The 144,179-nt window shown below is 37.7% G+C and overlaps 4 protein-coding genes across 20 annotated transcripts in view; 3 read left to right on the forward strand and 1 right to left on the reverse strand.

Annotated features, from left to right (window-relative positions):
• The window catches only part of TSTD3 (thiosulfate sulfurtransferase like domain containing 3), a 13,585-nt gene extending 11,505 nt beyond the window's left edge, over positions 1-2,080 (reverse strand). The window contains exon 1 of the mRNA XM_032338991.1: positions 1,949-2,080. Within this exon, the coding sequence (XP_032194882.1) occupies positions 1,949-2,021 (73 nt within the window). The 5' untranslated portion in view covers positions 2,022-2,080. The remainder of the gene's footprint in view (positions 1-1,948) is intronic.
• Positions 2,081-5,620: 3,540 nt separating this feature from the next.
• On the forward strand, positions 5,621-79,326 carry USP45 (ubiquitin specific peptidase 45). Of its 6 annotated transcripts, XM_032338970.1 has the most exons (18): positions 5,621-5,676; positions 10,484-10,602; positions 14,578-14,747; positions 17,144-17,250; positions 22,712-22,812; positions 37,308-37,450; positions 37,810-37,905; positions 41,295-41,425; positions 46,483-46,570; positions 61,097-61,178; positions 63,166-63,257; positions 64,437-64,493; positions 64,827-64,970; positions 66,646-67,315; positions 69,050-69,147; positions 71,367-71,453; positions 74,778-74,931; positions 75,559-79,325. In XM_032338970.1, the coding sequence occupies exons 2-18, from the start codon at positions 10,503-10,505 to the stop codon at positions 75,687-75,689; spliced, it is 2,451 nt and encodes an 816-aa protein (XP_032194861.1). In that variant the 5' UTR covers positions 5,621-5,676; positions 10,484-10,502; the 3' UTR covers positions 75,690-79,325. The 6 variants fall into 6 exon arrangements, with proteins under 6 accessions (XP_032194861.1, XP_032194862.1, XP_032194863.1 ...); XM_032338971.1 differs by lacking the exon at positions 64,827-64,970; XM_032338972.1 differs by lacking the exon at positions 74,778-74,931 and having other exon boundaries at positions 75,559-75,632.
• A 3,806-nt stretch (positions 79,327-83,132) lies between these two features.
• PNISR (PNN interacting serine and arginine rich protein) lies at positions 83,133-109,378 on the forward strand. 9 transcript variants are annotated; one of them, XM_032338979.1, is made up of 13 exons: positions 83,133-83,251; positions 92,106-92,185; positions 94,011-94,129; positions 95,561-95,749; positions 97,115-97,338; positions 98,784-98,955; positions 100,069-100,259; positions 101,767-101,904; positions 102,334-102,433; positions 103,163-103,216; positions 104,287-104,457; positions 105,493-106,579; positions 106,821-109,378. In XM_032338979.1, exons 3-13 carry the CDS (start codon positions 94,042-94,044, stop codon positions 106,849-106,851), a joined length of 2,445 nt encoding a protein of 814 aa, XP_032194870.1. In that variant the 5' UTR covers positions 83,133-83,251; positions 92,106-92,185; positions 94,011-94,041; the 3' UTR covers positions 106,852-109,378. The 9 variants fall into 9 exon arrangements, with proteins under 9 accessions (XP_032194870.1, XP_032194871.1, XP_032194876.1 ...); XM_032338980.1 differs by having other exon boundaries at positions 83,137-83,255; XM_032338976.1 differs by having other exon boundaries at positions 83,147-83,418.
• A 1,068-nt stretch (positions 109,379-110,446) lies between these two features.
• On the forward strand, positions 110,447-133,428 carry COQ3 (coenzyme Q3, methyltransferase). 4 transcript variants are annotated; one of them, XM_032338987.1, is made up of 8 exons: positions 111,213-111,302; positions 111,741-113,427; positions 113,635-116,061; positions 118,438-118,590; positions 120,030-120,129; positions 120,977-121,219; positions 131,475-131,634; positions 133,110-133,428. In XM_032338987.1, exons 3-8 carry the CDS (start codon positions 115,922-115,924, stop codon positions 133,328-133,330), a joined length of 1,017 nt encoding a protein of 338 aa, XP_032194878.1. In that variant the 5' UTR covers positions 111,213-111,302; positions 111,741-113,427; positions 113,635-115,921; the 3' UTR covers positions 133,331-133,428. The 4 variants fall into 4 exon arrangements, with proteins under 4 accessions (XP_032194877.1, XP_032194878.1, XP_032194879.1 ...); XM_032338988.1 differs by lacking the exon at positions 111,213-111,302 and adding an exon at positions 111,330-111,689 and having other exon boundaries at positions 111,785-113,427; XM_032338986.1 differs by lacking the exon at positions 111,741-113,427 and having other exon boundaries at positions 110,447-111,302; positions 115,944-116,061.
• The last annotated feature ends 10,751 nt before the right edge of the window (positions 133,429-144,179 follow it).

A 144,179-nucleotide genomic window follows, 5' to 3' on the forward strand; every position in this document is an offset into this window, starting at 1 on the left:
TAAGTAAAGGCCTTTACACAACCTGGCTATTACCCCAAAATCTACTTAGAACCTTAGAGAGGTCAGAACTCAGGGGAGAGACAGGACAGGATGTGGTAGATGAAAGTTGACTCACTTCAGGTCACCACAAAGGTGTGTGAGTACAGCTCAGTGTACATGACTTAGTAGGTCAGGTTTGGGATCCTGCTTCAGCCCTGCATAAGTCTAAACAGAAGCAAAGAGGAAGATGAGAATAAAACTAGTAGAATAAAACCTGAGGGGATACTTTCAGAGAATAAAGGTAGACGGCAAGTTTTTGTCCTCGTGGAAATGCAGGAGACAAAGGACATTTTCAGTGTTATGGGGAGGGGCCACTGTTTCAGTAACAAGCACTCATGTTAGCAGCCTCAAGTCATTAAGAAGACAAGACTTGACAGTATTCTCTTTGGAAAGTCTAGGCTGAAAGATTAGAAACCCACCCTGGCGATTGGAAGCAATGTAAATATTCATACAGGGAATAGTTAAATTAATTATGAAGCATAGCATTTACCTACATTTATTGACTTGGAGAGATGTCCATATTGCTAAATGAAAAAGCTCTCCCTTTAAGATCGATACACACATAAAATACAATACTTATGTTTTATAAATGTCCAGAAGAACACCTGGAAGTAAACAAGAAACTATTTCTGGGGAGTGGGATTGCAGGGACAGGAATTCTGGGGCATAAATTAAAAAACACCAACACCTACATATTATATATGTAGTATTTTTAAGTGTACATTTATCTAGACTCATAGAAAAGTGTTCAGAAGGATGTATACCCAACCACATTTGGAGAGGAGGGTGGAATATGGGAGCGTGTATAGAGGGAAATGTCAGCTGTTCTTTATTGTCTGTTGGAATATAATGGGAATATAATAATGTATCACTAGCAGAATTTTTTCTTTAAAGATTTTAAGTCATCTCTACGCCCCACCTGGGGCTCCAGCATAACAGCTCTGAGATCAAGGGTTGCATGCTCCACCAATGAGCCAGCCAGGCACCCCACTAGTAAAATTTTTTTAATGAAAAGGCACCTTTTCTCTAACACTTTCTCCAACTCGGATAGAATACTTGCTTTTTCCATTGCAGTCTCCCGGGGCTCTGTGTGTGGTCATTGTTTACCTGTGTCTGTCTCTCCCTAAAATGGTGACGTGAACTGCAGAGGCTGTATCCCCAGCAGGAGGTCTGCATTTCTAGGCGCTCAATAAACAACATATTTGCATCGAAAAAGCACATTTTAAACTACAGAGGATGCACCAAGAGTGCAAGTGGAGTAAGTGGTTGGGAGAGTTGGGGACACAGTGTCATGCCACGGTCTCTGCAGCTGCATCCACAAATAAAAATTGTGGTAACGGAGAGACCAGGTAAAGCAGAACGAAGGGACTGGAAGCATGCTCTGAGTCATGCACGCAACGCCTCCACGAACAACCTTCGTTTCTCCGGCCGGTTTTGCCGTCCGTAAAATTAGCAGTGGTACTTTAATAGCTCTAAGTGTTACAGTTCTAGGTGACTTGCCACGGAGCTCTGAGCGCGGCTCCCCAGTGGGTCACAGGTGTAACTCGCAAAGCTGGGCTCATCCTCAGTCTCCAGCAGAAACTGGCCCTGTTGCTCGCTCGTCTGAGTCGCCAACTGACCTTCACTGCCCAGTCCCCCACCAGTATCTTCCTAAAAGCCTCCCCTACGCGAGCTCCCTGGAGCAACGCTGACCTCTCTCCCTGCGTCCCCCGAGCACCCCCAGACCCAAGTAGCCCGGAATCGGAAAGAACGAGAACGGAATGTAGGTGCTATATCTTCCCAGGAGCCAAGAGTAATGAGACTGATTTTTAACTGGAAGCCGCAAGCAGCGAGCACCCCCACCAATGCCATTCCTTCCCCGATCCCGAGGTTAGACGCTCTCTCTTTACCCAGGGACCACCGAGCTCACCCCAGAGAGCAGCCTCCGCGGACGCCAGTATCGGCCGGCGCGCGCTCCGGAACAGCGGCAGCGGCAGCACCATGGCCCGCTTGCGCCCACCGGGCCCCAGACTTCCTCCTCTGGCTCCTCCTCCTTCTTCTTCTCCGCGGCACCGCCCTCCTCCCGCCCCCGCCCCCGCCCCCGCCCCCGCCCCCGCCCCCCTCCCCGCGCCGAGCTCTTGAGCGCCCCCGGGACGAGTGCTGGCCGAAGCGGGGAGTTATCGCCGAGGGAACCGTTCCCTACTCTGGAACTTTAAATTGGAAAATAACTCGAGAGTTGGGGCGCGCCTGGGTGGCTCAGTCGGTTCGGTATCTGCTTTTGGCTCCGGTCATGGTCATGATCCCAGCGTCCTGGGATGGTGCCCTCACTGGGGCTCCGGGCCCCGCGGGGAGCCTACTTTTGCCTCTCTCTCTGCTTGTGAGCCCTCCCCCTGTCAAGGAAATAAATAAAATCTTTAAAAAAGAAGCAGAGTTGAGCTTGCTTTTTTGTTTTGGATTATTACTTTTTAAGGAGAGACGAAGCTTAAAAGTGGAAAGTAGAAAATATACCAAAGATGAAATTAAAAGATTTTTTTAAAAAGATGTTATTTATTTATTTTTGAGAGAGAGAAAATGAGCCGGGGAGGGGGGGCAGGCTAGGGGTAGAGGGAGAAGCGTGCTCCCCATGGAGCTGAGAGCCCCTAGCCCTGCTCATTCCGGGACCCTGAGGGGAAGGCAGATGCTTAACCGACTGAGCCATCCAGGCGTCGAAATTTAAATATTTAAAGTAAACAAAATTTTCCAACTTACTTTATAATGGGATTCTTATAGATTAATTTAAAGGGAATTACATGGACGCTTTTCTAAGAACTGCTCTTAACTCCAATAGCTGGTTCAACTAATGTCAGTATTAAGATAATCTCATGCGATCATCTTTCCCCCACAACTCTGATACTTGACTACAATTGACCACAGCTTGCCGGAGTTAGATCCAACTATTTTATAAAATGCCTTAGTTTGCAATTGCTACTGTAACAAATTACCACAAATTTACTGGCTTCAAACAATATAAATGTATTATGTACAGTTCTGTAGGTGTCAGCAAGCCTGTGTTCCTTCTGAAGGCTCTAGGCAGAATGTCTTTTCTTGCCTTTTTCATCTACTAGAGGCTGCTGGCATTCCTTGGCCAGTGGTCCCCTTCCCCATTTTCAAAGCCAGCAACTAGCATCTTCAAATCTCTAACTCTGACCTCTGCTTCTGTTGTTGCATCCCTTACTCTTCGTCTGACCCTCCTGCCTCCCTTTTATAAAGACCTTTGTAATATCTTGGGCTACTTGGGTGATCCAGGATAATTTCCCTATCTCAAGATCCTTAATTTAATCATATCCCCAATGTCCTTTTGCCATGTACTGTAACATGATCACACGTTCCAGGAATTAGAATACCTTGGGGGTGGGGAGTGTTGTTCAGCTTACCACATAAAGTTTATTATTGGGACGCCTGCGTGGCTCAGTGAGTTGAGGCTCTGCCTTCGTCTCCAGTCGTGGTCTCGGAGTCCTGGGATCCAGCCCAGCATCACATAGGGATCTCTGCTCAACAGGGAGCCTGCTTCCTCCTCTCTCTCTGCCTGCCTCTCTGCCTACTTGTGATCTCTGTCAAATGAATAAATAAAATCTTTTTTAAAAACGTTTATTATTACTGTAGTTCATTTCCTTATTTTAAATTTATTCTCAATTTGGTCCCCCAAATTGAGAATAAATTTAAAAATTGAAAGCTGTATTTAACTGCAAATTAATTTACAATGGAAATTTTAAAAAATTAACTTCTAAATGATATTATTATTTTTTAAGATTTTATTTATTTATTTGACACAGAGAGAGAGAGATCACAGATGCAGGGCTCTCTCCCAGAACCCTGAGATCATGAACTGAGCCTAAGACAGAGGGTCAACCCACTGAGCCACCCAGGCACCCCATCTTTCCTTTTGAGAGAGAGCGAGCAGGAACAGGAGAGGGTGAAAGGGAGAGGGGCAGACAGAGAGGGAGAAGCAGACTCCCCACTGAGCTGGGAGCCTGAGCCACCCAGGAGCCACCAGGCACACCTAATTCTTAAATTTCTTTGTTCTAATTCAGTCCCCACCTTTTTAAACTATAAATTGGGAGTCCAATATATGATACATTTTTTCTTTTCTTTTCTTTTTAAAGATTTTATTTATTTATTTGATAGATCACAAGTAGGCAGAGAGAGGAAGGGAAGCAAGCTCCCAGCTGAGCAGAGAGTCCGATGCAGGGCTCGATCCCAGGACCCTGGGATCATGACCTGAGCCGAAGGCAGAAGCTTTAACCCACTGAGCCACCCAGGTGCCCCTATGATACATTTTTAAAAATTTCATTTACACCAATGCAGTTTAGTATGGAAATTTAGATTTTTGCAGGTTTGCATATCTTCTTTTCCTCCATGTTCTGTTTCAAATCTGATGTTAAAATAAATAAAAACTTCGATTTGTGATGTAGACAATTTTGACTTAATTACACCACAGTACGACCTGTTCTTATTTGGGGAATATTTTTTTTTCCCTAAAGAAAAAAAATTCCCCTACTCCAAAACATGAGTAGTGATCTCTATGCCCAGCACCGTAACTGGCAAATTTGTACTTAGTTACATTTGTCGAATGGGTGGTTTCCATAAATACAATGTGAACACCTAGTGACCTTCTTTGCTAAGTTCTGTACATAGAAGTAATGCTAACTATTTCGTAAGAAATTAATTAGAGTTTACGGGGAAAACCAGAGTTTTTTAAATTTAACCTTTACCCAAGGTTCTATCATTAGGCCACCTGTCTCCTGGTTGAAGAGTTGTGAAGGATTACAAAGCTCTTAGGACTCACGCATAACTAGAGTGGATGTTTGCAACATCATTAAAATATTTTCTTTTTTTTTTTTTTTTTTTTTAAAGATTTTATTTATTTATTTGACAGAGAGAGAGATCACAAATAGGCAGAGAGACAGACAGAGAGAGAGATGAGGAGAAGCAGGCTCCCTGCTGAGCAGAGAGCCCTATGCGGGACTCGATCCCAGGCCCCTGGGATCATGACCTGAGCCGAAGGCAGAGGCTTAACCCACTGAGCCACCCAGGCGCCCCTCATTAAAATATTTTCAAAACGATTATTTTTACTAAACAAATGCAGTGTGCAAACCAATTTAACAGATAATCGAGCTTCGAAGAGCTATAGGTGAAGGTCAAGAAATTTCTTGTCTCCGTAAGTAAGCTAGGACAGGTAAGCCGACAATAATGAAAAAAAATGGGAGACAACATATGACAAATGTCAGATGTGATTTTATTGCAGTGTGACGGAGAGAAGTCAGAAGCTATCCCTTCAGGCCCTCAGCAACAAGTGGGATTTAAGCCCGACTCCGGGAAGCCCTTGAACTGCTCACACCCGAACACCAGCCGGACGCAGCCGGGAGCTCCTTGCGGTTATCCTCCGATTAGCCGGCATACGGGGCTCTGCAGATCCACAGAACGCAGGCGCGGCGCCACCGGCCCCGGGGTGGGGCTGGGGGTGTCCACGCCCCCCTCCCGTGCGCCGCGGCGGGGAAGGCGTCAAACCCCGCCCCGGAGGCGGGGCCGGCACACGAGGCCCCGCCCCTGCCGACCGGGAGGTCAGCCGCGCATGCGCAGTCTCTTCTGGTTATAGACCCGGCGGCTCGGCCCGGCGTGGTGAGTCCGGGCTGAGGGACTGGGGTCGCCGTAGTGTCTCGGTCATCGCTTCCTTTACCCCAGCCCCATTGTGGCAGGACAGGCCTGGGAGAGAGGCCTCCTACGCGCCCCGGTGTTGCCGATCCCGGGGGTTCCCGGCGGTCACCGAGGGCCGCGTGAGTGCGGCCCGGCTGGGCGCCGGCGGCGGCGCCGGGTGGTTTGGGCGGGAGGGGTTCGCAGGGAGGGGCCCGAGTCTCCGCTGTATCGGGAAGCAGGCGCTCCCCGACGCCCTTCCCGCCTTCCTCCCGCGCGCTCTGCTCACTACCCATTTGCTCTTGAGAAACTTGGGGTGCTTTGTTAGTGACGGGAGGGTAGTGTTAGGAGCCCCGGAGAAGGGCTGCTGGGGTCCAGGTCTCCATCCACCTCTTCCTGGCTCCGGGACCTCTGAAGTCACTTAACCTCTGCGGCTCTCAGATTCAAGTGTGAGCTGGGGGTTAGTCCTAGGAGCCTGTCTCGTAAGGTGTTTGTAGCACTACGTGAGGAAGTATCCTGGAGTGCTGAGAGCCGAGCGTGATGCACGGCCAACGTGTGCAAGTGCTGTTCATCTTCTTGAGCCTGGTACTAAACGGAGAGTGTGTCCTCCTCCTCCCCACGGCGAAAATAATTGCCCAAGAGTTCAAGGGTAGGGAAAAAAGATTTTTTTTTTTCTTGAGACTATGGGCTTTTGTTTGTATAGGATGTTAAAAAAAAAATCAAACATTTCTAAACAACTTAGTTGCGCATCCTACAGCAGAGAAAAAACAGATGTTGCAGTAATACTGAAATTGAAAACTGAACAGTTTTGTTTGGGAAACCGCGTGAAAAAAAAGGGCCAGAACTTACTTGTCCTGAAAAGAGTTAACATATCAGGCCTGAGACTGCTCTCCTTAGAAAGGCCTGCTTGCTTGTTTGGCGTCTGGAAACAAAATAGTTCATGCAGTACCCTGTGGTTTATGCCGAAGTTAGCAGCCTCCCAGGAAAACCCCAGTCCTGTGAGTCTGTGATGGGCTTCCCTGAGCAGAAACATTGCACAGACGTTGCTGGACTTTCCTTATTGGGAGGAAGAGTGTGCTCTGTTTGACCCTTTCTGGGAGGAAGAGCACACAAGGAAGCCTGCACATAGATTCCTGCAAACTTCATTTGTGTCTTTCCCTTATGCTCAGGTTGTATGTCCATACTCCATTGCCCTAATAAAAGTTAGCCTTGAGTACAACTACGTGCTGAGTCCTGTAAGTCCTTCCAGTAAATCTCCAAATATGACGGTGGTCTTGAAACTCCCCACACACAATATTGGTGATAGAAAGTACTTGAAGCTTGAGTAATTAGATTTTAATTTTGTCTCTTTTTGCCTAAAAAAAGGAAAGAAAAAGCTATACAGATAAGTGATTGCTAAATAGTGGGTTACTATCCAAAATTATTTCTCTGTTTAGACATATTGCAGGTCTTAGAAAAATCACTGGAAATTGCGTTGGCAAGTGAAGTTTGAGTCACTGTCTTTTACAGACCTTTCATAGATTGTGGTCAAATACCTTTTCTTTTTGTTACTCTGCAAGCAGTATCTATGGGTTGATGTCTGTCTTTATCAAGATAAAGATGTCTGGGAAGCTGGGGAAAGGTATGGCTGGTTTCTCATGGCCCATTTTTCCTGGATTTTTTTTTTTTTTAAAGTTATGCCTGCATTTTCAGGACATCAAGTTGAAATAGTTGGAGGTAAGTCTGTAAATTTGGGGTTGGAAAGAACAGATTGCCTTCTGATTATATCTTTTTTCCCTCGATAAAGTAGAAGACTAGATACTATTTTGAGAAGAAGGGAGATGGAGGAGTTAGACGTTTAGAAGAGTGAGGAAGGTTTCAAATGGCTGTGTGAGGAATAGGTAAATAGGTTTTCCAGAAAGTGTAGTAGATAATGTCATGTCTCGATCCATTTGAGATTGAGATTTTGATTATGAATTTAGCGGACCCAGTCACCTTTCTTACAAAATTTTCTCCAGCTTGTTTGGATGCAGACATAGAGAAAGTGGTTAATTGGATTCATTTAGGTTTGGGGTTCTGTTAGGGGGGTTTTGTGGTAGTCCTTAAGGCTGGGCACACATATTTTGTTCTTTCTGTATACATGGTAAGGTTATACTCTTTGTACACATCCCACATCCCACTCCCTTACCCGCATGTCTACTCGAAGTTGAATGTGTCGAATGAGTTGCTTGGGCTGGTAAAATACAAGCAGACGTGACATACATCATTTCCAAGTGAAGCTTTAAGCACCAGCACTCCATTTGCTACTTCCCCATCTCTGCCTTGCTATAGTGATCATCTCATTTGGTGAGATGCAGCCTCTCGCCAGCCTGGGCACTAAAGGTGAATGAATAGGAGTGGCTGAAGAGGCAAAGCTGGAAGAACTTGAATGTGTGATTAGAACTTGAATTAATGATTTTGCAAGGTAGAGCTATAGGGGTTTATAGCTAACAAATATAACTATATATATATAGTTATATAGTGGAAGTTTGGAGGGAGAAGGCAATCAGAAATGAAGTGCTCGGGGCGCCTGGGTGGCTCAGTGGGTTAAAGCCTCTGCCTTCAGCTCAGGTCATGATCCCAGAATCCTGGGATGGAGCCCCACATCGGGCTCTCTGCTCAGCGGGGAGCCTGCTTCCTCCTCTCTGCCTGCCTCTCTGCCTACACGTAATCTCTGTCTGTCAAGTAAATAAATAAAATCTTAAAAAAAAAAAAAGAAATGAAGTGCTCAAGGAACTCAGAGCCCTCGTGCGTCTCTCACCCTGAAGGCCAAAATTTGTTGCAGTTCAGTTCAAGAGTGATGACCTCTGGAGTTAAAGAAATGGCTCTTAAAATGGTAAACTAAAAAGCTCCCTTATGCGGAATGTGGTATAACTGAATCAAGACTCAGAGTTTATTTTTTTATTCATTTTTGAAGATTTATTTATTTTAGAGAATGTGTGTGCACATGAGCACAGGGAGGGGCTGAGAAAGAGGGAGAAAACCTCAGACTTTCCACTGATTGAGGAGCCCAGCAGGGGGCTCCATCCCATGACCTTGAGATCGTGACCTCAGCCAAAATCAAGAATTGGCCACTTAACCAAGTGAGCCACCCAGGCACCCCAAGATTCAGAATTTATTATTGAGTTGAAAGATTCTTCCATCTTGATCAACAAAAGCAAATAAACAAATAGCCACGAAAATTACAGTGTAGCTTAACCGTAGAACAGATGATATTAGGTAGGATTTAGGCTGAGCTTTAACAGAGACACCAAATACAGTGATTTTTTAAAAATGCTTAATTTTTTTTAAATGCTTAATTTTTAATCTAAAATCTTAACAATTAACTTCGGATTTTTAAAAAATATAAAGAACAGAGGTAAGTAACAGCTTGAAGAGACAAGTATGGGACATTATACAATGTTGCTATTGAAAGTGTGGTCTGTGAAAAAAAAGAAAGTGTGGTCTGTGGGGGCACCTGAGTGGCTGAGTTGGTTGAGCGTCTCTTGGTTTTAGCTTGGGTCATAATCTCAGGATCCTGAGATCAAACCCCCTGTTGGGTTCCTCACTCTGTGGGGATTTTGCTTGAGATTCTTTCCCTCTACCTCTCCCTCTGCTCCTCCCAATGGTCGTGTGCATGCTCTCTCTCTAAAATAAATCTTAAGAAAACAAAACAAAATTAACACAACTGGTCTTTGGACCCACAGCAATGGCTTACCATTGGGAGCTTGTTAGACAGGCAGAACCTCAGGCCCTGTGCAAGACTTGTTGAGTCAAAATGCACATTTTAACAAGATCTTTAAGGTGACTCATATGCGCTGGCCTGATTCTTAAAAAAGCCAGTGTCTTAGGAAAGTGTAAGATGGGAAGAATAGTTGTGGATTAAAAGATGCGAACAGTTAACATGACATAACCAATACAAAGTGCACACCTTGACTGAATCTTGAGTTTTAGAAAACAAGTATGGAAGATAATTATGAGTCAGCTGAAGAGGCTAGAATACGATGGAACCTCAGAATGGGGAATTACTGTTAATTTTCTTAGATGTAATAATGATGTGGCTATATATAGAAAAATGCTGTTATTTTTTAAAAAGATGCAAACTGTTTGCAACTTTGAAATAGTTCAGCGGAAACAAATATACTCACATGTGTGTATTTCTGTCTCTGTCTCTCTCTGTACACACTGATACTTAGGTAAAACAAATGGGGCAGATGTTCTAGATGTGGAATGTAGGTAGTAAGTATATGGGTGTTTATTATATTGGTCTTTTACCTTTTCTGGAAGTTTAAATTTTTTCATAATAAAAAGGTGGGGAAAAACCCCACAAAAAATGCAGTATAGCTTAAAACAATTTCTGTCAGTCATTGCTAGTTCATACGGTGCAGGTAGAAGGGCTCTGTTGTGTTGGGCACATGGCTACCGTCCCTGGTCCATTATGGCTTTTCCAACTTCTATTTCCTAGCTGGTGGGACAGGAGAAGAGGCAAGGAGACCACATACCCAGAAGGAGCACTTATTCCCTTGATCAAACCTTTTGGGTTTTTTTGTTTGTTTGTTTGTTTTTCATCCACTTGGACATCATGTGTTTGGGGAGTAATTGGTAAAAGTCAAATGTAGTGTGCGTGTGTATATTGGTTTATAAAGATGTCTTTGGTTTCACCTGATGTTCTCTTCTTCTTTTGATGTACTAGGGCCCAACTAAAACTGAAGTCATTTCTATTTTAATATACATTAAGTAATATACCTAAAATTTTAATTTTGAGGATTAAAGTGTATTCATTTCCCCCTACCCCCAGCCTTTTCAGTAAGTAACAGATGCGGGTGAAAGAGCCTTCCAGAGCTTTGCCTGAGAAAGCCAAAAGAAGTAAAAGGCCTGCTCTACCTCATGATGAAGACTCTTCAGACGACATTGCTGGTAAATTGTAACCTCTGGCATCCTGAATAGTGTTGTGGAAAATAACCATATGTTTTTAATCAATAAGTCTTTTGCTCTTTATTTCCACTATTTTCTGCATGAACTGTAAAATCAGCTTGTCTAGTTCCAAAACATCTGGGTGATATTTTTATTGAGATTTCGTTTAGTTTATAAGTAACTTAGAATTGGCATCTTTTTGTTGTTTTCTGTTTCTCATGACCTGTTAAAGCCAGGCCTTCAAGCCTTGGGAGGGGTGGGTAACTGGGGAGTGGCTGGCCTCAGGCTCGCTTTTCTTTTGAGCTTCATGCCTTCTGTTTCAGCTTTTCTGAGAATTTTCCCTACTTTCTCATAGCTCTCCATTTAAAAAGACGTTTTTAATTTTTATTTCCACTTTTAAGTGTTTTTAACTTGGATAATGTTTCAGGATAGATTGTTGTATTGAGGGAAGTCTGAATTCTATCTTTAAGCATTTGTTTCATTCTGTGAATATGATTTTTTTCTCAGGGATTCTGATGATTCTTATGTTAGCTCTTCCCTGCCTGTCTTCTAGTTATTTTTCCTCAAATCCTCTGAAACTCCTACTTCCTTTTCATTTTGCTTGCTCTTTTCCTTTTTATCTTTTACAGTGTTTTCTGCGGTGCATCCTTTTTAGTTTTATCATCCTTTTTGTGGTTTTATTTATTTGTTCTTCCATTTCTATCCTGAGCTCTGCCAGTCACTTCCTACTGTTTTGCCACCTCATGTGGGAACATTTGCTTCTTCTGTTTTGTATTTTTGTTTCATGGCGGTGATTTCTGTGCCATTTGTTTTTCCTTTTTTTTTTTTTTAAGTATTGGATAGAAATTGTGGCTTTAATTTTTCCTTGATTTCTCATTCTTTGATGTAGGGTTGCCTTTCTTGGACCAGGTAGTTTTAGAATATTTGTGTAAGGAGGAGGGCCATAGCACTGTCGAGACCAACTGGGGTTTCGAGTGTGAGCTCAGTTAGCCTGTATTTCTTTCCACCCAACAGGGTGATGCAGCCCTGAGGTTTTTTCCAGAATCTGAAGATCTCTTCTCCCCTCCTGTCATAGAAACAAGACTGTTTCTGGCAAATTTGGCTTCTTTGTTTCTCACTTAGTGAATTAGAAATTGCCTTCTTTTGCTTCTTAAAACAAAACTGGCTCTAGGGGCTCTGCTGCCAGGGTTGTTGCAGCCCGGAGATTTGGGTTTCATTCTGCATCTGCGAAGCATGCGGGGTTCTCTGTGAGACCTACCGCTGCAGTGTGCTCTCTGCTTCCTTCTCTATGCACTCCTGTTTGAGCTCTGCTGTGTTGTGCGGGGAGGGCCCTGCACTGGATTTATGACATGGGGCTTCAGAAAATGAACTGGGTGTTTTTGTTTTCTACTCTTGTTGACCTTGGACAATTTCTGGGAGGAAAATGGGGAAGTGTTGATTTTATTTTTTATTTTATTTAATTTAAAGATTTTACTTATTTATTTGAGAGAGAATGAGAGAGAGCAAGCACGAGAAGACGAGGGTCAGAGGGAGAAGCAGACTCCCTGCTGAGCAGAGATCCTGATCTGGGGCTCAATCCTAGGACTCCAGGATCATGACCTGAGCCAAAGGTGGTCGCTTAACCAACCGAGCCACCCAGCTGTTGACTTTAGATTATCATTTGTAAACTAGAGGACTTTCCTGTAAAGTTTTTTAATATTTAAAGTGAAAAACATGGATTTTAATTTGTTGTTTTTTATTTGTTTATGTGAAACAACTCTAGACTTAAATATATTTATATATTTTATTCAGGAATCTCAAGAAGACTTATTTGGCAGATGAAATTTACACAGTTGTATGATTAAAGAAATTACAGAAGACTGAGGAAATTTTATTAGCACAGAAATTTTTTTTACATCCCCCCCCCCCAAAAGATTGTGAATATTATTTAAACACTGGATAACTCTTGTAAGAAAACATAAAATTTTGAAATTTACTTATAAAAAGTATGTATGGTTGAGACATTTAAAAGCTCATAGAGTTAATTTGGACTCCTAGAACCTTTTTATCATGAATTCACTTGTCTCTGGATTCATTAACTATTTCAGTTTTGTAAGTCTGAATTGTAGACTCAGAGAATAGTTAAGTTGTGTCCTGGCCAGATCCCACCTCAGAGATGATATAGAAAGTGTATGGAATGATTTTTAGCCTTAGAAATTTAAACTATAAAAAACTCAAAGCATTGATATCTAGTAACCCACTTCTAGGTCCTGTATTTGTGTGGTCATCTATCAGTCTTCCTCAGAACACCCCTTTCTTTAATGGCATGTGTCCTTGCTTTTCAAATATAGGACTCTGGAATTCCTCCTTTTGTGTCTATTCTTATAACTTGCTTTTGGTGTAAAATTAGAAGTCCTAATCTTTCACCAGATTTACACATTATTTTTGTTGAAATTATATTTTATAATAAGTCATTTGTCAGGAGTCACATACTTAGGCTTGAGGATGAAGAGAACTAATGCTTCATCTCTCACTAGTTAACTAATAGGTGAAAAGGAGTGCTCTGCCCTTGGGAAGGAAATGGAAAAAGTGAAATGTACATACTCCTGCCTCCCTCTTCAAGTTACTCAGTCTTTCCTTTGTTGTTTACTTTTGGTGGATAGTTGTAGTTCTGGTGTTTGAAATAGTTGAGGTGGAAAAATAGAAGTGTTCAGGTATTTGGGAGACATGGAAATGTCATTGTGCCCTTGGGAGAAGAACACGATTATCTGAAGAAATAAAAACATATTAGTTGATTTAGTTCAGTTGTCTCCACACAGTGCACCTGGTTCGACTCTGTTATAAAGGATAATTAAGGACCATGCGGAGTCACTTGTTATTTGGAAATACTCGTTAAGGAGAATTCTTGTTCCTGTAAATTATGCCATTGTTTGTTTCTCTTTCTCCTTTCTCTCTATAGTGATGAAAATAGCATCTGAGCAGAGGTAGGCTCTGTGAAAAGATTTTGTGTGTATATTTAATTAATTTATTTATTTATTCAAAGATTTTATTTGACAGAGAGAGAGATCACAAGTAGGCAGAGAGGCAGGCAGAGAGAGAGAGGGAGAAGCAGGGTCCCTGCTGAGCAGAGAGCCCGATGTGGGACTCAATCCCAGAACCCTGAGATCATGACCTGAGCTGAAGGCAGAGGCTAAACCCACTGAGCCACCCAGGTGCCCCTTTGTGTGTATATTTTAATGAGAAGGAAAATATTCAAACTGCTTGACCTGCTCACTAATAATTTATTTATTTATTTATTAGACTCTTTATTTTTAAACTAATTTTTGAATTAATAGGAAGGTTTAAAGAGATATACAAGGGGGTCCCATTCACCCTTCACCCAGACCCAACATCTGGTTGGGTGATTAACATCTGATTTAACATCTGGTATCTTCTTTTTTTTTTTTTTTTTTTTAAGATTTTATTTATTTATTTGACAGACAGAGGCTTTAACCCACTGAGCCACCCAGGCGCCCCAATATCTGGTATTTCTATAGTACAATGTTAACACCAGGAAAATGGCATCCGTACAATCCTTAGAACTTATTCTGATTTCACCAAGATATGCAAGACCTCGTGTGTGTGTGTATCTGTGTCTATGTGAGTGGGTATAACTCTGCACACTTTTATTACATGTGTAGTTTTGTATAACCGACACAATTGAGAGACTCGACTGCCCCATCACCACCCCCAAGATTTACCTGTTTATAGCCACACTCCCTGTTCTCCATCCATGGTCCCTGGCAACCACAAATCTGTTCTCCAAATCACCAACCATGTTATTTCACAAATGCTTTATAAATGAAACCATACAGTATGTATCCTTTTGAGTTATTTTGTTTTTCGGATCTCTCTTCTTTTTAGTTACAGCATTTTAATGCTACTGACTTTTGCTTACTGATGCTAGCTCTTTGGTTTAGCAAAGAAAATGTTCCCATTTCATTTTGTCTCATTCAGCAGGTTTCACTTGCCAGCATGTAAGTCATGCTATCAGTGTGAATCATGTGAAGAGAGCAATAGCTGAGAATGTGTTGTCAGTTTGCTCAGAATGTTTAAAAGAAAGAAGATGCTGTGAGGGGCGGCCAGTACTTCCCTCTGACATTTGGTTGTGCCTCAAGTGTGGTTTTCAGGTGAGAAAATTGATTTTTATCTGTGAGTTTGTCTTAAATATTTTTCTTAAATGCTTATTATAAGTTGGAGTATTGGTAATGTTTAGAACTTAAAATAAATTTATTCATGTTCAGATAGACTTCTCCAAGGTTGAACTAAGAAACATTTGTTAAGGTAAAATAAAAGTTATATTATCTTCAGAAAGCAATCATGTGTGGTTTAGAAATACTTTGAAAGGGAATCCAACCTACTTGCAGTAGTTCTCATCTCTGGACCTGCCTTTACCTATTTGTATTTACTTAAGAAATAGATCCAAGATTTTTTGTACATCTTACTAGATTAATTTTTTTTCTCTCTACAAAAAGATTCTTTAAAAAAAACAATTTTTTTAACATCTTAGAAGCTATTAATATCTGTAATATTTTTTTAAATTTTTTAATTTTTTTTTATAAACATATAATATATTTTTATCCCCAGGGGTACAGGTCTGTGAATCGCCAGGTTTACACACTTCACAGCACTCACCAAAGCACATACCCTCCCCAATGTCCATAACCCCACCCCCCTTCTCCCAACCCCCCTCCCCCCAGCAACCCTCAGTTTGTTTTGTGAGATTAAGAGTCACTTATGGTTTGTCTCCCTCCCAATCCCATCTTGTTTCATTGATTCTTCTCCTACCCACTTAAGCCCCCATGTTGCATCACCACTTCCTCATATCAGGGAGATCATATGATAGTTGTCTTTCTCCGCTTGACTTATTTCGCTAAGCATTATACGCTCTAGTTCCATCCACGTTGTCGCAAATGGCAAGATTTCATTTCTTTTGATGGCTGCATAGTATTCCATTGTGTATATATACCACATCTTCTTGATCCATTCATCTGTTGATGGACATCTAGGTTCTTTCCATAGTTTGGCTATTGTGGACATTGCTGCTATAAACATTCGGGTGCATGTGCCCCTTCGGATCACTACGTTGGTATCTTTAGGGTAAATACCCAGTAGTGCAATTGCTGGGTCATAGGGCAGTTCTATTTTCAACATTTTGAGGAACCTCCATGCTGTTTTCCAGATTGGTTGTACCAGCTTGCATTCCCACCAACAGTGTAGGAGGGTTCCCCTTTCTCTGCATCCTCGCCAGCATCTGTCATTTCCTGACTTGTTAATTTTAGCCATTCTGACTGGTGTGAGGTGATATCTCTTTGTGGTTTTGATTTGTATTTTCCTGATGCCGAGTGATATGTATTTTTTAATAACATTTAAGATGTCTATAATTTTTCTAAAATGAGAGGAATGCTTATTACCTTACATAGTTCGTAAGTAAGAACCCTTTAGGATTAGTTAATTCAATGAAAAGAGCACTGAAAACTGAAATTTCTTCCATTTTTCTTTTGTCCACCCTCAATTTCATAGCTTTTTATGGCCAAATATGGTTCATGTGTTATATGTCATACAGCAAACCTCAAAGGCCAGAAAGAGGGCAAAAAGGACATCCCTTTCCTGTTTGTTTGTTTGTTTTTTAAATTATTTTTGTTAACATATAATGTATTATTTGCTCCAGGGGTACAGGTGTGTGAATCATCAGGCTTACACATCTCACAGCACTCACCATAGCACATACCCACCACAATGTCCGTAACCCCGCCACCCTATCCCTATGCCCCCACACCCCAGCAGCCCTCTGTTTTGTGAGATTAAAAAACTTTTCCCAGAAACATCTAGCAGACTGCCCCTCATGTTGCATTGACCAGAACTGGATCTCATTTCTTTACTTAGCTGGTCAGGGAAATTACTGTGATTGGTCTGAGTCTCATTAGTTGCCAGTGGGTTTGGGTGGAGGTGTGGACAGTATTAGAAAATATGTTTATGGGGGGGGCACTGATCTGCAAGGATGCTTGGTGCCCCACAGTGTGTAAGGCAGAGAGTATGTTCATTTTTTTTTTAAAGATTTTATTTATTTACTTGACAGACAGAGATCACAAGTAGGCAGAGAGGCAGGCAGAGAGAGAGGGGGAAGCAGGCTCCCCGCTGAGCAGAGAGCCCGATGTGGGGCTTGATGTGGGGCTTGATGTGGGGCTCGATGTGGGGCTCGATCCCAGGACCCTGGGCTCATGACCTGAGCCGAAGGTAGAGGCTTAACCCACTGAGCCACCCAGGCGCCCCAGTTCATTTTTAAATAATAGGGAAATGAACGCAGCCCATGATTGTTCTAGGCAAATACTATATTACAAAAAGCAAGTTAGCCTCTTTGCAAGAAATTAAACTTAATGAGAATGTATATTATTTTCTGAAACTTTTCTCTCCTGCTTGAAATTAAAAACCAAAACTTTTCTAATCATGATTATGATTTAAGTTTTGATTAATTTGAAACAAACCAATATGTAAATGGTACAAATAGCATTCTGTTCATCTTTAGGGATGTGGTAGAAACTCAGAAGGCCATCATTCACTGAAGCACTACAAGAGTTGGAGAACAACAGAATCTCATTGTATTACAGTTAGTCTAAGCACATGGATTATATGGTAAGTTGGATTTTCTTGCTGCTTGTGTCCACTACAAAAAATATCATTTTCTTTGAGCTTTACAAGGTAAACTATTTAAAGATATTATACCCTCTTATGCTTTTTATCCTGAACACAACCTGTGGAATACTTTAAGAAAATTCACATTACCTGTGAATATAAAATTTAAATAAGGAATAATTTAGTCATCCCTCTCCTTTTTTTTTTTTTTAGACATTTTTTTCATAGGATAAAGAAACGTTCTTCCTAGTTGATTTCTCATAATCAACTTGCTAAGACAGGAATTCCAGAGTACTAGGAAAGGAAAGTGCTTCAAAAGCAGTCAAGTGGTTTGGTGATTCCCTGGAGGGGAAAGGGTAAGCCTGGGTGATTCTACTGCTTAATCCTGGCTGGGAACAAAGTTCAGTTCCCTCCTTGTACATATAAGGACACTGAGTATCATTTGCTTTTTTATAGTTACAAAGTAAACGTCCAGGCACTAAAACAAGTCTTTGATTCCCTAGTTTCTTACTAGCATGGCATACCTGCTTCAATGGCGTAAATGGATACTGTATCAAAAAGCTTCCCAGCTTTTTTTTTTTACAAAAAAAAATTTTTTTTTGTTTTACAATTTTCTTTTTTAAATGTATATATGCATCTTTTTCAACAGAAATTTTCTAAAATTTTCAAAAGCTTTCAAGTTTTCCTTGAATGAATTTTCAGAGGTTTTCACAGAAATACTTTAACTTTGTGTTTTCACTTCTCGGATCTAAAATTAATGTAGCAATATTTTGGCTTATAGAAGAAATCATCATCTTATAATATAAATTCATGACATGGGTCAGGTGTTGCTGCAGTTGTGTTTTTGTTGTTCCAAAGTAATAATATTGGGGGGAATGAGGAAAGCATAGAGACAGATTACTATGTAAATGATACATTGGAGTAGGGGAGAGGAGGATGATGATGCCTGGTGTGGCAGCTGAAGAACTACTTCTCTGCAGCCTGAGTGGAGCAGTGGTCTGCAACAATGGGGCCCATCACAGTCTCCAGGAAGTCTTGTTAAAATAGACTGCTGGGACTCGGACTAGAGATTCTGATTTCGTAGTTCTTGGGTGAGACCTAAGAATTGCATTTCTAACAAGTTCCTAGGATTGCTGATGCTGCTGGTCTGGGGACCACAGTTTGAGGACTACAGAAACAGGGGAAGATGGAGGGAGAGTTGAGTGGCACCTGGTACAATAGGCTTATTTCAAGTGAGTCCGTGTCAGAACTTCTGTGGTAGCTCTGAGGACCATAATTATGGTGTGAATCATGATGTCATTTCAGAAAAAAAAAAAAACCCTCAAAAAAACAAAAAAACAAAGCCCACAAAAACCAAAACAAGTTACCTAGCATAATAGTGTTGTTAGATTTAACTTTATTGATTTTGTAATTTTATTTTTATGCTTAATTATTTAATTTTGCTTTCATAGATATATAGACCTATAAGGACAATCAATTATTGATCATTTTGTGAGTAGACTGTTAGATATGTATTATAATAAAAATAATTTAAGTCATATTTGAGGAAAAATTTTAAAGGAAGAAATTCAAGCTGGTCATATGCATTTACAGAAACTTAGAGGTTGGGACTATTTTCTTTTTCCCATCTAATTCTTTTTTTTTTTTTTTTTTTTTAAGATTTTTTGTTTTTTATTTGACAGACAGAGATCACAAGTAGGCAGAGAGGCAGGCGGGGGGGGGGGGGGGAAGCAGGCTCCCTGTGACTCAGGGCTCGATCCCAGGACCCTGGGATCATGACTCGAGCCGTAGGCAGAGGCTTTAACCCTCTGAGCCACCCAGGTGCACCCCCCCTGCATCTAATTCTTAAACCTTAAAAAGTTTAACAATTTTTGGGGTGCCTGCATGGCTCAGTCACCCTCGGCCGTCTGCCCTCGGCTCAGATCATGATCTCAGGGTCCTGGTTCCTGGGTCCTGGGATCGAGCCCCACATCAGGCTCCCTGCTCCTCAAGGAGTCTGCTTCTCCTTCTGTCCCTTCCCCTTTCTCACGTGCGTGCTCATATTCTCTCTCTCAAATAAATAAATAAAATCTTAAAAAAAAATTATAACAATTTCAGTAGAAAACTTTACTAATTTCGATTATAGGCCAAATTGAACTAGAAAAAAAAAACTTGGAAACCCTAAAAAAGAAAGGAATGTGGTAGATTTGATTTAATTATGGCTAATAAAGTGTTGCTCAGTAGTGGATTTAATGCTGCTTTAACAGGTAGTAATTATTAGCGCAGTGGCTTCTTACCTCTGACTTTCTTCAGAATCACAGAGGTGGAATGAAAAATCCATTGGTACCATTCATTGGTCCTCTGTTAAATCAGGGCTTTTATATTGTTAAATTCCATACGTGATTTTTACGCCTGACCAGTGTTAAAAGGCACTGGTTTAGCACTTTAAGTTAACATAGAAGATGACTGCTTTTATTTATCTTTTTACTTTTTCAGGCGAGTACGTTTATTAAAGTACTTAAATCTTGGTTGAAAGGTATAGCATTTCCCCTATACTTTTATTACCTTGCTGATTTGTGAGCCCTCCTGTGTCCTAGTTTCTCATCTGTAAAAAGGAAGTATTATACTTCTGGAGAGCCAATTATTTTAAAAATGATAATACTCTTTTGGCTGTTGTGAGGAATTAAACCAGAAAATGCATGTAAAGCATTTACAGTAGTTCCTGACACAAGTAGAAGCTCAATTAAAATTTTTTTTTGGTTATTTCTAATGGGAACAAGTAGAATTAATTCATGTTGAGCTGTCCTCTTTTCTCCAAATCCACTGCCATTGTGTAGCTTTTATTTACATTTTCTTTTTGTATTCTTAAAGTGACAATATATTTTATAGCAAGTAAGAATTAAATTATAGCATCAGTAAAAATTTCTTGACATTTCAATATTTTGCAAATGAGCAATTTTTATTATTTTTGGCAATAGTTACATCAGTAAATTTTGAGGGTGTATAATAGTGTGAATCTGGTAACAACATTGTTTGAATTCCATCATGGTCTATTAGAAAAGATATTCTGGGAATGTTTTCTGTGGTTTGCTTCCTTCACAGGTTTATCTATGTACCTATGTATTTCTTTTTTTCTTTTCTTTTTTTTTTCTTTTTAAGATTTCATTTATTTATTTGACAGATAGCGCAAGTAAGCAGAGCGGCAGGCAGAGTGAGAGAGAGAAGCAGGCTCTCTGCTGAGCAGGGACCCCAATTGGGGGCTTGATCCCAGGACCCTGGAATCATGACATGAGCTGAAGGCAGCCACTTAACCAACTGAGCCACCCAGCCGCCCCATACATGTGTATTTCTGTAGGCAAGCAATAAAGTAATATTTGTATTTTGTGTATGAGTAAATATTTGACTGAATTTTGAGTGCTGTTTAGAATAGGAACCCAGACCTAGTTTGTAGCCTCAGGACCACTAGTAATTACAAGAAGATTGTGAATGTGTAGTGTGTTGGCATAACACTTAATATTTAGGGGTGCCTGGGAGGCTCAGTGGGTTAAAGCCTTTGCCTTCAGCTCAGGTCACGATCTCAGGGTCCTGGGATCGAGCCCCGCATCAGGTTCCCTGTTCAGGGAGCCTGCTTCCCCCTCTCTCTCTGCCTGCCTCTTTGCCTACTTGTGATCTCTCTCTGTCAAATAAATAAAATCTTTAAAAAAAAAAAACCACTTAATATTTATAAAACACTTTCAATATATTCAAATATATGTTCTTATTTAACCATTGGATCTTATGAAGATATGTAAGATATTATGAAGCAAGTAATGATAATACATAGAAAAAATTTTATTAATACTATATGCACTAATGAGTAAACTTAGTAGAGGGCAGCTTTCTAGAAAGAAATGTGCTTTTGAAAATCTTTGGGAACTCTCTTCCCAACTAAGCCCCAAATAAAACAAAACAGTTAGCCAGTCTTCCCCTCTCTATAAGTGGCATCTCCATCACTTAAGTATTCAGGTCAGAAGCCTAGAACTTACTTTCTTTCCCTTTCTATTTTTAAATCCTTTAACAAATGTAGACAAAATGGTATAATGATATCCTCCGTACCTGTCAACCAACTTTAAACATTCCCAACTCTCAGCAGGTCTTTCCTCTAGACCAGAATTTCTGGATCTCAGGACTGTCGTCATTTGAGCTGACAGTTCTTTGCTGTGAGAGGACTGCCCTGTATGTCACCGGAGGTCTAGCTGTCTACCCAGCAGCTTCCCCAGTTGTGACAATGAGACGTGTCTCAAAACATTACCAAATGTCTCCTGAGGGGCAAAATTGCTCCTCTTTGAGATTCTCCAACTTATCCTCATCCACTTCCCCCTTTCCATGGCAGTTATTATTATTTTTTAAAAGATTTTATTTATTTATTTGACAGAGAGACACAGTGAGAAAGGGAACACAGGATTGGGAGAGGGAGAAGCAGTCCTCCCGCCAAGCAGGGAGCCTGATGTGGGGCTCCATCCCAGGACCCTGAGATGACATGAGCCAAAAGCAGGCATTTAACGACTGAGCCACCCAGGCGCCCTGGCATGGCAGTTATTTTTATACCTCTCTGTTTCTACCTGTAATTTCCGTAAAATAAATCTGTTCACTTCTCTCTTGCTTCTACCCTGACCTTCTATTCCTGATTTTCTCCATCTGACATTTGCCAGAATGATGGTTTTGTTGTTGTTGTTGTTTGTTTGTTTTTTAATTTATTTGACAGAGAGAGCCACCCAAGTGCCCCTCCAATCTGTATTTTAAAAACATCACTCTTGGGGCATCTGGGTGGCTTAGTGGGTTAAGCCTCTGCCTTTGGCTCAGGTCATGATCTCAGGGTCCTGGGATTGAGCCCCACATCGGGTTCTCTGCTCGCCAGGGAGCCTGCTTCTCTTTTTCTCTCTCTGTCTGCCTCTCTGCCTACTTGTGATCTCTGTCTATCAGATAAATGGACGAAATCTTAAAAAAAAAAAATACAGATTGGATCACATCACTTCCCTGCTTAAAAAACTCCTCATGGCTTTCCCTTATACTTAGGATAAAGTACCAGAACTTTAATTTGAATAAGGCTCCGTATGAACTCTCTCCTGCTCATTTCTCTAGACTTACCTAATGCCCCACTCTACGTATATTACCCCCCCATTTTATTTATTTACTTATTTTTAAAAAAATTTATTTATTTATTGGACAGATAGAGATCACAAGTAGGCAGAGAGAGAGAGATGAGGAAGCAGGTTCCCCACTGAGCAGAAAGCCTGATGTGGGGCTCGATCCCAGGACTCTGGGATCATGACCTGAGCTAAAGGCAGAGGCTTTAACCCACTGAGCCACCCAGGCACCCCTACCCCCACCCCCCATTTTAAAGACAAGACTGGGTAAATATCAACTTTACTACTTTATTACCTGGTGTGCAAAATTATTGAAGATGATTTCATATTTACTTACATATTTATATTTTTTTCAGGTGTTATGAATGTGATGAAAAATTATCAACACAGTGTAATAAGAAGGTTTTGGCTCAAACAGTTGATTTTCTCCAGAAGCATGTTTCTAAAACACAAACAGGTAAGTTAAGCAGTTGCTAAAGAAATTTGTATTAATGTATAATAGTTTATATTTAATACAGAGAGTTTATAAGTTCATAAGTAGTACCTTAGATTTTACTGAGAGCTCTCCACACAAGTGCCATGCATCCTTAGGTGGTAATCTTGTGGTATTATGTTGTGTTGTATTTACATAGCTAATATGAGAAGCTAGACAGGGTAGTGACTGGATCGTGGGCTTCTGAGTCAGACCAGTGCTGAGTTTGAATTCAGGCTCCACTTAAATTTCTTACTGTGTGTCCTTTACTTCTTAGTTTGCTTACTTTAAAAATTAGGATGATAATTCCAATGTGTGCGGTTACTGTGAGCCTTAGAAATAATGTTTTCTGAAAATTTAGAAATGGTGAATGTAAAAATGCTTGCATGGTGCCCAACACCTGTTTATGGAGTGATATCTGCTCTTCGTTATGTAATCATAGTGTGGTTCTGACACTAACCACCAGGAGTTAGGCTAACCTTGCAGGTTAAGGGCTTGCTTAGTCCAACTCAAGATTAAACTCACTTTGGACACCATCCTCAAGCTCCCGTGCTTTCAGGCTGTCCACATTTCTGACAAACTGGCTATAAATTTAGGGGTTCCCACTATCCTTCTTAGATTGAATAATTTGCTAGAATGACTCAGAGAACTCAGGAAAGTCCTATCGTTAAAATTATAGTTTTATTATAACAGGAAAAAGATACAAATTAGGACCAGCTAAAAGAATAGACACATAGGGCAAGAACTAGAAAAGTCCCAAGCATGAATCTCCTGTATCTTCTTGTGGAGTCAGGACACTTTACCCTCCTGGCACACTGATGTTTATCAGACACACAAAGTATTGTTAACCAGGAAAGGTATCTAGAGCTGTGGTGTCCACAGTTTTTAGTTGGTGTTTCATTGGATAGGTACCACTGCTGGAATCATTGGCCACATAGTTGAACTCAGTCTCTGGTACCTCAGCCCTCTAATCACACGTTGGTCTTTCTGGCATGGCTAGCTGCCATCCTGAGTACTCTTATCAGCATAAATTGTCTAGGGGCCCACCAAGAATAAGAAAGACACTCCTGTCCCTCTGGAAATCCCAGGATAGAGGGGTTACTTCTCAGGAACCTGGTTACTGAGAGGCCAAATCCTTTCTCATTCAATAGTAATGTATTATATATTATAAACTTTGTTAGTTATGTGTGTTGTTGTCTAACATATAAACTATGTATAACACATGTTAATCTAAATGAAGAGTGTGTAGGGAAGCAGTTTCTTCATTCAGAAATATTAAGTGCCGGGGCGCCTGGGTGGCTCAGTGGGTTAAGCCGCTGCCTTCGGCTCAGGTCATGATCTCAGGGTCCTGGGATCGAGTCCCGCATCGGGCTCTCTGCTCAGCAGGGAGCCTGCTTCCCTCTATCTCTCTCTCTCTCTCTCTGCCTGCCTCTCCGTCTACCTGTGATCTCTCTCTGTCAAATAAATAAATAAAATCTTTAAAAAAAAAAAAAAGAAATATTAAGTGCCTACCACATACTGGGTTTTATACTTTTTTTTTTTTAAATTTTATTTATTTATTTGACAGAGAGAAATCACAAGTAGTCGGAGAGGCAGGCAGAGAGAGAGGGAAGCAGGCTCCCTGCCGAGCAGAGAGCCCGATGCGGGACTCGATCCCAGGACCCTGAGATCATGACCTGAGCCGAAGGCAGCGGCTTAACCCACTGAGCCACCCAGGTGCCCCTGGGTTTTATACTTTATTCAATATTAGTGATAAAACAAAAAACAGTTTTATATTGCCCTTTTGGAGTGTACGGTATAGTGGGACAGACAGACCAAAAATATGTGTATGTATTTCTGATGAGCACAAAGGAAAGAAGAGATTTTAGGGATAGGTAATAATCTAGTGGTCACAGTGATCAAAAAAGGCCAGTAGAGCTGGAGTGTGGTTTGCTGGGAGAGAGTAGAACGAAATGAAGAAGTGAGTGGGGAAAGAAAATAAGTGTGAGTTCGTGAAGGATACTGTAAGGAATTTCTTGGTAAAGAATTTTTATTTCATTGGAAGTGTAATGGAAGCTCTTAAAGTGTTTTGAGCGGGGGAGTAATGTCATTTCATCTTTTTAAAATAACATTACTCCAATTTCTGTATGGACTGTTGGAGTTGAGAGCGAAGGTGAGGAGATCATTAAGAAGGTCAGAGGAGGTTGTTGTGGTAGGGCAAATGAGAACCCAGGAGGGGCACTGGTGGAAAGTGGGTGGAGTAGATATAGAGGGTGAGGGAGAGTGGGGAGAATCCAAACTCACCTCAGGGTTTTGGTACTAGGTGAATGGGTGAATGGACATGATCATTTTGAAACACCTTTGGTGCAAAATTGAACTGCTTAGTAGGTGGCATTCAGAAACTGAAAAATAAAATTAAAATATACAGTCGTTAGCTATATTTTCTATAACCCAACATACAAGCATTTTTGTTAGCTATTGCTCAAGACAAAAATGGCAAACAAATTGGCAAAGGAACTGGAGGAGGTAAACATGGGTTCCGGACAGCAGTAGAAATGATTAATTTTTTTTCACTCATTTATTTATTCAGCAAACATGTATTGAAACATTACTCTGTCCCAGGCATACTAGTCATAGCTCCAATTCTGCTCAAATAAAGAACCAGGAAAATATGATGATGCTAGACATTTAACACTTAAGGAATGGCTTAGGGTCTTAATGCTGCCTCCTGAAGACTGCACATTTAATGTGCTTTTTTGGCCACGAGAAGGTATGTGGGGCTATCTGGGGGTGGCAAAAGTACAATTACAGAAAATATTTTATCTGGATTTTTTTTCCATCTTAGAGGTTCTTTGAGATTAAAAATAAAGCCAGTCTGATTTCATTCCATTTCTATTGGAATGGAATGAATAGAAATCTATTCCATTTCTATTTCTTGAGTATTTATTATCATAAAGGATATAAGGTAGGGAGCATGGAATGATATGGTCAGTAGAAAGAACATGGGCTTTGTCGGGGTGTGGGTTCTGGCATTCAAATTTGACTCTTTCAGTCACTGGCTCTTTGACCTGGGGCGGGTTACAGTTCATCTGAGCCTCATTTTCCTCAGCATTTCCTCCCTCTTTTCTGTGGTGTTTTAGAGAATAGATTGATGAGTTCTTATCCTCAAGAATAATAATAAGCAGAATAGAGTTGTATTTTGAGTGATGTTCAAACAGAGTCCTTCAGAAATTCAAAAAGGGTTGAAATGTTCAATCGAAAAGAACAGAGAAAGAATTGCGAATGAATTGGCTTTCAAGCTGACCCTTAAAGGAAGAATTTTGGGTAGGCAGAGACGAGAAAAGCAATCATTTCAGGTAGTGGGAAGCACCAGTGTAACCCTTAATTGTGTTTGTGGAACCATGGGTAGCACCTGGGACAATGGGAACAGGTTCTTGAGGGAGTTAAGAGAGTGTGTCAAGCCTTCAAAGTTAGGGAAAGACCTAGTTCTCAATTCAAGGTTTCCTGACGTTCCAGGTCAAAATGTCATTATCTTTCTGTTCCAAGCTACGATATCTCTCAGGCAAGTTTGATTTAAAATAAGATGCATTGACATTCTAGAAATAAGTTTTTTGGGATAGTGATCTGCAATATTCTTTCTTGTGTGAGGCTTTATTTTTATAAAATACATTAAAAATCAGATCTGAAAGTTCTGTTGAGGTTTGTAGGAATACCGATTATGATTATGCACTATTTTAAATGATAATTGTGAAGACTGTAGAAATATAAAAATGTATATGGTAATTTAACAAAAATATGAAACTAAATTGTGTTTTAGGAGGGAAGATAAGAATGTTTTTAAAGGATTCTGTTTATATTTTGCTCTAAGAAAAATAACTGCTGAGTAAAGCCTGTACCTGTACTTTACGCATGTTTTTAAGTTATGCAAAGTCTAAACAGTTTTGTTTCTAATACATCTAATTTAGCTACTCTGCACAGAGAATCTCAGCCAATGCCCCAACCATTTGTAAATACCACCAGCTCAGTGAATCTCAGCTTTTGGTCTCAGTAGCCCTTTAGATTCTGAAAAAATTAGCGAGGACTTAAAGAGTTTTGCTTGGGTAGGTTATAGCTATCAATATTTATCACATTAGAAATTAAAGTAAAAAATTACAGTATTTATTAAATCACTGAAAAATAGCAATAATTTCCATGACATGTTAACACAAATAATGTTTTAAGGAAAGATAACTTTTTCGTAAAGCAACACAAACTTAATAAAAGGCATTATTTTACATTTTTGTAAAGCTCCTTAGTGTCTAGCTTAATAAAAATAGTTGCATTCTCCTAACTACTTCTGTATTCAGTCAATGATACCATGGTGTCTACTCTCTAGAAAACAGCATTATATAACTGAAAATGAATGGAAGGGGAAAAAAAAAACCCAAATAATGTCCTAGACTTATTATGAAAATACTTTTGACCTTATGGACCAGGGAAAGGAAGAGAGTGTCTTCAGATCCACTTTTAGAACTGCTGAACTAGCATATTTCTGTCTGCATTTTCTGTCTTCAACCTTATTTGCCCTGAGTTTCAGCTCACACCCTACTTCAAGGACACTGTCCCAGTCTTTTACCTTATCTTTCCTACTTCTGTGCAGCATACTTCAGAATCTAATAACACAAGGTTTTGTGGTGTTTAGTTTTCCGGATATGTGTCTTTAAAAAAAAATTTTTTTTTAATTTAAATTCAGTTAATTAACATGTAATATTGGTTTCAGAGGTAGAGTTCAGTGATTCCTCAGTCTTCTATAATACCCTCTGCTCCTTACATCACGTGCTCTCCTTAATGTTCATCACCCACTTTATGTGTCTTTCTATGAAACTGCACGTTCCTTGAGGATTGTACCCTGGCTTATATTCTCTTTGATTCTCAGTGTGGCTAAGCAGTAAACACTTGCTGAATTGAACTGAGCTAGCATGTGATGAGTTTTTACTGAAGAAGTAGGAAAAGCTTTGTATTTCCACCAAAAAAGCCCTATTAATCTCAAAATTATCTTATTTATTCATTCAGCTTTTATTATACTTGAGCTTCTACCTTGTGCCAGATGCTGTGCTAGATATCGAAGATACAATAGTGAATGAAACAGATCTATTTCTGTTTCTGCTATTATCGATCTTCTGGTCAAGTGAGGGATATTGCCAAATCACACTTAATTGGTTAATGATTGCTTACGTACTGCTGTGATGGTGCAAGTGCAGGGGACTTCTGAGGATACTTCTGAGTAGTAGTGAATGTAGGCTGGCTATTTTTATTTCGAGCCAGAGCTTTTTTTTTTAGTTTTATTTATTGCAAGAGAGGAGTGGGTGCATGAGCAGGGTTGGGGGGCGGGAAGAAAGAGAGGGAGAAGCAAACTCCCCACTGAGTGAGGGCTCAGGATCCTGAAATCATGACCTGAGCCAAAGTCCGATGCTTAACTGGCTGAGCCACCCAGGTGCCCCTAAAGCAAGAGCCTTCAGAGTGAGGAGCTGAAGGATATGTAGAAATTAGGTAGACAAAGAGAAAAGGGGTGTGTGTTCAGGTGGAGGAAATAGCTCATTGATGAGGGAGCTTGATTTGTTCAGGGAATTCTATAGAGCTGTAAGTTGAGTTTTTTGATGCTGGGGTGTGGTGAGGGGGTTAGACTAGATGTAGGTAGAAACATATTGAAGGGCCTTGTAAGTTTAGTGTATATCCTGTAAGCAGTTAGGAACCACTAAAGGATTTTAAGTGGAGAATTGAATAATTAGTTTTGTATTTTAGAAAAATCACTAACAGTAACATGGAGATAGACAGAAATGCCTATATATATATATATATATATATATATATACTCAGTCATGTGGCAGTATCAATTTATGATATGACTGAAGATTTTCTGAGGCTAATGGTTCACTAAGACTTTGTGGAATTTTGAAAATAGACAGGTGAAGTAATTATTATTTGCTTCCAAGATACAGGAGTAGCAGGGCAGACAAGTTTTTTCTTTTTACTCTTCAGAGATTAAACTTTTCAGCTGTAGAAATGGGCAAATTACATTAATACTACATGACTGGTTTAGGTAATTGCATTAGGCAGTTGAGGAACCCCAGTGCAGGTTCCCAGAAGAATGCTTACAGCTGTGTAGATTTCACATCTGATGCTAGGATTTGCTTTAAAAAAAAAAAAAAAAAAAAAAGATCTGTCTACATCTCCCCCTCAAATACATACCAGAAAATTGAAAACAAGTAAAATCCCCATATAATAAGGTCACATATAAGATTTTTTAAAAAGCAAGAAAACTTTACTGTGAAAACCAAGAAATATGTATTATTAAAAAGTGGGTCACTGTTCTCTTAAGGCTCATGAGATATGTCACTTTGATAGTCTTGTAAATGTCTTGTAAATATTCTACAAATACTTAATGAATATAGGTATTCCTGAAGAACTAATAGCATTGAATATTGATTTGCTTTTTATGAACTAGATGGATGATTGACAATCCCATATTGTTTTCTGAGTAATTTTGGCCCATAATTTTTAATACTGAGGGGATGCCACTTTCAAAGAGCTTAAAGAGGGCCTGAAATATATTCTGTTAAATTCATTAAGCTTATGCTTTTGGTATAAAAAGATACAAGTTATGTTGGTTCTTTCAGTTTTATTAGGAATAAGTTTGCTGTATCTTTCTTTTTCTTTTCTTTTTTTTTTTTTTGGCATGTTTGAGATCTGAAATAATGTGTCTGAGGATAAATAATATTGTGCCCTTTTATAGTAACAATTTGAATATAACGTGGTACTTTATAGCTTTTTGTAAAAAAGGAATACATTTTGTTTTGCTATAAAGTGACCATCAAACATCTCATAAATTTATTTGAATTTTCAAAAGTAAGTACTAAAAATAGTTAACTTTCCTGTGTAAAAGGGGTTAGGGACAAAAAGATGTTGGGCATTTAAAAATAACTTATTATTACCCGTAGGGATAAAAATCCACAGCTCTCCATCCAAACTACAGAACACAAAATTATCTGAGTGACCATTTTTTCAGTTCTCTCAAAGATAGCACTAACTAGTTCCTTTGTGAATACACAGAGAGAAGTTAATTGTATACAGTGAGTGCCTAGGGCATTAGGGCTTAATTCTTTTTAGGAACCCTTTGAGAAGGGCTGCTATAAACTTTAATAAAGGTATAAATTCACACCAAAGACATCTGGCAATTGATTACATCCAGCCTTTGCTAAAGAGTAGTGGCCTTTTCTTTCATATCACCACTAGCATTTCGTAAGTGTCTTAAGTTATCAACTTATTAACCCTATAAACCATTGTTACCCAGACAGATAGTAGATCATAGTGGTTAAATTTGTGGATTCTGAAGCCACACTGCCTGGGTTTGAATCTCCTGTCACTAAAAACTGTGTGCCTTAATTTCATCATCATCTCTACAGTGGGGGCAATTATCAGATATAATAATGCTCTCAAACTCTTCCTTTAAAGAAGCAAATTACAAAATAAGTTTACTTTCCTTGTGCTCATGGGAAACTCAGGAATCACCAGGGTTCCCTTTTTGGTTTAACCAAAGTAATTTACAAATCACCAAGGTAATTTAAAAATATTTATAACTTTAAGAAAAGGTAGACATTTAATATTGTTTGGCAACAGTTTGCAACGATGTGGATGGAACTAGGGGGTATTATGCTAAGTGAAATAGTCAGAGAAAGACAGTTATTGTATGATCTCACTGATATGAGGAATTTGAGAAACAAGACAGAGGATCATAGGGGAAGGGAGGGAAAAATGAAACAAGATGAAACCAGAGAGGGAGACAAATCATAAGAGACTCTTAATCTCAGGAAACAAACTGAGGGTTGCTGGAGTGGAGGGGAGTAGGAGGGATGGGGTAGCTGGGTGATGGGCGTTGGGGAGGGTATGTGCTTTGGTGAGTGCTGTGAAATGTGTAAACCTGGTGATTCACAGACCTGTACTCCTGAGGCAAATAATACCTTACATTTTCAAATTCCATTTGAATTAAATACCAGGGAAATGTGTTAAATTACAATAAAATGGTAATAACAGAAAAAAAAAATTGCTTGGCAACAAATTTACTAGTCACCGTTTTCATTTTTCTCCCATGAAAGCTGCATCTCTTTGTACTTGCTCTTTATTTCTGTAGGTAGTTTTTTTTTTTGGAATTTTGGACAGTTGAGAAACATACCTTAAATTTTGATGACTGTTGTAATGCTGCCTTCCAGAAAGATTATACAGAGGGTATAGTTGACAAGAATCCCTATTTTCCTATATTTAGCTTTGTTTACAGTTTTTAGGGGTTTTATTCTTTGGCAATAATGAAGTTTGAAGTTTTAAATGTCATCATTACCAGATCCATCAGTCTTTCCTGTAAAGAATTTTTAGTCTTTTGGGCCATGCTTTGAAAGGCTTTTATACTCTGCGATTATAAAGATATTCACCTACAATTTCTTGCACATTACATTTTAATATATGTTTGATTTGATATTTTTAAATTTGATTTTTAAAAAATCATAGGAACTTTGTATTGGGGTCATATTTGTGATAGGAAAATTTGAGCTACATAAGATTACTTTTTAGATAGTCTTAGCCAAGTCGTTGAAGAAAAAAAATTTTTTTTTCTTTTCTGGTTCTGTGATCACCCAGTTTTCTATCTTGCAAGACCTGAGGTATCTATAGAACCTATCAGGTCTATTCAGTTAACCAGAAACTCTTTGAGTACTCAGATTCAAGGCTTAAAGGGAAACGACAGAGATCTGAAAGAGCTTTAATAATTATATCTGGAATGCCTGAAGCTTTCTCTTGATGTTCTCTGTCTTCTGGGTCTATGTTTATCTTATTACGAAAGTACAGTATCTGATGACAGTGTTGTAATATAAAAAGATAAGGAGGGTAAGCTAGAGTAAATCCCTTTTGATGTAATAACCTTATAACTCTGAAAATCTTTGATGAATCTTTCTAATTATGGGCATTTCATGGGTTCAGGTAAAAGTTGAGAACAAAATAAATCATTGGTAATCAAATTTTGTATAGTTTGTCTTTTTTGTTATTGCTGTAACAGCCTAATCCTTTTTTTTTTTTTTTAAGGATTTTATTTATTTATTTGGCAGAGATCACAAGTAGGCAGAGAGGCAGGCGGGGGGGGTGGGGGACAGGCTCCCTGCTGAGCAGAGATTCCCAGGACCCTGAGACCATGACCTGAGCTGAAAGCAGAGGCTTTAACCCACTGAGCCACCTAGGCAACCCCAGCCTTATCCTTTTAATTATACTGTACTTCAGAACACCTTGAAGTTCAGTCCTTAGTGCATTTAGTTCTGCGTTTATAAAGGAAGAGTTCGTAAAGTGAGAATGACCCGAAATCCCTGCCAGATTGAGAAAGCATTGTTGTCTCTATAAACAAAATGATCAGTAATCATTCCTCATTAATAATGCATTACTCTTTATTAAAACACACACACATGTCAGTATGTCAAATTATTGAGAGACTGATTCAGATGCCCTTGTTTTATTTAAGATTTATTTGAGGGGTCAGGGGCAGAGTCAGATGCTTAATGACAGAGCCATCCAGGCGGGTCAGATACTCTTAAACTAGAATCTTAAATTCTCAGCTGATACTTTCTTAGTGAGCAAATGTGAGCATATATACTTAACTGCTAAAAGTTTTGCTAAGATGTTATGAATCTGAGGTTCAGTATCTCAATGTTGGCTGTATATCAGTCTTTACACTCATCAGTCATAAGCAATCAAATATAAACACTTGCACATAGTGGCTCATATAGTACCTGAGACAACAGAAATTTAATAAATCAGTTGTATCTGAATTGTTACATTTTATAAATGTGCTGTTTAGTAAAACAAAAAACTTGCACTTTAAAACACATTTAGGGGTGCCTGGGTGGCTCAGTCATTTAAGTGTCTGACTCTTGATTTCAGCTCAGGTCATCATCTCAGGGTCCGGGGATGGAGCCCCAAGCCCCGTGTCATGCTGTGCTCTCAGCAGGGAATCTGATTGAGATTCTCTCCCTCCCTCTCTCTACACCCACCCACCTCAGCGCTCACACACACTCTCTTTCTCTCAAATAAATAAATAAATCTTTAAAAAAAATTAAGCACATTTAAATAGTTCTTAGAAAGTGTCATTTTATTTTCTAGTTAAATTATCTGATCTATGTAATATTTAAGTCTAACAGCATAATTGTGAATATGTTCTCACAGACTTACATGTAGAAGTCAATAAACAGACCCTTGCCACTTGTGTGAAGTGGCTATTTAACCATGAAATAAACTATTTTTATTGCGATTGCCCTGTGGCTATGTTCTTTCTGGCAGCGCTGTCCATATTTGGTGGCTCTGCATGGAGAGCCAGGTGGTGCTGAAAAGCATCGCACAGTGAAGCGTGGATATATCTAGGTTCCACATTTGTCATCCCTTACTGCTGAAGGGAAGGGTAAAATCTGTTTTTCCATATGTTTATGCTTTTTTTTTTGCCCGCAGTTTTGTCCAGATGGTCTTATGAACATTGTTTACTTTAGGATGCTATCCCAGATGTTTTGAAAACTGATGGGTAATGTGGTACACAGATACATAATCATTTGCATGTTACAGTTTTTAAAAATGCTATTTGTTCTTGTAAGAATAAAGTATAATTTATTTCTGGAAGTATTTTTCAAGTGAACGATTAATGTATTAAAATACAAAAATATGAAAAATATTACATATATATGATTAGCATATATAGTATATATGATAAACATATAGACATATGTACTACATATATACATTAGTATCATCTGCAGTTTATTTTCCCCAACATTTTTTTCATGTTAATAAGCAAAAAAAAAAAAAAAAATTCTGGCAGCATTAACTGAAGGAAGTACTTTTGAGGAGTGTTTTGTTCAGGGTTGTATATACCTTGGTATGTAAGACGCTTGCCTTCCTATCTTTTATAATTCTTCTCATTGTGCATAAATCAGGAGAAGAAATTAGGTGGTAAAATGGCTATAGATTTATAATCGAAAGATTATCATATGACTTTGGGCAAATCAGTTAATCTGTTGGAGACTGTGTTTTTTAAATGTAAAATCAGAGTAACAACCTTGCCTAAAAAGATTTGTTAATTACTCTAGCATCTGAAATCTCTTCAAAGTCACTATGAAGCCATCTAGTGGCAGCAGCAAGAACGAGAGCTGAGACCAGCTGATTCTAGGCTCCACTTGGAATCTCAGATGTAATGACGAGGTGGACGGCTCCCACGTGCACAGCCAGCCAGGGGCCATATGGGGCCTCCTCGTGTTTGTGCAGTGCTTCTTAACCACTGACTGGCTTTTTTTATTTTTCATTTTACATTCAGTTACAGGCTTGAATACCGTCTTGCTTTTTCCTGCTTTTCCTTCTCTGTGTGCCTGGTTTCTGCCTTTGAGTAACCTTTCTATTGATTTTACCAGCCTTTGCCCCCCAAGTTCTAGTATGGGGTTTAATTATTACTTGTTTTAATATATGAAAGATAGGAGAAGAGATCTATCTTGCTAATTGTTTTCTGTGTTAATTCAGAACTCCAGGGTTCAGAGTCAAAAACAACTCTTCAGTATCTGGACAGCAGACATCCTGTAACAACCAGTCATGTTTAAAGAGTAAGCCAACAGGAGAACTTGTGTGGCTCAGTCAGTTAAGCAGTCTGATTCTTGATTTCAGCTTAGGTCATGATCTCAGGGTCTTGGGATCGAGCCCGATGTAGGCTCTGTGCTCAGCAGGGAGTTTGCTTAAGATTCTCTCTTTATCTGCCCCTATTGCCTGCTTGTGTATGTGCGCACTCTCTCAAATCTTAAAAAAAGAAAAAAAGAATAAGCCAAAAGATACAAAGGGAAAAAATGGGTAATAGGGTTTATGGGAAAATATTACATCATGGATAAAAGTTGCTAAGACATGAAAGAAAAATATTTTCCGGGGTTCCTGGATGGCTCTGTGGGTTAAAGCCTCTGCCTTCGGCTCAGGTCATGATCCCAGGCTCCTGGGATCGAGCCCCACCTTCGGCTCTCTGCTCAGCAGGAAGCCTGCTTCCTCCTCTCTCTCTCTTCCTACTTGTCATCTCTGTCTGTCAAATAAATAAATAAAATCTTTAAAAAAAGAAAAAAGAAAAATCTTTTCCATGCAGTAGATTTACTTAATGAAAAAAACCCTTAGAAACCACCGTTCATTTTTCTCAATGAGGTATGAAAACCACACAGTCAATATAAAAGGCAAAACTCTTATTAGCAATTCTGAAAATCGATTAGAAATAAAAGCTAAGCTTGAGGGCAAAAACCCAGGAAGTTACAGGAAATGATTAAAGAGAAGAAAAAAGTGAGGGCAGATAAACGACACGAAGGATCGCTTATGAAGGTATGGGTTTTGGCACAAGTAACAATTTTGGGTAGACTCTCTAGGCTGTTTTCACCTACTTACATAGTGCTTACCTTGCCAGGTGCTTTGCAGATAGTCATTCTGCATTTAATCCTTATGAAAAGCTTATTAGAAAGTTTATTAACCCCCCTTAATGGATGCCTTTTTTTTTGGCAAAATTCACAAGTGCTGAGTCAAGCTTTATTTGAACCAACAGGATGCTTATAACATCAGTCTGTCCTACCTTAGATTACACTTTCTTTTTATGGTGTTTGCTTCCTGCTTCTGTCCCTGAAAAGAGGGCAACTTCCAGCCCCGTTCCTCTCCCTCAGTGCTGTTATGTCGAAGGGCAGGATGGGAGGGGTGTCTTAACTTATTTACTCTGAAGAACACATCAGAAACACGGAGGGCTGAGGTGCTACTGAACCTGTTTAATCTGGTATGTTTTCATTTATATTGAATTTTTCTTATATATGATCTCCCCAACATTACACCCCTATGGAAGTAAGAGCAGTAGTGAGACATTTTCTGATCTCCCTCAGTCTGACTGGGGAGACAGTCAAATATTTAAAAATTAATTAGCAGTGCAAGGCAGTATGTCACATTAGATGAATAAAACACATAGTTGCAAAGAACTACAAAATCCGAAGGATGAAAGGAATTTAAAAATGATATTTCGGTTAGGGGCCCCTCGGTGGTCAGTTGGTTAAGCGTCTGCCTTTGGCTCGGGTCATGATCCCAGGGTCCTGGGAGCCTGCTTCTCTCTCTCTCTCTGCCCGCCCCTCTGCCTACTTGTGATTTCTCGCTCTCTCTCTCTAATAAATAAAATCTTTGAAAAAAGGAAAAAGAATACTTAGGTTAAAACCAAAAGATTTGAGAACTTGAAAATTTCCTGTCAAACTCCAAATTATATATATATAATAGATTTAATAGATTTTATTTGAGAGAGGGAGAAAACAGAAGTGGGGGGAGGGCAGAGGGAGAGGCAGAGAATCTCCAGCAGACTCACGCTGAGCATGGACCCCATCATGGGGCTCCATCTCATGATCCTGCGATCAAGACCTGAGCTGAAATCAGGAGTTGGCTGCTTAACTGACCTGAGCCACCCAGGTGCCCCTCAAATTATATTTTGATTTAGAAAGTAATTTGCTGTTCAATAGATGTGATCATGTCAGTTTGTAAAAGTTAGAAATTGTTCTTTTTCGAATTGTTTTGAAACATGATGAATTGATGTAATTTTCATATCTTCATTAACTATATAAACCAGTGAACCCCAAACATGTACTTCTATACCATACATATAGGCATTTTACTTTTTATATTATAATATAGTTCTAATTTGTTAAGCTTTTTATTTTGTTGTTTCAAACTTATAAAAAAGTTGCAAGAAAAATACAAAAAATTGCTATTATATGGCGATTTTACAAGTCCAGTATTTCTTCTGTATATTAGTTGGCATTTTCTTGTATGGAAGAGTTTTTCCCTTTTCCTCCAATTTAAAAAAAAAAAACCTGTTATTGATTCTGAGCCATTCTCATTATGTTCAATGAATAGTAAACTACTACAGCCCTTCTTTATTTTCATATTCAGGTTGTCCCAGAGTGGACCAGTGGAAAAGTGTTCAGAATGGTGCATGTGTATTTTTGACCTACTCATCACTTTTTTTGAGCACTTCCTTATTTTCTGGCACAATAAAAATGGTATAGGCTTACTTCGTTTCTTTGCTGGCCTAGGTGTAGAATCAGCCTTTTCCTCAAGGAGTCTTCATTTCTTTTAGTGAGGAATGGTATTTAGGAACAGAAATCTGGATGTTTTTTTCTTGTTTTTTTTACTTTATTCTTTTATACCTAACTATGTAATTCATCTGGAATATATCCCTCAATGTTGTATGGAGTATAAATATATAGCAGTAAGATACAAACTGGAGATATTTATTTGTGTTTGTATTCTTGCCCTTCAGGGACACCAGTTCAGGGGAAAATCTTAATTAATGTATTCAAATCATTTCAAATTATGTATATTATATATTATTACATATAATATTATTATTATGTATATATTTGATTTTATGTCTTATGTCAGTTATGTTTTCTCTAACTTAGGTGCATTTTCTAGAATCCTAAAACTTTGTGAGGAAAAATGTGAAACAGGTGAAAAAAAGAAGGGACGAAAAGGCAGCAGTGTACCGTCTGTGAAAGGAATTTCAAATTTAGGAAATACTTGCTTTTTTAATGCAGTCATGCAGGTAAGAGCCATCAGGAATCTTTGTAAAATGTGAAGATAACTTTAATTAATTTATATTTACCCGCACACCTGTAAACTAGCAATTGACGGCTGAAGGTTCGCCTAGAAATTTCCGTTTTCTTTTTGTTTTAGGCTGTCTGTAGCCATTGCTGCTTACATATATATGCCTCATTTTTGCACAGTGCTTCTGGAAGTCCTTCTCTGTTTTACTGTGGTTCTGTCCATAATACGGACATCTATTAAATGTGAAATGTGCACAGTCAGGTTTTTTAAAACTGAGTTGAAGAGACCATTTATTCCATAGAATCAGAGGCATATGACAGCCGAATCAGAAGACTTTTTACTTTTGCTTTCTTTTAGAACTTGGCACAATCTTACATTCTTATGGAACTGATGAATGAGAACAAAGAAAATGGGACAAAACTCAAGATTTTTCCTTCTCCAGACTCTCAGCTGGTAAGAAGAATGACTACTGGGATAATTGCTCTTTTTAGATGAGCCACTGATGGTGCCAAAATTGATCTTTTGTATTTCTCAGCACTGTTAACTGAGATGGTGTTTTGAAAAAGTATTTTGAAAAAAATAATTCAAAAGCATTTTGTGAAAATAATCTGATTTTTAAATTCTAAAGTAAGACCTCCAAACATATCATGGGCCAAATGATACAAAAATATTACGGCAACTTTCAAACAAAAGGGTTTGGACTTTATTGAACAAAATGTCTAGGACTCCTATTTTGGAGCATTTGCTTAAATATGACATTTTAGTTCTTTAAAACTAGATTTTATTTTAATAGTGAGCATCTAAAGGTTTTTTGGAGCCTAGTTTGAAAATAGGTTTAAGCTAATGAGAAAAGAAAAAAAAAGAAAGAAAAAAAAGCAGCCCTTAATATTCAGAAGCTGGCCTGGCACCACAATTAGGCCATATTTTTCAATCTCACAAAATACCAACCTCAGGCCAGGTTACTCAGAGACTGATAAAATAAGAAAAAGTAAAGCCACTTGATAATTTTTTCTAAACTCAGACAAAAGCAAGGTTAGTCTACCGCTTAGAAAAATCCCAAGCACCCTCTCTTGACCAAAGTGAGAGACTGTGACTTCTTTGCTAATTACAGATTTAGCCTCATTCTTGTCTCCCAAAGAGACTAGAATTTTGGTTACCCTAACTCAAAGATAAGATTTATTGAGATACCCAGTCTAAGAATTGTCTCCACTTTCTGACAGCAGTCCATTGAGAGCAAACTTTTGTTTCCTTAGACTCATCCCCAGATTATTCAACCAAAGACCATATCCTGTATCAGTTCTTTCCAACACCATCTTTTTAAGACACCGTGTGGTTTCCCATGGTGTGTGTTCTTCCTAAATGCAACAAGTAATAAACCCCTCTTGTTCAATTACTAGTGTGTTCCTGGTAGTCTTTGCCTAGAGGGCCCTGAGACCAGTAATAACTTTTTTAGTTAGAAATTGGTATGTGTGTGTGTGTGTGTTTTGGAGGAAGAGAATGTATGTATGAGAATGTATGTAAGAGAATGTATGTATAGCTCATGCCTTTTGAAAACACTTCAGAAAGGGGAGTTCTAAAAATTCTTAGCCCAATGTAGTAATCTTAGATTTTTCTTCCAAGGAGGAAGTTTTGAAAGACAGTATTGTTGTATTTCTTTGTTGAAAAGGCAGCCTGTAAACTTACTGCCTGTTCAGCCCCTTAAAATTTTTATGGCAGATCCCAGTGCCCTCTGCTAAAATGTGGTGAGGTAGTGAAAACTACTCACTGGGAGTTAGTGCTTCGTCATTTGAAAATATTTCCTATTAAATGTGATTAAATGTTAGGTACTTTACATGTGGAACTGTGTCTTGAGATGACTGTGGCAATTAGATATTATAGCTGATCACTTTCGATTGTGTTCTTCTAAGAGGAGAGTTTCAAGCTTAGGTCTTCTGTCTTTGGGACATAGAGTTGACCTGAGCTGGAGAACTATCAGTGTAGATCACTGCTCTTTGAATCACCAGTTTTACTTTGTCCTTGGCAATCTATATGCCTTTTGTTTTCCTTACCTTATTGTACTGGCTCTAACCTCTAGTAACATATTGAATAGAAATGATGAGAGCAGACATCCTTGCCTCAAATCCCCAGAGTAGGGCAAAAATATTCAGTCCCTTTCATTAACATCAGGAATGAAGTTAACTGTAGGATTTTCATAGGTTTTTTTTTTTTTTCTTTCCTTTCATTTTCATTTCATTTCATTTCATTTACCCATTTACCCATCCCCTATTCTCTATGAGCTGGTTTTTGGGGGTTTTGTTTTGTTTTTCACACATGGAAATGTGTGAAATCATGTGGTATTTGTCTTTCTCTGTCTGATTTATTTCCCTTATAATAATACCCACAGGGTCCATCCATGTTGTTGCAAATGGTGAGATTTCATTCTTTTTTTATGGCAGAATAATATTCCATTATATGTGTATACCGCCACATCTTCTTTATCTGTTCATCAACTGATAGGCCCTTGGGCTGATTCTGTAATTTGGCTATTGTAAATAATGCGGCACTAAACATAGGGGTGCGTGTATCCCTTTGAAATAGTGTTTTTGTATTCATTAGCTAAATACCCAGTAGAGTGATTACTGGATCATATTGTAGTTCTATTTTTAATTTTTTGAACCTCCATACTGTCTTCCACAATGGCTGCACCAGTTTGCATTTCCACTAATAGTGCACAAGGTTTCCTTTTATTCCACATCCTCACCAACACTTGTTGTTTCTTACGTTTTTGATTTTAGCTATTCTGACAGACATGAAGTAATATCTCATTGTAGTTTTCATTTGCAGTTCCCTGATAATGAGTGATGTTGAGCATCTTTTCATGTGTCTGTTGGCCATCCGGATGTCTTCTTTGGAGAAATGTCTGTTCATGTCTTCAACATGGCAGAGAGCACTTTTGATATTCAGAAGCTATGAAGAATTATAGCCTGTCCTTTCTGTGGTTTTAGTCAGATGATAGATTTTTAAGGATAGTGGGTATGAAATATATATATGTATGTATGTAATATATATGTATATATGAAATATACATGTATTTTATGAATACATGAATGAGATAACGTATTTGATATTGTCTTAAAAAATAATGTTCTGTAATGTCCTAAGATTATACTTGGGATCTGTTTTTTATTATAAGGAAAGGGGGTTACTAAAAATTATAGAATAAAGTGGGTTTCTTCTTCACACAATTCTAGCTGCTTTTGTTAGCTTTATGACTCTCCCTGGTAAAGAGGGAGAGTGGTGTACCAATTTTGTGACATAATTTCCCATTCCTTATTTTATTAGTAAACTATTTGGGGCAAAGAAGGGTATGGAGTTTTGCTAACAAATGTAATTTGTGATCATATGTAAAGTACACGTATCAAGTAGATCAGTAATTTTGCTTTTAGGAGAACACTTTTTTTTAAGACTTTATTTTTTTAAGTAATCTCTACACCCAATGTGGGCTTCAAACTCACAACCCTGAGATGGAATTGCGTGCTCTCCTGACTGAGCCAACCAGGCGCATCTAGGAGAGAGCACATTAAGGGACAGTAATGAGCAACTAAAGATTGGTGATTTTACTTTTAAGCTAATAGTTTTATTAAATAAGGGGCAGAGGATATGAGAATACCTGTGTTTTTGAAGGTAAGGCTTTTAATTCCAATTTCCATTTTTAATATTCATTTTATATATGTAGGAATGAAGTTTCTTGATACACTTAAGGCAACTTAGTTTATTTAAGCAAAATGTAACTCCTAGATTTTTAATAATATTTAATTTTAAAATTGCATATTTCTGACATAGAGTTGATCATGTTTTTAAAGGACCCATTAATAGTGGAACTTTCAAGCCCTGGACCATTGACCTCAGCCTTGTTGGTGTTTCTTCACAGCATGAAGGAGACTGAAAAAGGACCACTTTCTCCTAAAGTTCTTTTTAATCAGCTTTGTCAGAAGTGGGTGCATCTAAGTTCTTGATATAAATAATAATGAGTTGTAAAATTCTAACGTATCAGTGCTTGTGAAATTCTAATATCACTTAGTATGAGTAGTTTTCACTCTTATTCTAACATCGCTATTATTGTCTAGATTCTCAAGAGAAAGGACTAATATTTATTTACTTGCAGCTCTGTGCTTTATGTAAATTATATCTCATAGCACTCTGAATTAGTGCTTGTTTATCCCCATTTTATGAATAAACTTAGACTCACAGAAGTTGAGCAGATTACCTAGTATTTTTTATTTGTATAAGATTTTATTTATTTATTTGACAGACAGAGATCACAAGTAGGCAAAGAGGCAGGCAGAGAGAGAGAGGAGGAAGCAGGCTCCCTGCTGAGCAGAGAGCCCGATGCAGGGCTTAATCTCAGGACCCAGAGATCATGACCTGAGCTGAAGGCAGAGTCTTTAACCCACTGAGCCACCCAGGCGCCCCAGCTTACCTAGTTTTACAGTGGCAAAGCCACGATTCAAATAGATGTCTGTCCTGATTCAGAAGCCCATGATGTATTAACAAAAAATAAGAAAATTACAGAATTATAAAACCTGAAAGGTGCTGTAATAGGACATCTCAATCTAGTTTTCTTATATTTACTTTTATTTTATTATTATTTTTTTACACACACTGTACCCCCTGATGTGGGGCTCAAACTCATGACCCCAAGATCAAGAGTCATATGCTCTGCCAACTGAGCCAGCCAGGTGCCTTCTTTATTTTTATTTATTTATTTTTAAAAAGATTTTATTTATTTATTTGACAGAGATCACAAGTAGGCAGAGAGAGAGAGAGCGAGAGAGAGGAGGAAACAGGCTCCCTGCTGAGCAAAGAGCCCGATGCGGGACTCGATCCCAGGACTCTGGGATCAACACCTGAGCCGAAGGCAGAGGCTTAACCCACTGAGCCACCCAGGCACCCCCTTGTTTAGTTTTAAAGACAAGCTTTGAGGTAAATAGAATTTAAGTGAATTTCTCAAGATAGCACGGTATGTTGAAAACCAAAATCCTTGTGTGCCAGAAATAAATACATACCATAAAGGACCTGACTTAACTTTAGTTCTTTCATATATTCTTTCATCTAAAGAATATGAGAGCTTATTTGTGTCAGGTGTTTACTAGAATCTAAGGGTACAATGTGTAATATATTAAAAATAGATACTGTCATGGAGCTCATGAGCTAGTCTTATCTCCAGGCTTTAAAATTGCATTTTAATTTAAGCTAGTTATTTGTGCATAGTATTATATTGTATTTCGTCTCCTAGAACTGTACCAATGTTAATTCTTTTTAAAAAATTCTAATTGTGGAAAGGACGCTGAGCATGAGCTCTGCCTTCTTAAAAATGTTTAAGTGTACATTGTTGATACAGGTACAATGCTAAACAGCAGATCTCTAGCTTGTCAGTCTTGCCTGAGTGAAACTTTATGTCCATTGATTATGTCTATATATTCATTTCCTCTTCACTCCAGCCCCTGGTGGACACCATTGCCCTCTCTTTGATTCAATGACTTTGCCTATTTTAGATTGCTTATGTAAATGGAATCACGCTATTTGTCTTTCTGTGACTGGCTTATTTCACGTAGCAAAATGTGCCATGGTATTTTGAATATAGTACAAAATATAGAGGGTTTATTATGTGTTTCATTTGGTTGGCAAATGCTATTTTTTTCAAAGCCCAAAGAACAACAACAACAAAATCCTGGAAAAGTCTCAGAGACATTGGTGCCTCACAGAGTTAAAGTTTTTAGGATTCTTTGTGTTTTCAAAATATGTTTTTGGCTCTGCCAAAAATAACTGTTTTATATCTTTTTGTTGTTGTTGTTGTTAAGATTTAATTTATTTATTTGGCAGACAGAGAGGCAGGCAGAGAGAGAGAGAGGGGGAAGCAGACTCCCTGCTGAGCCGGAAGTCCGATGTGGGGCCCGATCCCAGGACCCTGAGATCATGACCTGAGCCGAAGGCAGAGGCTTTAACCCACTGAGCCACCCAGGCGCCCCCTTTTTTTGTTGGTTTTGTAAAGATTGACAGATTTTTAAAAATAAGTTAATAGGTGCTCATGATAAAAATTTAGAATACTATTTGTACTCTGAACAAAAATCAGAAGCGATTTGTGCAGGCACAGACATATATAGAAATTGTTTGCAACTTGCTTGTTTTGCTTAATATCTTTTTTTTTTTAAAGATTTTATTTATTTATCTGACAGAGATCACAAGTATGCAGAGAGACAGGCAGGGCGTGGGGGTGGGGAGCAGGCTCCCTGCTGAGCAGAGAGCCCCATGCAGAACTCAATCCCAGGACCCTGGGAGGCTTAACCCACTGAGCCACCCAGGCGCCTCTGCTTAATATCTTTTCTACATTTTTCCATATTACATGTGGAAATGACGTGTTTGATTTAATGTGTGTGTGTATTGCTCTTGTGAAAATACATATGTAGGACCAATAGAATTATTGGATCAAAGCAAATTGTATTTGCTTTGCTATGTTTATGTTAAAAAGAAATTTATAAGAAAAGTAATTAAAAAAAAATCTGGTGAAGATTTAAGCCATATACATTGTGTCTGTTTTTGGACTCTGTTCCACTGATCTAAATGTCCACCCTACCCCAGTTCTGCACTGTCATTACTGTAGCCTCATAGTAAGTCTTAGAATTGGGTAGTGTGAGTGCTCAAACTTTCCTTTCCTTTCCTTTTTTTTTTTTTTAAACTACTCCAGGTCCTTTGCTTTTTTATGTGAATTTTAGAATCAGTTTGTTCATTGGGATTGCCTTTGGAGATCAGTTTGGAGAGGACATGTTAACAATGTTGAGTCTTCGAATGATGATTATGAAATATCTTTTCAGTTATTTAGGTATTTGATTTTCCTCATCAACTTTGTGGTTTTTCAGCTTACAAACCCTGCACTATCTTGTTACATTTACCTTAAGTATGTAATATTTTTAAATACTATTTATTATAAGTTGGTATGTTAGAAAAACTTCAACATCCATTTGTACATTCCTTTTTTTTTTTTTTTTTTTAAAGATTTTATTTATTTATCAGAGGTGGGGGGGAGAGCGAGCACAGGCAGACAGAATGGCAGGCAGAGGCAGAGGGAGAAGCAGGCTCCCTGCTGAATAAGGAGCCTGATGTGGGACTCCATCCCAGGATGCTGGGATCATGACCCGAGCCGAAGGCAGCTGCTTAACCAACTGAGCCACCCAGGCGTCCCCATTTGTACATTCCTAATATACAGAAATATACTTGAGTTCTGTATATTGATCTTGTTTTGCATATTGATCTCGTTTTTGTTCCCTTACTCAGTTTACTTACTGGCTGTGGTAGTTTTATGTAGAAGATCTTCAGGATTTCTCATTTTGAATAGGTGACTCTCTTCACATGTTTGTTGATTTTTCTCTTTTTCTCTTTTAATTTGGTATTGGTAACTCAGATAGGCTCCATTAAAGATTCTGTATGTCATCACAGAATATTTTACCCCAGTCCTAGGTAGAAGAAGAAAGAAAAAAATCTAAGTTTAGCAAATTTTCTTGAGTGGTTTAGAAAGCGGTACTGCTTTGTGCACAGTTGAGATGGAGCTATAGGCAGAGATGTGGTAGAGAATGCTCCTCCTCTGTTCACGAGCAATTTCCATCCTGTGCATCTGCTTCCAAAGCCGGAGACTGGTCGTCCTACCTGCCACCTGGCAGATGAGGATCTCTGAAGGATTCCCTGGTTTCCCCTTGCAGCCTTCTTCATTCCACAGACCTTTCTTAATCCCCACGGCACAAATGTCGTGTTATGCAATTTCAGCCTTATATGGATTCCAGCCATGGAAGCCCAAATGGGGTTAGGATTTGTGTCCCACTTGGTTTCTGTCCTCAACTCTGGTCTAGAAGGTGAACAATATCTACCACATGCAGAAAGGGAAGCCTACAAGGGGAGTAAATCAAAGTCTCAACATCTTGCTGCTTTTGTTACTTCTTAACAAGAGTGAGTAACTGAAATTATGGCTCCTGTTATAGGCTAGATTCACTACTATTTCAGATAGCTTTTTAGTACCAGGGACTCACAGTAGTGCATTACTGGTGTGAATGTTTATTATGAGATGAGGAATAATGCTTAAAGTATGGGACTTAAGAATCAAAAGATCTGGATTTAGGTCAGTGGCACTTAGCTTGTTCTTCAGTTTTCTCAAGTGTAAAACAGAATTCACATTAATTATGAATTTCTTAACAGCACTGCTGTGCATGTCAAAGGAGATATGTTACACATACCCTAATGAGACCATTGTAAACTCGTACTACCACAACATATTCTTACTCTTTTATATTATTTAGACAGAATTCTTTCTTTGTCTTCAAGCACTATCTAAATTTAGTACTTATTTTTATTTAAGGCAAAATGCTCATTTTAGTATTGGAGTTTGTTGCAGAAAATACTACTTTTTCAGGTTACTGAAATCACCTAAATATTTGCTCTGTTGAAGTCTCCATGAACAGCACCTGATCCTTTGATTAATAGAAGGAAATCTAATTGGTCAAATCCTTAAAATAAATACATTCACAGAGATACCAGATTGTAGTTCCTTATTTTAATATAATTAACCTCTTGTTTTTCTTTTGGTTATTCAGGGTGGGAAGAAAATAGACCACAGTGGCTTGGGTTTGAATACTTTTTGTTTGCTTGTTTGCTGTGTGACCTTGCAAATTCTGTAAATAATCCCTCTAAACCTCTTATATAAGCCAGAGAAAATAGTGCATTCCGAACTTGTTTGAGGATTTGATGACTTGTCATATATAAAGCTTCACATAGGTACTGTGCATGCGTGTAGTAGTTGCTTGATAAATGGTAGCCATATTATTCTCTGTGTACTTAAGATCTCATCCTAATTGGAACAGTGATCACATCTGGTCTTTTTACTTAGTAGAAAAAGGACTACATTGAATCTTTGACTAGATGCTATTTAAAAATAATTTTAGATGATAGTAATATATTGTTGATGAAATGATCTTTTTTTTTTCCTGTTTTGTTTTTAAATCGTAGGGCCCCTCGGTTTAAAGGTTTCCAGCAACAGGACAGTCAGGAGCTTCTGCATTATCTGCTGGATGCAGTGAGGACAGAAGAAACAAAGGTCAGGTTTTGTTAAGTTTATCGCATATACTCTTTAAGAAGAGGGTACAAAACTGAAGGAATTAATTTTTTCCATCATTTTAATGTAGGTTAAGAAGTAATTTGATTTTTCTTTCTATTTATTCCTTTATATATATTTTTTGCCTCTTCTAAGAGAATGTTTTCTCTCACCCTTTTGCAACCCTATTATCCTTTATTAGTTAGTACCATTTAACTATAAATAAAAATATCAATCCAAGCTGGCTTAAAGAAAAGAGAATCTAAGACTCTAGGGACAGGAAGGTTCTCAGGAATCCAGAGAACATTCTCCTAACTTCCCTGGGTTCTCTGACTCTGTTGATTCTCTTTGCTCCTCTCCCCGCAGACGGAGCTGTCGCTGTGCTGCTCTCTCTGAACGCTAAATCTGCATATTGTGCAGATGTTGCGGTTCCACATGTATTAAAACAAAACTGGCTGCTTATGAAGCCCCAATTCTGAATTCCCAAGTGAAAAACTTTGTTACCCCACGTTGGATTAGGGTCCACTCAGGGATCAGTCACTTATAAGAAGGGAAGGAGGATCCCAGCCTCCTGGATCAGGGAATGTTTCTGAGAAAAGAAGGAATGGCTCATGGCCTGGATAGATTTCCCAAGTGTTCCTTGTAATCCTGTCCCTTATTCAATTGGGTCATAGTTGACTTTAATATTAAATGAGTGAAATTCATCATTTTTTGGTGGAGTCCTGCAAATGGCATACAATTTTTCAGAGAAAATGCAAGATACCAAAGATGTCAAGTACGTAGTACATATCCTCCTTATTTCCCCCTTTTCACTCAGAGCGAAATAATAATAATATTAATAATAATAATAATAATAATAATCCTTCATAACAGTTGTGCTGAGTCTGGATTTAACCTCAGAACCATTCTCAACCGAGCACTGCAGACAGGCTCTGTCAATCGTAATTGTCTTAATAGGTCAAATCCCGTTTTCCATTCAAGATAAATATACTTCTTAATCTATATTAACATGTGGTTAAGCAACCATCTGAAAATGAAGTACTCATATGCTTGTGGTAGCCGTTACCATGTTACTAGGTAAGGTGGACCTTTCTCTCTCTCTCTCTCTCTTTTTTTAATCCTACCTTCAATTGTAATCCTGCAGTATTCTAGCTTCCAGTGAAGAGAGAGTTAGGGTTCTGATATTTTCTTTTAAGTTATCTCAAAGAATGAGTTAATCATTCCCTCCTGCTACCAAACAGTGTTTATTACAATCCTGTTCTTGTCTGTTTATTGACTTTCATATTAAATTAGTTGAATTCAACTTTTGAAGGTGTCACTTTTTAAGTTTTTTTAAGTTTTTTAAGTTTCTTTTTAAGTTTTACATATACATTATATATATATATATTAAGTTTTTATATTAATTGCAGTTAGTGAACATACAGTGTTATATTAGTTTCAAGTATACAATATCATGAGTCAGCACTTCCATACATCACCTGGTGCTCATCACAGGTGCAGTCCTTTATCCCCATCACCTATTTCACCCATCCCCCTGCCACCTCCCCTCTGGTAACCATCAGTTTGTTCTCTAGAGTTAAGAGTCTGCTTCCTGGTTTGTCTCTCTCTCTCTCTCCCCATCTCTCTCTCCCCTCCCCCTCTCCCTGGCCCTGTACTCATTCGTTTTGTTTCTTAAATTCACATATAAGTGAAATCATATGGTATATGTCTTTCTCGGACTCTTATTTCTCTTGGCATTATACTCTCTAGTTCCATCTGTGTTACTGCAAATGGCAAGATTTCATTCTTTTTTATGGATGAATAATATTCTACTGCATGTTCAGACATAGATACATATATATTACATCTTCTTTATCTATTCATCAATCAGTGGACTCGGGCTGCTTCTATAATTGGGCTATTGCAAATGATGCTATAGTAAACATTGGGGTGCATGCATCGCTTTGAATTAGTGTTTTTATATTCTTTGGGTAAATACCCATTAGTGCCATTGCTTTATCACAGGGTAGTTCTATTTTTAACTTTCTGAAGAAACTTCAACTCTTTTCCACAATGGCCGCAGCAGTGTGCATTTCCAACAGTGCAGGGGGTGGGGAGGGGGCGTGGTTCCTTTTCTTCTACATCCTCACCAACAGCTGATATTTCTTATGTTTTTTATTTTAGTCATTCTGAGAGGTGTGAGGTGATCTCCTTGTAGTTTTGATTTGCATTTTTCTGGTGATGAATGATCATGAACATCTTTTCATGTGTCTATTGGCGATGTGTATGTCTTCTTTGGAGAAGGGTCTCTTCATGTCTCCTGCCCATTTGGTAATTGGATTACTTGTTTTTTAGGTCTTGAGTTGTATCAGTTCTTTTATGTATTTTGGATACTACCCCTTTATTGGATTTGTCATTTGCAAATATCTTCTGTTTCTTGCCTTTTAGTTTTATGGATTGTTTCCTTTGCTGTGAAAGAGGTTTTTTATTTTGGTGTAGTCCCCCAAAAGTTTATTTTTGCTTTTGTTTCTCCTGCCTCAGGAGACATACTTAGAAAGAAGTTGCTACAGCTGGTGTCGAAGTTGTTACCATCTGTTTTTTCTTCTAGGATTTTTATGGTTTCAGGTTTTATATTTAGGTCTTTAATCCATTTTGAGTTTATTTTTGTGTCTGGTCCAGTTTCATTCTTTTGCAGGTAGCTGTACAGTTTTTTCACCATCATTTGTGGAAGAGAGTCTTTTTCCTATTGGATATTCTTTCCTGTTTTGTCAAAGATTAATTGACCATATAATTGTGGGTTTATTTCTGGGTTTTCTAATCTGTTCCACTGATTCATATGTCTGTTTTGTGCCAGTACCATACTGTTTTGACTCCTACAGCTTTGTAATATAACTTGAAGTCTGGAATTGCGATGCCTCCAGCTTTGCTTTTCTTTCTTAAGATTGCTTTGACTATTTGGGGTCTTTTGTGATTCCATACAGATTTTAGGATTTTTTGTTGTACGGTATAATTTAACATGTGAAGCCATCTGGTCCTGGACTTTTGTTCGTTGGGAGTTTGATTACTGATTCAATTTCTTTGCTGGTTATCTGTTCAAATTGTCTATTTCTTCCTATTTCACTTTTGGTAGTTTATATGTTTCTAGAATTTATCCATTTTTCTAGGTTGCCCAATTTGTTGACGTATGGTTTTACATACTACTCTTTTATAATTATTTGTATTTTTGTGGTGTTGGTTATTTCTTCTCTCTCATTTGTAATTTTGTCTGAGTCCCTTCTCTTTTTTTCTTGTGAAGTCTGGCTAGGGGTTTATCAGTTTTATTGATATATGTTTTATTTTTTCAGAGAACCTGCTTCTGGTTTCACTGAGCTGGGTTTTGTTTTTGTTTTTTAGTTTTTGTATCATTTATATCTGCTCTGATCTTTATTATTTCTTCCCTTCTGCTGGTTTTAGGTTTTATTTATTGTTCTTTTTTCTAGCTCCTTTAGTTGTCAGGTTAAGTTGTTTATTTGAGACTTTTTTGGCTTCTTGAGGTAAGCATGAATTGCCATAAACTTACCTCTTAGAACTGCTTTTGCTGTATCTCAGAAGTTTTGGGCTGTGGTGATTTTATTTTTATGTGTTTCTATGTATTTTTAAAATTTCTTCTCTAATTTACTGGTTGGCTTATTCATTGTTTAGTAGCATGTTGTCTGACCTCCATGTATTTGTGGTCTTAACAGATTTTTCTTGTGGTTAATTTCTAGTTTCATAGTGTTGTGGTCAGAAAAGATGCATGGTATGACTTTGATTTTGAGTTTGTTTCGACTTGTTTTGTGGCCTAATATATGATCTGTCCTGGAGAATGTTTCACGTGCACCTGAAAAGAATGTGTATGCTGCTGATTTAGGATGGAATGTTCTGCATATATCTGTTAAGGCCATCTTGTCCAGTGTGTCACCCAAGCCATTGTTTTCTTGTTGAATTTTTTGTTGAATCTGTCCATTGACATAAGTGGGGGTGTTAAAGTCCCCTACCCTTATTGTGTTATTATTGATTAGTTCCTTTATGTTTGTTATGAACTTTTATGTATGTGGTTGCATAAATATTTACAACTATCATATCTTCTTGTTGGATAGTCCCCTTTATGATTATATAGTGTTCTTTTTTGTTTCTCATTCTAGACTCTGTTTTTTTATTATTATTATTATTTTTAAAGATTTTATTTATTTATTTATTTGACAGGCAGAGATCACAAGTAGGCAGAGAGGCAGAGGGGGAAGCAGGCTCCCTGCTGAGCAGAGAGCCCAATGCTGGGCTTGATCTCAGGACCCTGAGATCATGACCTGAGTCAAAGGCAGAGGCTTAACCCACTGAGCCACCCAGGCACCCCTGGACTCTGTTTTAAAGTCTGTTTTGTCCAATATAAATATTGCTGCCCTGGTTTTCTTTTGACATCCATATTTGTGATAAGTGTTTCTCCATTCCTCACCTTCAGTCTGCAGCTGACTTTAGATCTGAAGTGAGCCTCTCATAGATAGCATATGGATGGGTCTTTTTTTTTTCCCCCCATTCTATCACACTGTATCTTTTGATTGAAGTAATTAGTCTATTTACATTCAAAATAATTATTGATATTGCCATTATATTACTTCTTCTATAGTTGTTTCTGAAGATTTTCCGTGATCCTTTCTTGTCTTTCTCTTTTTTCATGGTTTGCTGGGGTTTTTTAGTGATCTGTTTCTCTAGGGATATATTTAGTGATATAATTTTTTTCTTCTTATTCTTGGCATATTTTTAGTGGTTCTTGATTTGTGGTTACCATTAGGTTTGTATATAACATCTTCTACATGTAGCAGCTTATGTGAAGTTGGTGGTCATTTAAGTTGAGCCCATTCATTATTCCTCTCCTTCCTACATTTTAGGTATATGATAACATCCTTTTATTTTGTGAGCTCCTTGACTGATTTTTTTTTTTTTTTACAGAAGTACTCATTTTTACTGCTTTTGTGTTTCTTACCTTCATATTGTCACTTTTGGTCTCTCCTTTGTTGAATAAGTTTTCTGTGCTCAACTTTTTTTTTTTTTTAAAGATTTTATTTATTTGACAGAGAGAGATCACAAGTAGGCAGAGAGGCAGGCAGAGAGAGAGAGAGGAGGAAGCAGGCTCCCTGCTAAGCAGAGAGCCCGATGTGGGACTCGATCCCAGGACCCTGAGATCATGACCTGAGCCGAAGGCAGCGGCTTAACCCACTGAGCCACCCAGGCGCCCCTGTGCTCAACTTTAAATGGACAATTTCTGTGGAGAATTTGAATTGGAAAAAAACAGTTTTTTTCTTTTAAAGATTTTATTTATTTATTTGACAGACAGAGATCATAAGTAGGCAGAGAGGCAGGCAGAGAGAAAGGAAGGGAAGCAGGCTCTCTTCTGGGCAGAGAGCCCAACGTGGGGCTTGATCCCAGGACCATGACCCAAGCCGCAGAGGGTTTAACACACTGAGCCACCTAGGTGCCCCAAAAAACCAGTTTCTTAAATAAGTTATACTACCTAGTTTCTTGGGGATTTTCAGTTATTTTGAATATGTCATAATTTGAAAGAACTGATAAATTGATAAGATAATACTACATCATGTTTTACCTATAATTTATTTTTAAAAAATCAATTAAGGGATTTATAGGTAAGTTTTGAGGACATTAGCACAATCCTCCTGAGCAAATATTTGATCATATTTTCTTTGATTTAGAAATTGATTTAGAAATTTAGGATGGGAGATTCAAACTTAAGTCTTTTTTTTTTTTTTTTTTAAAGATTTTATTCATTTATTTGACAGAGAGAGATCACAAGTAGGCAGAGAGGCAGGCAGAGGAGAGAGAGGGAAGCAGGCTCCCTGCCGAGCAGAGAGCTCAATGCTGGGCTTGATCCCAGGACCCTGAGACCATGACCTGAGCTGAAGGCAGAGGCTTAACCCACTGAGCCACGCAGGTGCCCCCAAACTTAGGTCTTTCTGATTACTAGATGAATGGTGCTTTTTAATTCTATACAGTACTGCTTATTAAAGTTTAGTTTTAATGCTTGATCATCAATGACCAATATAAAAAATGTTTAAGCTTGCTATTTAAAAGTTAACCATTTAACCATGTGGTGCATAAACAGTGAAATCTTGGAACATGGAAAAAATAAAATTAAATTAAAAAAAATTAACCATAATTATTTCACTATTTGATATATTAAATATGATTCAGTAACTTTGGCATATTGATATTCTTGTTGAGGGAGTTGATACAATGCAACAAGGTGGGGGAGAAATACAGACAGAGACTTGTATCTTAAATGATAAATGCATATTGATGCTTCTAAGCCTACAGACAATATAGGAGTTAAGATTAATTCAGACTATCAATTTCTAGATGATTGTTCTTCTGGTATGATTTGTAAGAATATGTTTACTATATGGTCCTGTATCATTGTAAATGGAATTAAAAATTACCTCTACATTGTTTTTGTCATTATTCAAATAAAACTGTAAAATCTATCCCTATCATCTTCCCCTATCTTACTTCTGTTACTTGATGGCATTCTTTGTCACAATTAAATTGAATTAAATTAATTAAATTATTTGTTTTGTGCATTAGGATTCACAATATCTTAAAAACTCAGGCAGTACAGTGGGAAACCTGGCTTTTTGGAAGCTCTCATTCCTCTGTTTGAGGGTTTAGATGGTGTGGCAAAATTAACATGTCAGATCTGTGGGTTTATTCACTCTTGTAAGCAAGGACAGGCGTGCGGTCAGTTACAGTGAGTCCCCAAGCAAGAGCTGCATTGTCTGGCCTGGGAACGCCACAGCTGGCGATCGTGCCGTTGTTGTAGTTTGTCACTGCCGTGTGTGTTTTGATTGAAGAAAGGCTCCAGCGTGATGTCTGCCACCAGAATCTTGTAGTAATGATGAACAACTGCTGACCTCCTTTCGTAATGTTTCATTAAAGGTTTTTCCTTATGGCTGTAAAGTTGTGAGCGATGCCACACTTTGGCCAGGTAGAGTGCTAAAGGGAGCATTTGTGCAAAAATTGTAAATTTCTCGTGGACAAAGTAAAATCAAATTTACTGTAAGAAATTCTTTTATAGGCAGCCTTTCAACTTATAAGGTATGTGCTTCTTCACTGTCTTGCTTTTAATTTGAGCTATCACCAAATTGGTGATGCTACATTTTTATTTCCAAAGATCTATCACTGATACATTATTGGTTAGGATTATTGTAAAGGCAGACTGTTTCAGTTAACTTTTAAGCCATGGGTGTTATGCATTCTTACTGAAAGAAGTTTATGGTGGAGATTTAAAATAGTTGAACCTTGACCCTGCTAATTGATTAATGTGCTGCAGTTGTTAGCAGCTCCCTGGCCAAAGTCTGTCTCTCGCTGGTGCTCTCTCTCTCTCTCCCTTCTTTTTTTTTTTTTTTTTTTTTTAACTTAAACGGTTCAAAGCATGACTCTCAACAATGAGAGGCTATAGCTGAACCTAAACTCATTTATTCTATTCAACTTGATGAATTACCTATTAATTAACTCCTTTAACAGTTTAGAGAATATAAATCTGTGGCTAAGATACAATAAAAAAGCAAATGTCTAATAGTTTAGAAGTTAATAATTTAAACAGCTCCATTGTTTTTATTTTTAAGAGTTTGACATATATTATAGCTTACATTTCAGCAAATGTCAAAGACTCATTAAATCATATTGAAAGTCACTTTTGAATTGGTAAAATATTCAAATTATAAAATATATTTATAGACTTATAACTTGGTTTAGAGTTCTTTATCTTTGCTAGCTGGAGAGGCTTTTTACAGTGATACTAAGTATTTACAGGTGAATATGGTATTTATTGGAATCTTTAAGTCCATTTTCCTGCATGGAATTCATTCTAATTTGTTTATTTTGATGCAATAAATTCTGTTTTGAAGGTGTAAAAGTCAGCTTCAGCTCAGTATCTGAGTTACATCAATTTTCAAATTTATTGCATCTGAATTGGAGATTATTTCAATATTTAATTGCTTTGGGGACATATTTTATAATTTTTATTTTCTTCACATATATTTCAAGATAGTATGACATGGCACAGATCACTGTATATTTACTTTTGTACCCTACTTTGTATGTATTTACATTTTTGAATCTTGAATCAACTTTCAAAATATACTTGAAGAAAATAGTCAGCAGTTCTAGGAAATATAATGCGCTGATTGTAGGCCAGTTAATAAATGAAACTCAGTTTCACAATTATTGGGGGAAGGTATTAAAAACTTATCATGAAATCTATCCTACATACAGAAGAATGTGTGTGTATATATAGATCTATATGCATATAGATCTATATATACACACACAAATAGTTTAAGCATAATATAAGGAAAAGCCGTTTTCCACTAGAAACCCTCCTCACCATCACACCCAAAGTTTAAAAAAATAGGATGTTTTTAGTGCCATAGAAGCCACATGTTATTTCTTTTCAAGCATATCTTCTTCATCAGAGGAGACGATTTTTTTTTTTTTTAAGATTTTATTTATTTATTTGACAGAGCTCACAAGTAGGCAGAGAGGCAGGCAGAGAGAAAGGAGGAAGCAGGCTCCCTGTGAGCAGAGAGCCGGACATGGGGCTTGATCCCAGGACCCTGGGATCATAACCCGAGCCGAAGGCAGAGACTTAATCCACCGAGCCACCCACGTGCCTTGATTTTTTTTTTTTTTTTTTTTTTACTTTTACAGTAATCGTTTTATTGCCTTATAGTTTTGAGAGCGACCTGTGTATGCTTAAGCTGTAGATTTTTAGTTTTACGTAACTGGTTACTAAGTGCAAACCTATTCCCATTATCGGGATGAAGGATCCCCAAAAAAGAGGGACTGAGAGAATCTCTAGAACATTGTCTGGCTTTGGTGTCCCAGAATTTCTAAACGTTCTTTCTGCGGAAGTCAGTGGGCAAGATCATGAATGTGTCCTGAGCCACACTTGTCAAAGTCAAAGCCACAGACAGAGTTACTAGCTCTCCGGTCCAAAAAGGTTAAAGGCTGCTCTGCGTCTTCTGCTTCAGAGTTCATCATGACCCACCTCCTTGCTCTCAGGAACAGGTCAGAGCAGAACAACTTTGGGTTAGGTAATGTGTATCCTCTGCTGATCCACAGCAGAGCTGGGGGAGGAGAATAAGGACATTAGCAGCTCATTCCCCATATATTCTGTTCTCAGATTTAAAACATGGTACAGGAGCAGGGGGATCTTGGTGGTGACTGTCTGTCTGTCTCCTGCTCTCACTGCTTCGGTTTGGGTTGGTTGCCTCCGACATTTGATGTACAGGCATTGTTCTGGAATTCCCTCTAATTATGCTCCTGGGAATTCTCTTGCCTCTTTTTTTTAAAATTATTTTTTCTATTTTTTATTACGTTAGTCACCATACAGTACCTCATTAGTTTTTGATGTAGTGTTCCAAGATTCATTGTTTATGTATAACACCCAGTGCTCCATGCAATGTGTACCCTCCTTAACACCCATCACCAGGCTGACCCATCCCCACACTCCCCTTCTCTCTAAAACCCTCAGTTGGTTTCTTGGAGTCCACAGTTTCTCATGGTCCATCTCCCCCTCTGATTTCCTCACTACTCACTTCTCCTCTCCTTCCCTCAGTGTTCTCCTTGTTATTCCTTATGCTCCACAATTAAGTGAAACTATGTGATAATTGACTCTTTCTGTTTGACTTATTTCACTCAGTATGATCTCCTCCAGTCCTATCCATGTTGATGCAAAAGTTGGGTATTCATTATTTCTGATGACTGAGTAATATTCCATCGTGTATATGGACCACATCTTCTTTATCCATTCGTTTGTTGAATGGCATCTTGGCTCTTCCCACAGTTTGGCTATTGTGGACACTGCTGCTTTGAACATTGGGGTGCATATGGCCCTTCTTTTCACTACATCTTTGGGGTAAACACCCAGTAGTGCAATTGCCAGGTCATAGGGTAGCTCTATTTTTAATTATTTGAGGAACCTCCATGCTGTTTTCCAGAGTGCTTGCGCCAGCTTGCATTCCCACCCACAGTGTTTCTGCAACCTTGCCAGCCTCTGTCATTCCCTGACTTGTTAATTTTAGCCATTCTGACTGATGTGAGGTGGTATCTCATTGTGGTTTTGATGTGTATTTCCTTGATGCCAAGTGATGTGGAGCACTTTTTCATGTGTGTGGAAGACATCTGGTTGTCTTCTTTGCAGTAATGTCTGTTCATGTCCTCTGCCCATTTCTTGATTGGATTATATATTCTTTGGGTGTTGAGTTTGATAAGTTCTTTATAGATTTTGGATACTAGTCCTTTATCAGATATGTTGTTTGCAAATATCTTCTCCCATTCTGTCAGTTGTCTTTTGAGCTTGTTGACTGTTTCCTTTGCTGTGCAGAAGCTTTTGATCTTGATGAAATCCCAGTAGTTCATTTTTGTCCTTGCTTCCCTTGCCTCTGCGCTGTTTCTTATATTCCATATATGAGTGAAATCATTTAATTGTCTTTCTCTGACTTATTTCACTTAGCACAGTACCCTCCAGTTCCATCCATGTCGATATAAATGGTAGGTATTCATCCTTTCTGATGGCTGAGTAATATTCATTGTATATATGAACCACATCTTCTTTACCCATTCATCTCTCAAAGGACATCTTGGCTCCTTCCACAGTTTGGCTGTTGTGGATATTGCTGCTATGAATATTGGGATGCATGTGTCTCTTCTTTTCATTACTTCTGTATCTTTGGGGTAAATACCCAGTAGTGCAATTACTGGGTTGTAGGATAGCTGTATTTTTAACTTCTTGAGGAACCTCCATACTCTTTTCCAGAGTGGCTGTATCAGATTACACATATAAGTGAACTCTTATGGTGTTTGTCTTTCTCTGACTTATTTCACTTAGCATAATATCCTTCAGGTCCCTTCATGTTTTTCCAAATAGCAAGGTCTCATTCTTTTTTATGTCCAGGTAATTATTGCATTGTGTGTGTATTCCATTAGAACATTTTCTTTATTCATTCATCTATTGATGGACACATGGTTTCTTCCATATCTTGTCTATTATAAGTAACACTACAGTAAACATAGGGGTACCTATATCTTTTCAAATTAGTGTTTTTGTTTTCTTTGGGTAAATACCCACTAGTGAGGGGCACTTGGGTGGCTCAGTCAATTGAACATCTACCTTCGGCTCAGGTCATGATCCCAGGGCCCTGGGATCAAGTCCTACATTGGGCTTCCTGCTCACGGGGAGCCTACTTCTCTCTCTCCTCCCTGCTGGTGCTCTCTTTCTCTCTCTCTCAAGTAAGTAAATAAATAAATCTTAAAAAAAAAAACCCACTAGTGGAACCACTGGATCATATGGTATTTCTATTTTTAATTTTTTGAGGTATCTCCTTACTGTTTTCTACAGTAGCTGCACCAAACTTACATTCCCACCAACAGTGCGCAAGGGTTCCTTTTTCTCCACATCCTCACCAACACTTGTGATTTCTTGTCTTTTTGATACTAGCCATTCTGATGGGTGTGAGGTGATATCTCATGGCAGGTTTGATTTGTATTTCCCTGATGACTAGTGATGCTGAACATCTTTTTATGCTGTCTACCATCTGTATGTCTTCATTGGAAAAATGTCTGTTCAGGTCCTCTGCCCATTTTTTTTTTAAGGATTTTATTTAGTTATTGGACAGAGAGAGAGATCATAAGTAGGCAGAGAGGCAGGCAGAGAGAGAGGAGGAAGCAGGCTCCCCGCTGAGCAGAGAGCCCGATGTGGGGCTCGACCCCAGCACCCTGGGATCATGACCTGAGCTTAAGGCAGAGGCTTAACCCACTGAGCCACCCAGGTCCCCACCTCTGCCCATTTTTTTAATGCATTTCAATGCATTAAAAATCAAATCTAGAGGGACCAACGTCTGTCAGTATATTTCCTCCCCCCACACTGATTTTTTTCATTGCTCATTTGGAACTAATCTCTCCCTTCAATCTCTCACATTAAAAAAAAACTATTGCTATTATGTTAAATGAACACATTTAGGGGGCAAAAATGAAAGGTTTATTTAGGATCTGTCAAAAAACATGATGTGTTTTTCCATTTGATCAGGTTTTCTTTTGTGTCTTTCAGTAGTGTTTGTAAGTTTTCTTCCTTTAGGTCTTACACATTCCTTAAGTTTATTCCTTATTTTATCTTTTTAGTTATTATAAATGGGGCATTTTCTTCCATTGCTTCTGACTGGTTTTTGTTTGTGTGTGTGAAGGCTATTGATGTCATTATATTTACATACCCCATATTAAATTCTTTTATTATTTATAGTAGTTTTTCATTTCAGTTTGTTCTTTTGGCTTTTCCAAATAAAAAATTATATCATCTGCAAATAATTTTATCTCCCTTAAAATTTTTATACCTCTGAGATTTATTTTTCTATCAAATGCATTGACTAGAACGTCAATACAGTGCTAAATAATAGTAATAAATCAAGGGATTTAATCTTATAATGTTTTTCTTCTTATATCTGTTAATATGATGGCTTGTATGAATAGATTTCCTAATATCCCTGCATTACTAGAACAAAAGTCTTAATGATACTATATTATTCTTTTAATGTGCTTCTGTATTTTACTTAGAGCTTTTTTCATATGTGATGTTGGCGTGTGTTGTATATATTCTTTGTCAGCTTTAGTAGCAATATTATGCTTCATGAAATAATTTGGAGGTTTCTCTTTTTTATGCTTTGAAAAATATGTTTAGTGGCATTCCTCTGTGAAATTATTAGGGCTTGGAGCTTTTTGTAAGGAGTACTGTGTAATACCATTCTTCTCTCTCTGCTCATTCACCTACCCCATGAAAGCTGGAAGGTACTCTGTCTCTTCTGGGACTCATTTCCTAGAGAATTATCTAATTTTTTCTGAATTTTCAAATGTAATTACATGAGAGTGGAGCAAAGTTGTCTCTCATGATTACTTGAAATATCTTTAGTCTTGTTAGCGGTTTCCTTTTTCTTAGGTTGATATTAACGCTTTTCGTTCTTACTTTGATTAAGATTGGCTAGCAGGGGGTGCCTGGGTGGCTCAGTGGGTTTAGCCTCTGCCTTCGGCTCAGGTCATGATCTCAGGGTCCTAGGATCGAGCCCCACATCGGGCTCTCTGTTCAGCAGGGTGCCTGCTTCCCCCACCCCCCCTCTGACTGCCTCTCTGCCTACTTGTGTTCTCTGTCAAATAAATAAATAAAATCTAAAAAAAAAAAAAAAAGATTGGCTAGCAGGTGGGATGCCTGGATGGCTCAGTGGGTTAAGCCTCTGCCTTCAGCTCAGGTCATGATCTCAGGGTCCTGGGATCGAGCCCCTGTGTCCTGGGATTGAGCCCCTCCCTCCTCGGATTGAGCCCCACATCCCGGGATCTCTGCTAAGTGGAGAGCATGTTTCCCCCTGCCTTTCTGCCTACTTGTGATCTCTCTCTCTCTGTCAAGTAAATAAATAAAGTCTTAAAAAAAAAAAAGAAAAAGATTGGCTAGTAGGTTTATTTATCCCTCACCCAAAGAATCAGCTTTTGATTCATTTATTAATCGATTCAGTTTACATACTTTTATTTTCATTAACTCTTTTGTTTTGTTATTTACTTTCATTCAGCTTTGATATCCTTTTCCTAAATTTATGACTCGGCTGTTTAATTTATTTGTTTTTATTCTTTTTAATTGTTTTAAATATTTAAGGCTGTGAGTTTTCTTCTGAACAGTAGAATGTATCTGGCTTCTGATATGTGGTAATTTTATTATTCTCTGGCAAGTCTGCAGTTTGAGGTTCATTTTTCTTTGATATAATATTTTTTTAATAACAGAATTAGGTACCATTTTCAGGAAGTAGAGGTCAAACAGTGGTCTCACATATGAAAACCTGTGATTAAGACTTTTCTTAAAAAAAACAAAACCAAAAACTTCTGGAGGATAATTAACAAGCTTTCCTCTCTCTGCACCGTTAAAAACGTGAATTAGAGAAGATTAAATTCATCCACTAAGTAGAGACATAATTAGTATAAAAGATGATAATTTATTAGTTCAAATGTCTTTATTCTTGGAATCCAGTTTTCATTCTGAAAAAGTTTTCTGTGATATTGGATCTCTCCTGAAACAGGCAAAAGCTATGGAAACATATAAATCTCGTCATTTCCTAAGAGCTGCTAAAGACTTTAATACTAATACTCATTATTGATAACTGAATTCAAATAAAATGATAACTAGTCAAGATTTGGGGTATTCTTGCTATAGAAATTATTTGATGTTCTGGACTTACTCATGTATGTATATAAATAATCTAGATGAAGATCATCGTGACTAGTTTAAAAGCTTCTTATATAGAAAGATTTTCTTCAATAGATAAATTCCACATGGTCTCTGTGTTACCTTTTGTCCTGATTAAAATGATACATCATTTTAGGGACAGAGTGGTGGAGTGGGGGAGAGAGGGAAAAGAGGGAGAACTTACTCTAAACCTATAAGAATACATTCAAGCATGGACTCTTACTAAATTCTTGTTTGTTTTATAGCGAATACAAGCTAGCATTCTAAAAGCATTTAACAACCCAACTACTAAAACTGCTGATGAGGATACTAGAAAAAAAGTCAAAGGTATGTTGATTCTCTCACTATTAAAACTTTCTGCTGTAGAAAATTGTAAGTTTCTTTTCAGGGGAAAAAGAACTGAGCATTTATGTGAACTAATTCTATAAAGTAGTGGCCTTAAAGGGAGAGTGTGCTTACTCCTGCGGCTACCAAGATAGTCTAGTTAGTCATAGAAAGAAAATTTTAGGAGGTGTCCATGTGAACTTTAAAAACTAAAATTAGTATCAAACATACAGACTGACACTGATACCCTAATGTGAGGTTTCCTAAGGGAGGCGTGAAAGGTTGTTGAAAGCAGTAGCCTCACTTGGAAGTTCCGTTTCGTCATACTGTATCATTTTGCATTTGACCTGTGCTTGGATAAGTTGACTTACGGATATTATACAGTTTCATATAGTCAAGTGCCTAAGCGTTCCAGAGATTCATGCATGGAAACCAGTTATTGGAGAGAGTACTAAACCAAGCATACCTGTTTACTTTAGTGTCCGACTCTTCCTTAGCCAAAGTATGAAGCAAACCCAGTGATTATCTAATCAAAGCTGATTATTTATAATTATCAATATTTAAGTGTGGGCTTATATCTAATGATATGAGTGATTTGCTTTGTCCTAACTGTATATTCTGTCTTCAGATATTAACTAGTGGTTATATGAAGTCATCATTTTTAGAAGGTGTTCAAAATATTATTTATATTTTATTTATTTTCTTATCTATTTTTTTGTCATTATATATATACTGCAGGTCTGTAATTCACAAAATGATTGTACATGCCCAAACTATATACAGTTAAGGGTTCAAGATATTTTTAAATTAAAGTATAGTTGACACACAATGTTACATTTGTTTCATGTGAAGGATTCAAGATTTTTAAAAATGTGGATTCTCATGTATGCTTTGGTTTTTTTGTTTGTTTTGAGATAGTGCCATCTACTGTATGTTTAGAATAACTGCCCAGTTTTGCTTTTCCTTCAGTTTTGTGTGATCTTTTCTATTTTTAATCCCTTGTACAGTTTTCTTAATGAAACATCTTAGTTTACCATAACTTATAGTAATTGTTATATTAAAGATGTTTAATGATATATCTAGCTATGAGTTGGCTGTGACATTCAGTGCTTCAGATAATGTTTTTAAAATGATTTTAAATGTTGTTTGTATTAAATTTGAAATTAGAGATCCAAAAAGGATTGAAGTTTGAAAGAGGAGTGAAGTTTGTTAATATATATTTTTTGTCCTAATTTACTGTGGAAAGTTTTAAACTTCTATTAAAGTAGGGAGAATAGTATGACGGAGCCTCATGTACTCCTCACCCCTCTTAAACTACATTGAAGCCATGGCGTATTATGTTTTACCTATGTTCTCCTAACCCATGATTATTTTGAAGCAGATCACAGGCATAATTTTCTTTGATTTATTAAATATTTCCCAAACAGAATGATTTTACCATTTTAAACTGAATACACACAAACACACATACATATATAAATGTTATATATATGTATGTATTATATATATAAATGAGTTACTAATTGCCCACATTAATTCTTTACACTATGCTATGTTTACTTGTCTTTTACTGCTCTGTTTTTTCCATAGTTATTGCCTAGGCATCGATATAGCCCTAAAAGCATAATCTTCTTTTTCATTCCCCCTGTCTACCTCTACGTTAGGCACAGAGGCTTTAAAGGGTTTAATGGGAGCAGTTGAGCTATGGTATAAACAATGGTTATTGGTCTACTTTTCTTGCCTCAAGTTTAAGAACAGTTCATCATTTCTTGGAATCTACTGTAGCTGGTAATCAAATTTTCTCTACAGAATTATAAAGAAGAAAGACATTATATAGTATGATGTATGTACATCATACAAAGAAGTATATTATTAATGTAGTACTGGACATCTATCTTCAGATTTCTTTTAAGTCAACAGAGAAAAAGCATGTTACATTGTTAGGTTGATGGCTGACTTTTTTTTGCATTAAAAAGTATTATTTTTACAGCATATGGAAGAGAAGGTGTGAAAATGAACTTCATAGATCGGATCTTTATTGGTGAATTAACTAGCACAGTCATGTGTGAAGAATGTGCAAATGTAGGTGCTTTGGAATTCACTTCAACATGGAATAGATTACAGTGATATCATTTTTTGTTTTCTTCCACATATAATCATCAGCATTTATTTTTGTTTGTGACAGATGACTACCTAATAGTTTTCAAAAGTCATTAGAATATCTCCTTCACTCCCAGAGGAGAAACATAATTTATAATTTTTTTAAGTGTTATTTTTCCTCTCGGCAAGCCTGCGAAGTTCTTTTAGCCTATTTTAATGTGCTGGAATGTGTTAGCTACTTGTTTGGATTGAAATGAAAGAAGGGAGGGGAGTAACTAGGTTCTATAACTATGCATTGCCCTAAAATATGATTCTAATAGAAATAACTTAAGGTAGTAACATAACTTAGGGTAATCTACCATATTTTATTTAAAGTTTACATTTATGTAACTTGTTTAAGTTTTGTTTAAAGTAGACTCACCTTTGAATGTAATGATAATTTTTATTTTGAATGCTATCTGTACTTTTAACAACTTAAAACACATAAAGATTTTTTATAGGTTTTCAGTTACTTGGTAAAAGTATTTCTGAAAGCATATGGCTTGGAGTATGATAGGGGTAAACTTTTGTTACATTTTCCTGTCCCAGATTATGGAGTACCTTTCTTTTCCTCTGTAATCTTATAAAGTTAGGATTATATGTTATATCTCCTTCTAGCCTGTCATGTTGAAGCACAGCATTTGTCAACGTGACATTACTTAAATTTCTAGTATTTTCAACACAGAACTTGATTTCTCGCTCACAAGCTAGAGAGAATCCTTTTAAACAGAGTTCACGTAAAGAATATGCAAAACATAGTCAAGCACTCTGGCTTTTTTTTTTTTTTAATGTTTCTATTTGATTTATGTTGTGGCATGTAATTTAGTTAATCAGTTTTATTAAACACAGTTTATTTTGAAGTTACTTTGAATATTCTAAGTTAGTCGTATTGGCAATATTATAAATTTCAGCTGGGTTGCATTTATTAGGTTTTGGGATATCTTGTTTTGATTAACAATATGTGCTGCTCTACCCAATTAAAATCATGGTTTATTCCAGGGATGTTTTTTAACTTGAAATTCTAAGTTATCTGGGAAGTTTGATTTCTTTAAGAATTTATAAAACTCCACATTGTCTATATTAGAACTCTAACTGAATTTCTCAATATGTTTTCTTTTTAAGATCTCCTCAGTGAATGATCCTTTTATTGATATTTCACTTCCTATAATAGAAGAACGGGTAAGGAGAAACTTAATGAGTCTTCTGTGAAGAGCATTTATTCATTCATATACTTAGATATTTGTTGAGCATATGATCACATTATCTGCGAGTCTTTTTTTATATGATAATGGAGTTCATATACTGTATTTGATACTGGGATTTATGTATATATGCATAAATTATGATATAGTTCTTACTCTCAGGGACATCAAACCATTATGTATTATAGTTTGAGAATTAATGTTAAGGAAATTACCTAATTTCAAATGAGCTAGAAATTTTAAAAAGTAGATGATATCCAGAATTTATTTCCTAAAGAAGTTTTGTGTTATGTACATGACATCTATATAGGTTTCAAAACCTGTACTTTTGGGACGAATGAGTAAATGTAGAAGTTTGCAGGCGACAGATAATGGTCAGTACAGTGACACTGTTACTATAGAAAATACTCCTCAACCCAGAGCCACCAAGAACCAGTCTTCATCTAAAGATAAGGTAAGATTATATGCATTGTGAGACAAGTTTTTTAAAAAAAACTTTTTAATAAGAAAAGTTTTAAAAATACACAAAAGTAGAGAAGGTAGTATAATAAATTCCCATGTACCCATTTCTCAGATTCACAGTTATCAGATCATGGCTAATCATATTTTATCTATAGCTGTCCCACATTCTCCCCTTCCCCATTTCAGATTATTTTGAAATAATTCTGATATAAAAGATACTTTTTTGAAGACATAACCACAGCACATTATCCTAACTAAAAATATTAACTTTTAATACTGCCAATATCCAGTCATTATTTAAATTTTTGTAGTTGTCTCATAAATACCTTTTTTGTTTTTGCTTTTTAATGTGTGCTTGAATTTAGGATCTAAAAAAGATTTATAGGGGCGCCTGCGTGGCTCAGTCATTAGGCATCTGTCTTCAGCTCAGGTCATGATCCCAGGCTCCTGGGATCAAGCCCTGCATCAGGCTCCCTGCTTGGCGGGAAGCCTGCTTCTCCCTCTCCCACCCCCCCCTGCTTGTGTTCCCTCTCTCACTGTGTCTCTCTCAGTCAAATAAATAAAATCTTTAAAAAGTAAACAACAACAAAAAATCTATCGACTGCAGTTGATTGCCATCTCTTAATCACATGTCTCTTATATCTCTTTTATTTTTTAAAGATTTTATTTATTTATTCATGAGAGACAGAGAGAGGGAGAGGGAGAAGCAGGCTCCCAGCAGAGGGCATTTGTTGAAGAAATCAGGTCATTTTTTTCCCCCTATAATTTCTCACATTCCCACATTCAGTAGTAATTTATTTTGCTATTGCATTTCCATGGTGTTAATAGGTTTCTTTAGTCCCTTTATTTCCTCTCTAAGGCAGTTCAATCTAAAAACCTAATTAGGCTCAAGTTTTATTATTTATTTATTTTTGGCAAGAAAACATTTGTTTAAAATTTCATTTATTTTGAGGGAGAGAAAGAGACTCTGTGCCCAGCGGGGAGCCCCATAGCTTCCGAACCCTGACATCATGACCTGAGCTGAAATCAAGAGTCAGATGCTCAACTGGCTGAGACACCCAGGCACCCCTTCGCAAGAAAACTTTTAACCGGTGGTGTATGCTTCCACCAAGGAGATGCACATAATGTTTAATATGTAATCTTTAATGTCACCAGTCATTCATGACTATTGTCTAGACCCATTATGTCACTAGGGACATAGCTGGTTGTTGAATTATCCCATAAAAACTTAAAGAAATCAATCTAAATTTGTACCTTTTTTTAAAAAAAAAACTTTTTTTTTATGTGATATGATTTTTATAACTTGGCAAGTTGATATATTATCAGGTTTAGCTTTTTCTGTTAGACTGCTCTTGAAGTGGCCGGACTCCAGAAAAAGGATTGTAACTTAAAAGCCTGCCTCACAGCTCTGTTCTACAAAGAGCTGCTTCTTTCTCCACAGATTAGTAACTGCTCTTGTGGGTTTCTTGTATCAAGATTAATTTTACATTGGCGCTGTTTGTTATTATATCTTCTATTGATTGTAGTTTAGGTAGATTTAGGAAATGGATGTCAGAGGGTCTAGAAAAAGCATTTATTCAAGAGTTGTGGAACGTGTAAATAAGCCTTGCATTTATTTTCAGTAAGGTCAAAAGATTCTTTTCTCTGAAAATACTGTCAACTTACAGAATCAACTAGTTCATGGCAGAAAATGTGTGAGAAAATGGTCATCTGGAGAAGATCGGGCGGTCGTCGTGCCCCGGAAACGTGGGCCCCCTGAGCTGAACGGGGCGTCCCCGGCCGCGGCGAGCACCGCGAACACCGAGTCTCTGACCGAGAGCGCCACGGAGGGCAGCGAGAGGGAGGCCGGCCCTTCTGAGAGCAGCGCTGATGCGGACAGCGAGGCCTCAGAGTCCGAAAGTGCTGCTGAGCAGCCTGTGCTGTCCGCGTCCCCCCGGGGCTGCCGCGTGCAGCCGCGCGCCCCCTCTCCGCAGCCGCCGGCCGGCGGACCCCCCACCCGCGAGCCTGGCCGCGGGGAGGAGCGAGTGGCCGAGGCTCTTTCGGAACTTCGTCTGAGCAGCCCTGTACCTGGAGAGAGAGATTTTGATAGAGAAGATAGGCCCCAAAGGGTCCCAAGCAGTGCATGCTCTTCGGAGGAGAAGCGCGTGCTGTCTCCTCGCCCCCCACATGCCTTTCAGACCCTTTCTCGGAGCTATGTGACCGCCTCCAAAGAATGCTCGCTTCAGTCCTGTTTCTACCAGTTTTCATCGATGGAGTTACTAATGGGGAATAACAAGCTTCTGTGTGAGAACTGTACTGAGAAGAAACGGAGGCACCAAAAGGAAACCGGTTCTGCAGGTGAACATTTAGGTTTTTGTTTTTCTTGGTATTCACGGGGTATTTGATAGTCAGTGACCACTGGGTATAGATCCGAAATAGCGGAACCTGAGAACCTTGTCCCTACACTGAAGCTGCTTGGAAGCATGAATGATCCTTTTCATTGTTGTATCTCAGCCCTGAAGATAGGGACTGCACTTCTAAATAGATTTTTGATGAAGTCGATTGAACAGGAAATACCCATCTCTGCCTCGAAAAGTGCAAATCCACAGAATCTTATTTTGGTGGACTAGCTCTCTGAAATCTTTCCAGAAAAAAATTTCCCTAGTGCATCTCTAGCCTTGATATGGAGAGAATACTCCGCTTCTTAATGACTAGTTGTTTCAAAATGCAGGCTTTGTAACCAGTTGTGGTGAGGCGCATAGATCAGGAGAAGCCGCTGCTGAAAAGATAGTGTGTTACGTACAGTTCTGAGGAGGAGGAGGACACTAAGCCATGCCATGCAGGGCCACATGGGGAAGCACCAGGGTTGGGCAGGAGGCAGAGGAGTGAGGAAAAGACATGGACAAGCCTTTTTGTAGTTTCCAGGGAAGGAATTGGAATCAATGAATTTGGGACTGATTGATTAGTTTTGAATAATTCCAGTGGGCTCTGGGGCAATGGGGCTGTCTCTAGTTGGATAGTACGTGACACTAGTGTGATGAGGGCGCACTTTGATTGGTTTGCATAGGAGAGGCACACTTTTATTTACTCTATCTAGGAATTTCCTAGTTCTGGCTGAAGCCTTCCTTATAATGTCAGCAAGGGGGTGCCTGGGTGGCTCAGTGGGTTAAGCCGCTGCCTTCGGCTCAGGTCATGATCTCAGGGTCCTGGGATCGAGTCCCACATCGGGCTGTCTGCTCAGCAGGGAGCCTGCTTCCTCCTCTCTCTCTCTGCCTGCCTCTCTGCTTACTTGTAATCTCTCTCTGTCAAATAAATAAATAAAATCTTTAAAAAAAAATAATGTCAGCAAGGCCCTAGGTGTCAAAGTATCAGAATAAAGACATGCTTAATACACTAGTAATTAAAGAAATGTCTAGATGGGAGAAGTAAGAAATACCAGTTTCTATTAATCTAAGTTAAATATGCTGTTGGCCATATTCAAATCCCACCCCAGGTACTTTTTTTTTTTTTAAGATTTTATTTATTTATTTGACACACAGAGATCACAGGCAGGCAGAGAGAGAGGAAGGGAAGCAGGCCCCCTGCTGAGCAGAGAGCCCGATGCGGGACTCAATCCCAGGACCCCGAGATCATGAGCCGAAGGCAGCTGCTTAACCCACTGAGCCACCCAGGCGCCCATTTTCTAACAACCTCTTACTGAAATGCCTCGTGGTTCCCATGACTCGTGATCTCCTTTCACTACAACGAGTAATGACCTATTTTTTCAACTACAGGTGTGTTTCAGGTGGTCTTTGGCTGGAGAGCATTGACATAAGTCGCTTTAGTCCATCTGCTTCCTAGCTCCCAAAATTTCATTGCAAGTGTCACCTCCCCTATTCTTTGTCCTCATAAGCACGTGCTTTTTAAAAAAAATCTCTTTCATTTCAATGAAGTTTTGGAAAGGAGTATATGAGGCACCCTTGTCACCAGAGTCTAATCTCTTTAACATGTTTAAAAATATGATACGATGCTTCTTCATGAATGTTAACTCTGTTGTCTGGTATATAATGTATAAAATGGAATTTTACAAATAAATTATTATATTTTTTATAGAAAAGAAAGCAGAAGGAGTTTATACTAATGCCAGGAAACAATTGCTCATTTCTGCTGTTCCAGTCATCCTAATTCTCCATCTCAAAAGATTCCATCAGGTAAAAGCCTTTTTAGTAGCACTGTAGTAATTTTGTCATATGTTTCACAGAGCCCTACGCCTTGTAAAGTGCTGTCAAGGATTAGACAGTAACTTGTTTAATATAAAAATCTGTCGTAAGGGATTTATTGCTTTTTCAGCTACAATAGTTTACAAGAATTTTCTAATTAAAATTGTTTAATTCATAATACTGTATTTGATGATTTGGATGGTAGGAACCTAAGTTGTGTGTGTGTGTGTGCGTGCATGTGTGCACCCGTGTATGGAAGAGAGAGAGAATGAAAAATAAAGTTTATTAAGAATCCTTAGAAACAGGGAAATAGCAAAGTGCACATAGCTTTCTGAGTTCTCATGAGCCCAGTGATAGGGATAGGTGGGCTGAGCATGGTTGACTTGGACTACCTGCTAAAGGGCTACAAAATGCAAATGTAGGGACTTTACAGTGAGAGGTAACCTAAGTGTTTTTAGTGGGTCAGATTTTTCTCTATGCTTAGTTTTAATCCAGTGCCTTGTCTTATTTTTTGTTTTTGTTTTTTTCTTTTTTTTTTTGCATTTGATACAATGATTTAAAAATTTCTCTGAAAGACTAAATAAGTGACATACTAAAACTTTTTGGAAAAAGTTAGAATGGGTGATTTTTTTTGACAACAGTTTAAAAATAAAACTGTATCATTAGAACAGTATGGTTGAGATTGTCAATAAATAAAACATGAATATTATTTAAAACTCTTGTTATGATAAAGGAAGAATCTCACATCACTTGGGAAGGAGGTGCATTCTTTTGTTTCTAAGTTTATTTATTTTTAAGTAATCCCCACACCCAGTTTGGGCTCAAATTCAGGGCTCCAAGATCGACCCCAAGATCAGGAGTTGCTTGCTCCTTCACCTGAGCCAGCCAGCACCCCACAGGGTACATTATTTGATAAAGGATTTAGGAAAAAGAGCTGAAATTAAAAAATGTAAAGCTTCCCTCTATATCATGTATCAATAGTATTTTTAGATTAATATTTTAACTGTGTGAAACGAATCTTCAAAAGACTAGAAGAAAACTTAAATGAATGTTAACCTGACCTCTGGGAAGAAGATTTTTCTTCTTCTTCTTCTTCTTTTTTTTTTTTTTTTTTTTTGGTGGGCAGCAAAGCAGAGTTTATTGAGTGATAGCAAAATAGCAAGGTGATAGTACAAAGCTCCCAAGGAGGGAGGGAACTCGTGGGAGTTGCCTGGGAGGAAGATTTTCTAAGCATAAAACCCATGGAAGAAATCTCAAGGAAAAGATTAGGAGTTTTGATAATATATCTGCAACATTTCAGGCAGGCCATAGGTAGGTGGGAAGAGGTTTTTCTCTATACACCCCCATCCGTATCCACAGGAAAATTAGACTAAATTGTTGATTTTTTTTTTTTAAGATTTTATTTATATGACAGAGAAGAGAGACAGAGAGGGAACACAAGCAGGGGGTGTGGGAGAGGGAGAACAGGCTTCCTGCTGAGCAGGGAGCCTGACGTGGGGCTTGATTCTAGGACCCTGGGATCATGACCTTAGCCAAAGGCAGATGTTTAACAATTGAGCCACCCAGTTGCCCCTAAATTCTTGATTTTTGATGGCCAAGAATTAGAAACTCAGTGAAAGTGAAGTGGCCGAGGAGAGCAGGAACGGATGTCTTGTGTCTCATTATATGAGAATGACTAGTGAAGGGTGTATATGCAGTTACTCTGAACAAGATAGGGTCATGTGACATCTGAGAAGCCGATTTCTTGATGTACCACAGTTATTTTATATTTGTTACTGCATCTCAAGTTAGAAACTTACAGAAGTAATTCATGCCCTTAGAAAGGAAATATTTACAGACTAATCAATGGTGTCAAAGTTATATATCGGTTTTGGACTATTCGTTAGTCATGTTTTTATAGCTATTAAGAAAGCTGGGCGCCTGGGTGGCTCAGTGGGTTAAGCCGCTGCCTTCGGCTCAGGTCATGATCTCAGAGTCCTGGGATCGAGTCCCGCATCGGGCTCTCTGCTGAGCAGAGAGCCTGCTTCCCTCTCTCTCTCTCTCTGGCTGCCTCTCCGTCTACTTGTGATTTCTCTCTGTCAAATTAATAAATAAAATCTTTAAAAAAAAAAAAAAAAAAAGAAAGCTAACTTCTAGGATTTTTCTTTTGGTTTTACTAACAGTGATTTAGATGGATCTTGCATTAAAAATAGTTTTTTGTTCTTTTTAAGGCTGGCTTGAGTCTTCGAAAAGTAAACAGACATGTAGATTTTCCACTTGTGCTTGATTTAGCACCATTCTGTTCTGCTACTTGTAAGGTATTGTATATATTAAGATGTTTAATTGACATGTAAATAATATGCTTAGAAGTATTAGGCCTTTGTTTCTTTCATACCTTCATTCATTCATTCATTCATTCAGTTTCTCTGAAAGAGAATTTTATCATTAGTGAAGTTAAATCCATAACGTGGGACATTTAACACACTGAATGACTTCTTTCCTTTGGGAGACAGAGTAAGGGACAGTTGAAAAGCTGTGTAAACCATGAGGCATGGTGGTCAGGAAGATCAGTGCTGCTTGTCAGTGCTGGAATCAGATAGTTGCAGAGAGAAGAAAGCAGATTTTGTGACCTCTCCTGTTCCTTGTGAATGATGTGCTTGATTGACAACAGTTTTAGCGGTTGTGGAGTTCATTCTCTTTTGTGAGTCAATATTCTAGTGCATTGTTTTTCATGCCATTTCATCTACACTACTGAAAATAGTATACTTGTCAGCTGAGTATGATACTTTAAAATCGATAATATGTTAGTAATTAGGTATAGAAAGCAGACTGGTTTATAATTGCTTGTATTTATATGTATGTAAGAACTATGTAGCTGAAATCAATGGCTTTGTCTCCATTGAGGGAACCACATGTTATGGGGTAACATGTTCTGTTCATGATTCCTGGTTAGCAGTCTAGATTTTGTGGTATGGAATGGATTGCCTCTTGTACTTAATAGTTTTACTACACTGATTAATCAAAACAAAAATATCTTAAAAGCAACTATTTGGCAGATTCAGTTTATCTGCTGCAGAATACCAGCACTATCAACTAGTAACACTCCATATTCATAGAATTTGATAATGTGGCAACAGGGTTTGTATTAAATTTATAAAAACATATTTTTAAAAGGTACTTTTTACAGAGAATTTTCAACATACACAAAAGTAGACAGAACAGTACAAAGAACCTATATAGCACCCATCACGTAGTTCTAAAACCTTAGGTACGTGGCCAGTCTTGCCATATCCACATGCTAACCTACTACTTCCCATGTTATTTTGAAGCAAATATCAGGCATTATTTCATTCATAAGTATTTTTTTGTGTGTCTATAAAAGAAGAATCACTCCCTCCCCTTTTTTAAGAACATAACCACAATACCATTTTCACACTAAAAAACAAAACAAAACAAAACAAAAACAGCAGCACTTCTTCATATCATCTAATGTATTTATTTCCAGTTGTCTCACAAGTGAAATTTTAAAAATGAATTAGTATCAAGTAAGGTCTATACATTTAATGACTGGATGTCTTCTGGTCTCTTCTAATGTATAGTTCCCCTCTCCCACCTCTCTCCCCTTTTCTCCCTTGTAATTTATGTTTTTAAGAAATTGAGTCATCTCTCTGGCAGTTTCCGTAGTTTAGATTTTGATGATTCTTCCCCAGTCCTCTTTATTTCCTACAAATAGATAGTTGGCTCTTAAGAGCCTTGAACAGATACAGGTTTGATGCTTTTTGTTCCTCCTGCTAAGACTGTTTTATAGGGCTTTTTGTTTTGTTTTGTTCTGTTTTGTTTTACTCAGGTGGCACATAATGCCATTTACCTTTCTTTCTGTGGTATTAGCAAGCACTGATGCCCGAGTGCTAGATCCACGAGTTCATTAAGAATTACAGGATGGTGGTATTTTAAATCTGTCATTCCTTCTTCATTGATTAGCTGAACACATCTATACAGAGAGAAATTCCTTTAATCTATTTAGTTATAAAAGAGTTTTTATAGAAAAGGCTGGATAAATGTTTTGATTCTTAACCTCTCCCGTTCTAAACCAGTTTTCAGAATAATGAATTCATTCAGTGGCATCCTTGAAAACTATGATCAGTTAATTTTTGATTTTTTAAAAAGATTTTCTTTATTTATTTGACAGAGAGAGAGATCTCAAGTAGGCAGAGAGGCAGACAGAGAGAGAGGGAGAAGCAGGCTCCCTGCTGAGCAGAGAGCCTGATGCAGGGCTTGATCCCAGGACCCTGGGATCATGAGCTGAGCCAAAGGCAGAGGCTTAACCCACTGAGCCACTCAGGCACCCCTAATTTCTGATTATTAATTTATGAATTGAAACACATTAAGTATATTTCAGCTTACTACACTTTTCTTTTTGTGTTCTAATATATTTAGTAGAATATAAATGGGTCCATAGTTGGCTACTGAAAGGCTCTCAAGCTGGCATCTGGGTTCTCTTGATATAACCTTAGTGGTTTCTCTCTGAACGATTATGCTGCCAACCAGAATATATTATTCACCTGTTTAATTTTTAAATTTTCATTTTAGGGATTTCTTTTTAAATTCAAACTTAAATGTTTAAAATTTTGCTAAATACATAAAATATTTACATAGTCCCAAAAACAAATGTATTAAATGAATGAAACAAGGTGAATTCAAATAAGTGTAGCTTTCCTACTCCATGTTCATTCCACCTGTTTCTTCCCTCCCTTTATATATGAACCATTTAAAATTTGTTTATTCCTCTGTAATTTTTAAAAATATAAACAGATATGTGTATATGTGTCTTTACTCTTAAATAATGACAGCTTACAATACGTATCCTTTTTTTTTTTTTTTAACCTTACTCTTAACATTATATCCTGGAAATTATTTCACAGCAGTATTTTGAGATAGTCTGCACTCTGTTTTTCAAGCAATGTAATACTCAATGCATCATAATTTATTCAGCCAGTCCCCAGTTTAATGGGGACGGATTTATTAGGGTTTATTCCAATTTCTTTTTAATTCAAGTGTAGTTGACATATAGTATTATGTCATTTTCAGGCATATAATGCAGTGATTCACCCTTTATATACCTTACAAAGTGATCTTGATAAGTCTAGCTATCATCTGTCACCACACAAAATTGTTTTATTACCTATATTCCATGTACTGTACATTATATCCCCATGTCTCCAGTTTTTTGATATTACAAATATTTCTGCAGCTAATTGTCAAAATAATAACTAATAGCATTTTTGTTTTTTTTACATTTTTCTCATGTACCTGTAAGATAGACTCCTACAAATAGGATTGATAAATCCAAGAGTAATACCTGTGTAATTTAGATAACATGAAATACCTCTGCAAAGGGGTTGTATCCCTTTGTGTTCCTGCAGGCAGTGTGTGTGAGTACTCTTTTCCCCACAGCCTAGCCAACAGAGAATGTTGTCAGGCTTTTGCATTTTGCCAGTCTAATACATGTGGAAACACAACTCATTGTTGTTTTAACAATGTGTTTCTCTTGGTTTAAGTAGGACATACATTTGACTTAATTTTCCTTTTTATAATATTTCACGAAAAAAATTACTAATTTCAGTTTTTCCTTTGTCCAAAAGAATGTAAGTGTGGGAGATAAAGTTCTCTATGGTCTCTATGGCGTGGTGGAACACAGTGGCTCCATGAGAGGAGGTCACTACACAGCTTATGTGAAAGTGAGAACACCCTCCAGGAAATTATTGCAGCATATCACTGGAAAGACATACGTACCTGGTATGGCATCCCAACTTCATGTTATTCCTAAAAACAAATGAATGTGTTCTTCCTATTCTGGAAGGGGTCTTCTGTTTCATGGATACCTCCAGTGGATTCACTTTGTTAAAGTTAAGTGAGAAATACCTTGAAGAGTACTTCGATCATTGTAAAGAACCTTAAATATCATAAGGCTGTCCCCTTCTAGATGGTGTGAGGTGACACACTGTTTTTCAGGGTGTTAGTCATCGTGTATTTCAGTGGAGTGGCATTTTACTTAACAACACCAAAAGATTTTGAAGACCTACCAGGTCCTCAGAATAGAGTGGGGGTTGAAAATGTGCATACTCTGCCTTATGAATGAGCAAGCTTTGCTTTTGTTCTTTCTATTTCAGTGAGAATGATTCTTTTCCTTGAGCAAATAAAAATTCATGGGTCTATCTAATATTTCAGTAGGTATTTAGAGTGAAGTGATGCCAATACTGCTTTGAAAGAGTTGGTTGATTTTGGAAGATGTGTAACACAAGAAGAAACACACCAGTAAGATCTAGCATTAGATAGATAGAGTTGGTGATGAATGCGTTGTTATTTATAATGTAGAATAAGAGCATACTTTTTGTAAAATTATACTTCTTTTTGTCTTGTTAGATTTGAAGGAGCCTGATAGTGAATCGACAGGCCAGTGGGTCCACGTTAGTGACACTTACGTGCAGGTGGTTCCAGAATCAAGAGCGCTGAGTGCCCAAGCGTATCTTCTTTTTTATGAAAGAATATTATAATTATCTGGTAATACTTGGTGATGATGATGATTTTAGATCACTTTTGTTTCAATGCTGCAACCATAACCATAATATAGTAATGTGCCTTTGTAGTCTTTTCTGTAGGAATAGCATGTCCCTGAAATGCCTCTGAAGATTTTTACCACTTTGGTGAATCCTTTTAATGTTAATTAAATTTACTCAACGCTTCCAAACTTATATTCTTAAAATACATGTAAATAAATGTTTTTAAGGAATATTTATCCTAGGAAAAAAAAGAGTTTGCAGCAGTAGAGGAACCCCCCCCCCCCTTATAATGTGGCTTATTACTACCAGCATTCAGAAATGATGCTGGCTAATCACATTGTTCCTTAAAACAGTGTTTACCAAATGTGAGTTGCATACCACCTTTCTGATTTCATGTGTGTGTGTGTGTATGTGTATGTATTTATCTAGTGTGCCATTGTCTAGTTATTTTTAACCTGAATTTTTTGGCTTACATTTTTAAACGTAGCCTTGTTTTGAGCATATTTCACATTTTATGTGCTAGTTATATTATTCCTAATAAACATTAAAAATACATAGCGATTAGAGAAAAATTTTTCATCCACGTAGCACTCCGCTTCATGTCTCAGGGCTGTCCAGTGGTGTACATATACCGCTGTGTGGGAAACATTGTTATAACATATACTTACACAGTAGGTACAGTGACCTCATGATATTTTGTGTGATTCCACCTTATAAAAAGATACCACTGTAGCTTCAGTAATAGGATCCTACACATAATTTATTGATTAGCTTGTTGCTTTGAGGTTTTGACAACTAGACAAATGTTGAAATATATCATCAGCGTATTATTTGCAGCCTGTTCATGATGGAATTGAAGATAATTTGCATGTAATTAGCCAACGTCAAAATATAACTATTGATAATTATAACAAGCGGAATTGGTAAAAAGAAGTTGTTAATCCACATGGGATCAATGGATACTTTGAAATATAAATTACCAAATTATATTATTATACTTGACAGGGAAATATAATTTTCTAGTTCTGTAGGTCAGTAAATATTAATCATGGTTTTGGAATTTGTGATCACTTTTGTCACCAACAAGCATCATTAATAAGTTCATGTGGGCTTAGCTTGTATTTTAATGAGGTGTAAAGTTGGCATTTCAGTTTTTAAATAAATACAGTAAAAATTTGGTACTTAAACCCTCCCTGCAGAATACAAATTATTGAGCTGTCTTGGCTTAATACTTGGCATGAACATGCTTCTATTATTACTTAGGCATAAAATTTTAAAAAATAACGGCTACTTGGGTCTTGTATTACTGAATCAAAACCCATACCTGCATGGTTCAAGCATTCTAATCATTAGTGCCAACACATCATACTACAGGCAGCTACTGGCTAAGTGCCTAGTTCCAGTTCATTTTCCTCTTGGGAAGGAAGGATAGGAGTAGAGGCTGTAGATAATGTGTGGAAATATTTAACCAAGCCTTTGACCCTTCTTAACATTTAAGGTTGTATAATATTGTCAAGTTTACTGGTGCTGCCTTTTGATACGTGGTTAAGAGGAATTGTGATTAGTGTTAAAGATGGTAATAATATATAAAAATCAGAGCTTAAAAATGTCATTGCACAAATTCTATCTTTAAGGTATTCAAATTTGAAATAATAGTGTTTTCTTGATTTTTTTTAATGTGATGGAGAAATATATCTTTATAAATTAATCTGCAAACTCAGATTGGGTCCTATAAAAAGCAGTTTGAACTGTTTAAATTAAACAATGTTTTATGTTTATTTGTAATCCATGAACATTGAAGTTTTCAGTACCAGAGCAGTGAGTTTTTTTGGAAAATATTAGTTAAACCTCATTATTCAAGTTAGCCATATTGGTAATGACAATTACCATCTTTTCCCCCAAATGTAAATACCAAGTCACCTCATTTTTCTCCTAAGAAAAGATACCATTAGGAGGCACATATTTTTCATTGGATGGTCACTTGCTTCCTGTTTCATTGGTAGATGGATAGACACAAGAGAAAAAGTGAGAGAAAGAAGGAAAGAAAGGGAAAGGAAAGAAAAAGGATAGGAAAGAAACAAGAGCATTCTTTTCTCTTGCCTCTTGGCTTTATCCCTTACATAGCTCAAGTCAGAGATGGTGAGACAGGTAAGGGCAGGAATCAGGGAAAGTGCCTAGTCCTCTTTTCATTAATAGGATGCCCAGGAAATGCACCAGTGCTGTAGTTACCAAAGAGGAGACTGTATGAGCTTTATTCTGCGTACCAGTTAAGACAATTTTTCATTGAGTGATACATTGTAGCTTTAGAATATTACCTCGGTACTCAAGTACTGCAGTAGTTCTTATGTTTAACTTAACATTTGTTCAGTAAGTATGTATTTTTTGAATACCTGAGATGGGTCAGACACTGTGCTGACACCATTTTAACATGTTTTAAAATGGAGAAGCCTATATATGTTTTAGACATTATTCCAGAAGTAACATGAAAAGAGAAACTTTATTTTCATCTCATGGTAAAAGAGCAAAGTCTGAAATCTACTTTTTTATGGCCTAGAGTTTCTGAATATTTTTCAGGGTCTGCTGGTAAATGGAACAAATTTGATTTTGATACCTAAGAATTTCCTAAAGATAGATTTGTAATAGGGAAAGTATGTTAAGGTACTCATGGGCCTACATTTAATTTCTTGTTTATTCTGAACATTTTGAAAGCACATTTGCAGGGGTACTAAATTGTGAAGCTGCTAGAATAACAATAGTTTCTAGATGACCTCAGGAAACCATACAAATAAGTGAGAAATGTTTACAGATTCTTGAAACAACTACCATTGTGCTTGGCCAAGTGAGTTTAAGAAGTAAAACAGAAGTTTCACTAGCTGTATTTAGAAACTGGTTTACAGGGTATGTCTAACCTGTTTCCTCTGTTTTTTCCTATTTAAAATGATAAAATTTTGATTATGTGTCAATTATGGGAATACTTTTGGCATAACCAAATATGTTTCTGTATTTAAGACTTTGTTATTTAATGTTTTTAAACCAGATGTGAAAACCACCTTTTTGGGTGGCAAGGACAGTGGTAGTGGTGTCAGTTCTAAGAGGAGTTGATTCCTGTTTTCTTATTTTAAATGCTCCAACAGAGCTATTTTACTATATATAATAGCTCTTAGCTTGCATGCGCGATGATTTTAGTGATTTTATACAACAGCTGAATAAAATTTCCTAAAGATTAAGCTGTGAACTGTATCACTTTCACCCAATTTTTATAGTACAAAATACCATTCTGCCCACTTCTAAATTCATATTCATAATTTGCATGTTATCAAATAAGCCTAAACCAAATATGTGCAATAAAATTGAGCTTTTATATATTAACTAGTGAATTAAGAAAGATGATTTTTAGATATTTAAAATGTTTTGGTTCATGTAGAAATCGCCAATTCAAATCTGTTTAAAAGATAGAGGACTGTATTTTTAATTTTGAGTAATGCTGGTTATATACCATTCCTACTGTTTTATCTTTTTTGCAGTGTTTTTAGAAAATAGCTATGTAACTTATTGAGCACTATTTTGATGTTACTGTATAAAAATGCATAATAAATATTAAATTTTTTGTTTCTCAGTTGGTCCTGGAGTTTTTGCAATGCACATTATTGATAATATTTATTTATCAACACTGTATTTGCTTACCTAGCTAGATTCAAAATATCCTTTGCATTTCAGAAATTCATTATTTCAGAACAAAAGATATTACAGGTCACTTTCACTCAAATTTCAGTTATCTACCAAGGGTGAATCTTCCTCTTTTCAGATGTTTCTCAAAATATTTGGATTATTTAGACAGGATTATTCCTTAGGAAATATTTTGTCTCCCTGTTTGGATTTAAGCTCTTTTGGGTCATGAAGCTCTTTGAGATTATGATGAAAGTTATAGACCATCTTTCATTTGTTCACTAATTTAAAAAGTATTTATTGAAGCTGTGAGTTGGGGGAAGAGGAGGGTTTTAATTCTGGACCCCTCTTCACTCTTGCTAATGACAATGTAGAAGTTGGGAAGGGATATCTTGACAGTTATGTAGTCTCAGAAAAATATACAACCCAGATATTTGTATGTAAATTCAGAGGTTCATGGACCCCCCTCAACCGAAGCCATTTTCATACATTTTTTAAAGTTGCTCTCAAGCAGAAATCCGAAACGTTTGCATTCCAATATGCATTAGGACAGCCTCATTTTTGCTGCAGTAACAAATAACTCCATAGCCCAGTGGTTTAATACAACAAAAGTTTATTTCTTCCTCACCCAATGTCCCCCTGTGAATCTGGGCAATCTTCGTAGCCAACTATTTTCCAATTGATGACTTTGTAATCCAGTCTTTTATGTTGTGCTTCTATCATTTTAACACCAGGTCTCCCCACTCTAGCAGGGGAAGAGAGCACTAAACAGTCTTGCACCAGCAATTTAATTCATCTTGAATGTGTCGCTCACAACCCACCGGCCAGAAGTAGTCACATGGCCCTGCCTAACGGCAAAGAGGGATAGATAGGATGGGTAAGAAAGGGTAAGTCTCCCATGGGCTGTCTTGTTTCCTTAGCAAAATCTTTCCAGCGTTCATCCATGTGGCAGCATGTATCAGAATTTCATTCCTTTTTAAGGCCAAATAATATATATATATATATATATATATATATATATATACCACAGCTTTGAAGAATTTTATTTTTCAATGTTAAGATGGACGATATATGGAGCTTAACACTATAAAGATTCCTATCTTGAATGGTAGGAATACTTCCAAATTCTGTATCTTTACCACATCTCATTTTTTTCCCCATTTAACCTTGAGGCTAACTTGATTCCACAGTAATGCAAAATACTAACTTGAACATACCCTCCCTTTGAATTTTCTACTTCAAGCACTGCAAACAGGGAAAGTTAATAAAAATTTAATTGACAGTCTGCTAATCTGTTAGTCATAAATAGCAGATTACCAATACTGCCAAGATGGTGGCTGCTTCAGTACTTTCTGATCAAAATGCAGAATGACCAGACTGTAGCAGATAACGTACATGATCACTCTTTAGACACTTTAATACGAAAACATTCTGAGAAAGTTTGGGGATGAAATACATATATGTGTGTGTGACGTTTCCTTCAGATCCTACCTAACATTACAGGGAAATCCTAGCTGATAAGTCAGGGAAAGGGAAATGGGACTATAAAATTCATTTCCTGGGGTGCCTGGGTGGCCCAGTTGGTTAAGCGACTGCCTTCAGCTCAGGTCATGATCTCAGAGTCCTGGGATCAAATCCCACATGCAGAGAGCCTATTTCTTCCTCTTTCTCTGCTGTTCCCTCTGCTTACGCTCTGTCAAAAAAATAAAATCTTTTAAAAAATACAGTTCTTGATTTGGCAATCAGTGATTGCTGAGAGTGTCTTAAGTTGGCACAAGGAACAAAACATGAGTTATTTAATAATTATCTCCATTTGGCAAGGGGTTTCTAAAATTATTGGCTTATATTGGGTTGTTCAAAATCTTCACTCATCTGACAAATGGAAAAACTCTTATATGATACACAGTATGCTGACTGGTTGGAGAATAGAGATGGGGCCGGGATAACTACCAGAAAATTGCTTCAACTCTACTAGGGAAATCAACAAAGAATTACAATAGGATTATAGGAGGTCGGTAGGAACAAGCGGAAAGTTTCAGTAGGGGGATCAGGTTTCATAGACCACTTTCTCTAATCCCAATGTTTCTCAGAGGTGTGCTTGGGTAGCTCAGTAAGTGAAATGTCTGACTTTGGCTCATGTCATGATCTTGGGGTCCAGAAATCAGCCCCTAGTCCTGCTCTGTGCTCAGTGGAGAGTCTTCTTGAGATTGTCTCTCACCTCGGCCCCTCCCCTCACGCATGCATGCACACACGTGACTGCGCCCGTGCTCTCGCTCTCAATCTGAAGAAAAAAAAAAACCTCAAAAACAAATTGGAAAATCAGACACTAACAAAAAAAAAAAAATCTGGAAAATAAAATCACAGATCAAAATCAGAGAGAACCACTGGTAAAATGTGGTATATGTCCTATGTTTTCCCCCACGAGCGATTTAAAGAATCTATTAGATTGTTGTGTAGTCTTCTTTGTGCTAAGTGGAAATTAGGGAAAAAGGCTAAACGAATGGAACTTTTCTCCACTCACATTATGGTATTGCCAGGTGTAATTTGTAAGGGTTTCTCCCAAGATAAAATTTTAATTTCGAAGGCCACTTGGATTTGAGAATCAGCACATCTTTAGCTACTGAGGACTTTCTTCTGATGCTCATCCAGGAGTATCAGGGTTTCAAGTGTTTTATTAAGGAAGACTGAATTTCATGCAACTGACATCTATATTCTCACATCTATATTTATCTTCTTTATCCAACTAGATGCACTTAATTTTATTTCTATTGTAATATGCCCCCCACCTTTTTTGCACAATTCAGTAACTTGGTTCACCCTTCAGTCACGCAGAAGTTTCCTATACTTTCCAAGATTCCGTTGAAAATAAATACCGCATCTTCGGGATAATTTTGTGTTCCTTGTAACTTGTAGTGCTAGCCCGGAGATAGATACTTTTGATACTTTAAGGTTCGCATGAACACGCCGTGCAATCGAAGAATTCCACTCCAGGAACTGCATCGCGTAAGCCCTTTCGGGAGGCCATCTTGTAGTCGCGAGAACGGGAGCCACAGGACAGAAACTGATTTCCCCACTTCTCCCTAAGGGTCACGGGTAAAGAATGAAATATCGGGACCAACTGGGTGACGTAGAGTTGAGCAAATGCTGCCGGAAGGGGGCGCGACGTTTTGAGGTTAACAAAGAGCAATCGCCGCGGGTTTAGTTAAGGTCTCTGCAGTCGCTACCATCTAGACTGGCCATTTCACTAACGTCCGGTCTTCCTGAGGTTGAGCCGTCAGCGACGCTCTGTAAGACCCAAGCCTGGAGTACTCCAGATGTTCCAACAGAAAAATGCCGCTGTGGGTGTACTGAGTAACCGGAGTTGGTTCAGTTTGACCCTGAGGCCTCTCCGTAGTCTGAAAGTAGCGCCGCGAATTCAGCCCCTCCCCCCTTTTCCGAAGCGAAAACGTTCCTGGCGGGGAACGTACTTCCCCCTTGAAGGAGAGCACGTTGCTAAAGTTAAAAAAAAAAAAAATCGAGGGCGTTCTCTACCGAATACTTAGGCTCCTGGCTTTCTGGCCATTGTAAAGATGAAAATGGGCTCGGCGTGACTTAATTAAAAGGTATCCTACAGGAATGTTAAGACACTTGCACGGTGCCGACTACGAAGTCCCAGGAGCTTTGCCCAAAACAAAAATGGCGTCGAGGCAAGTTAACTGGCTATAGTCACGTGCTCAAAGACCAGGATGGGGGACAATATGGCTTCAGATGACAAGCGGATGTTATTACTATTCACTTCCTGGTGCAACCAATCGGGCGCCATCTTGTCTTGTTCGTGAAGAAGTAGAAGCATCGAAAGGTTTGGAGAGGTATTACAGGAACGGTGGCGACAACGGTGTTCCGGAATCAGAGTGAGTAAGTGGTGGAGAACAATTACGCGTGGGGACTTGGCAGGCCATTACAGCCTTCTTGGCTTCTGTGGCGAAGCTAGCATAACTTAAACACGTAGGCTGCGTACGCTGCTTGGCGCGACCGCTGGAACCTCATCTCCTTAAAGCGGCGGTGTCCGCCCGACTTGGTGAGTCAGAGCTATGCTCTCAAGGAAAAGGAAATGTTGTTACTAAAGAGAATGCTTACGACCCCTTGCTCTAACTATGAGAGTTTTCTCTTGGATGAGAAGGGACTAATTGTTGGGCTCCTGACCGGCCGTTAAGCACTGCGCGTGCGCAGTGGGAACCCCCTTATGGGGAGGGGTTGCAAGGGGGCGGAGGAGGCAGAGGAGGCGGGGGCCCGGACCTGGACCTTCTGCGCTGTGCAGTTCCGATTACGCAGGCGCAGCCAAGAGCAAATGCGTCCAGTTAACTACAATTTCATTCCCTAGTTTGTATTTTTGTTGTGTTTTTATTCGGTGATGTACATTATGTCTTAAGGTCCACGAGGGAAAGAGTAGTATCCAGCATTTCAATTTTATTATCTTGTGGTGAATATCATTATCTGAACATCACGGGCACTCGACAGATTTTGATTGATGATGGCTAATTCATAGAAGAGCAGAATAAACTTGAAATTTGTGACGAGTGCAGCAAAGCAAAAAAACAAAACTTGGACACAAAAGATTCACCTGTAGGACTATCTCGTGGGGCTCTAGGGGTAGTAACAGTAAACAGGTTCTTTGAAGATGTTCATGAGACTGTATTTTAAACATACTTATTAAGTTTATTTTTTTAAAACCTTTTTTTTTTTTTTAAAGATTTTACTTATTTATCAGAGAGAGGGAGGAGGAGAGAGCGAGCACAGGCAGACAGAATGGCAGGCAGAGGCAGAGGGAGAAGCAGGCTCCCTGCTGAGCAAGGAGCCCGATGTGGGACTCGATCCCAAGCTGAGCCGAAGGCAGCTGATTAAGTTAAAACTGAGCCACCCAGGCGTCCCAAAACCTTTTTTCAGTTACAGAAAAAGTGAGCAGATGGCACAGAGTTCCCATATAAACACCCCACCTTACACACAGTTTCTTTATTATAAATCAGTATGATATGTTTGTTACAATTAGTGGACTAATATTGACACATTATTATTAGAAAAAGTCTCTAGTTTATTGCTATATCCTAATATTTTTTTCTGTCCCAGGATTCCGTTTAGGATACCATGTGATGTTTAGTTGTCCTGTGTCCTTAGCTTTCTTTTGGTTGTGACAGTTTTCAGGCTTTCTTAGTTTTTGATGACTGTTACAGGCTGAATTTTGTCCCTTCAAAATTCATATGTTGATGTCAGTACCTCAGAAGTAACTCTATGTGCAGATAGCGTCTTTAAAGAAGTAAATGAAGTCGTTAGGGTAGGCCCTGATCCCTAATGACTGGTGTCCCTTATAAGAAGAGATTAGGATACAGAGGGACGACCGTACATATAAAAGCATAGAAGACAGCCATAATAAGCCAGAGAGAGGCCTTCAAACGAAAGCTGTGGACGTTTCTATCTTGGACTTCTAGCTTCCAGAACTATGAGGAAATAAATGTCTGTCCTTTAAGCTACCTAGTGTGTAGTACTTTGTTATGGCAGCCCTAGCAAACTAATTTAGTGACCGTGACAGTTTTGAGGATTACTGGTCAGGTATATTGTAGGGTGCCCTCCTACAGGAATTTGTCTGATGTTTTTCTCATGGTAAGACTGGCGGTAGGGGTTCTGGAGAGGAAGATCACAGAAGAGCAGTGCCTTTTTCAGCACATCCTATTAAGGGTGTGTAATATGAATGTGATTTATCACGTTGATATTGACGTTGATCATTTGCTTAGTTTATGACAAGTTTCTCCACTGTAAAATTACTCTTGCCTATCCATCTCCTCCTTTCCACACTGTACTCATGAGAAGGAAGTCTTTTTGCACAGTATACATATGAGGATTAAAGAGTTACGTTCCCCGTCCTTTTAGGGTGGAGTATCTGTGTAATTTACTTGGAATTCTTCTGCATGGGAGATTTGTCTGTCCCTGCCAGTTTACTAGATCATTTATTTATATTAGTGTGGACACATGAGATATTTATGTCATAATTGGTTATAATACAATGTTACTTTATTTTGTTGCTCGAATTGTTCCAGCTTTGGACATTGGGAGCTCTTTCAGTTGTCTACTGTGACCTGCCCCCATCCTTTTAATATTTTCATTTAAAAAAATTTTTTTTTAGCACTTTCTTCTTGGCACTGTAAGGTATTCCAGGCTCATTTTGTATATATATTTTTTAAATCTCAGTCTGAAGAATCACTTATTTCTCTTAAGGATTTGAATTCCTTTTATTGGAGACGTGTATTAGAACCAAGATATGTGTGCTCTCTGTTACTGGGGTGTTGTTTCCTTTAGGATTGCTTGCTCTCCGTACGTTTATTTTTTTAATTATCACTTTTTTTTTTCCATATCTGTAATCAAACTATCCAATTCTCCAAAGTTTTGAGTGCCTCTTTTGATCTGTAAGCTGCAAAGTATTTCAATATATAGTAAAATGTATGTCCCAGCAAGTAGCAAAAGTTTGTTTTTTACTTTATTTCAAATAATTATAAGGTTAGCCTTTACTGGGGCCATTTCCACCTAACCTGAATTGAAAAATGAATTTTTTTTTCTACTTTGAGGTCCAGTCACCTGATATGTAGGGCTGAAATGGCAGGGGAGAAGAGGTTTGTTGCATTTTATGGTTTTTTACACTGTGTATGTGATGTGAGAAACATTTCACCATATGCATCAAAAGCATGGATGTGTTTCTGTATCTCTGATTTTGCAGTTGATGCTTAAGTGCACCCCCCCACACACATACATACACACAGAAAGGAGGGGCAGAGGGAGACGGGAAGAATCTTAAGTAGGCTCCATGCCCAGTGTGGACCCTGATGTGGAGTTCCATCTCATAATCCTGAGATCATGACCTGAGCTGAGATCAAGAGTTGATGCTTGACCGACTGAGCCATCCAGGTGCCCCTTATTTATTTTTTTGATGCATTAAGTGCTTTAAAACAAACACTACATTTTTATCCTCATTCATCTTTGTCAGTCTGTGAGAGGACTTCTGCAAATATTAATGATGTCCTTTACACAAGTAATTTTAAGAACCTTAGAGCAGTGAATATTCTAATGTAGAATCATCTAAGAAATGGATAAGATAAATGATCATTTCTGGTTATATTCATTTCTTAGAGTTACTGTAACAAATTTCCAGAAACAGTGGCCTAAAACAGCAGAAATTTATTCTTTCACAGTTCTCTGGGCTAGAAGTCTGAAATAAAGGTTTCTGCAGGTCCATGCTTGCTTGCTCTACTCCCAGCTCCTCACCCCTGTTGTAGGGGAAGATCCTTCCTTGCCTCTTTGTCTCCTCCTAGCTTCTGGCCATTCTCAGCCATCCTTGGTTTTTCATGGCTGTAGGCACATCACTCCAGTCCCTGCTTCTTTGGTCATAATGGTGTTCCCTGTGTGTGTCTGTGTTTCTAATAAAAAACATCATTGGATTAGGACCCACGTTAATCCGGTATAACCTCACATCTCGAATACATCTGCAGAGACCCTGTTTCCAGAAAGGGTCACACTCATAGTTGGTGGGAGTGTGGATAGGACTTACACCTCTCTTTTTAAGGGGTCACAGTTTATTATATAACACTTGTCATAGTCATGAGTTAGATTTTTCCAGCTGTATGTGATAACTTAGATGATCTGATCCAAATCCCAGTTGTTTCCAAGGAAATAGCATAATAAATGGGATTAATTTAACCCCATAAAGGGAAAGGCCTGCAGCCTGCCTGATCTGTAATCAGATTTTCCAAATTTGAGAAGATGAGCCTAAGGATCGTTAAAATTAAGGATAAAGGAAGGACAGATATATTGGAGTTGAGTTTTGATGTTATAAAATCAGAGTAGTAGTAACTATTATTTTCTTCATTGAATATTAGTGTACTTGTAAATAAATTTTAGCGAAGAGTAAAGTATTTCACCACTTAATATGGGCAAAGAAGCATGGAGAATTCAAATATTTGTAAGACTCTGCCCTCAAGAAGATCTTGTTTTGAGGAAAGAAAAAAGAATGGAAATTCATTGTAAATCTCTGTAACTGTATACTGTATCATGTTTAACTTATCATCATGGAAATTTTCAAACAGTACAAAAGTAGAGTATAGTGAACCCTAATGTACTTATCACTCATCTTTAACAGTTATCCTTCCAAATCATTATTAAACCAAATGTGTAAATACCATTTTTAAGGCAATGAGGCTGTTAAGATAGAGGGTTGTGTTACTTCATTGAAAAATACTGAAGTTACAGGGCTCCTGGGTGGCTCAGTGGGTTAAAGCCGCTGTCTTCGGCTCAGGTCATGATCCCAGGGTCCTGGGATGGAGCCCTGCATCATTGGGCTCTCTGCTCAGCAGGGAGCCTGCTTCCCCCTCTCTCTTTTCCTGCCTCTCTGCCTACTTGTGATCTCTATCTGTCAAGTAAATAAATAAAATCTTTAAAAAAAAAATACTGAAGTTACAAGATAAAATTTTTTATTATTGCTATATGTGCCTCATATTTCTGTTTTCCAGTTATGTTTATTAGTGAATAAAGAAGGTTTTATATGTTGAAGATGAAGAAAGTGTGGGTTTTCTAAATCCTTGCCATCAAATCACTTACCAGTCATGTTCTTTAATCAAGAAATAATTAATGAAATCTTTATCAAGTATTGTGCTAAATGCTTAAACATACATAAAACTTTATATTAAATTATTTGAATATACTAAGTATTTTTTTAAAATCTGTCCCTTTACAAAATTCAGCAGAACTCTACATTTTATTCTCATGACCAGAGATACCCTTTTTGGACTATAGAAATTTACTCCAAATCCTTCATAGGAAAATGAGACAGAAGTCAGGTTATTTGTCCATAGTCTCATCATTATATTACTTGTGTGATGTTTATTGCCAGAGTCACTCAGGACTGTGCTGGTTAGCTTCCTTTGATTCTTTGTCTCTTTTAAAAAATCTATAGATTTGTTTTTAAAAATACGCACTTAGGACACCTGCGAGGCTCAGTCGGTTAAGCACCTGCTTTTGGTTCAGATTATGATCCCACGGTTCTCAGATCAAGTCCTACATTAGGTTCCTTGCTCAGTGGGGATCCTGCTTTTCCCTTTGTCTGCCCCCGCCCACCTGTGTTCTCTCTCGCCTTGCTCGCTCTCTCTGACAAATAAAAATCTTTGAAAAAAATATATATTTAAAAAATAAAAACATGCTCATGGGGCATCTGGGTGTTTCAGTCGTTTAAGCATGCAGCTGTTGGTTTTGGCTCAGGCCATGGTCTTTCTTGGGTGTGGGATTGAGCCCTACATCGGGCTCTGCCCTCAATGCAGAGTCTGCTTATCCTGCTCCCTCTGCCTCTCCCGCGCTCGCTTTTCGAGCTCTCGCTCTCAAATAAATCTTTAAAATAAGTAAAAATATACACTTGTGGTAAAATCATTCAGAGAACACAGGATTTAAATAATCATTTTCTGATATCTGTTTTTCACTTCCTAGAGCTTACCAGTTTAAGAGTTTTTTGTAATTTAGGAATTTTCTATACTAAATTGCATTTTTTTTTAAGAGTTATTTATTTGAGAGAGAGAGTGTATGTGTGTGTCTGGTGGGGAGGGGGCAGATGGAGAGAGATCTTAAGCAGACTCTGCACTGAGTGTGGAGCCTCACATGGGGCTTGATCCCAGGACTCTTGAGATCACGACCTGAGGGAAACAAAGAGTCAGACATCTAACTAACTGCCATCAGGTGCCCCTAAATTACCTTTTTTTTTTTTAAGATTCTGTTTATTTATTTGAGAGAGAAAGAGAACAAGCAGGGGAGCAGGAGAGAGAGGGAGAAGGAGGCTCCCCAGTAAGCAGGGAGCCTGATGCAGGGCTCCATCTCTGGACTCTGAGATCATAACTGAGCTGAAGGCAGACGCTTAGTGGACTGAGCCACCCAGGCACCCCTAAATTGCATTTTTTAATAAGATTTTATTTATTTATTTGACAGAGAGAGCAAGGGAGAGGGGCAAAGAGAGAGGGAGAAGCAGGGAGCCCAATACAGGGCTTCATCCCAGGGTCCTGGGACCATAACCTGAGCCAAAGGCAGATGCTCAGCCAGCTGAGCCACCCAGGTGCCCCTAAATTGCATTCTTAATGGAAAAACCTCAAGTGGGATCATAGTGTCTTTCACTTCTTAAGGCAGTTTATTTATCAGTGTATGTCAGCATATAAAAGTCCCATCTTTCTCATTGTAATGGCTGAATAACAATCGACTGTATGGGTCACTTTTATCTCTGACTTTGAGTGATCCTAAAAACAGGTGTTCCCTGTTACAAACATGTTGCAGGTTTTTGGGTAGTATGGTGAGTATACTCCTGTGGTTTAAGTTCTTAAAGTGGAATTACTAGGTCAGAGGGACCTAGCAATAAATCAAATTTATATTTTGATAAAGTACTGTAATGCTAAATTGTCTCTCCCAAAAGACTATGGGTATTTTTACCTTCTTTCTCATTCAGCAGTTATCCTCTGTAGCCAAGTCAAGTTTCTCAATTGCAGACTTAATTGAAGCATTTTATTAAATACCTCCTAACTTCTTCTTTGACTTTTACTGTCACCTTCTTTGCTGTATTTTTATTCTGTTTTGCCTCTCAAAATTTCACATTTCTTTTTTTGTATTTTTCTCAGCCTAGGTGTATTAAACACTGTGTGTGAATAGTTTACATAAAAACTTGGGGGAGGGGCGCCTGGGTGGCTCAGTGGGTTGAGCCGCTGCCTTCGGCTCAGGTCATGATCTCAGGGTCCTGGGATCGAGTCCCGCATCGGGTTCTCTGCTCTGCGGGAAGCCTGCTTCCTCCTCTCTCTCTCTCTGCCTGCCTTTCTGCCTGCTTGTGATCTCTCTGTGTCAAATGAATAAGTAAAATCTTTAAAAAAAAAAAAAAAAAAAAAAAAAAACTTGGGGGAGTAAGAGGCCTTGGGAAACATAGTAAAAGTAGAAGTGACTGGTTTCAACAAACAAAACTGACTACAAGTAAAACAAATCAAACTCTTGAAAATATGCAAGTAAAAACATTTTGTGTGGAAGAAAACTTTTAAGGTTTTTTTTAATAGTTAAAGCTTCAATTTATGATACACTGAGAGGTAGGGACAGGAAGATATTTTTCCAAAGATAAAATGAAATCTGGTTAAGTGTCAGATTGCTTTTAAAGAAGAAAAAAGAGTTGAGTAAAATGGCTTGGCTTGATTACCGATGCCACTGCCCGCCCCCCCAAGCCCAGTTGTAAACTTGAGTGCTAGCAAAAATGATAAAATGATAGCTGAGAGAGTCTTTATGGCAGCATTAAGCATTAATTTTTGAAGGCTCTTTTGCTGAGTTTTCATGTGTTTCTCATTTAATCCTCACAAGAACTGTATGAAGTAGACACTTACATGTCCTCCGTTTTACAGATGAGAAAACTGAAAATTAGAGAGTGGTTAATTTGCCCATGTTCATGCAGCTAGGGAATGGTTTAGGTAGGCATCATGAACCAGAGCTTGTGCTCTGAAGTCCAGGTTACAGGTGATGGTTAGAAATTAAAAAGGAGAACTGAAAAAGTTATACACGACAACCAGAAAATGTAAGTAAGTGAATGTAACTTCATAGTGATTTTTTGGGAAGTAAATATGTATTGGAAATGATGATAGGGAGTCAGTACAGTTTTTTTCATCATTAAAGTGGTGTTACTAAATGCATATCTGTTTGCAACTCTAGGAGGCACTGAATAGAGCTAGTTATAATGCCTACATTGTATGAGTTTATAACCTAGGACAGAAAAATCCATGCGTTGTGTTCTGATATACCATTAGAGCTTTGGAAAACGCAGCAAACCATGCTTACACCAGCTTTTTGGTTCTCATAAATACAACAATTTCCTTATCATTAACCTTTTAAAAGTAAATGGAAGGAGCCAGAGACAGTTCATTTTTTCAGTTGGTATTCAGTGACTGCTGTGTGCCAGAAGCCGGAAGATAAAAAGATGAATGGATTTGTCTGTTTACCAACTTTTTTTTTTTTTTTTTTTTTTTTAAAGATTTTATTTATTTATTTGACAGAGATCACAAGTAGGCAGAGAGGCAGGCAGAGAGAGAGGAGGAAGCAGGCTCCCTGCCAAGCAGAGAGCCCGATGCGGGGCTCGATCCCAGGACCAAGGAATCATGACCTGAGCCTAAGGCAGAGGCTTTAACCCACTGAGCCACCCAAGCGCCCCTGTTTACCAACTTTTTAAAAGCTGTTAATCTAATGGGAATAAAATGCAAACGTTTGAAGGACAAATTGTTTTCACCTTGCTGGTGTTAATTTTTAAACTTAGAGTTTTATCGAAAAACCTAAATTAAAGCATTTATTACTTCTTTGTGCCATTTAAGTTAATACCAGGTGGATGAAACTTCTTTTCAAATGTTTGTTGTTCCTTTTTTCTCAGTATATATAACAGTACCTAAATTGTTGGACATTATTTTGTATTAATAAATTGTTCCAGTAAGTAAAAAGGTATTTTGAAAGGAAAATTTTTTTAAAAAGTGTTGCTTTCATATTTGTGATGTACCTATTTCCCTTAACTTTATAAATGGTAAGTAGTATCTCATTATAAAGTTAGTGGAAGAAAATTCTCCGGATTAATTTGAAGAAGATTACACTTTTATGTTGTATCTCTGGAATTTGTTTTTATTCTAGTAATTCTTCATAATTTAAGAGTAAACATATGCTCTTTTTCTCCCCCCCCCCCCCCAGGGCATAAGTAATCTTGCTGCTATGCTTCCAAGCTGTAGTCTGAATCAACCTAAATTTTAAACGGAAGGTGAACCTCTGAGGTCAGTCAAAATAGCAGTTGGTATTTCTTCTGGGTGTCCCCTCTTTTATTTGTTACCTTTTAATTAAAGTTGTAAAGGGTTCTAGTAAGTCATTTAGCTTTTAAAGTGTTTAAAGGTATAATTGAAAAAGAGGAGAGGGAAAAAGGAGAGAAGAAAGAAAATCTGAAGAAAGATTAGAAAAAGAAGCATATGTAGCTTGGAACTGAAATACAGTCTAGTGGTTGGTTTTAGGTGTGGTGCTATTTAATTTCTATTTTGCCATATTCCAGTGATGCTATTATAATAAACTGTATTAGTGTAACTAGAAGTCAGAGTCAAGGTAACAAAAGGGCTGCTGCATATTTCATAATTTACAGTGCTTTTCAGTTGAAAGGTTAGGATCTGCCATTGATAGAACTTTATAACATTCTGTGAATGCTGCAAAGACCAGAGCTGTAAACCCCTTTAAGAGACTGAATCGTAGCAGCCAGTTATCCTATTTGAGTGGGTGTTTCTCACTTGTTAATACAACTTTTTTATTTTTTGTGATCCTGCTTGCTTTTGTCTTGTTTTTAGAGTAGAGGAAAAGGTCAGTCTAAAAAGATTCATTTAGTAAAAATTTATTTAATGCCTGCTCTATGCTAAGTCTCAAAAATGAAGAAACATACCCTATGTGTGTCATTGGTTCTTGAATAGGGTTATATATCATTGTTGGATGAAGTACAAATATACTGGACTTGTAGGAATTTTAAACTTATTATGAAAGCTTTTAAAAGTAGTTTTAAAGTTTTTTAAAGTAGTTGAGAGAAAAGTAGACCAGTGTGGTGAAACCCCTCCTCCACACCCATCACCTAGATTCTCTCTCCTTTTGTTTCCCATGCTATTTACGTGTTCAAGAAACTTGGGTCTTGGTAGACTCTCTCACTTTCTGGATTTGTCCGATTGTTTCTTTTGATACTGCCTACGTCATTCTTTTGTTCCTTATAATTTCTTTATTCTGGAAGTAAGATCCAAAAGCTCAAATGGATTCAGTTAAACATTTTTGGTGAACATATTCATAGTGATTCTGGGGACACAATATATCTCAGGAGGAGATTCATGATAGTCTTGCAGGGGTGATATTTCAACAACCTTTGTATTTGATTTCCTATCAACTTTTAAGATTTCCTGAGTCAGTTGTTTCATTAGGTTTGGTAATATGTGATTTTCTAATTCTATTCTACTTTTGCATTCATTAGCTGTAATTAGAAGAGTTTTCCTTCCGCAGCCAGAGCTGTTGTTTGGTTGCCCTTTTTAAGGAGTCTTGGTTGGGGAGAGATTAAATCACTTTTTTTCTTATAATCTTTTTTTTTTTTTTTTTAAGATTTTACTTATTTATCTGACAGACAGAGCTCACAGGTAGGCAGAGAGGCAGGCAGAGAGAGAGGAGGAAGCAGGCTCCCCGCAGAGCAGAGAGCCCGACGTGGGGCTCCATCCCAGGACCCTGGGATCACGACCCGAGCCGAAGGCAGTGGTTTAACCCAGTGAGCCACCCAGGCACCCCTTTTCTTATAATCTTGAAAATAACTACATTTCCAGAGATCTGTATTGAAAAAAAGTAGATTCACCCCATCTTTTTAGCTAAATTGATTAGAGCTATGCTTGCCATCAAGCTCTGACACCATCATTAACATGAAATTTTGTGCTTTTGCTTGCCAACCTAAAAATTCCAGTTGCCTCTGGAATTCTGTTGACCAGAATTTTAGAGCTCTGATCACATAACTGTATCATCGTATAGTTTTTGATGTGTGAGCTTTTAAAATAAAAAAACTCTCATTCTCATTTTTAAACTGTTATTTTATTAAAGGTAGAAAATCAAATATATTTTAAAAGTCAGGATGTGGGATCAAGGAGGACAGCCTTGGCAGCAATGGCCCTTGAACCAGCAACAGTGGATGCAGTCCTTCCAGCACCAGCAGGATCCAAGTAAGGAAACAAATTGAATTTGGAAGTTGGGGAAGGGGAGATAGAGATGAGTGGGAGATGGGCGATGGGATTAAGGGAAATGGAATTGGGATTGATTTATTGGAGCATTTTATGAACAAAATTTAATCTTTTCTCATAAATAATATGGCTATACCATACATATTAGGGAATGGATTTCTCTTTGGGGGACTTCCCCAAAGAGTAGAAAGCTTTATGAGTATTTTACATTTTCAAAACTGATTTAGTTCTTGCTTTTCTAAAGAAAGAAAAAATCTTCCTTAAATGTGTTGCTTAAGTAAAGCACACTTTTGTTTTTTAATTCCAAATCTTAAAATTCTATGTAGCTCATAGTCAACTGATGTTATGCTTTATATCTCATTTAAAAGTTTCTTTGTATTATGGAATTTATCAAACATATATGGATGTAGAAAAGAATATAGGGGACCCCTATTTATTACTTAGCTTTAATAGATGGCCAGTTTTGTTTCATTGATGCGACCCTTTCCACTGCACTGCTTTTATTGGGTTAATCTGTTTCTGTTCCTTTTTTTAATACCTACATAGCTTTGTATTACAGGATAATACTGTGATTTAATAAATCACTTTTGGACGATTGGGTGTAGCTTTTTACTTTTTGAAATAATTACCATAATTTTGTGTACATGTCATTGCGTTGTTACTTGTCCAGTAATTTGGTGAGGAAAAAAAATCCAAGAACTAGGTTTGTTACATTGCTGTTGCACATTTGAAAAGTTTTAGATACATATTACCTAAATTCAGCTCCATCTGGGTTGTGCCGGATGAGTCCTCTTTAATCTTCACTGAGATGTGAAAAAAACATCTTACGCTTCTTTGTATCCTTTATTAATAATATTAGATCATCTTAAAATGTTATGTATAGATATTGGAGAAGGAAGAGGACCTTTAAGATAGCAAGGCAATACATTTTGAATAAAGAATGACTAAGAGGTTGTTAAGCAGTGTATTTTAACTAGAGAAGGAAAAGAGGGTGATGGTGCAGAGGAACATGGATAAATAACTCTATTTCTCTGAAGCCTTAGAATTCTCTGTAGGCCTGGGTAGGTCCTGTTTGAAGAAGTGGTGTGTGAGTTTGATCATTTGTATTATAATTAGTTAAAAAAAAGAAGACTTAAGTCTAACTAAACTAAGATACAGGGGATAAATTTCTTGGGAGTTAATATTAGAAATAACAGTTAGGAGTGTTTTACTGGAGGTTTCTGCAAGTCTTATAGTTAAATCATTTTGTAGCCTGGATATGGGTTATTTTCTAAGCATCCTTTCAGCCATAACATACTGTAATATTTAAAATCTCTAGTAAGGAATAACTGAGATGTTTGTTTTACATAGAGGCACTATTCTTTTAGCTTTTAAATTCTGAATGTTAAATTCTGCTATATTAAATTATGTTAGGCCAGATTGACTGGGCTGCATTGGCTCAAGCTTGGATTGCCCAAAGAGAAGCTTCAGGGCAGCAAAGTATGGTAGAACAACCACCAGGAATGATGCCAAATGGACAAGATATGTCTACAATGGAATCTGGTCCAAACAATCATGGGAATTTTCAAGGGGATTCAAACTTTAACAGAATGTGGCAACCAGGTTTGTTGTTTCAAGTTATCCAGATTTTAGGACTATTTTTAAAATAAAATGTGGGTTAAATTAAACTGTTTAATTTGCTTAGTTTTATGACTTCTTGAAATTAATGGTCCTTAAAGAATAGGCAGTTTCATTTAGATTTGAATTTGAAATTTTGTGGTTAAAGTTGTTCTGTACTCAGTCTGCTAGCATTGTGGCACTCAGTTTGATTCTTTTCTTGGTTCTTCATTCCTAGGCTGACAGGGGCTGGGAACACTGGAAACCTCACTTGGCATCTAGGGAAGAGAGCATTCTATGTCTCTCTGTTGCAACCTCTGGCCTTTTCAGAAGCAGCACTGGCAGAGCAAAACATGTCTAGCCTCTAATTAAAGAAATACTGTGTCACTATGTGACAAATTAGTCTGTCAAATATACTCTGCCCCTACTGTCCACCCATCTTTTTCTTCCCTTTTTTTTCAGATAGTGAAGATCTTCCATAAGTTTTTATGTTTTATTTTTTGTTTGTTTGCTTTTTTTTACTTCACACTATGATTTAGATTTCTTGATGCTAGTTCAGTTTTCCATGTCTTGTGTTATTATTTTTAGTAGTCACTTCAAAATATTTATAGAGGAATCTTTAAGTATGCTAATGGTGAAGTTTTAATCTCCCTTTCCCTATTGATACTTATTATTGTTTCTCAATGTAAGAGTGGAAAATTCAGGAGGTAAACCTCTAACATCACTTTTTAAAGAATGAATATTCTAATCTTTGATACTCTGAGGTAGTTTATTTCTAGTTTTCTTGAAGTTACACCAAATTTCCCCAAATTTGAAAATGTTCTGGTTCCCAAGTTCAAGTTCTTAAATAACTTACCCTGGCATTCCTACTCCCCAACTTTATTTTACTGGCTCTCTTTGTGACCTGGGCAAGTGATTTACCTCTGTGTGCCTTAGTTTCCCCTCCTTAAATTGGCAAAAATAATACCTGCTTTCTCCCTACCTCACAGGGATGTTGTGAGGATAAATGTGTTCATGGAAGAAAGAAATTATATATAAAATCTCAAGGTGTTATTTTCTGTGGTATTGTTATTGAACAGAAATAGAAAAATTCAACAAAAAATTGCTTTGGATTTTGTTACATTTATTAAAATTTTGGGCATTTGATTTTTATATGTTTAGGATATGAATTAGAGTGGAGTTAGCTCATTTGAATTATTTATTAGTTTAATTAATTGCTTATTTTTAAGATATACAAGAGGAATTTGACCAAGAAGTCATAAATTTTTAAATCTATTTCTTTGCTGAAAAATCTTTCTTGAGATCTTAAAAATTTGTGTTGATTTTGTTATAACCCCCTGTTGAATGTTTTTATGCCTGAATCCTAAATAGAATGGGGAATGCATCAGCAGCCCCCACACCCCCCTCCAGATCAGCCATGGATGCCACCAACACCAGGCCCAATGGACATTGTTCCTCCTTCCGAAGACAGCAACAGTCAGGACAGTGGGGAATTTGCCCCTGACAACAGGCATATATTTAACCAGAACAATCACAACTTTGGTGGACCACCCGATAATTTTGCAGTGGGGCCAGTGAACCAGTTTGACTATCAGGTGAAAGATATTTTGTTGCTTTAATATTGTAGATGTGCACGTAATCTACCATTCTTTGGAAGTGTCTCATCAAGAGTACCTAAGATCTGTGTTTCACTTTTCAGTCTTGTACAGATAAGGGCATATTATGTCTCAGAAAAGTTATCGATTTTTGGGTATTAAAATCATTAGATTCTTATTTTGTGGTTTTTGGTTTGCTTAGGAGAATGATATAAAGGATCGTTAGGGAAATGTTTGGATAAAATGAAAAATATGTAAGTGCAATAGCTATATGATGTTTTCTAATAATTTTAAAGTGGTATATTTAAATGTTGAATAAAGTTTAGAAAATTCACAGTAGTTGAATACATTATTTGTCAATAATAGATTATGGATAAGACATGAATAAAATACATGAAGAACAGATCATCTTCCTAAATGCAGTTCCTTCTGCTATGTAGAATTATGACTTTTTCTAGTGAGGTCATTTTTTTTCCATTCTGACATGACATGTTAATGGAGTTGTACATAATTTCCTTTGTAGCATCTTATTCATTCCTAGGGACATAGAACTCTATGGGGATAGTATCATTATGTGGGGCTTTATTTTCTCTAACTACTCTGCCAAGGGTCCACCCTTAAACTGTAGTGCTAGGCGTCATTTTGAAATAACTGATTGCAGTTGTTAACCTTATAAACTGAACTATCATAATTTAAATTCTTGAAAAAATTCACATTATGGACATAAATATAACCAGTATTCACTTTGAGAGTAATCTAAACATACTCAGATATTTGTGGTATACTCATGCTTGGTATACAAATATGACCGTTTTTTGTTTGGTTTGTTTTGAAGAAATGTAGAGGCAGGGAGCTTCTACTCACACCCTAATATCTTGATAGATCCCTGTGCTGACAAGCCAGAGGGCTCTCTTGGCGATGGGCTTAAGAAAAGCCTCTGAATAGCAAAACTACAAAAAAAATTTAATGATTCAATAACTTTTATTTTGTTTAAAATAGATAACTTCTTGCAAGAGTACAGAAACAAGTTCCACTAAGAAATAACTTGGAATTGATTTAAAAATTTTTTTCTTGTATTTTCTATTTACAGAAAAATTGACATTTGATACCTTGGTAGTGGAAGGACTAGTTTATAAATGGATTCAGTATATATATATATACACACATATATATATAAAATATCCTTTTCTCTACTTCTTGAAAATAGTGTATTAGCTGAATTTTAGATGGCTCTTCACATTTACATAGGGAGAAATTCTTTATCTTTCTTAAGAATAGTAAGCCTAGGTTCTTGGGGTTACAGAAATATCGGTGGATGTTAGAACCATGGAATTCTTGGATTTGCTGCACACATGGATTTCTACTGTCCCAGTTCATAACACACGTGTGTCCCAGAGAGTATATTGTATTAATGTGAAGAAAAATAAACTGCAATACTCTTTCAGCATGGGGCTGCTTTTGGTCCACCGCAAGGTGGATTTCATCCTCCTTATTGGCAACCAGGACCTCCAGGACCTCCAGCACCTCCCCAGAATCGAAGAGAAAGGCCATCATCATTCAGGGATCGGCAGCGATCACCTATTGCACTTCCTGTGAAGCAGGAGCCTCCACAAATTGGTAGCTATTTAAGTTTAGTGAACCGCAATTGGCATGATTTCTTGATCATGTGAAAAAACTTATCTTATTTTCTCAAATTGTTTTGACACTTCTGATATGTTAGGAATTGATAGTTAAAAACCGTATCATTTTATAGTCATAACCCTTAAAATTACAAAAAGGGTACTGGTATAAAATATAAAAAGTTCTCAGTAATTTTCTTTAAAAGAAATTGTTACCTTAAACTCCAGATTTTGTGATGAATTGTAAATTTATCATGGCCTTGGCATCTTGATATTTTTTCAGTGTTGATAGTTTGATACATTATGCCAATTTATGAACAGTTGTTCTCTCTCTGTTGTCTCTTTCCACTCTCCATTCATCTGATACGCTAATGTCAGATTAATTTTCCTTTTATTATTTCACTTTCCAGAAATATTTTGGCAGAAGATTTAAATTTTTAACATAACTAACTTAAGTCTAACCATAAGTTACAGACTTAAACTATTTTATATTTAGAAATCCAAATTGAACATATATTATACCAGAATGTTCAAGTGTTCACTTTCTGTTACGAAATAGACATTTTAAGAAGATTCTAACTTTTTTTTTAACTTACGGAAATCATACTTGTTCAGATGAATTCTCAGTGTGAAAGTAGACATGTGCTTTTGTTTGTTCTGTTTCCATATTTTAGGAAGCAGTGTAGTCTAAGAGTTTGGCTTGGAATTAGTGCCCATCACTACTACTGTTTCTTTAATTTTGAGCACATCACTTAATTTTATAAGCCTCTGTGCACTTAATTTTATAAGCCTCTGTGTTCTTATTTGTAAAAGAGATTGAGTAATAGTGATTTTTTTTTTTTTTTTTTTAAGAATTAAGCGAGATGGTGGTTTTAATGTGCTTTCATAGTGCCTGGCTTATTAGAAGCATTAACACAATATTCACTGCTGTCATTAAAAATGATTTTAAAAAAGAAGCATAATGGTTAGTGGGTTGCTTTCCTGTGGTCTTACTGGAGAAGGATAGTTATAAGCTCTCAAGTGGCACCAGTTTGTAGAAATCCAAGAATAAGGAACTCATGCATTTGTGATTTTTACTTAACTTAGAAAGGTTTCTTTTCACATGAAACAGATGCAGTAAAACGCAGGACTCTTCCAGCTTGGATTCGAGAAGGCCTTGAAAAAATGGAACGTGAAAAGCAGAAGAAATTGGAGAAAGAAAGAATGGAGCAACAACGTTCACAATTGTCCAAAAAAGAAAAGAAGGCCACAGAAGATGCTGAAGGAGGGGATGGCCCTCGCTTACCTCAGAGAAGTAAATTTGTAAGTGTTAGAATTACTTAACATGAAAGTCCATGTGATTTATATGTGAAAATTACTGAAATAAATAACTAGTAATGAGCACCGAAAGTAACAAAGTTCAATCTTTAAAGCTTCATCATTTAGATGGCGTGAGTGGCTTAGGAATTTTTTTATTTAGCAATAATGTGCTCTCAGATGACATGATAGCCACCGCACTGGCCAGTATGCAACTCTGGAAATAGGTAGGCCTTCCAAGGCCATTTTGGGCTTCAGAAATAAATCTTGAGATAGAAAGGTTACTAGATTTAAGCAGACATTGGTTTAGCTTAAATGTCACAAATGCCATAAGTTACTTTTATCTTTTGACAAAAGAACGATGCCAAAGATGTGGTTTTTTGGTGGGTATTATGAAGATAAGAACCAAAAGACTGCCACTATTAAAGTTTACCTTTTTTGGGGGTAATTTTTAACTCTTTAGATGAAATAATGGATTTCCAGATTTAATAGGTTTAAGTGTCAAAAAATTGTTTGAAGATTATCTTCCCTCTTCTCCCACATGCCTCTGGGCTTGTGTTACATGTAATCTTCCCCTGGTTCAAATAGTCTTTTGAACTAGTCTGAAATTAGTGTTTCAGTGATCACCTTGTCTTTTACTTAGTAGGATTTTTTTTTTCTTAAGATTTTATTTATTTATTTATTTATTTGACAGAGAGAGAGAGAGAGAGAGAGAGAGATCACAAGTAGGCAGAGAGAGAAGGGAGAAGCAGGTTCTCTGCTGAGCAGAGAGCCCCTTGCGGGGCTCGATCCTAGGACCTTGAGATCATGACCCAAGCCAAAGGCAGAGGCTTAACCCACTGAACCACTCAGGTGCCCCTGCTTGGTAGGATTTTTAAGGGTAACTGCAGGACACTTCTTTGCCTAAGAAGAGTCCCCCTTTTAAGGTGTGCTATCTAGATACTGAAAACCTACAGCCAGGAACAGACAGACTGCTGGTATTTCCTCCATCTGAAGTACATCTCATTTCTTACCTGCCCATTTCATAGCGAAAAAGAAGCAAATTTCACTGAATTTCAAGGCCAGTTAAGATCTGCAAACTTACTTTAGACTTTTTAAATTTTTAAGTCACATGGTTTTGGGTATAATACCTTAAATTTGTAGTTTTTAAAGTTACATTGAATAATATAAATGTGGTCTACTTATCCAAAGTGCTATAAGCCACTCATTTCAGGACCATCATATATAGTGGATATTAATTCAGTCAGTTTTGGCATGTTATATTCCTGGTTATTTATAAAATAAAGTCAAAATTAACCAAGGAAAATTGAAAAATAATTAAAATACTTGATTCTCATAAGCTGTCTTATAATTTTAGATTTCTTTTCAGGTAACAATTTATACTACTAAGTGAAGGCTGTCGTTTTTATATGTTTGTAGACTTTTTAATTTGGGGTTTTAAAGTAGTGTGTAAGATAATGATTTTACATTATAAGCCTGAATTTGGGTTACACATACTATTACTTGTTTTTAGGATAGTGATGAGGAAGATGAAGACACTGAAAATGTTGAGGCTGCTAGTAGTGGAAAAGTCACCAGAAGTCCATCTCCAGTTCCTCAGGACGAGCACAGTGAACCAGAGATGACTGAAGAAGAGAAAGAGTATCAAATGGTAGAATGTTAAATTTCTTACCATGCACTGAATTTTAAAAAATTTGTTATTTTTATTATTTATTATTTTTTTTTTTGGAGAGAGAAATGGGGACAAGAGGGAGAGAGAGAGAATCTCGAGCAGGGTCCATGCCCAGCACGAAGCCTGGCATGGGGCTTGATCTCACGATCCTGAGATCATGACCCTGAAATGAAGACTCGGATACTTAACCAACTGAGCCACCCAGGCACTTCAGCTTATGTGTTTTAGAATAATTTTCAAATATGCAGTTGCTTGGAATGGTTGATATGATCTCTTTTAAATATGTTTTATAAAGTGACTTTGCACATTAATTTTTTTTAAAAAGTCAAACTGTATTAGTAACTATAATAATTAAGTTAAAAATAATATGCATAAATGTATGTAAACATGTAAAATATCCTTCCATAGATGTTGCTGACAAAAATGCTTCTAACCGAAATTCTACTGGATGTCACAGATGAAGAAATTTATTATGTAGCCAAAGATGCACACCGGAAAGCAACGAAAGGTATATTGTGGGTGTTCTTGGTTTTGTTTTTCTGGGAGTATTTTGGTTTTGGTGGCTATTTTGGACTCTTTTTGGTTGTCCTTGCTGAATTCTAGCAGATATTTGAATATTTTCTTCTTGCATGTTTTAACTCTCCAGGAAAGTTTAGGTTTGTAGACACCATATTAAAACTATATGAATATTTTTCTTTTATTACCCAACTTGCCTGTGTGCAGATTAGCGATTAGATTGTTTTTCTATAAAACATATAGTGGAAAAATTCTTGATATTTGATTTATTTCACCTGATTTTGTTTTTTTATAGATACCATGGTATTGGTGTATAACTTCTAATACAGTTTAGTTTCACTAGTGAATTGAATCAGTTTTCACAGTTTACCACTTAGAGTACTTACAGAAGCAAGAAATTCACCCATCCCCACCCCCTCTGTTTTTAGTAACACAAAATATATTAAAAAAAAATAAAATTATGGACCATACCTCAAAAATAAAATAACTGATGTAGTGGTCACATTTTTCATCATTATAAACCAATTTCAGCTCACTTCAGAATTATAATTTCAAGGCCAGACATGCTACTGGTTTAAAGTGAATGTTATGTTTTTAATGTTTCTTCTCTCCCCAAAAAGCAGCAATAGTAGTAGATTTAACAATACCATAGACTCTCATGACTATGAAATCGTGGCTATTTGTGTTAACATGTTGTTCCTGTTGTTGATGTGATACAAAGCTCCTGCAAAACAGCTGGCACAGTCCAGTGCACTGGCTTCCCTCACTGGACTCGGTAAGTGTTTTCCTTATTTGTGAGAGGGCCTTAAAGAGAAAATCACACTTACCTTGTCTCTCTACGTGTTCTGTTTTGAAACTGTACTATTCCTACTCAGTTTATAAAACCTAGGTCTTAGGGTTATATCAGTTTCTAAAAGGGTTGCCAATTTTTTTTTTGCCTAAAGCGTTCACAAAAGGATTATTATAAATCATTATAAATGTGACTAATTCATAGTTTATTGGGGCAAGTTGTAACAGTTCATAATTTAGTTGTGATAATATTTAAGCTCACTTTCTGAATTATTTGCATACGTGCTTTAGGGAAGAACCCGTCCTCTAATGCTTTTAAGCACCTTTATGTAGATTGTGTTGTAGTAAGTCGAGTTTTAACATAGAGGAAAAAAGAGTTTATCTTACCATAGTATCATAGTAGTGATGTGTTCATAATTTGCTCTTTGCATGATATATTCTCAAATATATGAAAGCTTAAACGTGCCTTTTCCGCATCATATCAAATTAATCTTTGTGGGGACCAACAGAAATGGTTAGAAGCAAATGCCCATGTGATTTTGTGATGATTACTATGTAGGTCACTTCAGGGTGGGGAGTAGTTTTAGCACCATACCATTTCTGACCAGTGAGAATTACAATATTCTAATTTTTTTTAGGGAAAAAATACTTTTCATACTACCTGGGATTTCTGAGCTTTGAACAATGAAAGAATTAATTTTACAAATATTTTCAGGAATATCAGTAGTTGAATTGACTATGCTTTAGTGAGCCTTTGTTATTGCCCTGTTAAATGGTTTCGTTGGTTTGCGCGGACAGTAAAACAAACCATTATCACGATTCCTTTGTGGTGAGAAATACATGAACTATTCCAGGAAGAATGAAATTCTGTTAATTTTCAGGAGGGATCTATAAACTCCTTAAGAATTGGAATTTGTACTTCTCCCCACCCCGAATAAGCATAATCTTCCAAGAAAAGGCAATGAAAAAAGAAATTAGCTTTCTTCTCGGACCTTAAAAATTTTTTAGTATATAGAATAATTTTTCCATATGATAGACTGGGCTTTATGCACACAGGTGGACTGGGTGGTTATGGATCAGGAGACAGTGAAGATGAGAGGAGTGACAGAGGCTCTGAGTCATCTGACACTGATGATGAGGAATTACGGCACCGAATCCGGCAAAAACAGGAAGCTTTTTGGAGAAAAGAAAAGGAACAGCAGCTATTACATGATAAACAGATGGAAGGTACATCTTTAGACTCCCTTAATTTTTTGTCTAGTTCTGTTTGTGTGTGTGTTTTTTAAATAACCAGAAAATATCAGGGACAGAATTAAGGTTAGAGTATAGATAATATGTGACGTAACTGAAACTAAGGGTTTTGGCTTACTTGTATTTTTTTTCAAAACTACAAAAGCTTGTAGTATTCAAAGTATGTAGTTTATAAAAGGTAAACTTGGTCTTGTTTTATAAGACATTAATTTCAGTAGCTGTAAGTCAGTGTATTTTCATTTCTAAAGTTATCATAATGAAGAAGAAAGCTTTTGAAGTAGAAATATATTTGTAAAACTAATGTAAAGTAATTTGTAGCTAGAATATTTAGTGTGTAGCTAGTATATTTAAGGAAATAGAAGGCTTTTAGAAGCTTTTTTATGCAAAATACTGTATATGTTCTTTATAGTTTATATAATGATACTAGGAATACTGAAAGAGTATTTTGAAGTTTTCGGAAAAATCATACTTGGACGATTGGGAAGGTAATTATTAAGAGTTAGCAGTTGAAAATTCCCTATAAAATTACTTACTTACCTTTAAGTTGCCTTATTGGACAAAAGGGAAATCGTTTTAGATTGCTTGAAATGTACCTTTATACTTCAGTACCTTGTTGCTGTATTGTCCAGGAGCATGGCTAACTACTTGTAGCTATTGAACATAAGAAATGTACCTAACCCTAAATTGAAATAATGCTGTAAGTATGTGTAATACATAATAGATTTGAGAGATTTTATGTGCCCCAAGAAAGTACTCTTTTGAATTTATTACATGTTGAAATGATAATGTTTTTGATATATTGGGTTAACAAACTATTGAAATTAAGTTTATCTTTTTTAAGTTTTTTTAATGTAACTTGACAATTTTTAATTGCTTATGTGACTTGTATCCTATTTCTGTTGAAGAATGCTGTTTCACTGTTACGATCTAATAGCTTGAAATTTGGTAGTTTGGGAGTTTTTTTCATTATACATTGACATTTCATAGTATTTTTGTCTTTCTCTCTTTCAGAAGAAAAGCAGCAAACAGAAAGGGTTACAAAAGAGATGAATGAATTTATCCATAAAGAGCAAAATAGTTTATCACTACTAGAAGCAAGAGAAGCAGATGGTGATGTGGTTAATGAAAAGAAAAGAACTCCAAATGAAACTACGTCAGTTTTAGAACCAAAAAAAGAGCATAAAGAAAAAGAGAAACAAGGAAGAAGTAGATCAGGAAGTTCTAGTAGTGGTAGTTCCAGTAGCAATAGCAGAACGAGTAGTACTAGTAGTACTGTCTCTAGCTCTTCATACAGTTCTAGCTCAGGTAGTAGTCGTACTTCTTCCCGATCTTCTTCTCCTAAAAGGAAAAAAAGACATAGTAGGAGTAGATCTCCAACAATTAAAGCTAGACGGAGTAGAAGTAGAAGTTACTCTCGCAGAATTAAAATAGAGAGCAATAGGGCTAGAGTAAAGATTAGAGATAGGAGGAGATCTAATAGGAATAGCATTGAAAGAGAAAGACGAAGAAATCGGAGTCCTTCTCGAGAGAGACGTAGAAGTAGAAGTCGCTCAAGGGATAGGCGAACCAATCGGTCCAGTCGCAGTAGGAGTCGAGATAGGCGTAAAATTGATGATCAACGTGGAAGTCTTAGTGGGAGCAGTCATAAGCATAAAGGTGAGGCTAAAGAACAAGAGAGAAAAAAGGAGAGGAGCCGAAGTATAGATAAAGATAGGAAAAAGAAAGACAAAGAAAGGGAACGTGAGCAGGATAAAAGAAAAGAGAAACAAAAAAGAGAAGAAAAAGATTTTAAGTTCAGTAGTCAGGATGATAGGTTAAAAAGGAAACGAGAAAGTGAAAGAACATTCTCTAGGAGTGGTTCTATATCTGTTAAAATTATCAGACATGATTCTAGACAGGATAGTAAGAAAAGTACTACCAAAGATAGCAAAAAACATTCAGGCTCTGATTCTAGTGGAAGGAGCAGTTCTGAATCTCCAGGAAGTAGCAAAGAAAAGAAGGCTAAGAAGCCTAAACATAGTCGATCGCGATCCATGGAGAAATCTCAAAGGTCTGGTAAGAAGGCAAGCCGCAAACACAAGTCTAAGTCCCGATCAAGGTAGTATACTTTTTAAAGTATTTTGTCTGATTTAAAAAAAAAATTTGACTGAATTTATTCAAAGTTGAAAGTGTCCTTTCTCTCTCTCTCTTTAATAACAACTCAGTTTGGTACTTGATAAATGAACATAGTCTTAAGTAATTTTAGAAATCCTATATAATAATATTTATTTAAAAATTGCAGATTCTTTAGTTTAAAATACATTTTTATTTTTAAATTTGTCTTTTCCCTTTTTTTTCAGATCAACAACCCCTCCCCGTCGTAAACGCTGAGGAATGATGTGGCAAGAATGCCATGATGTTTAAAAAATTCCATGAGTTTTAAGGGCTTGTCTCATTATAGAGGCACATTGTGGCTGTGTAGGTGAAACCAGAATCTTTTTTTTTTTTTTAATCTGTAAATAGGTGTACTTTTTCCAAATGCTGCTCCAAGTTACTTAATAGGATTTCTTTGTATTACATTTTTTTCAAAAAATAGTGCTTAATAAGACTATAAACATGCCATTCTCTTTCAGCTGTAATGTTCTTAAAATTATTCTTGAATGTACTGTGATGTCAATAAAGCTCTTCAGTTCATTTTTGTTAACCTCTTGCACCTTAATTTTATGATTTTAATCTAAGGAACGTACTTTTATAAAAAGGCAGCTGGAATTTTGTATAACAGGTTTTAAAGGTACTTCCTCTCATCTTCCCCAAAGAAAATGGTTTTAACTTAATAGTTTGTCAAAGTTTGTAAATTGTACCCATGGATTTTTGTCAAATTCCAACTTCAAGGGTGTGGAAGAGGGCCAAAAATAGACCTTTACTTTTCATTTGGAAACATTTGACAGCTTTCTAAACTTTTTTTTCCTATTTTGAGGATTTTCGAGTAATATATTCTCTGTGTATAAAGTATGGTTTACTTCTGTACAGTGAAATTGCTGGAATCAATCAAGCCAGTGCACCATTAGAGTCATTTATAAGGAACAGTTGTGTTTGACACTAATAGTCAAGTCTGGAATTCTATTCTGCAGTTATCCACTTCTGTTTTAGAAGCATATTTCAAACACTGGGAATATTACAGAAATAAGACTCACAATTCAGTGTATTTATTTATATTTTTAAAGTATAATATGACCTCAACTCAGTGGAAGAATGCTATATTATGCAGGTTTGTGTCAATTTCATGACATTAAAATGGTCTGGTTTTGTCACTTTCTTAACAATTATGATCAGTGAGTGGTCTAGCTATTTAAGGCAGTCATAACTTATAAGTAAAATGAGGCTCTGCAGGCATTTAAATTAAGCTCAGCTGCTTTCAGGGTCTGTTTTTGTGTGATTATTGTCTTATGCCACAATCAGATACATCTCTGAAAACAAATGCTTTTAAATTTTAATTTAAAAAGGAAAAAAGCAGGTGCAGGTCACGGAAAAGTTTTAAAGTATGCCTTCTTACCAGCAATAGTTCATTTTAAAATAAGCCAGATTTTTGCCAAGATCAGTGTTTCTTCAAAATGAAGGTAGAAATAGATTTGTAAGTGTGCTCTTGTACCTCTACATAGGTTCCTAAATAATTTTGAACAGTTACGCATTTATCTAGAGGAAATAAATCAACTGTGAATAAATGCATGTTTACCAAAATGGTTGTTTTACAGTGCATTTAGTTCTGATATTTATAAAGTTGATATTCACAGAATAACTTTTAAATAGTTTGGAATTCTATATAGTTTAGACATCAGTCACGTGGAGACAAAATGAAAATGTGCAATATTTTTTATGTAGGTGAGCTAACACAGTGTACCTAATTGCAGAATTATCAGATTAATTTGTAATAGATAAGTTGTATAACATTTTCATATCTTAAAATGTTTTTTAGATCAATCTTCAGGTTAAAATAATATTTTCAAAATAAAATTCTACAGAAAAGTTCTGTTGGCTATGATATGCACATTTTTGGGCAAGACAAATGACAAGAGCCAAAAATAATATTTGACAGTTTTATTTACTCTTCCATAATATGCAAGCTTCTTATCATTTAAATCTGTAGATATTTTTTAAAACACAGTCATGATATATGTGATTATTAGTAGATACATCAGTGTTATAATTAGATATTTGGGTTTTTTAGGTTTTATGGATAATTTAGAGAATTCATCATTTCACTGACATGTAATTAAGTATGTTTACCTTAGTGGTAAGATTTTATAAAATAGGGCTTCCATGATTTGGGATGTGAATGCTAACATACATAAGTTAACTAGATACATAATTTGGTTATGAAATCTTCTAAAATGACACCACCAGAAAATCAGTAGATTCAATTTTTGAGACAATCATTGGTCTGAATTGGTTAATAAAACTGTCTTTGGGTTCTCTTTTAAAATATTTCTAGTGTATTAATCATACTTGTTTTTGTGCAGTGGGGGTAAACCACACCATTAAGAGAATAAAATGTAATTTGGAAGAGGTAATTATAAGATTTGTTTAATGAAGGCCCCAAAATATAAATAAAGACTGGTGTGGAATCTCAGTGTATATGTTTTCTGCCATTGTAAAATGTCTTTTTTTAGCATCTGTTTTGAATGGTATAATACACAATAGGTGAGCTTCCCAAACGTCTATTTTTTTTAGTGTCTAAGCTATTATTTCTTTAAGGAAACACATGAAGTATAATTAATTAGTAGGGTGAGGTTTTTTATTTTATGTGAGAATTTTTACAGAGGAATTGTATAAGGTTCAAGTTCCTGTAATACTGTCTTATGGAAACCTTTACATTTAAATGCAGTTTTTCTTATATACATTAAAGTCTATTTTCATTTATCGGAGTTTCTAAAATGTACTAATCATGGTTTAATGGAAATACTAGATCCACTGGATGGTCCTGATTCTGCTGCTTAATATATTTTGGGCAAATCACATAAACACTATGAGCCTCAATTTCTTCAACTGTGGAAGGGTGGAATTCGATTCTAAGGTCTTTAATATTTCTAGCCCTTAAGTTTCTCAGTTTTAAATAGAATTTGGCTGTAATACCTAACACTAAAGAAAATAGGTTTTTTTTATTGGCCCTTAAAATAACTCGTGTGATGAATTACATTATATTCCATAAAGGTTTATCATGTATCGTAGAGTTTTCCTCTAAGTACACAAAAGATTAAACCTGCCACAAGCTGATTATGTGAGTATAGATTAAGATGAAATTGTCCTAAGTTACCCATTTATGTGGAATTCTCTAACTATGAAAATTTACCAGTTAAACTCTGAGTGCGTGTATATCATTTCAAAGTGATAAAACTGTTAGCTACAAGGGAGCACTTTGCCCTTAATTTGAGAAAAGTTTTTATACTTGAATTACTCAATACTAAATAGATTTTTAGTTTTACAGTAGAATAAATTGTAGACACAGATTTACCACACATGGGTGAGACCATGCCAGTGGTCTAGGAAATACTCCCAACAATGGCTATATACCACATTACAACTGCCAGTCATACCAACACAACTTGGAGTTTAAGCATCATTGGGAAAGCCTTTGTTGATATTTGTAGAGTATAATGAGCTAGTTTTGCTTATCTGGGCCAAACTAGTGGCTATTAAAGAGGCTTTTGTGTCAGTATTAAGGCAAATCACTGATTATCTTTGTTGAATTGAAAAGGTAATGGGAAGGCCCTGAAGCCCCGTGAAGGGGTACGTTCAAAGAAAGTACATTTAAATAAAGCTTTTAAAACTTTATTTAATCATACTTGCACTCTGCTTTTTCCTTGGATTTGTCATTCTATTAAGTACAACACATGCTAAATGTCCTTCTGTCTCAGAGCTTTGTGCCTTTGTTTGGAGAGATGCTGTGTGTCCTGAGAGAGGAACTCTGAAAAGGACATTAAAAAAGTCTGCAGCCACTGTTAGGAGGAGGTCAATATTTTACTAAGAAACCCTAAGTGAAAGACTATTACTGAGCATTAAATTACACTAATTCAAAGAACCCTTTACCAATATGACCGTGCCTGTTGAAAATGTACGATTTTTTTGCCTTTAATCTTCAAAATGTATCATTGCTCTTATTCAAGGAAAGGCTTCTGTACATTTAGAAGTAAAGTGTTAATACCGCTTTAGTTTTCAGTGAAGTTTGTCTGGCTAGAGTCTAACTACATAAAGTATGAGGTCACTTGGAGAAACTGAATTTTCAGTTTAGACTTCTAGCCCCCTGACATTTGAGTTCCTTGAAAGGGGAAAAAATTCTACCTTTAGGAAAGAAGTGCTTCCATGCATTTGTGATTCTAAGGGTCAGTGGCATTCAGGAGTATAAATGTGGGAGACTTCTGTTAAATACGAAATAGTTACATGAGAATAAAAGCTCGTTTACATTGAATGAAGTGAGAGGATCCATGACTATGTTGGCCGTGAGGTTTGAGGTGGTCAAACAGAAATAGGCTATAATAGAGACTTGAAGTTCTCTTTTAACAGAGTTGCATGCGTAGTTTGACGGGTGTTGAGCGTGAAGAGTCTAGTCCCACGCTAGTAACACCCATTAATGCAACCGTGAGTAGACTGGTTCCCGACAGTGTGAGAGTGGATCTCGGAACCTTTCTGTTGGGGATCTTTTGCTGGAGGGACCGGAAAGGAGGTGGATCCTTTCACGATGTGGGGAGGCCGCAAGCTGAGCTCCTGCGGGAATCGGTTCGTAGGAGGGCTTAGATCTAGGTGTTGGGGTACACAGGCTGAGGGAGCTCGCTTAAGCAGTTCGGCAGGTGAGTGTCGCCTGACCACGTTGGCACTGTGAAGGTCCCTCACGCAACCCACCGGGGGAGGGGGGCGCCGTTTTGCGCAGGCGCGGCAGAGGGCGGCGGGCTGTCCTGAGCTGCGCGCGGGGTCCGCGCAAGTCTGCCTTCGGTCCGGTCCCTCGCTGTCGAGTAAGCTCCCGGCCTGGGCTCTCGCCCCGCGTTCCCGGAGACTGGGACTGGGGACTAGTGGTCCCGGCCGCGGAGCGCGCAGTCTCCCGGCCGGCCGTCGCCGTGTATCCAGAGACCGTTTGGGTTGAGTCCTTGCCGCCGGCGACCACTCTGTGCCTGCCGGAGTCGGAAGGTCGTGTGCTTTCTTCCCCAGCCGCCGCGGAGGACTCGGCTGCGGTCTCCGAGGTCTTGATAGCGTTGCATTTGTTTGGTTTGCACGTATCTTCTTTTTTTCAGAAAGAATTTAAGGCAACCATTCTACTTGTTTTGGTTTAATTCAGCAAACTCTTGTAAATAAGATCAAGGAAATAACTCACTGAACCTGAGACTTGGAGAAGACAGTTTGATTAACCAGAAAGTTAAGTTTACCCTTTATATGAAACTCACTTAACAAATGCTGTGTGCCAGGCCCTGGGAGTTTGTTTGTTTTTAAGATTTATTTATTTTTAGAGAAGGAGAGCCAGCCTATAAGGGCGGGGGCGCGGAGGGAGAGAGAATTCAGGCCGACCCCCCTCTGAGCCCGTTTGTTGGCCAGAGCTTGATCCGGAGACCTGGAGATCACGACCTGAATCTAAACCAAGAGTTGGACACCCAACCGAGCCACCTAGGCACTGGGAATTTTCTAATGAAGGACACCTCAGAGGTCTCTTTAAAAAATGTTCAAACTGAAATTAGGATATAATAGGTGAAACGGGAAACTTGGAGGTCCACCATAGAGTTGATAAGTTGGTGCTCTAATGCAATGAAGAATAGTGCAGCCAATAAAAATGATTTAAATCAGTGTGTGCCCCCTTGGAAAAATGATTCAGATACTGCATTAAGAAAGTAAGTTACAAATCAGTATGTATTATGATTTTAGATCTATATATGGAGCTATATGAGAGAACAGAAAGACAAATTTTAGCAGTGATGATATGTGGTGGAGGTGGTTATCCATCGTTTTAACATTATATATTTTTGGAATTTATTTTTTCAGCAAACATGTCTTATAATCAGAAATTTAGAAAAATACAAATATTTTCAGATTTTGGGACTGAGTATAGAAGGAGTATCTAATACATATTTAAGATCAGGGAAAGTTTTTGAACAAAGTATTTAGGAAGCTGTCTTGAGGGAGTTGGGCAGTTTTGGAAGTCACTGGAATGGCCAAAGGACTAACTTGAGTATCTGTGAGATTTCTGGGAAAGTGCAAAGTGTTCCTTGAAAAGGAAGGCTGGAAGTGAGGACAGAGACTGGCAAGGGATGAGACAGACTTTTTAGGCCATGACAAGTCTGTGAAAGGCTACCTATACTCCTGAGAGTGACTTTACCTTGAGGACAGAGGGAAATTACTGAAGGAACAATATAATCCGACCTGTATTTAAGAAAGAACACTTGGCAGCTGTGTGGAAAGTGGAATGGTGGCAGGAAAGACTAGGCTCAGGGAGCCCTTAAGAGTCATCTCGACAGTAAATGATGATTGCTGGAACCAAGGTATTGGTAGAGTAGAGGTTTTGTTCACTGTTGGCATGGTACATTATAGGCTCTGGATAAATGAGGTTTTGAATGCATTAAATGAAGTTTTCCTCTGTGTCTTTAAAATCTCATATACCAAAATGATCACACTTCAAAGTAGAGAAGGAGTCGGTAGGATTCTATTTATTAATACAAACTCAATTAGTTTCTCTCAGTTGTGGTGTGGTGGTTTTTAAAGCTCTTGGGAATTCTGTTAATAGTGGTAACTGGGGGCTAATTTTACAGAAGTAGAGGAGGAGTAGGGATGATAAGGGTCATTACTGAGTACAGAGCAGAGACTTTTAAAATCTCATGTGCAGTTTCATAATAATAACTTAGATTTTTTATCTACATATCACAGTTTACATAATTCTCCAATAACACTTCCTTTATCTACCTGAAGTCATAAAGAAGGTGGTATTTGAACTAGGTCTTTTTTTTTTTTTTTAAGATTTTATTTATTTATTTGACAGAGAGAAATCACAAGTAGATGGAGAGGCAGGCAGAGAGAGAGGGAAGCAGGCTCCCTGCTGAGCAGAGAGCCCGATGCGGGACTCAATCCCAGGACCCTGAGATCATGACCTGAGCCGAAGGCAGCGGCTTAACCCACTGAGCCACCCAGGCGCCCCTGAACTAGGTCTTAAATGTAGTATAGGTGGAAATGGTGGAAGAGAGAGTAACATGAGCAAAGGCCTAGGAACACAAATGTGTGTGTGTGTGTGTGTGTGTGTGTGTGTGTGTGTGAATTTTGAAATGGCCTTGGGCCAGACTGTGAAGATCCTACTGAAAAACCAAACAAAATTTAAAAAACATAAAAAGCTCAAGAGAAAAATATTCAGAGACTATGAAAAGACAAGCCATGAAACATAAATGACCATTTGTCTTAGTCCATTTGACTACTGTAGCAACATACCACAGACTGGGTGGTTTATAAACAAGTCTATTTCTTACAGTTCTGGGGACTGGGAAATCCAAGATTCAGTGCTGGTAAAAGCCCATTTCTGGTCCATGGATGGAGCCTTCTTGCTTTGTCCTCACATGGTAGAAGAGGCAAACTTGCTCTCTGAGGTCTTTTATAAAGTCGCTACACCAGTCACGAGGGCTCTACTCTCATGATCTCATCACCTCCCAAAGGCCCCACCTTCTAATATCATCCCTTTAGGGGTTAGGACTTCAAAGAATAAATTTGGGGAGGACACAGACATTCAGACCATATCACCATTAAGTTAAGAAAGGACACCTAACCACACTTATGATAAACTCAGACAACACTGAGATCCCATGTTCACCTATTGGATTATCAAAAATAAAAAAAAAATTGATAATACACTGCATGAGTGACTGTCAGTGTATTATTGGTGTGGGGAAGCCAGCACTAGAAACTGGTTTTACCCATGGGGCTGGGAACTGGTTCAACATCTGTGAGTGGCAATTACAAATTTATAAATTCACCTGCCATTTAACATAGTCGTTCTTGGGATTTCACCTAAAAGTACTCTCTGAAATATATGAAATCACCTATGGAATTCATTATACTAAATTCATTTTGCCAACTTGATAGGTATGTAGTGGCTTTCATTTGTATTCTCCTAATGGTTATTGATATTTTATATCTCTTCATGTGCTTATTTGCATCTGTATACCCTCTTTGATGAATTGTCTGTTCATGTCTTTCTATACCCATTTTATAAGAACCAGACCCATCGTATAATTGGGTTGCTTGGTTTGTTGTTGTTTTCTGGGAGTTGGGTTTTACTGTTGAGTTTAAAGAATATCCTCATTTAATCCAGATATAGAAGTCCTTTGTGGGTTATGTGTTTTGCAAATATTTCTTCCCCGTCTATGATTTGTCTTTTCTTCTTCTTAACAGAGTCTTTTGCAGGATGAAAGATTTCAAGTCTAAGTCCAAATTAATCAATATCTTCTATTTTGGATTGTGCTTTTGGTGTCAGATGTAAGAAGAACTCTGTGCCAAACCCTAAGTCATGAAGATCTGTGATAGTTTCTTCTAAAAGTATTATGGTTTTGCATTTAGATCAATGATCTATTTTAAGTTCATTTTTGTATAAGATGTGAGATTTAGGTTTAAGTTTTATTTTCTGGTCTATTGGTATCCAGTTGTTTCAACACCATTATTGAAAAGACTATTTTTCCTTCATTGGACTGCTTTTCAACCAGAGTCAAAAAATCCGTTGGGTGACCTTTATAATGTCCGTAGTATTTTCTTTGCTCTAAGGTCTACTTTGTCTAAGTATTTATTGAACAATTGAATGTTTTGCTGCAGAGTAACTAGTTCACAAAACAGGTCTCTATGTAAGTTTGAACATGTAGACTGGATGAGTGATTATTTTAGGATACTATGTATACACATACACACACACGTACATACAGGTTTTTCTTTTGGAAAGGGTTTTAAGTCTATGTATAAATTCATTTCAAGTAGCTAACATGTGACAGAATTTGAACTTGTTTTGACCAATAATCTCAGAATTAATATCATCCTAGGTTAAAAGGTCACATAGTTTTATTTTAAATCTCATTTCTTATAATTATGCAGAATAATATTGGTACAGAAACTAATGGTATGAAAAACTTTTACATATACATTACTTATTTTTGCCAATTAAAATTTCAGATATTTGATTAGAGTTAATTGGCAGAACGGAGGATATTTATTTTATATTTTAGTATAAATCCCAAAGTAAGGGGAAAACCCTTCTGTTTATCAATTGTAATATGAGATTGCCATGTAAAATAGTTTCTTCAAGTATATACGTATGAAGGATTTATACTATGCAGTTTTCTCTAGACATTTAATTTTTATTTTCAGAGGAACCTGACTGACTCAGTTGGTTAGAACATGTGACTTTTGATCTTGGGGTTGTGAATTTGAACCCCACGTTGTGCACGGAGATTACTTAATAATGTTGTTTTCAATTTATTCAGAGAATCAGTTCAGTTGGACTCCACAAACTAACCCGTGGGTTTTCAGTGAATACAGCATGATGTGGTTCAAATCCTATAGAATAACTTTTGCCTGCTTGAGTAGAATGAAAATTTACAGGTAAGTTTATTCACTGTGGCAAGTATTTACATAATTATTTATAATCATAATCTAGTATTCATTATGTTTAATAAACACTGCTAGTATGAAATAGCTTATGTGCTTTGATTAAGGTATCTTTTTATTTATCTAAATATTCTTACTCTTCCAACAACTTTTATATCTGGAAAGTTTCAAACCTACAGAAAAGTTGTAATACAATATACATCTCTTGCATATCCTTTATCTATATTCAAAGGTAGCTTTTATTTTTAATGTAAGACTGTATTACCTGGAGAAATCCTTTTTGCTTCCGCACTTGTGACAAGACACGAATAATGCAGTGCTTAAAATCATAACTGATTTGGGTACAGCATAAATGTGATAAGGTAATTAACTATACAATTCTAGGTGGTAAGATTGAATCAAAGTAATATCTTCCTGTAGTTGTAGTTTATAAACTAATTTCTAACTTGTGAAAAATATTGCACAGAGTTAATGTATGAACTTTGTTTTCTAAGTGCTTGCTCTACTTCTTGTAAATAAGCTAGCTCCTGTAAATTGGGTGTCTGTGAAATCACTGGTAGTCAGCTGAGCACCCACCTACTGTTACCTATTGTATATTAGTCATTGATTATTGAGGCTTTGCATGAAGCACAGAAAAAGATGGTAATATTCATAAGATAATATCAGAGAAGCATGATATTTAACTCTTAAAAGGATCATAAGTCATCAATGTAGAATGTACTCTATGTAGCTAAGAAAAACACACTAAAAATTTGAATGGTGTTACCTATCCTAATGTAACGACCTTATTCTTTTTTTACCTAAGAACTTCTGGAGGATTTTCCTATGACATATTTTGACATGGAATTTGGTATAATTTCTGATCTGTTTGGTTCCTGTTTGATCCCATTTGATTTTTTTTTTTTAATTAGGTGAATTATATACTTTTCTGTGCCTTTTTTTTTTTTAAGATTTATTTATTTATTTATTTATTTGACACAGAGAGAGGTCACAAGTAGGCAGAGAGGCAGACAGAGAGAGAGGGGGAAGCAGGCTCCCTACTGAGCAGAGAGGCCGACATGGGCCTCGATCCCAGGACCCTGAGATCATGACCTGAGCTGAAGGCAGAGGCTTAACCCACTGAGCCACCCAGGCACCCAGGGTCTTCTTTATTAGATTATTCAATTGACACGTTTCCCGAGTACCAACTGTGTTCTAGGAACTGTGCTAGTCACTAGGAATAAAATGGTAAATAACACAGTCCATATCCTGCCCTCATAGTGTTTAGTGGGGAGACATGATCAAATTGTCACACTGTTCCATGAAGAAATGCAAGGTTATATGGGAATTAAAATGAGGGACTATAACCCAGTTTTGAGAGTCAGGGAAGACTTCTTAGATGGCACCGAATTATGTGTGCAGAGGAGGGAAGGGAACGTGAGAAGAATGGTCCAGGTAGAAGAAACAACCTGTACAAAGTTCCTGAGAAAAGGGCATGGGGTCAGTGCAAAGAACCGAGAGAAGGCCTGTGGGGCTGGAATGGGGAGGATGAGGAGAGTAGTTAAAAAGTACATTTGAGGAGGGAAGAAATTGGGGACCAAGTAATTCAAAGCATTGTAGGCCATGCTAAGGATTTTGAGTTTTTTCCCCAATATCAGTGAGAAACCATGGAAGTATTTCAAGTGGGAAAATAGCATGATCATATTTATATTTTGGGACACTGTGGATGCATTGTAGGGAAAAGATTGAAGGGAGATGTGGTAGGAAGCATGCAGACTAATTAGAAGGCTAGTGCAATAAACAGTTTAACCAAGAGATGATGGTAGCTTAGACTAGCATGATAGTAGTAGAAATGAAGAGAAGATGGGGGCACTTGGGTTCAAATCCTGGTTCTACCATTTACTTAATCTAAGTCTCACTTTTTTTACTTGTGTAATAGGGATTGTGATATAACCTACTTTATAGAGTTGCTGGAACAATTAAATAAGATGACACATGACATATACGGAGTTCTTAAATAGTACCACATTTAGTAAGTGCACAATAAGTGGTTACTATTACTACTTCTACTTCTACTACTACTGTTCCTATTATTATGTTATTATCTTCATTCCTATTAGATGTGACCCAGAAGGCCAAGTCTTGTAACATCCCATTTCTGTTGCAATTTACTTTGAAAGCAAATTAACTTTGTTAATGGAACTCTGTTCCTGCTGTGAATATATATATTTGCAGTGTGATTATGAAAACCTGGTTTTAAAGCATCAAAAATGAGCCATTCATTTAGAATCTAATAAATTATAAATTAGAATATCTTTCTACATAAATAGATTCTATGTTACATTTTTTAAAATGTCTCTTCTTGCCTGGCTCTTCCTTTTGATCCCTTAGGTACCCTTGGACAAGACTGTACAGTACTTCTCAAACCACTGTAGACAGCAGTGAGATAAAAACATTCGTGGCCCTGGCTCATAGGTGGTGGGATGAACAAGGAGTGTACGCACCTCTTCATTCTATGAATGACCTGAGGGTGCCGTTCATTAGGTAACATTCCAGAAACTCTAGATATTTTTAAATGTAACTCTTCAATAATTTATCTTCTTTTGAGTTTATTTTTCTCTAGATTTATACCTCAGTTCAAAATGCTGCATTTTAAGTTTGCTTCAGAAATTAGAGAGATTCTGGGGCAGCTGGCTGGCTCAGTCAGTAGAGCATGGGACTCTACTTCACATTGAATGTGAAGCCTCCTTAAGATAAAAATTTAAAAAAAAAATTAGAAAATTTTCAATGTCCATTGTTTGAGCCATTAATTTTTAAATAACGTTATTCAAAATCTAGGCTGCTTTTTTTAACTGATTTGAAGCATTTTGGGACAATTTCAGGTTACTTAGAACTAAATTCTTATGAAAAGGACCTAGGATCCTATGGCATCGAGGTCATTTCATACCCACTTTGACCTTTAGGCAGTCTTGATAAAGAGGGACCTACTGGTTCAGTCACTAGAGCATGCAGGTCTTAATCTCAGGGTCATAAATTCAAGCCCCATGTTGGGTATGGAGCCTACAGAAACAAACAAACAAAATATATCATTAAGTATCCTTATTATATATAACGTTTATTTTATTTTTGTTGCTTTTTAAAGATTTTGTTTATTTGAGAGAGAGAGCGAGCATGGGTGTGAGGGGAAGAAGCAGGCTCCCCAACATGGGGCTCAATTCTAGGACCTTGGGATCATGACCTGAGCTGAAGCAGATGCTTACCTGACTGAGCCACCCAGGTGCCCCCATATAACGTTTATTTTAATGTAAATATAATTAAAATTCATATACAGTTCAACTTAAAAGTGTAGTATACAGTGCTGTTAGGTATATATGTCTGGGTGTATATGTGTGTGCTTATGTTTGTATATGTGGTAGAGTGTTACTGTGATTATCTTAGAATTAAGTTAACTTGATTTGGATACCTATTTACATGATCATGAAAACACCACTAACTTAGAAGATCAAAAGAGAATCAATTTAGAAGGGAATCTAGGCAAAATCTGAAAATATAGATCTCCAGTATGCTGCTTCTAAGCCATGTAAAATAACTTATTTGTTGCTGACACGAAATGTGTCTATCAAGTACTGACAATGTAGCTAAGAGATTCCTCAGCTAACATGATATCTTAAGCAAATAAAATTAGATGAATCTAAACTAGATTGTTTTTAAAGTTTTTCTTTAGATTATTACTGAAGTAATAGTTAACATATAATTATTACTAGTTTATTTTAGAAGCTTTACTTAAAACCTCCTTCCTGCTTTTGATTGTTTAAAAAGTCTTTAGTGCTGAAAAGAAAAGAGCTATTTACCCCCAAATATCAATAATATCAATAATCCATTTTAAAATGAGAGTTTAATATATCCTCAAAAATTATACATGTTTAAGATTTTATTGACAAAATTAATAATTTGTTTTTGTATGTTTTGGATTTTTAAAAAAGAGACAATCTTTTAAAAACAGTTGCTCATCACCAGCCCGGAAAACCTTTGTCTGGGATGAAGATTCTTGATGTTGGCTGTGGTGGTGGATTGTTAACTGAAGTAAGTGGTTTACAACTTTCCTGCCATTTTTAACTTTGAAAAAAATTTTGAAAAAGTAGGCCTATGACTCATTTATCCTTTTAACAAGTAGTAGTGTTTATTTAAAAAAAAAAAGAAATGCCTAATGTTCTTCTTAATATTTTTACCAGCATAAAACTAATAAATGCCTTTCACTTTCTTAAGAAAATATATAAATATTTTAGAAAATTAAAGAGAATTTTTTTTGGTGTTTTTTGTTTGTTTATACACAAAATTGGGCCCTGGTCTTTGAAATAACCCTGAAAATTTTGTTGTCTCTTCTAAGAGATTGGGCAGTTTCCACTGGTTTAAATGCACTGATAAGCCATTCTTTTGCACTTGCTTCAGTACGAAAACCTAACCGAGTACTGTATGCTTGTGGTGTTCTCCCTGGCATAGGTGCTTTAGAGTACTTAGAAAAATACTCATTCACCTTCCGCAAAAAATATTTGCCTCCACTTGTAGTATATTTATGCCCTGCAGCTCTGTTTTATAGTCTTCTTTCAATAAATGCATGGTAACTTTTGTGTACTTCAGAGATGTTAATACTCTATTGTGTGTGTGTAAGTGTACCTATAAAATATAGAACTCTTTCAAATAGTTCTTCATAAGTTTTTTGTTGTGATTATTGTTCACTCTTAAGTTTTTATTATGGTAATTGTAAAATGTGTACAAACTAGAGGAAATGATATAATGAACTTCAATGTACCCAATAAGTATTCAATAATTATCCTCTCATTATTAATCTTGTTTCCTTTTTAATAAGCTCTTTATTGCTAACATGTATGCTGTTTTCTTCTTGAGGATAACAATTTTTTTATCCTATTAGCCTCTAGGGCGGCTTGGAGCTTCAGTTATTGGAATCGATCCTGTGGATGAGAACATTAAAACAGCACAGCACCATAAATCATTTGATCCAGTCCTAGAAAAGAGGATAGAGTACAGAGCGTGTTCCCTGGAAGAGATTGTGGAAGAAACTGCTGAAACATTTGATGCTGTTGTAGCTTCTGAAGTTATAGAACATGTGATTGATCTAGAAACATTTATACAATGCTGCTATCAAGTGTTAAAAGTAAGACTTACTGGTTTACTTGTTTGTTTTTTTCTTCTGAGTGTGTGTATGTATCCACAGCAATAAGTGTTTTGTAATACTTGCAATCAGTAAGCTAGGATTAGGGGATAACATCTCTGCTAGGGATTATTTCTGCTTCTCAGATTGCACTCAGTCCTGGGGTTTTCTTTTCTTTTCTTTTTTTAAAAAATATTTTATTTATTTATTTGACAGACAGAGATCACAAGTAGGTGGAGAGGCAGGCAGAGAGAGAGAGAGAGAGAGAGAGAGAGAGGAGGAAGCAGGCTCCCTGCTGAGCAGAGAGCCCGATGCGGGGCTCGATCCCAGGACCCTGAGATCATGACCTGAGCTGAAGGCAGAGGCTTTAACCTACTGAGCCACCTAGGCGCCCCCTGGGGTTTTCTTGATACAGTATCTTGATATCCAAGAAGTTTGAAAAGTGTTGGTCCTGAGCATAATTATAAACAATAGATTTGAAGGTTTTTTTCTCCCATTGGTGAACTCTGGATTAAATAGCTAATAAATATCGAATGACAATTACTAAGAAATTGATTTGGGGGGCACCTGGGTGGCTCAGTGGGTTAAAACCTCTGCCTTTGGCTCAGGTCATGATCCCAGGGTCCTGGGATCGAGCCCTGCATTGGGCTCCCTGCTCTGCTGAAAGCCTGCTTCCTCCTCCCTCTCTGCCTGCCTCTCTGCCTGCCTCTCTGCCTACTTGTGATCTGTGTCTGTCAAATAAATAAATAAATAAATAATCTTAAAAAAAAAAAAAAAGAAATTGATTTGGATTGATACTTAAAAAAACAATTAAAATTGTTATTAATTTGTATAAATTGACTTAGGTAGCATTTCTTAAATAACTCTGTATATAATATTTTTAACAGTTTTCAGCTCATAGGGGAATATTTCATATATATGATCTTACTGATTTTCCCTACAACCAGATGAGGAGGGTAAGCAGGTAGTGTTGTGACCAACTTGGCCCAAAGGAGATCAGAATTTGAGAGATGTCAAAGGTCACTTTTTTTTTTTTTTTTTTTTAAAGACTTATATATTTATTTTATGGGATGCCTGGGTGGCTCAGTGGGTTAAGCCTCTTTCTTCAGCTCAGGTCATAATCTCCGGGTCCTAGGATCGAGCCCTGCATCAGGCTCTGCTCGGCAGGGAGCCTGCTTCCCCTTCTCTCTCTCCCTGCCTCTCTGCCTACGTGTGATCATCTCTGTCAAATAAATGAATAAAATCTTGTAAAAAAAAATAAGATTTAGGGACGTCTGGGTGGCTCAGTGGGTTAAAGCCTCTGCCTTTGGCTCAGGTCATGATCCCAGGGTCTGGGGATCGAGCCCCACATCAAGCTCTCTGCTCAGTGGGGAGCCTGCTTCCGTTCCTCTCTCTCTCTGCCTGCCTCTCTGCCTACTTGTGATCTCTGTCTGTTAAATAAATAAACAAAATCTTTAAAAAAAAAAATAAGACTTAGACATTTATTTTAGAGGTTGGGTGTGGAGGGAGAGGGAGAGAAAGTCTTAAGCAGATTCCTCACTGAGCGGGGAGCCCCACATGGGGCTCCATCTCACAACACCGAGATCATGACCTGAGCTGAAACCAAGAGTCAGACTCTTAACTGACTGCGCCATGCAGGCACCCCCTTTTTTTTTTTTTTAAATTGAGGTATAGTTGACATACACTATTGTATGACTTTCAGACGTACAGCAGTGATTTGACAATTATAGAATTATGAAATGCTCACCACAATAAGTCTATTTACCTCATCTGTCACTATAAAGTTATTACAATATTACTGACTACATGCTCTGTGCTGTATTTTTCATCTTCATGACTTGTTCTAAAACTGGAAATTTATACCTTTTAATCCTTTTTACCTATTTTGCCTATCTCTTACCCTCCTGTCTTCTGGCAACCCCAGTTTGTTTTCTGTATTTATGAGTGTTTCTAGTTTTTTTTCTTTCTTTCTTTCTTTTTTTAATTTATTTATTTGACAGACAGAGATCACAAATAGGCAGAGAGGCAGGCAGAGAGAGAGAGGAGGAAGCAGGCTTCCCGCTGAGCAGAGAGCCCGATGCGGGGCTCAATCCCAGGATTCTGGGATCATGACCTGAGCCGAAGGCAGAGGCTTTAACCCACTGAGCCACCCAGGTGCCCCGTGTGTTTCTAGTTTTTGTTTGTTGATTTTTTTTTTTTTTAATTTCACATGGAAGTACAGTCATTTGATACTTGTCTTTTTCTGTCTGACTTCTTTCACTTAGCATAATACCCTCTGTGTTCATCCTTGGTGCAAATGTTAAGATCTCATTCTTTCTTTATAGCTAATATTCCATTGTCTGTATATACCATATCTTTATTCATGTATTGATGGACACCTAGGTTGCTTCCATGTCTTGGCTATTGTACATAATGCTGCAGTAAACATAGAGGTATGTATGTGTGTGTATATATATATTACAGCCCCCCATGAGATACATATATTTTCAGATTAATGTTTATTTTCTTCCGGTAAATACCCAAAAGTGGAATTTTTGGATTCTGTGGTATTTCTACTTTAATTTTTTTGAGGAACCTCCATATTGTTTTTCATAGTGGCTGTACCAATTAACATTCTCGCCGAGAGTGCACACGGATTCCTTTTCCTCCGCATCCTCACTTGTTACCTCTTGTCTTTTTGATACTAGCCATTCTGACAGGTGTGAGGTGAAATCTCATTTTGGTTTTGATTTGTATTTCTCTGATGATTAGTGATGTTAAGCATTTTCTCGTGGGTCGGGTGGTCATCTGTATGTCTTCTTTGGAAAATGTCTGTTCAGGTCCTCTGGCCATTTTTTAATCAGATTTTTTTGTGTGTGTTGTTGTAGTTCTTTATATATTTTGCAGATTAACTTTTTATCAATTATATCATTTGCAAGTATTGTTTTCCATTTAGTATGTTGGCCTTTTTGTTTTGTTGATGGTTTCCCTCGCTGTGCAAAAGGTTTTTGGTTTGATGTAGTCATAATTGTTTATTGTTGCTTTCATTTCTCTTGTCTGAGGAAACAGATCCAGAGAAATATTGCTAAGGCTGGTGCCCAAGGGATTGCTGCCTTTGTTTTCTTTTAGGATGCTTATGGTTTCAGGTCTTAGATTTAGGTCTTTAATCAATTCTGAGTTTATTTTTATATATAGTGTAAGAAAGTGGTCCAGTTTCATTCTTTTACATGTAGCCATCTGATTTTCCCTACACCATTGTATATCTTACCTCCTTTGTTGTAGATTAATTGACCATATAAGTGTGGGTTTATTTTTGGGCTTTTCATTCTGTTTTATTGATCTATTTTTGTACCTGTACCACACTGTTTTAATTACTGTAGTTTGTAGTACAAACTACAAAATCTTGGATTTGGATGTGATACTTCCAAATTAATTCTTTCTCAAGATTTGGGGTCTTTTGGGGTTCCATACAAATTTTAGAATTATTTCTTCTAGTTCTGTAACAAATACTATTGCAATGTGTTAGAGATTGCATTGACTCTGTAGTGTAGACATTTTAACAGTATTCTTCCCATCCATTAAGTATGGTATATCTTTCCATTTATTTGTGTCATCTTCAATTTCTTTCGTCAGTGTCTTATAGTATTCAGAGTTTAGGTCTTTTACCTCCTTGGTTAACTTTAATCCTAGGTATTTAATTCTTCTTGTTGATAAGATTGTAAATGGGAGTTATTTTCTTAATTTCTCTTTCTGCTAGCTCATTATTAGTGTATAGAAATGCAACATTTCTGGGTATTAATTTTGTATCCTGTATCTTTACTGAATTTATTTCGTTCCTGATCTTAGAGGAAAAGCTTATAGTTTTCCACCATTGAGTATGATGTTAGCTGTGGGTTTTTCATCTATGGCCTTTATTCCGTTGATGTATTTCCCTCTTTACCCACTTTGTTGAGAGTTTTCACCACGAACAGATGTTGAATTTGGTCAAATATTTTTCCTGGATCTATTGAGATGGTCATGTGATTTTTGTCCTTCATTTCATTAATGTCTTGTAACACTTTTGTTCATTTGCAGATACTGAACTATTCTTGCATCCCTGAAATAAATGCCACTTGATTCTAGTGAATGGTCCTTTTAAAGTATTCTTGAATTTAGTTATTGGGATATTGGTTTATAATTTTCTAGCAGTGTTTTTTCTGGTTTTGGTATCAGGGTAATGCTGCCCCTTTTCAAGGAATTTGGAAGCATTTATTCTTCTTCTACTTTGGGATAGTTTGAAAAAGATAGGTTGTAACTTTTTAAAGATTTGGTAGAATTCACCTGTAAAGCCGTCTGATCCTGGACTTTTGTTTATTGAGGATTTGGTTTTTTTTTTTTAAGATTATTTATTTATTTATTTATTTGACACAGAGAGAGAGAGATCACAAGTAGGCAGAGAGGCAGGCAGAGAGAGAAAGGGAAGCAGGCTTCCCACTGAGCAGAGAGCCCAGTGTGGGGCTTGATCCCAGGACCCTGAGATCATGACCTGAGCTGAAGGCAGAGGCTTCACCCCCTGAGCCACCCAGGCACCCCTATTGGGGGTTTTTTGATTACTAATTCAATTGTTACCAATAATTGGTAATGTTCAGATTTTCTATTTCTTCCTGATTCAGTCTTAGAATATTGTGCACTTCTAGTATTGATCCATTTCTATGGGGTTGTCCAGTTTGTTGGCATTTAAATTTTCATAGTGGTCTCTTATAATCCTTTCTATTTCTGTGTTGCTGGTTATAACTTTCCCCCCTTCATTTATCTGGGCCCTCTTTTTTTCTTGGTGAGTCTGGGTAAAGGTTTATCAATTTAGTTTGTCTTTTCAAAGAAACACCTGTAGTTTCATTGATTTTTTTTCTCTTGTTTCTTAGTCTCTAATTTATTTCTGGTCTGATCTTTATTATTTTCCTCCTTCTACTGACTTTAGGCTTTGTTTATTCTTTTCCTGTTTCCTTTAGGTGTATGATTAGGTTGTCTTGTTTGAAATTTTTCTTGCTTCTTTGAGGTAAGCCATTGTCATAAAACTTCCCTCTTAAAACTGCTTTTACCGCATGCCAAAGATTTTGAACCATTGTGTTTCCATTTTCATATGTCTCTTTTAATTTGCTCTGATTTCTTTGTTGACCCATTAGTTGTTTAGTTGCATGTTATTTAGATTCCACATTTTTTCCAGTTTTTTTTTCTTATAATTGATTTTTAGTTTCATTCTGTTATGGTCAGAAAAGATGTTTGATATGATTTCAGTATTCTGAAATGTATGGAATCTTGGGGCACTTGGGTGGCTTCATCTGTTAAGCATCTCCCTTTGGCTAAAGTAATGGTCTCAGGGGTCCTGGGATCAAGCCCCTTGTGGGGCTCTCTGCTCAGGAGGAAGTCCGCTTCTCCCTCTCCTCCTGCCCCTCCCCCCAGCCCTGGCTTGCGCATTTGTGATCTCTCTCAAATAAATAAATAGAATCTTAAAATAAATTATTGATTCTTGTTTTGTGGCCTAACAAGTTTCATCCTGAAGAATGTTCCTTGTGTACTTGAATGTATATTTTTATGTAAATATTCTGTATCTCCCTGTTAAGTCTGTCTGTAAATGTTCTGTATCTCCCTGTTAAGTCTGTCTCGTCTAATATGTCAATCAAAGCAACTATTTCCTTACTGATTTTCTGTCTGGATGACTTAACCAATAATGTAAGTGGAATAGGTGTTAGAGTCTCCCCTCCCCTCTCCTCTCTTCAACTTAGGTGCTTTCTAGTATCCTGTATTCCCAATTGCTGATCTATTCTTCTGCATCTTCTAATCTGCTGTTGATTCCCTCATGTATTTTTTCATTTCAATTATTGTATTCTTCTGTCCTATTTGTTCTTTTTTATATGTTCTGTCTCTTTCTTGATTTGAACTCTCAACTGAGTTCATCCACTCTTCTCAAATCTGGTGAGCATCTTTATTACCATTACTTTGAGCTCCTTATCAGGTAGATTGCTTATTTCCATTTTGGTTTTTTTTTTTTTTTTTTGCTAAAATTTTAGCTTGTTCTTTCATTTGGAACATATTCCTCTATCTCCCCATTTTCTGTGTTTGTTTCCATGTATGTCAGCTACGTATCTTGGTCTTTAAAGTAGTGGCCTGGTGTCAGGAGGCACCATGTGGGGCCCTAGGGTGCCATCTTCCCAGTCACCAGAACCAGACATCCTGCTGGTGTCCCCTGTATGGGCGGTGTGTGTCCTCCTGTTGTGACTGGGCACACGCTGGTAGGCAGGGCTGACCTTCAGCCCTGCTGTGACTTCTGCAGGTATACTGGTGTATGGAGCTGGTTCCCAGCCATGCTGTCAGAGTGGCTCAGCTGCAACTGCTGCCCACCTGCTGGTGTGTGGGGCTGCCCATCCTCTCTCCAAGGAAGGAGTTGCTTTGGAGAGGCCGGAGTCCTGGCTGGGGCTGCCACTAGGTGTGGTGGGCAGTAGTTGCTTTGGGGGAATGCTGATCCTGACCAAGCCTGCCTGTTGGGTGTGGCAGAGTTGCTTTAGAGGGGCAGTTTCCAGGGCAGGTAGATCTACAGGGGAATGCCAGGACATGGTGAGTGGTGTTAGCAAGATAGCTGGAGAATGTCAGAACTAGTTCCCACAAATCTGACCAACTGGGCTGAAGAAGGACAAGAAAAGTGACATCTTTCAGTATTTCCATGGCTGAAGAAAGCTCCTACAGATTCCTGACTTTCCAACACATGCCCTAAAGTTAGTCAGTAAATCTCCATGTAAAACCCTGGCACTTTTTAAACTGCTTTCTCTGTGCCTGAATGAGGTATTGTGCTTGCCCTTTAAGAGCAGAGTCTTGGTATCCAGTAGCCTTCTGGCTCTCTGAAGAGTTAAACCCTCTGAATTTCAAAGCCAGGCAGTATGAGGGCTCATCTTCCCAGTGTAGGTCCATGGGACCAGGGGGTGCCCAAGGTGGGGCTTGAGCCACTGGCTCCTCTGGTAGACTTCTGTGCCTGTGATAGCCCTCCCAATTATAGGTTGCTGTGTCAGGAGTTTGGTTCCCTGCCACATCTCTGCCCCTCCTACTTTTCTCCATGTGGCTTTTTCTTTATGTCTTCAGCTGTGGAAGAGCTTTTCTGCCAGTCTTCATTCAGCCAACAATTATATGTAGTCGTTGCCTTGGTGTGTCCATGGGAGGATGTGAGCTCCAACTCTACCGTCTTCCACAAGAATCCAGAGGTCACTTGGTCTTTATGTCAAAGTTCACTAGAGTCACTTAAGTGGGCTTAGGGTCACATCTTTTAATTTCAAGTCTCGTTCTTCCCATTATATTATAGACTTTGCCCTCTGAAAGTGGTTCCAATTTTTTTTTTTAATAAATCTCCTAAAGTATTATTGTTGTTGTTATCATTATTACCGTATTGACTGTTGTTAATGTAGAGGTAACACCCAAAGATCAAGACCTAGAAGAATGAAATGTTTGGCCCTGACCTAAATAGAGCTTTTTAGAAATACTTTTTCTGGGGCGCCTGGGTGGCTCAGTGGGTTAAGCCTCTGCCTTTGGCTCAGGTCATAATCTCAGGGTCCTGGGATCGAGCCCCGCATCGGGCTCTCTGCTCAGCGGGGAGCCTGCTTCCCCCTCCCTCTCTGCCTGCTTCTCTGCCTACTTGTGATCTCTCTGTCAAATAAATAAATGGAATCTTAAAAAAAAAAAATACTTTTTCTTTTTACATAAGTTTAGTTTTAGAGAAGATTACAAAGATAGTACAGAATGTTCCCACCTGGCCTTCCCCCAGTCTCTCCTATTGTTAACATCTCACATAGTGAAGATAGGAACTAGGGTGAGGCAAATGAGGCATGTATGGCACAAACCTGAAGGAGACACTCAGGCTTAGGTGCCAACCATGCATTTACACAGTCCGGAAAGTGAGTGCTTCCCTCGGTTTTGTTCCTTAAGCATCTCACTTGTCTCCTCATAGTCCTAGCCCTGTACGTAACCCATTGTGCATTTCTTAAAACTGAGAAATTAACATTGACATTATGCTATTCACTATACTACAGACCTGGTTAAATTTCATCAGTATTTCCACTAATGTCATTTTTCTGTTTAGGATCCAACCCTGGATTCTACATTGAATTTAGTTGTCATGTCTCCTTAGTCTCCTTTAAGTCTATAACAGTGTCTTGGTGTTTCCTTTTTTTTTTTTTTTTTTAAGATTTTATTTATTTATTTGACGGAGAGAGATCACAAGTAGGCAGAGAGCAGGCAGAGACAGAGGGGGAAGCAGGCTCCCTGCTGAGCAGAGAGCCTGACGAGGGGTTTGATCCCAGGACCCTGAGATCATGACCTGAGCTGAAGGCTGAGGCTTAACCCACTGAGCCACTCAGGTGCCCCTTGGTGTTTCCTTTTAAATGAGTTTTATTAGGCTTATCTTCTATTTGCCAAACAAAACTCCTTAATTTTTACTCTTTGTGTTGTGTGTCAGTATGGATGAATGGAGGTTCTTTCACACGTATTAGGAATGTGTGTGGCATTGTGGAATTTGAAACTAATTTTTGCATCGATGGAAAGCCTATTAAGCAAATGACTGTTGCTCACCAGTGTTCCCTTAAATTTTGTAGGACATAGATGAGATACCCATAAGTGATTTTTTTCCCCAAGCTCTATTGAGATATAATTGACATGTAACTGTTTCTTAATAAGATTTTAGAACACTAGAGTTTTAGAAAAGTTACAGTGTATCACAAAATAATACCTTATATTTCAGTTTTTAATTTAATGGCACATTGCAGTATTTCAGGGTCTCATCTTTCTTTTTGGTTTTGGGGTGGTATTTGAGATATAGTTTCTCTCTCCCTACACACATAAACACGTGTGTGTGCAATTATTAAAAAGGACTCTTAAGCAATTTTATCCCCATAAGGCCGATGAGAATGTGTAGAAGAGGAAGGAGACATTAATCTTTGCCATATGTGGGAGTAAATATAGGAAACACCATGAATGTAGCCACCAAAAAATGTCAGACTAGGGGCATCTGGGGTGGATCAGTTTGTTGCATTGTCCAGCTCTTGGTTTCCACTTGGGTCATGAGATCAAGCTCCACCACTGGCTCCGAACTTTGGGGAATCTACTGGAAAATTCTCTCTCTCTCTTCCCCTTTACCTTTCCCCCAACTGGTGCTAGTGCTTGTGCATGTGCACTCTTTCTCAAATAAATAAATAAATCTTAAAAAAAAGACATGGCAGACTAAAGAGTCTCACAAGGGCGCGTGGGTGGCTCAGTTGTTAAGCATCTGCCTTCGGCTCAGGTCATGGTCTCAGGTCCTGGGATTGAACAGGAAGCCTGCTTCTTCCACTCCCATTCCTCCTGCTTGTGTTCCCTCTGTAGCTCACTCGCTCTCTGTCAAATAAATAAATAAAATCTTTTTCAATAAATAAATAAACGGTCTCACAGATGGTTTGTATTCATGTAAGTGCTTATCTTGATCTCTTCATATTGTTTATGCTAATGAAATCAAAACAAAATAAAAAAACATTCTAACCACAACCATTAATGTTTTTTTCAGACAACAATGATTAGCACAAGATGTGGCACTGTATGCCGCACAGAACAAGTTAGACAGGCTCGCACCCAGAAAGAAAACAGTGTCAACACATGTCAGATTGGAAATGTGGACATGTAACAAGGAGGAGTAGTCTGATCCCATTTCTATATTTTTATTATAAAGTATCTGTTATGTATCTGATATGTGCAAAAGTATCTGATATGTGCAAAAGCAAGTTTATAGTATGTCACAGTAGTATGAGTTTAATAGTTGTAAGCACTGTTGCTTACAACTGGAATTTGGTAAGAACTTAGTAAACATAAGCTTTTTTTTTTTTAAAGATTATTTATTTATTTGACAGAGAGAGATCACAAGTAGGCAGGGCGGCAGGCAGAGACAGAGGGGGAAGCAGGCTCCCCGCTGAGCAGAGAGCCAGAGAGCAGAGATGCGGGGCTTGATCCCAGGACCCTGAGATCATGACCTGAGCGGAAGGCAGAGTCTTAACCCACAGAGCCATCCAGGCGCCCCTGTAGTAGATTGCCTTTAGTAATGAATTTCCCAAAAGAAAAAAAAACTATTTTGATAAATTATACTTTATTTATATTCATGTATCTTAATTGCACTTAAATTATTTGGAAGGAAGGAGGAGGGTGGGGGAAGCCAAGCCTTTACCTGATACTCCTGACATCTGAAATGTTTCTTCTATCTGTATGGTTCTTTTTTCTTTCTTTTTTTTTTTTTTAGTTTGGTGGTTCTTTATTCATTACTACAATCAACAAAACACAGCTGTCTTATGCCTTGGGAATTGTCTTTTCAGAGCAAATTGCAGGTATTGTACCAAAAGGTACTCATACATGGGAGAAGTTCGTTTCACCTGAAAAGCTAGAGAGCATTCTGGAATCAAGTAAGTATTAAGAAGGTTTCCAGTTTTCACAGCCTTACTGAACGTTTAATGTATCTACAATCATTGATCACACAACCTGGCACTTAATTAAATGGGCCACTATTTTCTGGATGTTGGTTTCATCTCTCAAGTAGATTATAAACTCCTTGAAGTTAGACGTGGGTATTAGATACCACTTCTCTCTCTCACCTGTGGCACCTAACCCAGGGCCATGCAAATCACACATGATCGTGAATACCGTTGGGCTGCTTAGTCCTCATTTGCTTAAGGAGGAGGTGCAAATGTGTGTCACTTACACATCCCCACTTGGTCCTGTGGAGGCCTGCAATATCAGCTTATCCTACGTATTATTTTTTCTGATTGCTCCGTACTCAGGTACACTTTGAACTTCCTTGTCACTTTTTATGTATTTTATGCTACTTAGAGCACGTCTTATATTACGGTTTTTTGGTGTTTTTAAGCCCTTTCTGGTCTGTCAGCTCTGTGGAGGCCAGACTGTCTCCTTTTTGTACTCCCCGCAGTGCCTGCCTCTGCTTCACTCGTTGTGAGCTCTTGATTTATGTGGTGAATTCCTCCCAGGTCATAACATGTAGTTGGTGTTTGGTACTCCTGCTGAGTACTTAACGCATGTGTGTCTCGGGCTTTTTTTTCACATCACAGTATATCAGTAAACTTGATTTGGAGTATTGAAATAGTATCAATCCAAGGCGATGGAGGAGGTTCTGAAGATTTCTGCAAGTGATATTACTGAAAACAGAATAGGAGAAAGTACTGTAAGATGCTTGATAGGAATGATCACTTGTTGGCAGATAGTCTCTCTTTTTTTCAGATTTAATTTTTTTCAGATTTAAATATTTATTTTTTCAGATTTAAATATTTTGGGGGGGCAGATATTTCCTAATAAAAGCTTATGTTTACTAAGTTCTTACCAAATTCCAAGCATTGTGCTACTTTAAACACATATCTCTAATTCTAACAACTCTAGGACTGTATGTTCTGTATGTGTAAGAACATTGAGATTCAGAAAGGTTAAGTGACTTGCCTCTGATCAGTATCAATAGGTGCCAGGTTGGGAGTTGAACCCAAGCAATTTGATTTAGAGTTTCTTTTCTGTGCTATAGTAAAGAATGATATGTATTTGGTTACACAGTACTTTTTTCCCATCGAGTCAGGAATCTTTTTTTTTTTAAATTTTATTTATTTATTTGATAGAGAGAGACATAGCGAGAGAGGGAACACAAGCAAGGGGTTCTGGGAGAGGGAGAAGCAGGCCTCCCACGGAGCAGGGAGCCGGATATGGGCTCTATCCCAGAACCCTGGGATCATGACCTGAGCCAAAGGCAGACACCTAATGACTGAGCCACCCAGGTGCCCTGAGACAGGAATCCTGTTTTAAATATAGAGTCACGTTAGAGTCTTGGCATTTGGAAAATAATTACTTAACAAAATCTACTCTTTCTGATTGTTTTTTTCAGACGGTCTGTCAGTTCACACGGTGGCAGGAATGCTGTACAACCCCTTCTCAGGTTACTGGCACTGGAGTGAAAATACAAGCTTGAACTATGCAGCTCATGCTGTGAAATCCATGGGACAGGAGCCCCCGGTGCCTGCTGGGTTTGTTTTCACGGGGAAAACAGAGGAGCTCCATGATAAAGACTCCATCAACCCCGGTGTGCAGGAAGAGCTGAAGAAATGAATGGCTTTGTAGGACTGTGTATAATATGGCTTGAAAGTCTTCTGTTTACATATGTGAAAATACACACTTTGTCTTTTGTGAGTGGATTGTGAAGAAAAGAAAGTCAACAAAAAGGGCTAAAACCTTGGATAAAAGTTTTGATTGTTTCCTCTAATGGCTACTTTCAAAGGATAATTCTGTGGTTAAAAACTTTTGGCAAGGTATTGTGTAATGTAGGCATTTAAATTCCTCAGCCTTTGTTTTATAAATAGGGTATATACACTTGACTTAACTTGACGGATTATATACATTCATCCAGCGTGTGTGCACATAGGTCTATGCTGAAATGGGTTTTCACTTAGAGGAGTCTGCATCATCTATTTCTCACTTAGAGGAGTCTGCATTATCTATGTTCTCACTTAGAGGAGTCTGCATCATCTATGTTCTCACTTAGAGGAGTCTGCATCATCTATGTTCTCACTTAGAGGAGTCTGCATCATCTATGTTCTCACTTAGAGGAGTCTGCATCATCTGTGTTCTCACTTAGAGGAGTCTGCATCATCTGTGTTCTCACTTAGAGGAGTCTGCATCATCTGTGTTCTCACTTAGAGGAGTCTGCATCATCTGTGTTCTCACTTAGAGGAGTCTGCATCATCTGTGTTCTCACTTAGAGGAGTCTGCATCATCTGTGTTCTCACTTAGAGGAGTCTGCATCATCTGTGTTCTCACTTAGAGGAGTCTGCATCATCTATGTTCTCACTTAGAGGAGTCTGCATCATCTATGTTCTCACTTAGAGGAGTCTGCATCATCTATGTTCTCACTTAGAGGAGTCTGCATTATCTATGTTCTTTATCCAGTTTTAGCTAAAGGCAGTTATGCTTCTGACATATGAAAACCAAATACAGTTGTATTCCACTTATATATGGGAGGATAAAACATATTTTTTCCTTTAAATTTTGCTTTGTTGGAAAGCAAATGGATTGTTAAATATATACTGCATTTGGATTCAGACATTAAAATCAAGAAGTCCGGATAATGTCTGGCATACTTCTATACAGTTCCATAAATGTTTTATTGTGACTTTTTTTTTTTTTTTTTTAAGTAGAAAGGACTTTTTAAACTCAATTAAAAATTCGGTTATGGAAATTTCTTCTTCGGCTAACATTTTTATAATTGAAGGCTCTGACTTGAAATGTACTTTTATGCTTCTTGAAGTATGTGAATTCCTGGCTTTTTCTGAAAGTCCAGATGCTCTCTAGAGAGGCAAACAACATTGTTTGTTGACCCAGTGTGACAAACAAACATGGATTGAATACATGTGACCAGGTTGAAGGTCAGCTGTTTATTTCTTATCATTTTTCCCTTTTACACTCATGTTTGCTATATTCCCTTGTCAGTGTCTGTTAGAGTTAGCTCTGTAGGCAAACACTTCCCAGCCACCTTAGTTTGTCATGTACTTATTCTCAGCAGCATTTCAGGGGAGGAAACTGAAATTTAAAGAATTAAGAGAGGAATTATAACTTCAGTTGCTATGGTGTGATTAGGGTGCTAAAAATTAGGAGCTTCCATTGGCCTCCACTTAAAAGTTAGACTCTCAGTCTGAATTCTAGTAGTTTTATTACCAAAACAAAGCTTCCTCATTCTGTCTGTTAAAAAAGAAATGAAGTGTTGGTATGAAAAAGTAATCTAAGAACAATGTAATGGAATTGGTTAAAAAGTAGTCCCCCAAACAAGTGTATTTATTTTAGAGAAAAAAAACCACTTTCAGTTATTAAAAATTCATTCTTAAGTACTGTAATTTCAGGGTGATTCAGTAATAACTACTTCTGTGTTTCCCTTGACTTCCAATGGAATGAAGAGATGAAAATTTCATGCCTCTGTGTATAATCTAATTTGATCTTTCAGGCCAATTTCAACCAAATTTCAGGAGAAATAGGTTCAAAAAGATACTACAAATTGTTTTAAGGGTGTACTTGTGGAATGAGGATTGCCCAGCCGAAAACTTTTAATTCTGAGAACTAAGAGCTTTTGAAAAGCGGTAATCTAGCAAGGAGGGCTATGCTAGGGAGTTTCGTCTGCAAACCTTCCCTCAGGAACTCTGCGTTCTTGAGACTAACCTGCAAGAGATAATGATGGAGACTTTATGACTAATAGTCCAGCAAACGAATGTAAACCTGACTTAGAATGGAAAAGAACAAGGCTCAGAGAGCAAGAAGGTGATTTTGCAGGCAATCTTAATTTGGGGTGAGGGGAACAACCATGGGAAGCTGGGCAGTGACCTTGACCACCTTGCTATAGTCATGAAGGAAGTCCGATTGCTCAGTGGGACTGTAATTCTAAAAACTGCTTGACCATTTAAGGTTGGCTCAAAGGGGTACAAATTAGGAGAGCAAAACTTTCAGCACTTAGCAGTAGCTATGAATGATGGTAGGAAGGGTCACTGGCAAGGCCGGTGGTGACGAGAGAGATCAAGGGGTATAGCTTTCCCCAAAACTTTTGCAAGGAGCAAAAGCACAAACATGCACTCCGCACAAACATGCAAAAACCCCCTGGGAACCTGGAGGAACCTTCTGGAAGCAGGATTCTAGAAACTGCCTGATTAAGAGACTAGAATAAAAAGCAATGGCAGTTGTCACAAAAGCGTTGATTTTTTCCCAAAGTTGCTATGTTCTGGGGAAAATCAGTGCCATCCAGGTGTATAAAACATTGCTGTGTTTGTGTGTTCTATATTTTTCCTGAAGACAAAGCATCACAAAAGAATTGTCTTTAAGTCTTTTATTTTATGGAGCACCTGGGTGGCTCAGTGGGTTGAGCGTCTGCATCTGGCTCAGGTCATGATCCCAGGACCCTGGGATGGAGCCCCAGGTCAGGCTCCCTGCTCAGCGGGGAGCCCTTTTCTCCCTCTCCCTGCCACTCCCTCTGCTTATGCTCTCTCTGTCTGTCAAATGAATAAAATCTTTAAAAACTTTTATTTTATGTCTAGACATATACTTGAGGCACTAGAAATGCTATCACATTTCCTTTCCCCTAAATCAGGCCCGAGTGCTCTCAAATGAAAATGTCAAAATCATTGCAACTTGTGACCTTAAGAAACTTTCTGGTTTTTTGATCTACATGTTTGGATTTGGAAAACAGGTGCTGTTTGGGCACTAAGGTTGAACATTTTTGTTTGATTATGATTTGTTAACTGAGTCATTTTTAGATAAGCATAAGACCCACGAAGAGCCGTTCTTTGTAGTTGTATTGCTTTGGAGAATCTGTTAAAGGCGTTGCCATGGTTCCACCTGATTTCACAGTAGATAATTGGAAATTATCTTAGAGATATGTCGATATCTTAGAGATATCTTAGAGAATGACGTGTGTCCTATGTTTCCCTTCCACACCACAGCCAAACATCATTATCTCTCACTCTGGTGGACCCCTCTCCATTATGGTTTCATTGAGACCATTCTCACCAAAGGTCATTCTCACAGATTGACCACGTGACTATACCCAAAAACCATTTTTCAGCTCTAATCTCATTCGTTGACATTATTAATTACCTCCCTCCTTTATTCTCTTATTTCCATGATTTTACCCTCTTTGACTAACCACTTGTTGTCAGCCCGAGTTCCCTTTTCTTGCTCTACCCACACACCTGTTGGCTTTAATTGGATGGGTCCCTCTACCCATACTTTTATAGTCTCCTGTAAATAAATCTGCCTCAAATTACTACATTTGGGGCGGGCCATCTGCTTCCCGCTGGGACCCTCACTGATAAACTGACTCACTCCCAACCACTTCTTAAAACCCTCCAGTCATTTCTCATTGCTCTGAAGGTTAAAGTCCTAAATCCCTTAACATGGCTACCGAGTCCTGACCTGATCTGACCCTGCCTACTTCTCAAGCTTCGTCATTTATTTTTGACAAGTATGCTGGATTATTTTTTAATGATCTTATTTATTTATTTTAGAGCTATATGGAGAGAGTGTGTGCAAGCACGATGAGGAGCAGAGGGAGGGGGACGAGCAGACTCAGTGCCAAGCGCCAAGACTGATGGAGGCCTGGATCCCAGCCACCCTGAGATCATGACCTGAGCAGAAATCAAGAGTCGGACACTTAACTGACTGAGCCAGCCAGGCGTCCCAAGTATGCTGGATTTTAATAACAAAAGTGTTCATCATAGTTCTTTTGCATTATATTAAACTTTACATTTAAAAATAATTATAAAATAGGGGCACCTGCGTGGCTCAGTGGGTTAAAGCCTCAGGTCATGATCCCAGGGTCCTGGGATCGCCCCCCCCCCACCCCCCCCCACCCCCCCCCCCGCATCGGGCTCTCTGCTCAGCAGGAAGCCTGTTTCCTCCTCTTTCTCTGCTAGCCTCTCTGCCTACTTGTGATCTCTGTCTATCAAATAAATAAAACACTTAAAAATTTTTAAAAATAATTATAATTTCAGATTCACAAAAAAAAGTGTCAAAAGTAATCCAAAGGGTTCCCATATATCCTTCATTCAGCTTCCCAAATGTTACCTTTGACCACAATACAATGATAAAACCCAGAAAATTAACTTTGATAATCTACAAACCTCATTTTTTTTTAAGATTTTATTTATTAATTTGACAGAGAGAGAGAGATATCACAAGTAGGCAGAGAGGCAGGCAGAAAGAGGGGGAAGCAGGCTCCCTGCTGAGCAGAGAGCCCGATGCAGGGCTCGATCCCAGGACCCTGAGATCATGACCTGAGCTAAAGGCAGAGGCTTAACCCACTGAGCCACCCAGGCACCCCTCATTCAAGTTTTATTAATTATCCCATTAGTGTTTTTTTATAGGGGGAAGCAAGATCCCACATTGCATTAAGTTGTCATGTCTTAGTGTCCTTTAATTTGGGACATTTCCTCATTCTGAATTTGTCATTTGTGACTTCGACAGAGCACTGGACATTTGTTTTAAATGCACCTCAATTTGTATTTTTTTTCTTATTTTTCTTCACAATTAAATCCGGGTAATGCCTTTTTGGCAAGAATACCACAGAAGTGATGTGCCCTCCTCGGTGCGTCCTGTCAGGAGACACCTGATGTCAGTATGGCTTGTTCCTGGGGATGCTGAGTTTGGTCACATGGCTAAGGTGGGGTCAACCAGATTTCTTCACTGGAAGTTACCGTATTTTTCCCTTTATACTGAATAACTACCTTATAGTAAGATACTGTGAGAGTATGTAAGTGCTGTGGTTTTCATACTCTTGCCCACTAGTTTTATCATCCATTGATGGTTATTGCTTGAAACAATTAACTGTGGTATTTGTCTAGTGGTCATTCTCGTCTTTCTTTCCACACTATTAATAGAATTCTGAAAAGAAGAACTGTCCCTTCTCCCCAACTAACTCATTTATTTAATTATTTATTTTTATTAGAATGGACTCACGGACATTATCTTCTATGGGTTACAGCCCACTGCTATCATTTTTCATTACTCAGGTTGTTCCATATTTGGCCATCGGGAGCCCTTCCTGTGGCCTTTCATGTCCCTATAGCTTTTCATGCACTTCTTTACTTTCTGGCATCACAGGGGGTCTCCAGGCTCAACTTGATTTGTCTTGATCCAGCCCAGGAATTCAAGGAACCCCAATTCCTTTTAGTGGAGAATAGTATTTAGAACCCAAGATCTGAGCACTAAGTATTGTTCTACTGCTGGGGCGTCGGTGCTTCTAGGGCATCTCTGCAGACGGAGCTAGGAGGTATATGCAGGTACACACCTGCCCACGTGTGAATGACCATGAATTCATACTAATACCTCCGATTGCAGGCCAGTGTCACAGTGTGGATCCCACCAGTCCCGCTTGCTTTATTTTACTTATTTGTTCAATCCTCGCATACTCATAGTTTCACAATTGCTAAACAAATATAATTTAATCTTAGTATATAGTTAAAACACTATGTTCCAAAGTTATATTGAGTTTGTTCTTTTCTTTCTCATCTGCTTCAATTGGTTGTATCGTTCATTGTAATTAGTTCGTGATTTGTAGTTCATTTTCACTCAGTTAGGTTCATCGTTACTGCTGGTATTTCTTTTGGGGTTCTCCCTTCCCAACATCCTGGCTGATTTAAATTACTAAATTTACATTATAATCTTATAATTATATATCATTATAATGATAACTTAAATTATTACTTTTAGAGTATGTACCACTAAACACGGTTCTAGAAGTCAGAACTATATAAAAAAGTTACACACCGAGACCTGTCGCTGCCTCACATCCCTTCCACTCCCATATTCCCTACGTCCTATTCTTTCCACGCCATTCCTCCTGACTCCCTGTAGGTAGCCAGTCTCATTATTCTTCCGGTTTCTCACGTGTGTGTGTGGGGGGGAGGGGTGCGTGTTTGTGCAAATAAACAGATGTGGGCATAGTTCCTTATTTCCTGTCTTGCTTATAAGAAAGGTAGCCAGCCATAGTACCGTTTCACACTTTGTCTCAAGTTTTGTGTTGTTACATTTTGCTACTGCGGCTTGCCCAGTTCCCCCTCCACTCAAGAACCTTCGAACCCCCTGTTAGTCAGCATCCTCTTTCCCCCACCTAGTTCCCTGTACCTCTCCTTCAGACCGAAGCCCAAGCATCACCTCCTCTGGGAACATTATTTTTGATTCTCTGGCCTAGGGCAAATACTTCTTTTAACTTTATGCCATATTTCCCCTATCACTTATTAGTACACATTTAGATTTGTTTGTGTGAATAGTTGATCAGGATCCATCTCAAATACTATGTGGGCTGGACCATTGTTCTGTTTCACTCACTATTATATCCCCTGACCCAGCTCTGTGCCTGGCACTTGATATTTGTTTGTTGAATGGGAAAACGAGTGAATGAAATGCTGGTAATATATTTGTGACATTTCAATAAAGTCAACTAATTTGGATAATCCAACAGGTTATTACAGGTTATTTTGAAATGATAGGCCACTTACATTTGCTTCACTATGGGACTTCTACCTTCATAAAAATCCAAAGAAATAAATTCAGTTTTTCTTGAGGCTCCGTAAAATATTTAATCTGTTTGTCTTTATTCTCAACTCCCCTTTTTCTAAGACTATGGTCTGTTTTCATCTTTTTGAACAGTAAGCCATGCCATTTCCAATACCTAAAGAGCCCCCCCTTTTTTGTTCCCTAATAATGACTTCTCAGTGACCCTCTTGACTACCTGCTTATTAATAGACTTGGCCAACCTGGTGGATGTCCCCTTAATCTCTTCTTCCCTTCTGTAGCAACCAAACCCCTTATTTTTAGCTACATTTCTTGACCTTCCTTGAAGCTAGATGTGGCCATATAACTTAATTATGGCCAATGAGATGTGAGTGGAGATGGTATGTGTACCTTCCAGGATGTGTCGGTAGGGAGCATGCTCTTTTCCTTCCCGTTCCTCCCTCCTGCTGGCTGAAAGGGAGACATGGTGGCTCGAGTTGGGACAGTCAGCTCAGACTTAGAGATGGAGCAACAAGATAGCAGAGCCCTATGCCAGGGTTGTATAATGAGGGAGGGCAGGAGGAAGAGAGAGAATGCGTGACTATCCGCTCGCTTCAGCTACTGCTGTTTGTGTTTTCTATCACAGCCAGATCAAATTTTAACTTACTGTAGTTTGCCTAACCATAACATCCAGACCTAGCATCAATTATTACCATTTGGTGGATGGGGGTAAATGACCTAAACAAACATCTCTTGAAAGGAAGATCCCACACATAGGAAAGCAGTGATTTAGGGATCCTCCCAAGAGTGACCCTCTTTAGCTGTAGGAAGTCAGGACTGTGTGGGAAAGTGGAAGAAGCTAAAAGAAACTTCCTCTAGGGAAAAGTCAGACAAATCCAAAATGTGAGACATATACAAGTGAACAGACCCAAACTGTGATGAGATCAGTACAGTGCAAGAACTTAGATGCGGCTCTGGCTAGAACAGCAACAGCAAAACAGCTATAAAACATCTTTGAGACAATTGCATAAATTTGAACATAGACTAGATCTGAGTTAACTTTATGGAATTATTAGGAACCTTCTTGTGTGTGATAACATTGTGTTTGTGAAAGCCAATGTCCTTATTCTTAGGAACTACAGAGTTGGGAATATAGGTAGTGAAATACAACATATCTCAACTCACATTCAAAGGGTTTAAAAATGAAAACAGGCCATGTTCTTAGAAAAGGATAAAGGGGAAGCAGGAACAGTGAGATAAAGACAGATTAAATACTTTTCAGGACTTTGTGAAAACTATATTTATTTAGGTTCTGGGAGTGTGTGTGTGTGCTTCCACATAAACACAGAGAAAGTATATGCAGTAACGTTACTAACTAGTGAATTTTGGTGAAGTGTGTACATGCGTTGTACTAAGTCCATCAATTTTTCTGTAAGTTTGAAACTCTCAGAATAAAAAGAGAAAATGTTAGTGATATTGGGATATTGAATTGGTCTAGAAAAAAAATTCTGCATGAATTAATGTAAATTCTGTCTCATGCTGTTTTTTAAAAAGAATTCGTAAGTCAATGTTGGCCACTTGCTGTAATCCTTTGCTTTTATGGAATGCCAGACCCTGTGTGAAGGGCTCTGCACGGATTATCTCATTTAAACCTCACAGCAGCCTCTGGAGATAGGGATGATTGTCCACTCCACTTCCACAGGGCTGTTAAATGTTTTCGGCATCATACAACTAGTAAGACTCAACCAGGATTTGAGCCCAGGCAGTCTGATTTGTGAGCCTGTGCATTTCGCTACTTTTATCCTTGGACCCCGTGTCTGTGCCATCATGGGTCGGAGTGGTAGCCTGACCTCACACATCGGCCTATCACATCTCTGAGTTGTCTGAATGCAAGGGAATGTCTTCAAACCATTAAACCCATAAAGCTTCACAAGGTTTATAGACTGTGCTATTTGCCTCTGTTCTCTTAGAGTGTAGTATCATTACTGTTCTTCAGCTAAACCAACTACATGCTGCTCATTGTAATTTGATAAAATGCTTTAAAGACCCAGAATAAAATGATATCCTTACTTTCTATAGTATAGTCCTAGGTTTTGGTAATGGATTAATGATAAATTGAGGATAAGTATTAAAGTCCTACACATCAAAAGTATCTCAGTCAAGCAAAAAAATCAGAATGTTGGACACTATTTGAGATTTCTTTATGATGTACCCTGGGAACACTCATGAGGGCTTCTGTGCTGTGGTTGACCTGGACCCTCAGCACTGAGAGGCATCAAATAGAGATTTAGAGAGACTGCTCGGTAATCAGGCACAGGGACAATTATGCTTCCTAGAATTATTTTTCAAACTTGGACTGGAGATGTCCCTGCAATTCCATAACACATATTTTTATCATTACAGACTTACAGAAATGGGCTGAAAATATAAGGATCCTAAGAAGGTATCGATAGAGCAATAAAGATGGAAACAAGACCAATACAAGGAAGTGTCAGTATAACCAACACATAATTGCTTTTATTAACTGACAATGTGACTTTATTAGAAAGGAGATTCTTTGTTGATTATTACTAATGAGATGCATTTTACCCTTCTCTGTGTCAAAAAAATTTAAAAAATATATAAATAAGTAAAAAGTTCTGACCCTGTGGGATGCCTGGGTGGCTCAGTTGGTTAAGTGACTGCCTTCAGCTCAGGTCATGATCCTGGAGTCCCGGGATCTAGTCCCGCATCAGGCTCCCGGCTCCATGGGGAGTCTGCTTCTCCCTCTGACCTTCTCCCCTCTCATGCCCTCTCTCTCTCTCTCTCAAATAAATAAATAAAATCCTTAAAAAAAAAAAGTTCTGACACTGAAGGTTTGCATGGAAATCAAACAAAAGAATTTATTGTGAATTCTTGTATTCTTATATCAGTAAACCTCTTGTATTCCAGAAAGAAAAGGATGAGCACTTATAAATGAGCCACTGTTTAGGAGCTGAAAGGCACCAGTTGGACCATGTATGAAAACAATATGTTCTCAAGATGATATGGCAGAGCTGAGAATGGGGTGTGTAAATATGGTAAATATGGACACCAGACATTTCCATCTTGCTCAATTTGAATTTTTGTTTCTTTTTTCTCTTTAATTTTTTAAAAGTAGGCTCCACCCCCAAGGTGGGGCTTGAGCTCATGGCCCTGAGATCAAGAGTCCTACACTTTGTCAACTGAGCCAGCCAGGCACATTTATTTTCTTTATAACAGACCCTAGGGGTGCTTGGGTGGCTCAGTTTGTGAAAACAGTCCCTGTAGTATCTGGGGTCTACAGACAGGCTTCCGAGGTTCCAGAAACCCTTTGAAATAGGGAACAAAATTGTTAGGGGGGCCACCTGGGTAGCTCTTGATCTTGGAGTCATGAGTTCAAGCTTCAATTGGGCATGGGACCTTTTTCTTTTACACTAAAAGAAATAACAGTGTGTGCACGCATGCATTTTTTTTTTTTTTTTTTTTTTGCTGAGAACGTCCCATAGCTCTCATCAGAGTCTCAAAAGGGTTTTTGACCACACAAAAAGATTAAAAATTACTGTACTAAAATGCTGCAGTGAGAAATATAGTCTTTACTTGGCAGAGTATGTTAGGAAAAGAAAACTACAGTCACTCTATATTTTGCCTATAATTTGTAAATAGTGAATAAGAAGGCTGTCAAGAGTTGTGAAAGGCAAAAACTGGGATATTTAAATTGCCTCTTTTAGGTTGTTTTGTTTTGTTTTGTTTTTGTAGGCTCTATACCCAAGTGGGGCTTGAACTCATAATCCCTAGATTAAGAGTCATAGGCTCTAATGACTGAGCCAACCAAGTGCCCCATTTTTGGTCCTTCTTTTTATATTGAATTGGAGAGATGTTCTGGAATTCTGTTCTTAGACTTAATTTTATCAGGATGGCATGTGGAAGGCCA

Source organism: Mustela erminea, chromosome 4 (assembly GCF_009829155.1).
Source record: "Mustela erminea isolate mMusErm1 chromosome 4, mMusErm1.Pri, whole genome shotgun sequence".
In the NCBI taxonomy this organism is placed as follows: domain Eukaryota; kingdom Metazoa; phylum Chordata; class Mammalia; order Carnivora; family Mustelidae; genus Mustela; species Mustela erminea.

Coding starts and splice junctions, on each gene's coding strand:
- USP45 (XM_032338970.1), top strand. CDS start 10,503: ATGCGGGTGAAAGAGCCTTCCAGAGCTTTGCCTGAGAAAGCCAAAAGA. Junction 37,906..41,294: donor CTTCTCCAGACTCTCAGCTG/GTAAGAAGAATG, acceptor ATGTTTTTAAAG/GACCCATTAATAGTGGAACT. Junction 64,971..66,645: donor AGTCTTCATCTAAAGATAAG/GTAAGATTATAT, acceptor GTCAACTTACAG/AATCAACTAGTTCATGGCAG.
- PNISR (XM_032338979.1), top strand. CDS start 94,042: ATGTGGGATCAAGGAGGACAGCCTTGGCAGCAATGGCCCTTGAACCAG. Junction 98,956..100,068: donor GCAGGAGCCTCCACAAATTG/GTAGCTATTTAA, acceptor CACATGAAACAG/ATGCAGTAAAACGCAGGACT. Junction 103,217..104,286: donor GGCTTCCCTCACTGGACTCG/GTAAGTGTTTTC, acceptor TTATGCACACAG/GTGGACTGGGTGGTTATGGA.
- COQ3 (XM_032338986.1), top strand. CDS start 111,194: ATGTGGGGAGGCCGCAAGCTGAGCTCCTGCGGGAATCGGTTCGTAGGA. Junction 111,303..115,943: donor TCGCTTAAGCAGTTCGGCAG/GTGAGTGTCGCC, acceptor CAATTTATTCAG/AGAATCAGTTCAGTTGGACT. Junction 116,062..118,437: donor AGTAGAATGAAAATTTACAG/GTAAGTTTATTC, acceptor TTGATCCCTTAG/GTACCCTTGGACAAGACTGT.